This window comes from Littorina saxatilis, linkage group LG2, assembly GCF_037325665.1.
Source record: "Littorina saxatilis isolate snail1 linkage group LG2, US_GU_Lsax_2.0, whole genome shotgun sequence".
Taxonomy (NCBI): Eukaryota; Metazoa; Mollusca; class Gastropoda; order Littorinimorpha; family Littorinidae; genus Littorina; species Littorina saxatilis.
The window spans coordinates 46998388-47129539 of record NC_090246.1 but is presented as its reverse complement, the minus strand read 5'-3'; the positions used below and the strand labels follow the sequence as shown (position 1 = coordinate 47129539).

Below are 131152 nucleotides of genomic sequence, written 5' to 3'. Positions count from 1 at the left end.
TGTCTTTATAGACACTTATGTCAATCTTCTAAATTCAATTCTGCAAAACACACACACACACATACACACACACACACACACAATCACGCACGCACGTACGCAACACACACACACAATCACGCACACACGCTATCACACACACACACACTCACACACACACTTAACCGCAAACACACACACAAACACACACAACCATAGTCACACATACACATATCAAAGCCTGAAGATCAGCGAATAGCAGGCAATTTGAGTCTAATTTTTCTTCCATTTTATTCCAAAGACCGAATGGATGCCCGTTATCACAATTTATTCTTTGCTTTCTTCTCATTGAAAAAATGACGTTTGGGTTAGGAAATCTTTGGACACAATAGATAAAAGGGTATGCTCACACCCGACTTACCTTGAATTTTTAATTGAGATTGCACTGATGTACATTTTTGAAACGGCGGGTAAAAAGTATAATATTTTCAATTAGAAGCTAGTGTTTTTCCTATCTCAAACTGTGACAAAATGTACAATTCTTAGAAACAAAGAAGACCTTCTGCTTGTCGGTCGTTACTTTCACAGCATCAAATCAGTTTGTTGTTGGAAAACATGCTGGCTTGTGAGCCTCAAGTACTAGTTCTGATAAAATATATTATTCATTTTCATTAAAGGCAATAAGGCAAAGAGTCTGACTCGCTTTCACCAAACCAATACCAACAGCAAGCTGTTGAGGTAAACGACTTGAGAGCAAATCGATCTCTCAGAGGAATTATTACCTACATGAAAGGGTCGATGATTAACACCTCCTATTCACCTCAGTATACAGGTCGATTGCGACGGGATTTGTGTGTCAGTTGAGGCGGAAGGTTTATCTGGGACAGACGGTTGTTGTTTTGGCCTAGTATTGGTGCGTGGAAGCGCGTGGGACCAAGCTACTATACTTTAGCGTAGAAACTGTGACACTGTCCTGTGTCGCCCACACTGTGAGATCAGTTTGACAGTGCACCTGGGGCAACAACCACAATTGCTTGACTTAAATAGACATATACGGGAGTCGTAGACCTACTAACGTGTCGGTAGAAATAGTATAGGATTCTTTTCCCTTGTCTTCTCTTGCAAATGAGATGTGCCAAACTCAGCTTCCCGCTTCGTGGACTTGAAGTGTCAGAAGGCTAGACAGACGGAGAGGACATTGGCTTTTTACCCACCTCGATGACTTTCGAGCTGTCGAAACTTTCGTTCTTTGTTCGATTCAGTGGAACCCCCCTTTTCAGACTCACCAATTTCAGACACCCTCCTTTTTAAGACCTTGTTTTTTTCACACTTTCTGTTCATAACCTCTTTAAAATTCCCCCCATTTTAAGACTCCCTCCTTTTTAAGACCCGATTTTCTCAGATTTTTTTAGGTCGTGAAAGGGGGGGTGGTTCCACTTTACTGAATACGCAGGCCTGTGTTCTTTACTGAAGTGGGGTGTTTTGATGATTATCATGGATCTATTTTTTCATTTTACACGAGTATTTTATCAGTTAAACACAAGTTTCAATACTTTATTATTTAAACAAAAGTATTTTATCTCCAGGAGTTGGTTTCAACACTGGTTAAACTTATAACGGTGCTCTTAAAACAATATTATGAAGTGGCGGACAATATTCTTCAATCATAATATTTAAACAACAAAACACGACAAACAACTTGATTCGACGTATTACATATCGGGGAAAATAGAGAGAGGGAGAGAGAGAGAGAGAGAGAGAGAGAGAGAGAGAGAGAGAGAGAGAGAGAGAGAGAGAGAGAGAGAGAGAGAGAGAGAGAGGCAGACATACATATATACATACATACAGACAGACAGGCAGGCAGGCAGGCAGGCAGACAGACAGACAGATAGATAGATAGATAGATAGATAGATAGATAGATAGATAGATAGATAGATAGAAGACAGATAGATAGATAGATAGACCAACAGACAAAGACATAATTATAGACAGAGACAGAACATGAAATAAAGGCCAGTAAACTGTTCAATGGTACAGGAGAATTAAAATGTGCTTTGTCAAATCGTGGTACCTAAGTAGAAGAACGAAGTTTTAATCCACCGATCCTTAAAGATGTCTTGCTTTTCATCAATGAGCCAACTCCAATAAATAAATTAAGTTACCACTGATTCGCATAGACTTTCACATGGGATATGAATAACCATTGTTTCACTTGAACGTATACCTGGACGCATAGTAGACTTTTTTGGTTGATTTTTTTTTAAGGGACACTGATGTCATTCTGCAAAAATAATTTTAGCAAACATTTTACAAAATATTCAGTAAAAATACTCAGTAGCAGAGAAAGCAGACGAATCATTTTTAGAATATTTTCAAATGAAACGATGCTTATATTCCACGTAAAATATAAGCATCACGACCGCTTTAATTGGACACATTCTAAAATGCCTGGGCACATCCTAATCGGCAGGGATGGGACTCGACATGAAATGTTCAGGCCACTGAATCATTTTCGTGCTGTTCGGGGCCATTCCACCAACCTGGGAGGAACCTAAGCTTGGCGGGTCCATGGTTCGGAACTTCGGGGACAAAGTTCATTCAAAGGGGGTCGAGTGTGACAGGGAGACTACCGTCGCCCTTCACAGCAGACTCTGCAGAAGTTGTTCGCCTTAGAAGTTGTGAGCTATTTATAGCTAGCTCGCCAGGCAACACCTGTGGATTGTAGAGATCTGTTTGTGATGGGGTCTGGCGGCTTTTGTCTCTCTGTATGCTAATGGCCGAAACCCCCTGTGGGATGCCAACTTCCCCGATCAGACATGTGCCGTGGGAAAGAGCCTTGCCACCTATATAACGCAATCAAATGTGTACTTACTAAATGACGGATCAGCAACCAGAATACCCGATATCTCAAACCAACACCCCTCCGCCATTGACATAACCTTGGTTAGTCCCACTCTCGGATTAACAACGGACTGGTGCGTTGTGTCAGATAAATTAAAAAGCGACCACTTACCAATCATGATATCCATTATTGGGAAATCACCACACACAGAGCCAGGTCCAAAAGCCTTAAAATACAATTATAAAAAGGCAGACTGGGCAGTTTTCAAGGACGCTGTCACTAAGTCTGCAGATGCACATACCCTCTTGGATGGCAATCCAGAGTCCCAAGAAAGTATCGACAACAAATATAAACAGCTAAGATCAAACCTGCTGAATGCAATGGAATTGTCAATCCCCAAAACAAAACCTTTTATCGGACCCAGCAGAACTGATCAGAGCCCATGGTGGACAGAAGAATGCAGAACAGCCATCAGGTTAAAGAGAACTGCAAAAGAGAAGTATGATCGCTTCAGGTCTGCACAAAACCACAACAATATGAAATCAACTGAAGAACAATGTGACAAAACTATAGACAAAGCAAAAAAGGAATATTTTGAAAACATGTCCAGCAAAGTGAGCGATTACAGAGATGCTGGAAAAATTTGGACCAAAATAAGGAAATTCAAATGCAGACACAAGCAGGCTGAACGTCCTCTTATGCACGAAGGAAAAAAATATGAAAGCCTTCCTGAAAAAGCAGAACTGTTTGCAGATATTTTTGCAGCAGCAAGCCAAACAGATAAACTGTTATGTGAGCAGGAACTCTTCCGTAAGAAGTGGGAGGATAAACATGACTTAAACGACCCAGAACTCAACCCTTCCTTAAAAATAAATGCTCCCTTATCCATTCAAGAACTGAAAACGGCTATAGCATCGGTGACAAAAGTCCGATCCGCCTGTGGTTCTGATCCAATAAACTATCAGGTCATACAACATTTACCAAACCAAGGATTAAATCTTTTACTGGATTTTTATTCAACATGCTGGAAGTCTGGCCTGATTCCCACAGCTTGGAAAGAGGCTGTTGTGATCCCCATTTTAAAGCCTGGAAAACCAAGAGCTGACCCTTCCAACTGGCGCCCTATATCTCTGACCTCCCATCTGAGTAAAATCTATGAAAGAATACTAAAATCCAGACTAGAAGATGAAATGGAAAGAAAAAAGGTAATACCCCTGTGTCAAGCCGGTTTCCGTCGAGGCAGGGGTGTCTCGGATCACATTGTAAAACTGTCCTCCAAAATTAAGAAAGCTCTCTCACGCAAGAAGTCTCTCTTTGCTGTCTTTTTTGACATCAAAAAAGCCTACGATACAGTATGGCACCAACGATTGTTGATCAAATTGAAGCAATTAGGCATCAGTGGTAATATGTTTCAATACATAAAAAGCTTTCTACTGAACAGATCCTTTCAAACTGATTATAAAGGTGCCAAATCATCCACTCGCAAAGTTGACATGGGAGTGCCACAGGGCTCAGTAATAGCACCACTGCTTTTTAGCATTATGCTGCATGACATATCGACAATTAAAACACATGGAGCCGAACTGACGCTTTATGCGGATGATATTGCTCTTTGCAAAGAGTATCAAAACAAAACCTATAAAACAGAACACAAAATCTCTAAAGAGTGGCAAACAGCTATAGATAACATTGCGAACTATATGCGGGAGAATGGCTTCACTCTCTCTGCCGAGAAAACTGTATTCGTTGTCTTTACAAACCGAAAACTGGAAGATCGAGAAAAGATACAGTTCTCACTAGATAAATCTGTTGTCTCACCCAGTCAGCAGGTGAAATATCTGGGCGTACTTTTCACCTCAAATGGACTATGGACTGCTCACTTAAAGTATCTTTTAAGCAAAGCAAATAAGATCATCAACCTTCTTAAAATACTGGCTGCCCAACCATGGGCAAAGTGCCCAGTTATTCTAACAAACATCACCAGAGCTCTTATAAGATCAAGACTATCATATGGACAGGAGGTCTACTTCTCGTCGGCTCGAAAATGGCTTGATAAGCTACAGTCAGCGGAATGTCGTGCCCTTCGGCTTGCCCTTGGACACCCAAGGCATTCAAAGCAGGCCATTGTATACCACCAAGCAGGATTCCTCCCTCTTGACATGTGGCGACGTAAGTGCTGCGCAGACTACAATGTTCGAGCCAACACAGTGCAAAACTCAACAAAAGAGGAGCTACAACCGCATTACAACCATGTCCAAAACAAAAAGGCCCACTTTAGCACTACTTTCACCTCACTGGCTCAATTCAATGCTTCACTCTTTAGTGAAATCAGTGTCGACCCAAATGATGTGGCCCAAAACCCCATATCTCGTGATCCCTCATGGACAATGAAAGAAATGAATTTTGACACAGAATATTGCACAGCTACAAAGGATGATCAGTTATTACTCAGGATACAAGCCCTTGAGCACATTGATATTGTATACAAAGGCCATGTTCATGTTTACACAGACGGGTCAGTGTTGGATGACAAGAAGGCTGGCGCAGCTTTTGTAATCCCCAGCGATGACATGACTGGGAAATTTAAACTGTGCAACAGAAACTCGATCTTCTCAGCTGAGCTCCTTGCCATCTGCATGTCGCTTGTTCATCTCAATCTCAAGAACACTCCTCCTCAAAAGATAGCTATATTCTCTGACTCCAAAGCAACCATTGAAGCATTAAGATCTAACAAAAGATCAAAAAGACATGATCTTGTCATTGCCATAAAGGAGCTGGCAAATAAAATTATAAAAAAAGGAAGCGAGATTAACCTGGTCTGGTGTCCAGCACACGTGAACGTGCCTGGCAACGAGAAAGCGGACAAAGCCGCTAAAGAAGCTGCCCAAGGCATAGGCGCCTCCGAGGTAGACCTGCCATTGTCTGCTTCTGAGATCAGTAGCCTTACAGACTCTCTTCTCTGGAGAGAATGGAGGAACAAATATATGCACACGGCTATAAGCTCTGGCTGGCTCATTCGGGAAGCCCCATCAAAACAGATGAACACCTATAATGCATGCCCACGTGTAATAAAAAGGATTAACCGCCTAAGGGCAGAAGCTGGGAACTACCAATTTCTAGAGCTTAAATGCACCTGTCAATCCGACCTCACCATTGCTCATTTGACTTTGGAGTGTGATTTGAACTCATGCCACTTTCAACCCCTGACTCAGTTTATAAACTCAAATAGAAATATCCTGCCAAATACCTCAAAGGAAAAATTAAGCTATCTCTTAAGTTTTAATAAAGACCTTGGGTGGCAAGGTCCCAAACTTATCGCTGGACTTATGCACACGCACCCACTTGGTCCCTGGATATGAAGAGACATTGCTGCGGCTGACGCCATTGCTTCTCATACAGCTACTATATATTTTTATCAGAACTTTTAAAAATACCATTTTATATCCAAGTATTTCTTAACACACTTTTTAATTAGATGAGCGAGAGTGTGCGGGGGGCGGGAGGGTGGTGAACCACTGTACATAAAGGGAAAGTTTGTGTGCGTGCCTGTGTGTGTTCTTAATCTAAGACAAATGTCGCCAATGTTTTTACAGAGTGACGTTAAATAAACGATTTTATCATCATCTCTCTGTATGTTCTTGCCTTCCTTTGAGTGGGCACAAACTGGTGGATGAAAATGTTCAACACGTGCTCTAAGCCGGACGGCGAACCGCCACGCTGTCTGTCTCTGTCTCGCGATTCACCCGGCGAAGCCGGGTATTCCTCTAGTTCAATAATATGTGTTTCCTTGCGTTCTTTCTTTCTTTATTTGGTGTTTAACGTCGTTTTCAGTTTCCTTGCGTGCTTTGATACTTTGGAGTTGCCACCCCCCGGACTTGCATATATAAAAAACAATAAAACATAATTTTATGGTCTAAAACATATATGTAAATATTGTGCAGCAAAGGGAAGCTACCCACGGGAAAATAATCATCGAATATCCTGTTATTAACCAATGAGTGCTGGTATGCAAATTCGGTGCAGATGCATGAGTTTGACGCCAAGTGGAAGTTAGCGGCTCGCAAACGAAGATTCGTCCAAATGATGGTTAAAACCAACCTGCAACGGACGGAAGCTGAAAATTAAAGGTACATACAGTTCAAACAATCATTCAACTGTATTTATTTGACCTTACACAGACTGTAGGAAGAGGCAAACCGTCTTGAACAATATTTTTCCCCAGGAAGCGACTCCAAGCACACAGAAGACTCGAAGGTGAGTGACGTACCTTGTAGTCTTTCTGTGATAGTAGTAGTCCAGTGGACGATACCTTCCGCCTGTGCACTGGCTTGCTTTGCACTGAATTTGAGTCAGTTTCTACGCAGTGTCTCTTCGACAAGCAAGTCAAGCATTTGCTACGCAGTCAGATTATCGGTAATGTTTGCTGGTCCTGTCATTTCACTAAACTGGACCAGCCACTGTTTGTATCCATCTGCACTTTCGTAAATTCCGTTTCGTAACCGTCACTGTGACCACCGCCTGTGCTGTGACTTGACGAACTGTCATTTTTTTCACCGCGATACACAGTTCATTGCGAAGATCTTCCTCGGTAATTCGTTCCCATTCCGCATACTTTTTGTTGTCAAGAAACAACTCGAAAGAAAGTTTCAAACTCATCATCCTCCATTTTGCTTGTCGAAGCGCTAAAGTACTTTATCGATGCAAAAACAAAAGCAGAAAACTTCGACGAAACCGACTCAAATGCAGCGACACGACGAGATAACGGAAGGAAGTGAGCCTCGCTTTGGCTCAAGTGCCGTTAAAAATACCGTTATTCTCGTATGCAAATACGAACGAGAAGTTGGTCATACGAACAAGCCTTGTGCTGGCGACGCAAATCGCCGCTGGCTGGCCAAGGGGGGGGGGGGGGGGGGGGGGGGGGGGGGGGAGGGGAATGGCTGGGCGACGAAAATCGCCGCTGGCGTGCTAAAGGTTAATTTTTTTTCTTTCTTATTTTTGTTAAATTCCATGACTTTCCATGGCTTGAATTGAAATTCCATGACTTTCCAGGCCTGGAAAATTAAAAATCAAATTCCATGACTTTCCAGGTTTTCCATGACCTGTACGAACACTGCACACACACACACATACACATACACCACGACCCTCGTCTCGATTCCCCCTCTACTGTTAAAACATTTAGTCAAAACTTGACTAAATGTAAAAAGGAAGAGTTGTCACCCTAAACCAATTAAATAAATAGATAGATAGATAATATTTAGTTCAATGAAATCCAGAAACAAATATATTATAAATATCGTAAACTGGCATGGAGCGAAAGGGCGGAAGCGGGCCCCATCAATTAACTCTAACAAAAAAAAAAAAAAAAAAAACGCAACAACAACAACAACAACAGCAACAACAACAACAGGGAAAAGTTTGGCCGTGACTCTCTCATTCCCAGTCAACAACCCCATGCCAATCGTCCTACATCAGCACTGAGTCAGATCGAATGTCATCAGCAATACGTAAGTATACCTATGACAATTACATTTTCGTCAGTCGACTGCCGCGGAAGAGGCCGACGTCACGCCGAAGCACGTGCAACACACAGAATCACAGTCAAGTTATAAAGCATATCATTATAGTAGTACCGAGACACCTGATCAATCATACAGATTTCACCACGCTTGTCATTTCGCGCTTCACTCTTGTTTTCCATCATTACCCCATCTCTCTTACTATCCCCCCCCCCCCCCCCCCCCCCCCCCCCCCCCACCACTGTGACGTCACTACTAACTGTGACCTACTTTGAAGTCGGCAACCCAGAGGAACGTGGGGAAACGACGGAATGACTCGAGAGAGAGAGAGAGCGCATGGGATCGAGAGAGACTGAGAAAGAGATTGAGAGAGAGACATATATATATATACACACAGACACTAAAGGCAGAGAGAGGGAGAGATTTGCATGTGGAGTGTACGTGACAGACAGTGTGTGTTGCTATAAACAGACAGACGAGGTGCAGCTCATTTCCGAAACAGCGCAAACGGGACAACAGTGACATGATACTGTTTGAATTCCAAAAAAGCGCAGCTCATTTCGGGAACAGCACAGATGACAAAGTTGGTTTCAACAAAAAGTAACTGATCTCGTGAGAACGGTAACAAACGAGTCATGTCACCTCTCCCAACACAGTAGAGTAGATAGCCGCTCCTGCGGCCATCAACAAAATCTGACGCGCAAGACTATGGATTAATATTTAGTTCTTAGATGCGCGCGTTCCGAGAAATTATGTGAAATTATCTTTCAAGCGGCATGTATACATGTACAAATTTAGCTTCCAAGTTTGTTTTTCAAATGTTCTTTGTTTTTGCCTCTCTCAGTGTGTCCGTCTGTCTGTCCGAGTCTTGCTCTTCCTGTTTCTCTCTCTGTCATTTCCTGTCTCTGTAGGCCTATGTCTGTCGTTCTCGGCCGTCCGCGGTACGTGTGTCTGTCTGTCTCTCTTGTGTCTGTCTGTCGGTCAGTCTGTCTGTCTCTCTCCCTCTGTCTCTGTATGTATCTGTCTGTCTCTCTCAGAGCAGCCCGAATGTAGTTTGCAGCTGTAATAAATAATAGTTGACGGCGGTGCATCGTTTTCAGTGATGATTTGTCCACTATCCTTTTTTTCTGTGAGCGTGTATCATAATCGCGCGCGCACACACACACACACACATCTGAAACGCTGCCTCATCCCCCCACCTCACCCTCTCCCCAATTTGGAAAAAGAAAGAAATATAATTTGTAACAGTATTTTCTAACGCCGGCCCCAGCAGATATTCTCGGAACAGTGTTGTTCTTTGTGACCTTGGTCGTAACGGAAAAATATAGCAGTCTGCTGAGTAACGGATCTTTTCAGTTCTACTTGGAAAGGATGCCGCACACACATAACAACTGTCCTTTCTTTACGCTCTTTTAAGTCAAAAGTGGTCTGACAAGGCGCGTACGTCGAATGACAAATATCATACATACCCTTACTTGAATAAAATGCTATACCAGCCAAAAATAAACCAGAAAATATATCTCTGACAACAACAACAACAACAAGTCGCGTAAGGCGAAATTACAACATTTAGTCAAGCTGTCGAATTAACAGAATGAAACTGAACTCACTGCATTTGTACAGCAAGAGCGTATACTCGTAGCATCGTCAGTCCACCGCTCGATGCACAGGCAGTGAAATTGACAAGAAGAGCGGGGTAGTAGTTGCGCTGAGAAGGATAGCACGCTTTTCTTTATCTCTATTCTTTTTAACTTTCTGAGCGTGTTTTTAATCCAAACATATCACATCTATATGTTTTTGGAATCAGGAACCCACAAGGAATAAGATGAAATTGTTTTTAAATCGATTTCGGAAATTTTATTTTAATAATAATGTTTATATTTTTTAATTTTCAGAGCTTGTTTTTAATCCGAATATAACATATTTATATGTTTTTGGAATCAGAAAATGATGAAGAATAAGATAAACGTAAATTTGGATCGTTTTGAAAACAATTTTTCTTTTACAATTTTCAGATTTTTAATGACCAAAGTCATTAATTAATTTTTAAGCCACCAAGCTGAAATGCAATACCGAAGTCCGGCCTTCGTCGAAGATTGCTGGGCCAAAATTTCAATCAATTTGATTGAAAAATGAGGGTGTGACAGTGCCGCCTCAACTTTTACAAAAAGCCGGATATGACGTCATCAAAGGTATTTATCGAAAAAAAGAAAAAAAGGTCCGGGGATATCATTCCCAGGAACTCTCATGTCAAATTTCATAAAGATCGGTCCAGTAGTTTGGTCTGAATCGCTCTACACACACACAGACACACACACACACATACACCACAACCCTCGTCTCGATTCCCCCCTCTACGTTAAAACATTCAGTCAAAACTTGACTAAATGTAAAAACAACAAAAACCCAATTCATGTCTGCAAAGGAAGCAGGACAGTTGCTGATTTCAGTACGTATCTAAAGAAGTAGATGACCATATAGCGAGCAAAATTGCGTACAGATCTGTCTAAAATCTGTATCATTCTGTTTAATTAACATTCTGCCGGTAAGAAAATGTCTTCTTCAAGCACCTATGATACATGGGTCTTGGCAATGATCGCATTCAGTCTTGCACCATTAACAGCGCAACATCCGTCTGGTACTAACGGTTCCCCTGGTTGAAGGTTCTTTGACTTCAAAATAAGTTTGGGCCATCGATCTGAAAAGTTCAATTCCTTTAATTTGGCATTTGTCATAAAACAAGAAAGGTTAAAATGAATTATTGGAACGTTTCAAGGACATATCGAAACATATATATATATATATGTTGTGTTTTTTTTTGTTTTTTTTAAAAATATATATGTTGTGTTGATTGTTGTGTTGTGTCTGTGCACCTTGAAGAAGGCCTGCAGGCCGAAAATTTGGATTTAAAAAGATGCGACATTCTGGCTTGGTTTTGGACTTTTTATTGTGTTGTTTAAATAAGCTTTTTTAAGTTTTAAAAGGTTTCCATCCTTTATTGTGTGGAGTGGTGCAGAGGAAAAAGGGTTTCTTGAATTCTGTATATATATGTCGTATGTGCGTCATTTTTGTTCTATACTTGTTTTCCTTTGGGTTTTTTTCTTCTGAAATAAACGTTTTAATAATTTAAACTTTCTTGTTTGTTTGTTTGTTTTAATTCTTGATTTGGGAACATTCGCAGTCTATCTGTTTCGGACTAAGAGCATCCGTCGTTTTGTTTGTTTCTCCTCTCGGTCCATATTACTTGTGTCAAATAAAACTTGATAACATTATACAGCAGATAATCGTTTCCGTCTCAACTTGAGTAACATAATTTTTCAAGCCAACATGTTCGTTTTTACATTTAGTCAAGTTTGTGTGTGTGTATGTATGTATGTATGTATGTATGTATGTATGTGTGTGTGTGTGTGTGTGTGTGTGTGTGTGTGTGTGTGTGCGTGTGCGTGTGTGTCTGTATGTATGTATGTATGTATGTGTGTGTGTGTGTGTGTGTGTGTGTATGTGTGTGTGTGTAGAGCGATTCAGAAAAAAGTACCGGATCAATATTCATGAAATTTCACAGTAGAGTACCTGACTATGATATCCCCACATGCTTTTTTTCATTTTTTCGATAAATGACTTTGATGACGTCATATCCAGCTTTTTGTGAAAGTTGAGGCGGCCCTGTCACACCCTCATTTTTCAATCAAATTGATTGAAATTTTGGCCCAGCAATCTTCGACGAAGGCCGGACTTCGGTATTGCATTTCAGCTTGGTGGCTTAAAAATTAATTAATGACTTTGGTCATTAAACATCTGAAAATTGTAATAATTTTTTTTATATAAAACGATCCAAAGTTTACGTTCATCTTATTCTACATCATTTCCTGATTCCAAAAACATATAAATCTGTTATATTTGGATTACAAACAAGCTCTGAAAATTAAAAATATGAAAATTATGATTAAAATTAATTTTCCGAAATCGATTTAAAAACAATTTCATCTTATTCCTTGTTGGTCCCTGATTCCAAAAACATATACGTAGATATATGTTTGGATTAAAAACAAACTCGGTAAGCTAAAAAGAATAGACATACAGAAAAGCGTGTTATCCTGCTCAGCGCGAGAGTCAGACATATAGTCTGAGAGGTCAATCAATCAATCAATATGAGGCTTATATCGCGCGTATTCCGTGGGTACAGTTCTAAGCGCAGGGATTTTTTTATTTTTTTGGGGGGTCGGCTTGTTATATATATATATATACATTTTGTTTGTTTGTCTCTCTTTTCAAAATTACACAATGACTTATATTCTATTTCATTGTTCATCGGGGGATCACTACCGTTGATAGTTGAAATGTGCGAGGAGCTGACTCAAGGGAAACGACTCTGTAACATCAGTGCACATCATGAAACCGAACTTGATACTTCCCCTTCTCTGTCTCTCCCTCATGCTTCTCTTTTTTGTTCATGGGCTAACACTCCCACGTTCACTCATGTTTTTGCACGAGTGAACTTGTACGTGTATGGCCGTTTTTACCTTGCCATTCAGGCAGCCATACACCGATTTCGGGGGAAGCATGCTGGTTATTGTCGTGTTTCTATAACCCGCCGAACTCGGACATGGATCATGCGCACTTGGTCTTGTGCTTGGGAGAAGGCACTAGCAGGTCTGCACATAAGTGACATTTTTAATGCATACCCTCAGGTTTACATTTGAGAGGAGCGATTCGTGAGCATGCAATCAGAGTTTGTTCTGCTGACGCTAGTGACAACTTTGCGTTACTATGTTAGGTGATAAACGAGATTATTTTACACACACACACACACACACACACACACACTAACAACAAGAGCTCAAACAGATTCAAAATATTGTGAAGTGGTGTAGGTTTACTGTATGATCATGACGTGTCCTTCTTCCTAACCAGTTAATCATTACCTCACTAATACATTGTATTAGAAATTGTCAACACGATTTGGGAAACTATTCTTACGGTGTGTGCACAACACTACAATCTTTTCATAAATCTAAACCTGCATTGCTGTGAATCAATCCCACTTTACAGATGGTGGGAAAAAAAACCTTGACACCTGCTTTTTTTTTTCTCCAATCAATTTAGTTTTAAATTTAGTACTGTCAAATGCACCAAAAACATACCCACAGGAGCACCTTTTCGACCACAGATCTTTGCTTGTACAAGTTCTTTTCTGCCATTGATTGATTTTTGAAAGATTATTAATACATGTAGCAGTGTAATTTTTTGCAGACATTATTTTTTAAACAAAATGTGCACATGGAGTTTTATTTCAAAATTGTTTTTGCAAAAAGTGCATTATCCATTGGTGGCATTTTCTCCCACAAAGACTACAAGTCTCATGATACACACACTGAATTGTCCCACTAAAGAACAAGCACAATAATTCAGTTCTGCAGCTGCTTCATGATTCCATTTGTGTTGTCAACGTTCTGTAAAGTTCTTATCCAAGGCTGCTCGGGTACGCTGTATGTGATGCTTGTTCCTTTTCAGTCTGTCTTCAACACTGCTGGCTGATGCATGGTTTGACATCATGGAGCTGAGACATAAAAAAAAACAAGTCATGTAAAGCGAAATTAATACATTTAGTCAATCTGTCAAACTCACAGAATGAAACTAAACGCACTTCCTTTTTTCAATCAGACAAGATCTTTGCTGATGCCCACGGCCGAGAAAGCTTCGCATTCACGTAAAAAGCGTACAGTACTGTCCTGCTAATCGTTTGAAGTGACAAGCAAGTGTAGCGCAGTAGACGTGACTCAATGTAAAAAGAGAGTAAAATAAAATAAAAATGAAACAAAATCAAATTGAAATTTTCAAACATAATAAGGGATTCAGTAGTGATAACAAAACAAAGAATGAAAATAAAACATCAAAACATTTTTTTAAAATGCAGATAGAAGAGTAAAGGATTAATTTCAGCATAATCTCAAAGTACATCATTCTGAACAACAGGTTTATTGTTAGGATTTTCTGTGCCTTAGCACACTGAACATGCATGCATGCTACATGTATCTGTATCTGGATCCTACTCACTGATACAGGCACAAACACACAAAGAGATATTATGGAACATACCTTTACCATTCTTACAAAATATTTGTAAACATACAATAAAGTTATTGTTGTTGTTGTTACCTAATGAAGTCGGCATCTCCCTGGTAGCTGCTTAGTTTGCTGCTCTCCTTCTTCTCCTCCTCTCTGTAACGATGCACGTTCTCTCGCCTTTGGTCATCACGCCACTTAGCATTATCCATCATCTCTTGCACTCTCCTCTGCTTTTCCTCTGCTGTCAGCTTCCTGCACACAAACACACATTTTGTTCTATATTTTCTCATGTTTTCTGTGCAATGTTTGTATGTTTTTCTGTAAATTGCTGACCAGGAGGTATTTGAAAACTAAGATGAGTTCAAATCCTATTCTTAATCAATACTTTGCGCCAAAAGGGTTAAAGAGTACTAAAGTGCAAAAATGTGACCCCAGGCTTAAAAATAAGCCCATGTTATTTTTGGTTCACTTCTTGCTTTAGTTTAAATCGGCGATCATTTCAGTTTTGATATTCTCTTCTAACAAGAAACAGATTCAAGATAAAAAAAAACAACTTTGTGTAAAGTCTCAGTTTACAAATAAATAGACACAAAACATAGACACCACCTTGCAGTTGCAAAACAAACAAGTCGCGTAAGGCGAAATTACAACATTTAGTCAATCTGTCGAACTCACAGAATGAAACTGAATGCACTGCATTATTTCACCAAGACATAACACTAACAGCTTCGTCAATCTTACTTTTCCAGTGAAACACGAAGTTAACAAGCACGTATAGCGCAATAGTGTATTGCGATAAGCAGGAAAGCCCGCTTTTTAGAATTCTTTTTAACTTTCTGAGCTTGTTTTGAATACAACATATTATGTCTATATGTTTTGGGAATCAGGAAATGATAAAGAATAAGATGATATCATTTTTGGATCGATTTCTTATATTTTAATTGTAGCACTAATTCACCTATTTTTGTTAATTGTGATCACATTTTAAGAGTGAACATGACATATGTATACATTTCTAGATTTATAATTTTATGAAGAGTATGATGCAATCAATTTTAAATCTGTTTGAGAAAACTCGATTTTAATGACAACTTTAATGAGCAAACTTATTAACTAATTTTTAAGCTTCCGTGCTGCAATGCAATCTGAACTTCGTCAGAGATTGCTTGACCAAAATTTCAACCAATTTGGTTGAAAAATGAGAGCGTGACAGTGCCACCTCAACTTTCACAAAAAGCCGGATATGAAGTCATCAAAGATATTTATCCCCCCCAACATTTTTTTTGTCTGGTTCATGGAGATCGGTCCAGTAGTTTTCTCTGAATCGCTCTACACATACACACAGACAGACAGACATACATATGTGACAGGGAGACTACTGCCGCCCTTCACAGCAGACTCTGCAGAGTTGTTCGCCTTAGAAGTTGTGAGCTATTTATAGCTCGCAAGGCAACACCTGTGGATTGTAGAGTTCTGTTTGTGATGGGGTCTGGCGGCTTTTGTCATGTTCATGGATTCCTTTGCGAATGCATAACAGTTTTTATAGGGCTTAGAAATAAGTTCTAAAATTCTCAATCCTGTTTGATTGGACTTCGCTTCCAAAGGTGATTGTGGTGTTTCGGCACTCGGTTACACATACACCACACCCTCGTTTCGATTCCCTGTTAACGTTAAAACATTTAGTCAAAACTTGACTAAATGTAAAAATGTACTGAAGAGACTATATGTGACAGTCCATCACAAAATCAGTCTTAAGTCGAAATTTGGATGATTTGAGTTAGTTATTATTTTGAAATTGTTAGTCTTTCCTGGATGTTTAGAAAAAAAAATTAAAGCTCTAGGTCAATAAATAACGATATTACGGCCATTTTTATGAAAGAAGTTGACCGGCGGCCATTTTGAGAAATCGGGCTTGAAAGTTTTGGAAGGCACCAGCTTCACATTTTCCTTAGCAACGGGGGTTGAAAATTAACCTCACCCTTCCAAATGTTGCACAAGTGTACTTTGATCTTTCATGCATCATTTAAATGCAAAACGAAGGGTTAAAAGAACAATTATCACCATTTTTGAAGGCTTTGTTTACATCATACATGTGGAGGAAAACGGTCAAATACAGGTCATACACATCAGCAAACATTTTCACTGTCATTATCAGGAATAAAGAGGTTACATGCATCTCACCTACGTTTTTGTCCATTAGTTTGACAAACACTTGAGCAAAATCAACTTACTTGTATCAATCACTTTGTTGGCATCGAATAGGAATACGTACAGATCAGAATGTAGATCCCAAACACAGGAACTCCTCCACTGTGACAGTCTGTTCACCACAAAAGCTCTTGCACATCAATGTTGACACCACCTCCAACCTCACCTTTATACATGTCACATGTCTTGCACTGAGAGCTGTAGAGCTACAATCTCCTCCGGATCAAACTGGGTGATACATCCACGACGAGTGTCACCGGGTGCAGCGTCGGGAACTTTAATCTGTTTGCAGCCAGTTCCATTGGCTTTGCAGCAACGAAGGCGAGTTCTCTCGAGCACATCACAGCCCTGTTGCAATTAACGAACTGCAGCATGCACCTCCATCACATCTCCTCTACAACTCGCCTCAACTACGTGTGTTCTTGCAGTTGATGCAGTGCCATTAGAAACGCCAACGGTGTTTTTGACACTGAAAAGCGGACGGTCTGTCTCCTCTTCGTCCGCATATTCAGCAAGCGTCACATATTTCGGCATGAGAATCGGAGTCACTGAATCCAGCAACGTCTTCGGCAAAGAAATCCAACAACAAATCTTGGAGTTCGTGGTTATTTTCAAGCGAATCGCAGTTGAGAAGCGCTGTCAATCGGCGTACGTCAGTCATTGTTTTGGTTTCGTTCAGCGAACGGAAATCATACTGTGTTACTTCCCCCTGGACTGATTTGACCAATGAGGAGGCCGTTGCTAGTCCTTTTTGGAAGGCAGACAAAGCTGATTGGTTCAATCTTAAAATTTGTTTACGTGCCGGTTTCCTTATTTGGAGGAAGTGGACGGGTATTTTGAACCACTGCGCAGCAGGGCGCGAAAGCTGATGCAATAAGCTTTCCGACGGTACCAAACTTGTTGGGGCCCTGTCAGGGATACACTAAGCAAATTATCGGTCAAAGTGAGGCATTTTGATGTCATGCTGGACTTTTTTGATGAATGTATTGCATTTAAATCCAATAATTTAACTATTTAGCGATTGATTTTGGCATATTTTTTTGGTTGTCATGTAATTTGGGGTCTACAGAACACGTTTCTGCAAAAAAGTGAATTTCACCCAGATAGACCCTCAGTGCCTTTTCCTCGAACTAGCTCGCTTTCGTCTGCTGCGACTTAAGACTGGTTTCGTGGTGGACCGTCACATATGTACCATATCATGTTCCACTAAGATTTCCAAATCAAAGCACTTACTTTTTTGGAGGAGATCTTGACTTTTGTTTCCTTGCTGGTGACTTTGATCTCGATTTGCGCCTCCTAGGTGAGGTGACAGCCCTTTTCCGGACTGGAGAACGAGATCTGCTGCGGCTTGGTGATTTTCTTCTGTGCTGCTTGGGTGAAGAGTGATGCCTCCTGGGCTCTTTTCTGTGTGATGACCTCTTGGGTGACCTTGAGCATGACCTTGATGAAGAAGATGACCTTGATCGTCTTGGATTTTCAGACTTGACTTTGACTTCCGATGACTTATGTTCTGCTGTGCCCATGCCATGTCTCACACTTTTCTGAAAAAAAAGAAACAAGTCGCATGAAACAATATCAAAACATTATTACTAAAAAATAAACACTGAAAACCTAAGAGCAGTCATCAACAACACTAAGGAAGCTGGGCTACAGCATTGTCTCAAAATGAAAGTGATATGAGTTGTCCGTCCCTGACATAGCCCGCGGCGCTGTCGGCAGGTAGTTCCAGTTGTTTTGTTTACGTCCAAATTGGCTGAACAAGAGAAGAAGATTAGTGGTGGAGGGTAACATTACTGTGTCTGCTGTTAAAACTACGCGGTTAAAGCAGTTGAAGGGCGGATTGTCATGTGGTTCAATTTTTATTTTGTTTTAAATACAGAGATACTGGGACACCTTTGTTAAAAAAAACTAACAATTCAGTGTATTACCACAGAACAGCCCTGTTGTGACACTTCCATGATGGTACTTTGTAGCAGTAAATGAGCAACTTTTTGCACAATCCAAGTCATTATCCATCACACATTCATTCCATTCATACCGACTTGTGCAATTTATTTCATGCTTTCAGAATCATTGTGAAGAAGCAAATTCTTGTCACTGAGAATCCCGAACTAATCAAAACTCTCTGCAATGCTTCAATGTTGAATGCAAACAACTATAGTTATACACTGAGACCGAGAAATGCACCAACTGAACAGAACAGAATAAGCAGTACTCACTATCAAACCATAAACCTTCTTTTGCACTTCTCCGTCACTGCTGTCCTGTCGCTGCAGCCTCTGCTGAGGCTCTGGTTCCGATTCATCAGAGCTGCTGCTTTTTTTTCTCCTCTGCTGTGCTGGACTGTCGGGCCTCTGTCTACCTGCCCTTTCATTTGCTTTCCTTTTGTCAAGGTATTCCTCATTCCTGTCAGGCCTTTGCCCCCTGTCGCGCCCCTGGTTCCTGTCTCCGGGATGTCGATCATTCTTGTCATGCCTTGGCCCCCAGCTGTTACCCTGGTTACCGTCTTCTCTGTGTCTGCCGTGTGCTTGGTTTCTGTTTCTGTCAATGAATTTGTGGGAGTGGTGGTCTCCCCTGTCATCTCTGGCGCCGTCTCCCTTATCATTTCTGGCTCTGTTGCTCTGCTTGTGTTCATTTTGGTGTTTGCCTTCATCTGCATCCCCTCCTGGTTTCTTTTTCTGGGTGAGGATGGTGAGGTACTTGTTCACCAAGTCGTCTTCACTGTCTGAGGAGTCACTGTCCGAGTCGCTATCCTTGCCTTTCTTTTTCTTCCTTTTCTTCTTGTTCTTCTTCTCTTTTTTTGCCTTCTTCGCCGTTTTTATTTTCTGCTGCCGCTGCTGTTCAACCTAATAACCAAGAAAAAAATTGTGATTTGATTCTCTTTAGGTAGATAAAAAACCAACATATTGCAGAGACAATGTAGGGACAATGAAGGAACAAATGACTGGCAAGTGTGAATATATGTGTGCCTGTGTGTGCGTGTGATGCACGTGTGGGGGTCTGTGCCTGTGCGTATGTGTGTACATGTGTGTATTACAACTTAATACAAACCAGTAAAAAACATATCAGTATGTTTGCAGCATGTGATCAAAACTTACTAATTTTTCAAGCTGCTTCATTTTTACTGGATTCTTCAGCAAGCGTTTCCTCGCATCCTCCTCTTTCTTTCTGCGAAAAAAAAAGTTGTTTTTTTAAAAGATAAAAACAGTGGTAAATTGAAACCCTTTACAGCTTTTCTTACTTAAATTCCAGGTAAATCAGTTTTGAGGAATATTTTTGAAATCTGCAGAGATGGCTCGATGACATCTAGAAAAGTGCTAATTGTTAACCTTTGGCTGGTTGAAAATGGAAAAAATAATGAATCTACAGCAGTGAAATGAAGCCTGGCTTCCAAAAGCTTGATGGCATGTTTTTGTTTTCATGTCAATAGCATGTATTCGAAAATTTTAATAATAAATTTTCATTTGATTAATATACTTACCCGAATCACATATAGCATTGACGCAGTCAGAGATTGCTAAGGTCTGAAAATCGCTACCCGTCTAAAAAGTTAAAGGGAAGCAACCCCACCACAAAAAAAGTGTTAACGGATGCGTTGGTAAGGACGCCAGCCCATGGGGTTAACTCCCATTGGTATGAGTGACGTCACTACCGCTCCCGAACACGTCGTCCAAGTCATACGACTTTTATAGAATACCTAGAAACTATAATGCGGGGTTGGAGGGAGGGAATACACTATGTGATTCGGGTAAGTATATTAATCAAATGAAAATTTATTAATAAAATTTTCGATTAAATTACATATTCTTACTCCGAATCACATATAGCAGATAGTTTCAACAAGGCGGTGGGAACCTATAATATACTCTGAAGAGGACTTGACCCGCTTCTGCTTGCCGCAAACCGGGCGTAGGAAGGGGAATGTCCTGTCTAGTCCCGACGACGTTTTTCAAAATTGATGAAACATCATCAGCCTTCAAAAAAGCTGTTCGTAGAACATCATAGCATCCTCCTGAACTGAGGACTGCTAAAGTCGATGCCCGAGTTCTAGAATAGAGCACTCTAGCAGGTGCTGGAGGAAGGGCTGACTGCCCCCCCCCCCCTCCCCCTGTGTTTGTAACCACTCATGGATTTGCTTAATGATGGTAAAAAAAAAACCCAGATAAGGTCAGCTTAGATAAAATCCTTATCACCTCAAGTCTGGTTGAGACCTGAGTGAAACTGACCTTAAACTTCGTGAGTTACGTCTTCCGGACAACCGGAAAGAGCGTCAACTTGAACTTGAACTTGAAGTTTACTATGAGGTAGGCTGTGTAGCCTTTACATAGGTCCTATTACTAGACTGTAGAATGCGTGGCGGGCTGTTCTACAATCTAAACGAGGCAGGTAGGGTTGTACATAGAAGTACTGTGGCGCCAGAAATTGTCTATCCTGGTCTTAAAGCTGTTGACTGATGGCGCTGTTACTGCCTCTTCAGGCAAACTGTTCCAGGTGTTCACTACTCGCTGGGAGAAGTAATTGCTTCGTACGTTCAGTCTACAGTGGTCTTTGCCGAGTTTCAGAGAGTGGCCTCTAGTGTCTCTACTGCTGATGGGCTCAAAGTGGGGTCTGTCCGCTTCGTACATGCCGTGCACATACTTGAAGGCATCTATCATGTCGCCCCGCAGGCGACGGTGTTCCAGGCTTGGAAGTTTCAGAGCTTTCAGCCTCTCACAGTAGGGCTCGTCTTTCAGACCTGGAATTAGTTTGGTCGCTCTGCGTTGCACGTTCTCCACTTCAGCACATAGCGTCTTGTGGTGTGGCTGCCACACTGAGTGCCCGTATTCCAGCTTGGGTCGGACCAGACTCTTGTATAGTTGGATGAACATTTCCTCCGTCAGGTAGTCAAAAGTTCTCCTGATGACGCCCACGATCTGGTTGGCCTTTCCAGAGACTATGCTGACGTGTTCTTTGAAGCTCAGTCTGTTGTCGACGTGCACACCCAAGTCTTTCTCCACCTCACTCTCCTGTAGCTCAATGTTGACATCCACCCCTCCCCTCTTCCCCTTCATAAAGTACTTTGCCTCGGACTTCTTGTTGCCGAGCTTCAAGGCGTGGCACTTATCTGGGTGGAAGCGGAGCAGCCAGTTGTCCGACCACTGTTGTAGACTGTCCAGGTCATGCTGTAGTGCCTCTGGCCCCCCCTCTGTGTCGCTGCGAGTGTAGACCTTCGTATCGTCGGCGAATAGGCGGACAGGACAGGAACACACCTCCGGCAGGTCGTTGATGTAGATGACGAAGAGTAGAGGCCCGCAAACGCTGCCTTGCGGCACGCTGCTAGTGACTTTAGCTTGCTGTGAGGATGCTCCATTGACCACTACGCACTGGGTTCTGTCCGTGAGGAATGACTCCACCCATCTTAGGACCCATCAACCTCACTGACTCTGTCTTGCTCCTGACTGACAGAAAGAGTGAAAACCTCTTGCAATCAGCTAAACCAGGAAGACAGTCCTAACTCTAAAAAGAGAGCTGAGAAAGATCAGAAGACAACGAAACTGTCTTCAAGGCAAACAAGTAGTGAAAAACGAACAAAAACCTGTGCGTCTCACTTTTGGATCGAACAAGAGAGTTCCAACTGACCAAGAGTGTAACACCCTCCGAGGAGTGAAGCGCTGGAAGGTTAGAGCTTGAGTAAGCCACAGCACCATAGTCTCCAAGAGGTAGATGCTAATTGTTCGTAATGAACCAGGGGCAAGAAGCCTTATACCTTGTTCACTGACAAGAGGCATGACAAAATGTCGAAACTAATTCTGGCATTTTCCAGACTCCTCACATAGAAGAGTCAAAGGAAATGTCCTAAAACCGAAAACAAAGGAAATAACTTCCAGTTTCGGCGAATATGCGACCTCTCATCAAAGATGAACCGAGATTCGCTAATCAGCAAATCCCCGCGCCCAAAATTGATGCCAAGCGTGGTGACCGCGCTAAAAGGAGCAAAACTTAGAACCGCAGCTCTAGTAAGGGCGCCACGAAAGAGGGCACCCTGAAAGCATTGTACGCAGTACATAACCGGCTGGTTAAAGCTGTGGTCTATTTGTGACTTTCCGGGGCTACGAGGTTGAAAAATAGGGATACAATCATGTACAGAATTCTGTACAGCAAACGCTACCCGAAACCCTACCTATACGGCGTGTATGACCTTGAGAGCTTCAGTCAACGCTTGAATTTTGCAGGGATAACATCCGGTTTGCTCTCTCAAAACTGATCATATTTTATCTTCAAGAGAGATCAAGGGGAAAAAATAAACGCCCCGACGAAGATTCAAACTCTCGACCTCGAGACTTCGTGTCTCATGTCCGAACCACTAGGCTACCGCGCCAATTGAGAAAAAGAAGGAAAAACATTGATGTGAATTCATGTTATGTTATTCTTGAAGCAGCATGATTTATACCTCTATCCGCCCATTGTTCAGAAGTGAATACATGTATAACTATTTCTTAGATGTCTGTTTTCAACTGCACAGAGCTTTGGAGATTACTGTTTGCAATTACTGTTTTTGTCATTTTTCTTGCATGTTGTAAATAGAGATATCGCAGCTATTTGCATGGCGCGAATGTCGTGTAGCATGACGGTGTAAACAAGTACTGCAATTCCGTGAAACATGTTTGCAAATAAAGGCAAATTTTAATGGCAATTTTTACGTTTTTGCAACACATAAATGGTAATTCAAGCGTAGAATGATATAAAATTATCAATTTTTTATCTTTGACAACACTGGTGAAGTGGCCTAGCGGTTAAGACATCGGCCCCGACATTTCGAGGCCCCGAGGCCTTGAGTTTGAATCCCTGCCAAGTCGTTTATTTTTTCTGCTTGATCCTTCTTGACAAATATGCTCAGCTCTGAGAGAGCAAACCGGATGTTACCACTGCAAAATCCAAGCGTTGACTGAAGCTCTCAAGGTCATACACGCCGTATAGGTGGGGTTTGGGGTAGTGTTTGCTGTACAGAATTCTGTACATGATTTTATCCCTATTTTTCAACCTCGTAGCCCTGGAAAGTCATAAATAGACCACAGCTTTAAGTGCGTATCGGAAAACGCTGCACTAGGTGTTCCCAGCGGTCACCCATCCTAGTACTAACCGAGCTCGAAGTTGCTTAACTTCCGTGATCAGCCAAGACCAATGCCCTGAGTAATCCAGTTAGGGTCCAACCACTGACTTGTCATGTGTTGAAACCAGCTCTGAATCGGAATAGACTTGAATCAGTCTTGAGAGGGTGAATCCCAAAGCGGCTTAAGCGCTAGCGGGAAAGGTCTTGACGTAATTTCACAAGCAAGAAGCTATGAATTCCAATCGACCTAAAATGGAAGCAAGCGTCCTAGTGGGCGCTTGCTGTAGTGCCGAACATGGAACGATCAGTGCCTAAGGTTGTCCGCTCAGAACTGAGTAGGACGAACTCTCCAGGTGACCGTAAGAACATCATGCCAAAGTATGTGAAACCTTGGGATGGTGTGAGGCCCGAAGGGCCTAGGAGATAGACGTCAGCTCTAGAGAGGAGTGACCAATCTCCTCACGATAAACGAGAGTGACTCCTGAGTACATGATACCAGAGTCCTTCTCGGTGAGGAAAAGCTCATGAAAGAGCACAAGCGTTCCTGAAGTTCCTAAACTTTAAGAAACGCTCACCTCCCTATGAACCGAGGCTGTGAAACACAGCCTGTTCCAATTCGGTTAGCCAAAAGTAGGCTACTGCTGGTGCATGACCTGCTTCGAGTGCCTACCCAAGCATGACCGAGAGTGTGACGCAGTACTGCTTTCCTGCGTTAGAGTCCGAGTCTAACAAAGACAAGGACTCATGGGTTGTGACAGAAAAACGCCTATGAATGAACATGGCTGTGATCTTGAACGTCATTACCCGTCGAGTATGTTTGACAAGGGTGCCGTAACCGGCAGTCCTGTTGCCCTCAGACTGACTTTAACGACTTCTTGTCAAGACGGAAGAAGTTAAAGGAAAGTCCGAACAAATTCCTTGTGAGGACATAAAGAAGGTGTGCACCCAGTGGCCGACAGCTGTCGTGAATGACCTTCTTGCTACTTGGATTTGGGAGTCTGTTTATCTGCGTTCTAACCGAAGTAGAATGCTGATCAGATTCATAGCAATCCTGTGTAGCGGCAGGAAACGACAAATAATGGGACGAAAAATTGTCCAAAAACGTTGTTTCTTGATAAAGAGAGACGGTCGGAGGAACTGGAAACCAGAACCACCCGACGGAATAATCCTCTACCACTTCCTGCCTCAGTTGGCGAAGATGGTTTGAGGTAGCTGCTTGCCACAACGGTGTGGTCGGCGTAACCGGAAATCGGAAACCCAACTGGCTGCACATCATCCTCTACCAGTCCATGCGTAAGCAGAGGGAGCTAGTACAAGGAAGCAGCGACTTCCGGTTGTGTGTCCCCAGCAACCGAAAGTGCAGAAATCACGGTGGCCGAAGCCTTGTGTGACTGGTGACGCATGAACAAAATGGCTGAAAGCCGTAGTGCCCTAAGTCAGTCTGCTTGTAGGCAATTGACTGCGTATCAAAAGCCAAAACAGAAAGCAAAGAAAGGCTGGTCGGCATAACCGGAAACCAGGAAGCCAACCTGCCAGAAGCCTCCAAAGACGAAGTGTCCTCAGGAAATATCTGGAAGTTACTTTCGTCGCCAAATCAAGCGCCTCCCTGAGTTTGGCCGAAAAACCAAAATGCGTCTGTTCATCGCTGAAAGGCTGAGAGGCAGACACGGAGACCGACGGGCAAAGCCGTAGTCATAGTTGCCTGTGGCAGAAGGGTGATCAGGATAACCGGAAGACGGAAACCCGACCGAACGGAAGTCGTCCTGTCTCACCTCATGCCCAGGCTGAGGGTGAAGAGAGGAAGAGTCGAAATCCGAAGCCACAGGAACCAAAAGTGCATTAGTCGACACGGGGGACAGGCAGGACGACCAATGCCCAGGCCGAGGCTGAAAGCCGTGATGCCCGCGGTGAAAGAGAATATGAAAGTACGCGTCTGTTAAGTCTATAGACGTGACCCAATCGCCTGGGCGAAGGGCGTCCCTGAGCGTCGCTGGTGTTTCCATTATAAATCTGATCTCTCTCAGAAAAGCATTCAGGGGGGATAGGTCCAGCACAGGACGCCGCCCCCCTGATGCCTCGGGGACCACGAAGATCCGATCATAAAAGCCCGGGGAGGAATGACTGATCACTTCTTCCACGGCTTGTTTCTGCAATAATGCAAGAATCTCGGTGTTGATAACCGTGACCGGAAATGGCAGGAAATGAAAACTGGGGTAGATCTCTGGTAAGAGTCGCTTTGCCCTCTCGCCAGAGCAGCCGGAACCCCGATCTGATTATCCCTACGATCCATTGACTGGGTACATCCTGTATCCAGCAACAGAGAACCCGAGACGGGTAGCCCGCCACCACAGGGATGGAGGCTGTAGGGATAAACTGATCGGAGATGCATTATTGTGGGTTGGGCTTGCGCCCAGACCCCCGAGACTTGCAGAAGGAGGGTTTCTTATTTGGATAAGGAGCAATCCTTCCGCGGCCTCTAGCAGAACCAGAATATAGTTGTTTAGAGCCGCCCGCAGCCAAAAAGGCCATGGGGGCAGACGAACCAGATTGTTTGGTAATAGGTTGACCAGCAGAGCGTTGCGTAAACTTTGCAAACTCCAAGTCTTTCGCTTCTTGTGTGTCTTTGTGCGGTGCATCAAGGCACAAAAGACCCAGTAGAGCGTCCCCTGTAAACGGAGAGGTGTGCAGAGAGTCGATCGTTCTATGATCGTGCAGTCTAGACTCAGAGAGGAAATTATCTCTCCGGGTAAAGACTGCGTGAGCGTAGAGCTTGGCCAAGGAAGACATTTGTTGGGCTGACATTTTCGCCAGCGCAGACAAAAGAGAGAGAGGCCACATCCTGCTCGCTTGCGTCATTTCTGAACTCAAAAGGTTCAAGAGAAGAGGTAAGCGAACGAAACAGAGATCGCAACAAAGTCTCAGACAGAGACGCAAGTTCCAGCGATGACCTTCCTGCTTCCTCCAATCCAAGCAGAGCGGATTCGGAGTAAGCAAAGATCTTATCCTTTTTAAAAGGATCAAACCAAAGACCCAATCGCCGGAGTCACCGGAAGTGGTGCTCTTGGCAATGCGAAAGTCTGAATCAACCTCAAGAGTTGTGTCTTAAAACCAATTTCTTGTGAGAAGAGTGGCGAAACACAGAGGCCTGATGTTCCGTGGCAAGCCATGGCTCCACTGAAGAAGGAGCTGGACCATGCGCCACAAGCAAAGGAACTGGCCGGAGAGGCATGCTACTACCCTGAGGTGAGTTAGCAGCTAACACCTACGCCATCTCGTAGGCTACCGACGGGAATTCGCAAAATTGAAAACCCGGGGAAGCAGGCTGCGATGGCATGAAATCATTGATCGCTGTATTCGGTGGAGAGGTAGCATCAACTGGTGCAACCATTCCTTCCGGAAAAAATCTCGAAGTCACCGCCGCTGCAAAAGCAAAGGAAAGGTGAAACTTCGCTGGTAACCGGAAACTTTACTCTTCGTCCGGAACGGAAGTAGCACTTGCTTAAACCGAAGAAGCAGTGTTCCGGTAGGAAACAGTGTCCAGTACGGCAAGCGTCACTGTCAACAGTAACCGGAAAAGAGTGAGGGCGTCCACCGGAAGTGTAAGCCTCACAGACATCTGGTCAATGCCGTCTTCATGTTCCGCGAGCGGAAGTGAAGATGCCTGTGCAATCGAAGAAACATGATACAGTTCACGATCTCGACGCACGCCGGAAACCGGAAAGTTTTCTCTTTGTCCGGAACGGAAATAGCACTTCCGTAAACCGAAGAAGCATCCTGCGCGGCAGCGCAGTCTTTCGGTAGGAAACCGTGTCCAGTACGGCAAGTGTCACTGTCAACGGTAACCGGAAAAGAGTGAGGGCGTCCACAGGAAGTGTAAGCCTCTCCTGACATCTGGTCAATGCCCTCTTCATGTTCCGCAAGCGGAAGAGAAGATGCCTGTGCAGCCGTGAAACGTGAGGAATTTCACGATCACGACGCGCTCCCTGTGGGATGGCACAAGTAACGACCTCGAGACGGAAGGAAGTTCCCGCTGTTGGATGCACTTGAGTCATGTTCACCACCCACTGCCGCGGAACGGCAGCTGGCTACTTGTCGACCAGTCACACCTTGTCAGTTAGGGAAACCGGAAGACAGGTCTATACACGGAAACAGCAACTCGTCAAGACCGTAAGTCGAAGCACCATCTAGAACGTCGGCCGACGTAACAGTGGCAGAAGGAAGTCGCATACATGACAACGACTCAACACCGACAACCCTAGAGGGAAGTTTGGAAGAAAGGAGACTGGCAGCTCGCCGTTCCTTCACAAAAATGTCCTTAAAGTTAAACTGACATGCAAAAGTCTGAGAAATTTCTAACACCTGCTCTTTGTCTAAAGGAGCGTTGCTAGCAGAAATTCTGTTAAGTTCAGGAGATGGAGAAACCACCGGTAAAACAGTAGCGAATCCATGACTACGTTAAATGTAGCCGAAGTGGCTGGGTCAACAACCTGCACAGAAGGCTAGGTAAAGGTTTCTTCGCCGACCGCTTAGAAGGTGAAACAAGCTCCACGTGCGTAGAGCTGTGCTTCTTTGCGTCTTAACAGACATGTTGACCACTGGAAAAGTTCTAGAAATACAACTTCTAAAACCGAAATTTCCCTAGCCTAGAAACGAAAGCAGGAAAGATCTCACCCGTGATTAAGGACGAAGAGAAACCAGGGAAAATTCAACCAACCAAGGTTGAAAAGGGCAACAAAAACCCGGAGCGTGAGTCCAAGTACGTCTGAGTCAGCTCAGCGTTGGAAGAAAAGTGTGAAGCAATATGGCGGCCGTGTGTCACGTGGCTTCAAGGGGAGCTTACCCTCATAGATCACGTGGTCGGGTGACCATGGTTACGTGATTTTTTTTGGGGGAGTGGCTTCCCTTAGTGTTACCAGGGAAGCGTGTCCAACGTTTTAGCACTCAACTGAAGTAAAATGCTATTTGGGCCAAAGTCAAAAGGTGCCTCTTGTCATGTGACATTTTTAAAAGGCTAATAAATTAAAGATTTTTTTAATATTTTAACTAAAGCTCTCAATAACATTGTACTAAAGTGTTTGCAGATGATATTGCCAAAGTTTCAGAACACAAAGTTGATAGTAAGTATTTTTTTATGAATTTCTTATCCTAATTTCCCCCTATTTTTTGCCGTTTCTAAAGCCTCGTTTTTGGGTGTCATTAGAAATGCAAAATTAAACAGTGTGACCTTGTTTTTTCTTAAACAAAGAAAAGATGGGCCGGTTCAGTAAAGTTCATTCTTTTATTTGAATTGGTCTTCAATATGAAAAAAACAATCAACATTGAGAATTTGAAGGTTAAAAAACTACAGTCTCCTGTGACATGTTCTGTCACACTAAATTCCTCTTTCTTTGCTTTTTTGCATAAAGAAAATGAAAACAAAGAGCCATCATTTTGGGGTCAACAAAACGTTATCAATGTAGGCTACATATTAAAAGTTCAAAAAATAGCATGGTACCAAAATTAAAACGAGTTTTGACACGTTGCAAAAAATCTGTCACAAACGTCACGAGAGACAGCACGCGATTTTCGGCACCTTACTTTCGATCTCGATTAACGGCAGCTGCTTTTACGACATCCGCAAAGTGGTCTGAGCGACATACGAGTTTCTGGCACATTCGAACGCATGGCGTCCTTGCGACCGGGTACGTTTTCTGAATCCGTCACACGCTTTTTTACACGTCACAGGGAACAACGCGGGGTCCAAAAATAACGAGAGACATGAAAGAACATCCTTCTAAGAAAAACTGAGTGCTTATTCTTCTTTGTAATGTTATGTTAACGAAGTTTTACAGAACAGAAGCACACAACTAACTTTCGATTTTACAGGATTAATGTTAATAAAAATGTTTCTCGTAACATGTGACGGAAAACTAATCTCTTCCGTCACACTGACTTGTCACAAGAAACTGGAAAAGTGTTGTTTTTCATGCAAAAATTTACTTCAGGATTTTCTTGTGTCTTTACACAAGTTAAATAAATGTTAGAAAACAAATGCTACATGGTTTGTCTGAAAAGTCTTTGTTGTTTTTTCTAGGAAGATTTGCAGAAAATCCAAAAATATGTTTCTAGTGACGTGACATTTTCATGATGGCCATGCTTAAAAGATATTATATTTGAACATTTCTTTTGACCATAATTCAGAAGAGTGTGTTGGATTTTGTACAAAACGATATATTTCCATCTTGAAATTGGCATTTAAGGTAACAAAAAACAGCACTGAAGATGTTGTATGTCACGAGAAACAGATTTCAGAGCAGGACACAAAACACAAATTTATTCAGTTGGTTGAAAAACTGCAGGGTTAGTTTTAAAAAACATTAAAAGTACATTAATTAATAGTGTCAAAAATGCAAAAAAGAAAGTATAAAGCATAAAATGAAAATATAGTGTTCCATTTGGCACCTTTTGACTTTGGCCCATTTATGAGATTTGGAGTAAGTAATATGTAATTTAATGGGGCTTTAAGTTTAATTGATACTATACAGCATGTCTATTTTTTGGTCATGTACTTTAGCATTATGAATGAGTTTGAGAATACTTAGATTTCAGTAGTATTCTGCGCATGTGTGTATGCATGTCCTGCTGAGGTAACATTTTGTTTCCAGTGGTTAAAATTCTGACTCGGATTTCATGCCCCTCCCCCTTCAACCCTGCTGTATACTAAGTCATGGTTCAGCTTTAGAAAACAACAATCAAAGAACACACAATACCTGATGGCAAACAGAGGGTCCTCTCTCATCTTTGCCTGCATATCAAGTGCCACATTGGCTTTGATTCTTTCGCTGATTATGGATCCACTCCCTGAAAGTAATCAAAACGATTAGCAGTTGAAGTGGACATAGTCTTCTAAATGTTTCTTATACTCTCTTCTTGCACTGTCTAGCAGACCTCTTTACCCCCCAGAATGGCTCTCAGGAATGCAGGCAGTTGCTTCTCCGTAATTTCAGGCATGTACCAGTAATCAAACATATCCGACTAGAAACTAAGTGTTTGAAAAGCTCTCATACACAACCAGACCAAAGCTGATGGATGTACATTGTACCATACACACAACTTTACATAAAAAACAACATGCAATCAATCCAGGTTGACATTCAACAAAACAGAGTCACACCACACCTCATGGATAGCCGGTCTCCTTCAGAAAGTGTACATCTTTCTTTATAAGTTAGTTTGTTTGATTGTTCTCTATATATATTGTTTTCTTTCAAAAAAGGTCATCCTTTTATTCCATTTTTATACTTGATGACATTTGCTAAAGAAATGTTGTACTTGATTTTTAGCAGTTTTCATCAACAGAACAAAAAATCACCATGCTTGAAAAAAGTTCTGACAAATAACACTAAAAATAACACAGTTACCTCCCTTGTCCTGAGATACATTCTCAAATAATCATTGATTCATAACTTGAATTTAAATGAGAAAAAAGTTTCTAGTAAGTTTGTTACAATTGCTAACTTTCAAAACTCACTCAGGTTAAAAGAAATAAGTTTTGGAAAATGGCACAGGAACTGTGTCACACACAGGTCTATTCTTAGTCATTATTTGCATAGAAATCTCTCATGCTGCTTTTCAATTCCTCATTTCAGGGGTTAAGTTCTCAAATAATTGTTGAATCATAGAGAAACAAATTACAAGACAGTAAGTTTGTTCCACTTGCTAATTTTCAAAAGGACTCATGTATCTAAAGCAAAACAGGACTGGTCATAGATTACACTGTACTTGTACCTGTACTTGAGAAGGTCACTGTGGGCTATTATAACAGAGAAACTGACCTTCATTGCCAAGCAGTCACTACAATGTGAATTTCCATGTTGATGACATCACACAGTCACAGGACTATATAAAATATTATCCTTTCTAAGATTTAATTGCTGTTCACAGAGTTTGTAACATTACCTCCCTTTAGAACTCGATCTCCATAGATCTTTATTAAATTTAAAACCCTGATTTTCTTTGATTTATTCATTTAAGTTTTTTGTTTCTTTGGGGGAAGGGTGCCAGTGTTCTACTAGTACTACTTGGATTTACCTTCTTCTGCTGTAGTTGCTTCAGCTACCATTTTGTCCACACTCTTGCCAAGGAGAAACTCCTCTGTGTCAGGTTTCTCTCCCCTGTACATCCAGTCCATGTTCCCACCAAGCCTGCATAAAAAGAAAGCTCAATCATAGACTCAAAGTAATACAGATTGTGTTGTTATACAAATACATGTACCTGTGCATGTGCTAACAGTAACACTAGAAACCGGAGACTGTTCATTTAAACTTTACAGGAACTGTCCAGGAATGGAATAATATTCTTCGCTTTCATTTTTGTGCACAGTCATGTGTGTGTGTGTATCTGTGTATGGTATGTATACAACTACACGTATGTGTGTGTGTGTGTGTGTGTGTGTGTGTGTGTGTGTGTGTGTGTGTGTGTGTGTGTGTGTGTGTGTGTGTGTGTGTGTGTGTGTGACCGAGAGACAAGACAAGACAAATTCTTTATTAACGAGGGTAATGGCATAAGCAAACAGGTGCTTTTTGACATCCAGCCCTCGCCCATGGGAGGGACTTATCTAGTGATAATACGTTTTATAAATGTTAAACACAAAACAAAAAAACAAAAAATGTTACAAAAAACATGAGTGTGTGTGTGTGTGTGTGTGTGTGTGTGTGTGTGTGTGTGTGTGTGCTCGCGAGAGAGAGAGAGAGAGAGAGAGAGAGAGAGAGAGAGAGAGAGAGAGAGAGAGAGAGAGAGAGAGAGAGAGAGAGAGAGAGAGAGAGAGAGAGAGAGATTCATTATGTCCTTACTCTCTGTCCTTCATCAACTCGAACATCTTTTTCTTTTCATCCACGTCTACCTTCTCCATGATGAAGTTACGGTATCTGATCACCACAGCAACAAATCTGAAACGAAAAAAATAGAATCAGTCACATTATAATGTTCAATGGTAGCCTATCTTCAGAGTACAATGGTAAAACAAGGAAAAATAACTTAAAACGGCGCTTGTACCTTGCATTCGCATTTACGGCGTCTGTGGAGTGGTGCGTAATACGTAAGTTCCGGCTTTAGACTATTTCCGGTTCTTTTTCTTTACAAAAGCTAGTGACGTTCTACACAGTTGAGTTGGCAGCTGTTTACAATCCCAAGAAGTGAAGGCGTGTGACACAGATTGTTCGCAAAAACAACTCGAAAGCCAAAATGTCAGCTAACGAAGAAGCAGGAGCAGCGGGAGCAGAGGGAGATCTAAAAGCTGGGCACGCTCCTGCAGGTTGGATATTGAATAGTACATCTTTCGACAAAATATGCGAATTTTTCCACTTCGTCAATTTGGGGCACTCGTTGGGTGTTGCAATATGAATATTCGCAGACTCGTGAGGAGCGATGTCAAAACAAATCACAATGCACTCCATCGCACCTGCCAACTGGCTAGTTGGTGTATGATGCAAAGTACTGATGGACGACTTTGAAATATATGTCGGGATCATTATTAAATGTGAAATTTTCAAATGAGACCGAGTGTCGCCCACGTGGAAGTCTGCACACTGGACAAAGCACAATGGACGTTCGCATGCTAGCTATTGCGTGTTACTTTTATTTGATTGTATGCTTCTCAAAAGTATGTTGAGAGCTATTGTGTGTTACTTTTATTTGATTGTATGCTTCTCAAAAGTATGTTGAGCTTCATGTATTTATGCTGGAAGACATTCACACGGCTGTCCAGATCGCCAGATTTCGGACATTTAGCTGCACAATGGAAGCTCCTCCCCCTGCCTAAGGGCACGCGAACACCCTGACTCAAGTGGTTTTCACTAATCCGGTTCAGGCACAGGACCGTTTGGTCATAATTATGAAGGACTTTAGATATATCCGTATGTACATGTCTTTGACATAACCACATCTTCTTTATGAAGAAGAATTTAGAAAGGAAATGTTCTAAGCTTTCTAACGATACCAAACGGGATAAGGTGTCGTAAGATAAACGTAAAACGAGGCTGCAAATGCAGTCAAAGTTCGGGCTTCCTCGGTTATTTCAACGGTTACGTCAATTTTGATTGCGTTTTGACCAAATCTCCGTCAACTTCGAACAAAACTAAACACATTGTTCCGCATTGTTCAAAAGAACAAAGTGTCAGGTTTCCAGTGCATTTTTCCGTAAGCCCGTATAGTTGTTCTCCGCAGAGTTATTTATTTATTTATTTATTTATTAAGGAGATTTCTATAGCGCATAACTAAAAGCACTTGTAAGCGAGGGTCACTGTAAGGGAAAACTCGGTTATAAGGTCATTTGTGGAAGTGTGTGTTCTTATAACCGAGGAAAAGGTGTCTCAGCTCAATACATTTGTATTCTACAGTATAATTTTAGAGGCTGTATATCGGCATCTGATGGTGTCAGAGTGTGTGTGTGTGTGTTTGTGTGTGTGTGTTTGTGTCACGTGTGTGTGTGTGTGTGTGTGTCTTTCTGCAGCGATTTCTTGCTTGTTTTTGTAGAGCTGTTGGATGCATTCAGAGATATTTGGTTTTCAGAAAACTCTCTTGTCTGTCAGGATATCTCATGCCGAATTGCGGCCCCATCCCGCACCAGGGTCGAGAAAAAAATCACGGCAGATTGACTGCTTACGACCTGACCCCGTCTTTTGTCTGTACATGTACATGTACATGTATGTATCACTGCTCAAAATGCATAGAAAATCTAGACTTTTTCTTGAAGAAAAAGGCCTATGATTTCGTCTTTCTTTATGTATGAATATGGTTTCCCAGGGAGGTAGCATGGGCAAGAATGGAAAAATGGCAGCTTGCCTTAATCCTTCGACCTGGGTCTGTGTTTTGCGTGAACGTTGGCTCGTTGAATGACACACACACATACACACACACACACACACACACACAAAAGTGGGGGAGATAACATTGAGACACAACAAGATTGACCCAAGTTCCGTGCTGTGCGACAAAACGTGAGTACACAACTCCAAAACATTCATTTCCAATGCACAAAAATGACATCAAAATTAAAAACCCAAACGGAAACGAAAAAGCCCACTTCCTGGAAATCATAACTTCTACTTTCGGTTCTTATATCAGAGGGAAGGTCGTGTGGGAGCAGCAAGTGGTGTTCCTATAAGCGAAGGTTCTTACAACACCCTTCCTGGAAATGATGATTTCTACTTTCGGTTCTTATATCCGAGGGAAAGACGTGTGGGGAGCAAACAAATGTTGTTCCTAAAAGGTAGGTTTCTTATAAAAGAGGTTCTTATATGAGAGGTTTTCTAAGTAATCACAAAGAACAACTTTGGCAGGGACAAGCATTATGGTGTCCTTATAGGAGAATTTCTACTAAGCGAGGTCCTTATAAACGGGTTCGACTGTACTCTGATTAAATAGAACTTAGCCTAGCAAGACATACTAAGAACACTAAACATTTGAGTTCATACAAAAATAGAGAATTAAATTAAATACTGGACAAACGATTAAAATAAGGCCTACACCAACTGCAATGGGCTATTTCAAATACAAAAGTTTAGTTAACTATAAAAGGCAGTGCATAAAACTCCATAATCCTAAAAGGGTCGAACAAATAAACAGACTATTTTACTATAATTACTACACACACACACACACAGAGTAAATTCTACAAATATTTAAATACATAAAAAGAATTAAGTAAGCATTTAAAACATATTTTACAAACAACAGTAGTACCGTATATATATATATATATAGGGTGTTAAATATGTGAGACTACCCAATAAAAATATTTAACTAATGAGTTTATTTAAAAATGCTGGCAGATAAAATCATATCATGAGGCAGGCGTGTGCTTTAAGTATTGTAAGCAGACTTGAAAAGGTGGGTTTTAAGGGTCTTTTTGAAAGTAGAAGAGGTTTCACAGTGACGGATGGGGTGGGGAAGTTGATTCCAGAGAGTGGGAGCGGAAAAGGAGAAAGAACGGTCGCCAGTGGTTTTGGTGCGTGGGATGGAAAGTATTCTGCTGTTAGTGGATGAGCGAAGCTGTCTGAATGGAGTGTAAGGATGCAAGAGTTCAGAAAGATAGACAGGAAAGTGAGGATCAGTGAAAGAGTTGAAGCAGATGTTGGCGGTCTTGTGTATGATGCGGGAAGATATATAGAAAGCCAGTGGAGTTGTTGCATGAGTGGTTGTATGTGGTCGTGTTTCTTTGCCCTGAAGATGAGTCCCCAAGCTGCTGTGTTTTGCACTTTCTGAAGTTTGTCTGTGAGGTGCTGGGGAATGCCTGTGAGTAGAGCGTTGCAGTAGTCAAATTTGGAGAGAATGAGAGAGCAGACAAGAGTTTTGGTGGCGTCAAAGGAAAGATGATATCTAATGCTGCTAATTTTTCTGATCTCAGTGTATGCGGATCTGCACATGTTCGTGATGTGCTTGTCCATGGAGAGGGTGTCTGTGAAGGTCACTCCAAGGTTTCTAGCAGAGGATGAGAGTTTGATGTCAGAGTTGCCTACAGGACTTAAAGAAACATACCCCAGTGCAGAAAAAGGATAAGTGAAAAAAGTAATACACGGGCCGCATAGCCGATATAGACTTGCCACTTGGCCATTGACTACAAATATTTTAATTCATACTTCTCCACCTTATTTTTAAACAAATTATAGGTACAAAAACGTGTTCTGAGCTTTTTAACAAACTCCTGCGTGACAATGCTGCGTCATGATCCCAAAATGTGCATCACGAGGTTTCTGTCACTTTTACACAGAGTAAACTTGTCACGAGAGCCTTTTGACCAAATCTCTGTCAACTTCGAACAAAACAAAAAACATCGAGAGAAAGAACAAGGTTTTAGGTTTTCAGTGCATTTTTCCGTGGACCCCTATCGTCGTTCTCCGCCAAGTTATCAGGACTTTAAGAAACAAACACTTGTGCAGAAAAAGGAAAACAGAAAATGCCGTGCGGGCGATACATAGCAGATACACACTTTAACACTGCTTATTCTTTAATTGTGTGTGTGTGTGTGTGTGTGTCTGACGCTTGATGCAATATAGGGATTATGGTGTTAATTTTAGTGTTTGGTTTTAATTGATGTAGTTGAATTTATTTATTTTCATAGCTGCGTATGTTGTGTTTGCTTGACTAGAGTGAATGGAAACAAAAACAACTGCACATATATGCTATAGAACAGGTGCGTAAGTCACCGCAGGCTGCGGCGGAGAAGAAAATTGTTTGAAATGAGGTCTTTGCCATGAAAAAAAGTTTGACAGCTACTTTAAGTGAACGAAAAAGGAATGATTGTCTACTTTAACCTCAGGATGTGTCATTCACTTTTTTTGGAAACGTACCCGAACAGTACTGAAGAACACAAGATCAAATACAGCCTGTGCCTCTATCTAACGATGCGACAGATTTATCAGTCCTCGTGCAAACTTTGCATTGTAGGGGAAGCATCCGAGTTGTTTTGATAGTAATTAGCTTCAGCGGTGACGCGTGACCTCAACACGTTTAATCGGTGTAGAAAAAGGATGCAACTTTGCGGATAGTTGCAAAGTTATCAGGAAGGGTTGCAGTTTTACCCAGTTATCTTTTCTTATATCAAGACATTCCGGAAACGCACAGAAACGTAGTCCAAAAATTAAATCTGATAACATTTGAAGAATTCCCATTACGTTTTGCACGATGACAGTTTTTGTGATTGGATTGGATAAGATTTATAGTCCAGTGAGGTTACCCTCATGGAAATTCGGGCTGCTTTCTCCCTGGGGAAAGCGAGCTGCCATATATACGGCGCTACCCATATTTTTTTTTATTTTTTTTTCCTGCATGCGTGTATTCATGTTTCCTGAGACTTAATGCCGTGTGAGATGGAATTTTTTTACTTAATTCCAAGTCCCACGGGTATTTGATGGACATTTTTATCTATGCCTATACAATTTTGCCAGGAAAGACCCTTTTGTCAATCGTGGGATCTTTAACGTGCACACCCCAATGTAGTGTACACCGATCAAATAGTATTTGGTATTATTTTAAAGCTCTTAAAAAGAAATGTATGAATATGCAAGTACTAACTTCCTCTGTTTAATTTTGAAAAGCATATTTGGAGAAAAACAAAATTCAATGTTGTTACTGAACTGTGCTTTGACTGACTGGGGGCACTCAGGACGGATTAAAACGGATTAAGTCACCCTCGCTGTGTCAACAAAGAGAGCCTGTTGGCCCCGCCCCCTTTCACTGACTAAATGTCACAATATGGACAGCGGTGTTCAGTATACATGTATAGTTTTGAGAGGAGCATTTGGCTTTGCCTCAGCCACTAGGGTCACTTATAAGTTATACCTCTTCGTATCAGTCTGCCCAGAACAGCGCGGTGCAGTTGCCTTGAATGAGGGTGCAGTGTTCGGTATAGAACTGAGGCGCGTCAGCCGCGACAGTGCCGGAGCTGTACAAGGGCAGGTATACTGCCCACATAGCCCCGCACGCGGCACTGTAAACATTCCCCTCCCTTCACCTCTGTAGTCACCATCCGCCCTACCCTTGGTCTCATAACTTTATGAGTTAAAAATGAAATGTGTCTTGCAGTTGAGACTGTGCCAAAAGGTCAGGTGTCATGTCTACTGTCCCGAATGACACACGATTGCTGACATTTCACCATTGCCAACAGAATAAACAAATAAGAAATAGGTAGAAAATGAATGTGAAAACTGACTTTAATTGTTGATCAGTATTTTCTATACCACTAACAAATAATCTACTTGCACATAGCTGTTTGGCAAATGTATGTTGCATGGGACACACTGACATGAAAGTGGAAGATGTTTTTCCCTCTAGAGAAACTACATATCAAGTTACACTTTTTGTGCTCTTCCATTCCAGTTGGCAATCAATTGTTAACGCATGTTATTAGAAAAAATAGAACGAAAACAGATTAGATAGAATGAAAAATGTACTGGTGATGTCATTTGGGACATACTGACATGAAAACGTCACCTTTTGGCACAGTCTCAGTTGCAAGTTGCAAAACATTTCCTGTGAGTGTGACGGGTCCATACACTCTAGCTATAGCCTATCGATCTCTGCATATATGCTCAGTGGTATATATATATGGCCGTTATTAAGTTGCTGATTCTGTGGAAGTGGAATTATCTGTTTATATATATATATATCTATATACTAGAGGAATACCCGGCTTCGCCGGGGTGAATCGCGAGACAGAGACAGACAGCGTGGCGGTTCATCACAATCACCTCTGCAAGCGAAGTCCTGTCACACGGGATTGAGAATTTTAGAGCTTATTTCTTAGCCCTATATTTTCTGTTGTGGCTTCTCAAATGCCAGAACATACAGACAGACAAAAGCCGCTAGACCCCATCACAAACAGAACTCTACAATCAACAGGTTTTTTTCCCACACACACACACAAACACACACACAGAGAAGCCGTATATATATAATATGTATATCTATATCTATAAATATATAGAGATAGGTGAGTGTATTTTTTGCGTGGCTATAAATTGATTCGACCTTTTCACTTTGACAGTACGAACAACTTACGGGTGCAAGGGAAGCGTTCTGGACAGCGCAGTGACATTCTAAAAATAGTACCTCAGAAACGGGAATTTGGGGTGAACGGTGCGACAGAGACAGACAGCGTGGCGGTTCACCACAATCACCTTTGAAAGGCGAAGTCCTGTCAAACGGGATTGAGAATTTTAGAGCTTATTTCTTAGCCCTATATTATCTGCTGTGGCTTCTCACATGCCAGAACATACAGACAGACAAAAGCCGCTAGACCCCATCACAAACAGAACTCTATAATACATAGGTTTTTGCCTACACACACACACAAACACACACACACACAGAGAAGCCGTATATATATATGCATATCTGTATCTATAAATATATAGAGATAGGTGAGAGTGTATTTTTCGCGTGGCTATAAATTGATTCGACCTTTTCACTTTGACAGTAAGAACAACTTACGGGTGCAAGGGAAGCGTTGTGGACAGCGCAGTGGACAGCGCAGTGACATTCTAAAAATAGTAATAGTAACTTAGAACTGAACGGGAAAGCCACACGAAGGAAGGGAGATAAACGCCAAACACTGGAGAAGATAAGGAAGAGTTACTTATAATGGTGAAATGAACGCAAAAACGAAAATGAGTTCAGCGCTGCGCGCTGAGAGCCCGTGTTGAAATATCTCATCGATGATATTGTGTCCGGGGTGTAGCTGAATACGGTGTCCAAATTTGAAAAAGATCCACCGAGAACTTTGGCGTTGTGATGTGGTGTAGCGGCTATGGTGTGTCGGTATGGGGGCCCGGGTAAGCTGAGGTGGAACCAAAATAGCTGAGGTGGAACCAAAATCGGTTCCGCGCTGCGCGCTGAGAGCACTTGTTGAAATATCTCATCGATGAGGTTGTGTCCGGGGTCTCTCTGAATAAGCCCACCAAATTTGAAGCAGATCCATCGAGAACCTTGGCCGCGCATCGCGCACAGACACACAGACAGACAGACAGACAGACACTAGTCGTATATATATATAGATATATATATGTGTGTTTGCTTGTCTAGCTTTTATCCCCTCTCTGGTCACGTTAGCATGCCTTTGGTACCAACTTAATGTAATTTGTAGAGATAAAATTTAGATTAAAAAAGAAAAAGAACCAAAGAAAAAACAAACAATAAAAACCAAACAACAGTGAAAACAGGTAATTAGTTTCTCATCACCTAGCTGACATTGACAGACTGTATGTTTGAAAGTTTTTCTGGCAGGTGCATGCATGGCTGCTATCAGGGTTCGTACAGGTGCTTGAAATCCTCGGAACGGGAAGTGCTCGGATTTGGAGGAGTCGATGAAAGTCCTTGAGAAATTGCCATAGTCCTTGAAAGTTGTTCAGAACTCTTTAACATTGCTGAACGATGCTGACTGCTGAAGGAAATTTAATGGTAAAACAAAGTGAGACATCAGCATAATTAATTACTCTTGTCTTGCTTTGTTTCACTGTTGTAAGTAATTCGATCAGTTTTCAGTTTAATACATTTTTGGACATTCAATTATTAACATCTGCGTACGGGGAGAAGAATGTGAGTCTCCTTTTGATGTCCCTCCCAGTTAATCGTGATTTGAAAATGATAACCAGTGAATGTTACATTGCCAGCTTTAAAGGTAGCTGGATTTTCTTTTGATACTGATTGGGTCTTGAGAGTCCTTTTTTTGTTTGTAGCACAAATCCGAATGACAGCTCCAAGTGTTTTACAGTTCAAATATTAGGAAAACAGGTAAAAATATCCCCCCCCCCCCCCCAATAAAAATACAACACAACCACGCACATAAAAATCTAACCAAAACACGAACAAATCACACAGGTACCCAGTGTACAGTAGAACTCTGACGTTTTAAAAACAAGATTGATTGAGAGTCGAACCACCGTACCCCAGCGTGAAAAGCAAGGACTCTTACCACTATGCCACTCTGGACCATAGAACGGTGACCATTTGACTTGAAAGCGGTTGCTCCGCTCAGCAATAAAATGGTGGCACACACTTTCTTTCGATTAACCCCGAAGAATATCAAGCAATCCATCTCGAATTGGGCATCAGGATTATGCAATTTAGATCCACAAATTTCAGGCGAATCGGTCAAGAATGTCTGAGCTATAAGCAAAGGCTTCGTGCATGAGCGCTTAATGACATTTAACTCCGGTGTTGATGTAGCGATTGGCTAGAAATTGATTTCAAATATTTTAGTCATAAGAATGGTAAGTGTCACACAAAATGTCGGGTAAATCAGCCCATAAACAACAGTTGTGTGTGATCAAAAGTGTGATTGAGTAATATAGATTCTCAATGCATGCATTTTCAGTTTACAATCACATGACTGCTGGATTGCACAATTCAAATTTAAATTACATTGCCACCTGATCAGAGGGGTAGGGAGAGGTGTCGCTGTCAGCGGCCTCACGTGACAATCAAGCACACACACATGCAGGTTTTAATTACACACATGATTGAACAGCAGCTGAGTCATTTTCAGTTATGCTTACACTACCAGATGTGCATTGGCCTGCAAGTAGTTATAGCGAAGATAAGACTTTCACTAATTTCTGCAATATTTGTGGTGATCGTTCAAGACATAGATTTGGTACAGAAGATTGATGTACAAGAATGGCAGGAAGCTAGAGTATTGATGAAGTTGACCAACTGAAAGACTTTAAAGGCATATGTACTCGATGACTATACACGCTAATTGCTTTACCAACAGCTGGAGACATGCTAAATTAAGTTCCCTGCAAAATATTGTGGTCTAGGACCCCTTCAATGTTGAGATATGTTAATTTTCATTTTGATCTGGATCGTCCTATTTATAGATTTGGCAACACATGTAACGTTGATGCAAGGGAGCTAACACCGCGGCTTTGTTGACATCCTCACTTTTTCAGAGGCTAGAACAAGCTGTAATGCATGTATTATGGTCCGCGCATGGTGACATATCGTCATTATATGGTCTTATGGTGCGTTTGACATCGATTATGGGCAAACTACACTTTGTAAACACGGGAGCGCGTACATATGCCTTTAAGTTTAATAATATATGTAAACAGCTTTATTGATATGTCTTTATTATTTTTTTCAGTAAAGGTTGGTGGGATGCGCGTTGTTCAACACAAAAAGGAAGCAGAGAAGCCTGATCAACCTCAGATGACTGCAGAGGACGAGGAGGAGTTTGGAACTAGGTAGTAAATACGAATGTTGCTCCTCTCCCTGCCTGTTTGTCTATGTGTGTGTGTGACTGCGTGAGTACAGTGGAACTATTAAGACCTAAACAAATTGAGAAAATCGAGTCTTAAAAAGGAGGGAGTCTTGAAATGGATGTAAATTTGCAGATGTTGTGAACAAAACATGTGAAAAGGTAAGGTCTTAAAAAAAGGAAGTCTTGAATTGGGGGGTCTTAATAGGTGAGTGCCACTGTATTTTTACACCGTGTTAATTCTCCATGCCAGCGACAAAAGCCTTAGGTTTTGTGTTGTCAGGTTATTTGTTGTAGAAAAGTTACTGAACCTTTGGTGCTTTTGTGATCAAATGTGGTACACTGATACACCGGTATGACACACTGCGTACTGGGGCTGGATTATGTATCGCAAGGACACCAAGAAAAGACGATTTTCTGAAATAACTTTGAGTTTGTATGGGTTGTGAAAGAGTGAGTACCCTTGCTGTTGCTCGGACAAATATTTACATACATGTGCTTCCTGTACACGTGTATGAGCATAGACCAAATAACCTGGACCGCCAACTCGTCACGTGACCCTTCAAGGTTACGACGCTCGACTTTCAGGGGCGCTTAGCGTCCGGTTTGAAAGGCAAGCGATTCGAAGACAGTGAAAAGAAAGCACGCTGGGAGGGATTTTGTACACGAATTGCAATACTTAGATGTACTACCTGTGCAGAAAAGCGCTGCTTAGATTAGTGGCAATATTTTGAAGATGGGAGGGATTTTGTGCACGAATTGCAATAGAATCTACGTTAGCATACACTGGTCGATGAAAATTTTCAACACGTGCTCTAAGCGTGGCGCGGTGAATACTCTGTTTCGCGATACGAATTACGAAACTAAACACCTTTTTTTTTTCGGCTCTACTTCGAAAACGAATCTAACCAGCGCTTTTCTGCACAGGTACATCTAAAATATTGCCACTAATCTAAGCAGCGCTTTTCTGCACAGGTAGTACATCTAAGTATTGCAATTCGTGTACAAAATCCCTCCCATCTTCAAAATATTGCCACTAATACTACCCCTCCCATAGTAAATATTCATTGCAACATTAATAGTCAGGAGCTTTGCCTGTGTTTCTGTGTCTGTCTTAAAAAAGATCAAATCACTTTCAACACTGTGCTCTTTTCTCTTTCAGCAACAACATGGCTGACCAACCACCATCGTATTGTACTCTCTTGCTAGTCATTCAAACTGGTCTATGAACATTTTCAACACGTGCTCTAAGCCGGCGAACCGCCACGCTGCATACTCTGTCTTGCGATATACGGCTTCTCTGTGTGTGTGTGTGTGTGTGTGTGTGTCTCGCGATCCACCCGGCTTCGCCGGGTATTCATCTAGTCCATAATACATGTATGTACCTACTCAACTGAAATTATATTGCATAATTATGTATCTTTTGTTTGTTTTATTTAAGCTGAAACTATTAACCACTTTTGACAATTCATCAAAATGTCTCACTTGTCTTTGTTTTCGTGCAATCTGTTTCTTATTTAGGAATTACATGTATAACTTCCTGTTGATCAGTCACTGCATGTTTTCATTTTCATGCAATCTGTTTCTTATTTAGGAATGACATGTATAACTTCCTGTTGATCGGTCACTGCATGTTTTCATGTTCATCTTTTTCTTTTTTTCAGTCCACCCAAAGCAGACAAGCATCACACAACTCAAGTTGTTTCTGGTGCCACCACGAAGGTAAATCATCTGCAATTGTCTCGTTCAGTGTGTCAAAAGACCATGTTCAGAAATAACTGTGTCAGGTCATTTTCAAGCATTGTGGAAGAGTTGCACCCCTCTTTAGTGAGTCAAACAACAACACATGGTCGATAAGTTGAAACCAGCAATCGCAGCGAATAACTGACTATGATGTTTAGGTAATGCATTGTCTACTGGATATAATGCCTTTTTTTTTCCGAAAGTCTGCACATCCGAGCCAAGATTCACTGGCATTGGCCTGCAATGATCGCTGAGCATATGTGTTTCCCAAACTGAAGTGACCTTAAGCAAAACTCGTGTGACCTCAGGCAGAACACGTCGGCGATCACCCGGGGCAAGCGGTTATTGCCGCTACACATTTTAAACTCCGATGTGTATATTTTCAAAAGAAATGAGGTCATATCGTGCAGGCAGTCAGTTGTTTGCTGAGATTGCTGGATTTAACTGGTCGACCACGTGTTATTGTTTGAGTTTGACTCACAAAAGTGGGGCACGATTCTTCCACAAGGCTTTAAAATCCTGACTGAGTCATTTCCTGATTGCATTCCCTTAAAATTACACGTATCTGATTTCAAGTTATACCTTGTGTGTGTGTCTGTTTGAACATTTAGACATCTAACTGCTCATTGGTCATATCCCATACTTATTTCAGTGAATGGAATTCTTTTGTTGTCCGCAATTGGCAAAACACGAAAACTTTTTTCAAATCGCTAAATACTTCGCTGCCATTTTGCAGATCTGCCAAACTCATTTTTACAGCAGGAAAAAGCTGAAGCCAGGGACTGCCTCAAACCTAAACTTAAAATATTTCTTGAATAACATTTTTATTTTTGTTCTGTCCAGGGAGACAAGGACTTTCCAGTACAAGCAGTGAAGTCTTTCCATGAAAAGCCACTGCCTTCTTATGAAAAGCCCAGGCCTGCTCAAGCAACAATGAATATTAACCAGCCCAGATAGACATCTTGTCTCTGTGCCTCCAAGTCTGAGAATAATGGTTGCAATGCACTTGTCCTCTGACTGAGCCAATAATGGTGGTTTTTGTCGTGCATTAGACAAACTGAGAATCATTGTTTCTTTCTTTTGCGTAATTTTATGTTGTTTTTATTGGCAGGATTTTGATAGCAGTTTTGACTGTTTGCTTGTTAAGATATTTTTTTTTCCTCAGAAAGTTGCACAGTTGTTACATTTTAAGGTTTGAGGTTACCTGATTTTTGTACCAGTGATGGTGGTTTTGTTTTGTTCTTCTTTTTTTTAAGTTAAATACAAATCAGAAAACAAATTATTTTTGAAAGTATTCGGAGCAGTATTACAAAAATGTTAACCCGTTATTTACAGAGGAATCTGAACTAAAGATAATGAAGTTGCTGGTATTTTGTACAAGGCCACATCTTACAGACATTACACCTACCAACTGTTGACATGGATATCAGAGTCGCAAGCAGTCAATATCTTAATTGTATTTTGTAATAAGTTTGCTCTGGAAGCTGAGGCCGTGATCAGGATAACATTATTATTTTAAGTGCTGTTTTTTTTCAGTTAGAGGCAGGTCTGTGAATTCTGTAGCTGATCCTGTTTTAAACAAGTGAATGCTGAATATGTGTATACATCTACTGTGGGAGTGGGTAGCACATGGCACATACATTTTTCTCCATTTTCATCTGAGTTTGGATGACGTATTTGGATATGTGGAATTTGTTTCGTCCATTTTCATCTAAAGTTGGATGACGTATCTGGATATATGTGGAGCTTTTTGAACATTTCAATGCTTCAAACGTAGATTAGGAGTTAACTCAGCCTCCACTGGAGGCTCTGATTATGCAAGGGAGGATGTAACGTATGTTGGTGTTTAGCGTAATTTTAATGTTCATATCATTCATAATGTTTACTCTGTATGCTCAATTACATCTTATGTATACATTTTGCTGATGAGTTGACCCTTTTTTTCTTTAAATGTTCCGTAGTCATGTTACTTAAACTGCTTGCTGGCTTCTTGGTCTATAATTTGTTAGCAGTAAGCTTACTTTAAAGATTTATATTTTGTTCTCTTAGCTTCTGTTATACTACAGCTGTATGTACACAGATGAAGAAAGAATGTTAAAATATCTTACAATGAAGCAAGCATTAAAATTACTCTTGTTGCAATTGCTATTCTTTTCTGATGAACATAAAGTCCATCATTGCATTTACTTCCAAAACATCAGCAAAGATTTAATAAAACACATCATTCCTGTTAAAAAGTCAAGCAGAATCTGTCGGTTGAAGGTGTCCAGTGTGTAGAAATCTGGCATGAATGCTTCCAGCTACGCAAAATAGAATTGTCAGCAAGTTTTTTTCCATTGTGGTTGAGGAATCATCCCTTCTTTGTAATTTCTCTGGGGTGTGGTATGTAAAAAAAACAACATTGCATAATTAGATGCTTGTCATTGTGATATTTCAGCCTTTGTTTTCATTTATGGTTGCAAATATGTCCTTTAAGATGGTCATTGAGGAAGGAAGCAAGACCCCCCGCGGGTTTGGGGGAAGAATTTACCCGATGCTCCCCAGCATGTCGTAAGAGGCGACTAACGGATTCTGTTTCTCCTTTTACCCTTAAGTGTTTCTTGTATAGAATATAGTCAATGTTTGTAAAGATTTTAGTCAAGCAGTATGTAAGAAATGTTAAGTCCTTTGTACTGGAAACTTGCATTTTCCCAGTAAGGTCATATATTGTACTACGTTGCAAGCCCCTGGAGCAATTTTTTGATTAGTGCTTTTGTGAACAAGAAACAATTAACAAGTGGCTCTATCCCATCTCCCCCCTTTCCCCGTCGCGATATAACCTTGAATGGTTGAAAACAACGTTAAACACCAAATAAAGAAAGAAAGAAAGGAAAAATCAGACAATGTTTTTAAGTTCATGTAAGTTGTTGCTGACAAGTCTGCCAAAGGTGAAACATGAATATTACTATATCATTATCAAATATAATATGTCTGAATGAAAAGTTGTTCATTTTTGCTTAATTTAGTGAAAATGTGTATTGACATACATTTTTTTGTTTCTCGTCTTGACCAGTTGTAAGTTTAGAGGAAGCAGATTTACAATATTGTGTTTTTGATTACTTTTGTGTTTGTCACTTTGTGCAAAATAAATATTGGAGCCTTGACATTTGTCATAAGATGGTTATAAATGTGATGATACAGTGAAACCTGATTGTGCCAATTAATTTTTGTTGAAGGCGTTTTGACTAAATGAAGGCAATGAGGTTATTGTAATTATTGGTTATATTTCAATTCCACTGTACGACCTTTTTTTAAGTGTTTCAAAAATATAACATAACCAGATTTCACTGTATCGTCTATTGTTGGGCGTATTTATGCACTTAAATATGTGTGCCCTGAAACTAAAACATGATCAAACGAATCGAGGTACGTTAATTCGCTGCTTGAGCAAATTAAGTACATTGATTCGTTTGCTTCTTAAAACGCTCACGGCCTCCCTTCTGGTTCATAAAAGAATCAATAACTCATAAGTTGTTTTAATTTTGAAGCTGCGGCACTTTCCACAGTCTCACCGAGTCGAGATCCATGAAACATGGGACAAAAACCACAGAAATATCAAAGAGATAAGAGCTTACGAGGGAAAACTTGAACGCAATCGGCAATGTACCTCTTCTGAAGACCTCGTGTTTGGTACAATTTGCAATCCCAGCATGCAATGCGCGGATTTTCTCGCGACGCGAGATTTGCTCTCGCCTGAGACTCCGAAAGGGTGTATTAAACCTCCAACTGAGCTGTTAACCCGTGATTTGTAAAAATGTAAAAAAAAATTACAAATTACGTCGAACCTAAAACCGCAATTTGTAAAAATGTAAAAAAAAATATAAAAATCATTTCTCTATTCAGCCTATTGTCCCATCCTGGGAAATTCGGATCACTAACTCCCAGTGGAAAGCTAGCAGCAACAGAGTCGCGCTACCCCTAAGTCAAGGGATCCATTAGATTTGTTTTTCTTTCTTTTTTCATTTCTTTATTGTCCTATATCGCTGGCGAATTCGGATCGCTTCCTCCCAGTGAAAAGCTAGTAGCAACAAGAGTCGCGCTTGTGGTCAAGTTGTGGAATGTATCCAAGTTGTGGAATGTATCCAAGTTGTGGAATGTGTCCAAGTTGTGGTATGATTGTGTCCAAGATGTGGTTATGTGTCCAAGATGTGGTATGTGTCCAAGTTGTGGTATGTGTCCAAGTTGTGGTATGTGTCCAAGTTGTGGTATGTATCCAAGTTGTGGTATGTGTCCAAGATGTGGTAATGTGTCCAAGTTGTGGTATGCGTCTAAGATGTGGTCTGTGTCCAAGTTGTGGTATGTGTCCAAGATGTGGTATGTGTCCAAGTTGTGGTATGTGTTTAAGATGTGGTATGTGTCCAAGTTGTGGTTTGTGTCCAAGATGTATGTGTCCAAGACGTGGTAATGTGTTGAAGTTGTGAAGTTGTGGAATGTGATGGGACAATAAAGAAATGAAAAAAAAATCTAATAGATTCATTGACTTTGGGGTAGCGCGACTCTGTTGTTGCTAGCTTTCCACTGGGAGGAAGCGACCCGAATTTCCGAGCGATGGGACAATAAAGAAAAGAAAAAACAAATCCCATAGATCCCTTGACTTTGGGGTAGCGCGACTTTGTTGCTGCTTGCTTTCCACTGGGAGGAAGTGACCCGAATTTCCCAGCGACGGGACAATCTAGTAATGAAAAAAAAAAAATCTAAACATAAACAGTCGCGCTACCCCAAAAGTCAAGGGATTTTGTTTTTGTGCCTTGCCTTTGGAGATGACAAGAAAATATCGGGAGCATTAACGTGATTTGTAAAAAAAATTACTAATCACGGGGCGCGCAGACCCTTGATTTTAACCCCCAGGCTCAAAACTGTAAGGTTCAGCAGCTAAAGTTGCTCCACTGTTTGTGACATCAGAATTTTACCCAGAATTCAACACTTCCGTACTCTCGCGGACGTTCGCGATACAATGGCCGCCAGATCGGAACGCGAAAACGCCTCGCTTCAGCCACGAAATTCGTCAGATTATGGCCCAAAACGATTCCGAAATAAACTAAACCCTGTGAGGGAAGGTGAGAAAACAAATTCCTGCGGCATGCATATGCCTGGTTAGCCTTAGTCACGCCAAAACGCAAATGAACGCGTTTTTGACACCAAAAAAAGCCTGTTATGGTCCTTTAAGCAAGGTATGGGGAAATGCATCTTTTACACTAAATACAACATTGTTAGTTTTTGTCAGTCATATATTATACGCATGAGCATTGTGTCATTGTAACACTTGTAATTTCCAAAAGAGCAATTACTGATTGATTAAAGGAATAGAAATCATCATGAATGCTATTCTGTTGTTTGTTTTGCTTCAAGCCGTTAGCTTTCAAAAATGTCATTCACATCCTGAGAATCATTCTGATTCACACAACCATTTCTTTTCTTTTGCTAGTGTGCAATTATTAAACAAGTTGGGTAATGCGAAATTATACATTTAGTCAATCTGTAGAAATCACAGAATTAAACTAAATGTACCGCATGTTTATTTCACCAAGACTAGTAAAACCATAGGTTGACTGAAAACCCTGTAGGCCGAGAAAGCACTGTCAAGACCAAGACGGGTTTCGCTCGTCTCAACGAAGCATGCAAACGCTGTGCCTAATTAACCTATTTTATTCAATGGTGAGCACATTTTTAGAGTAAACATGACATCTCTATATATTTTTGGGTTCAGAATTTATTTTTAAATCAGTTTGTGAAAATTTGATTTTAGTGACAACTTTTATGAGCAAACCAATTATCTAATTTGTAAGCTTCATGATTGCTTGACCAAAATGTTAATCAATTTGGTTGAAAAATTAGGTCGTGACAGTGCGCGCCGCCTCCACTTAAAGCCGGATATGGTGTCATCAAAGACATTTATCGAAAATATTAAAGAAAAGAATGTCTGGGGGTATCAATTGGGAGAATTATAGTATGCAGTTTCATGGAGATGGGTCCAGTAGTTTCCTCTGAATCGCTCTACACAAATACACACAGACACATACACCACCACCCTCGTCTTGGTCCCTGGTCTATATCAAAACATTTAGTTAAAACTTGACTAAATGCAAAAACACAGGATGATAACATGAATTTAATGGGGTCCTGATTTGGCCTAAATGGTCCGTTGGACCCGAAAAGCAACAGCTAACTAACATGAATTTAATGCACATTCATTGAAGTTCACATGGGCGCACATGCACATTTTCAACACAAACACACACACACTAATTTATGTACAAAATGTATACTCATCATGCTACCAGGAAAAGCTCCTGGCAGAATGTGTTTTAATTCTGACATACTGTACCTTTTCTGGCTTGTATTTTACAACTGTTTGAAGGCAACAAGCAGCTTGCCTTGCAGCTGTGTCTTTTCACAGACAATACAACATAAACAATTGTAATTACAGACAAGAAAACAAATCAAAACCACAAAAAGGCAAAGAAAAAGAAGAAAAATTAATCTGGGACACATACACTCTTCAAAAAAAGTTAAGGATCACTTTTTTTACAAGCACGCCACACTAAACAGACAAGACCGAATTCTTTCATTTCTTTAAAATTATATAATTGAACAACCAAGGAGTAATGACAAACAAAGCAAAGATCGAACGCGGCAGCGACAATTTAGCTAGAGTGTGTCAAACGTGACAACCCTCGAAAATGAAATTCACAACAATGTGAATCAGTGTCAATAACGCGTGTGCCCTCCGTTGTGTGCCAGGCATTCAACACATCGTTGGCGCATGGAGTGGATCAGGTTATATTCTTATATCGCGCGCGTATCTCCAGACTCGGACTCAAGGCGCAGGGATCTATTTTGAATGCATATGAATGCTCTGGGAACTCCATTCCACTCCTGCTGGAGCCATTACAGCAGTTGACCCAGATTGGCAGTAGGAGGGTGATGTTGCTGTACCCGACGAAAAAGCTCGTCCCACATGTGCTCTATGGGGTTCAGGTCCGGGCTGTTGGCTGGCCACAGCATCCTGTTGACCCTGGCCTGCTGGATGAAGGTGTTTACAGCTGCAGAGCAATGGGGAGGTGCGTTGTCATCCTGAAGAATAGCACGAGGGCCGATCGCTTGGAGGGCTGGAACGACCAGGGGTTGCAGGATCTCATTCTGGTAGCGGACACCGGTCAAGTTGCCCACTACATGGTACAGAGGTGTCCTTAGACATGTGCTGATCCCTCCCCAGACCATCACAGAGCCTCCACCAAAACGCTGTTGTTCCAGAACAGCGCCTTCTGCGAAGCGCTCTCCGCGACGCCTCCACACTCGGATGCGACCACCAGCAGGTTCCAAGCAAAAGCGGGACTCATCTGTAAACAACACCTGAGCCCACTGCTGACGTTGCCACCTCACATGTTGAGTGCACCAGGCTTGGCGAGCTGCTCGGTGATTAGCAGTCGGGGTTGTTCCTCGGACTGAACGCCTTGCACGCAAGCCAAAGTTGTGTAAGCGGTTTCGGATCGTCTGACCACCAACAACAGTGTTGGTGGTAGCTTGTAGGCGTTGCCTAATGTTGTTTGCCGTAGCCATTCTTTGTTGCATGGCCTGCCTCTGAATGAAGCGATCCTCTCTTTGTGTGGTGACTCTGGGCCGACCAGAACGTTGTCGCTCGATCCTGCACTCTTCCAGTTGCGTGGAATCTCTGTTTTAGTCTGATGATGACAGCTAGAGAGAGCCACTGCAAGCCTCTGGGCCACTTGCCTGGCAGCAACACCGTCTTGTAGCCATCCTGTTGCCCTTCCTCTATCCAAATCGCTCAGTTTTCTTCGTGGGGGCATGTTGCTACTGTGCATAATTGTGTCAGCGTGTCAACCTTTAAACACAAGCTGGTGAGCGATGTTCATAGCCAGGACCCTGTTGTAGCACGTGCATCACAACCTTTTCCCCTGGCATGCGTTCCGCAAATTTCATGGGGCTATAAAAAACATTTTTCTTCCAAAATGCAGAAGCTTTTGAGAAGTCCCACAAAGGGAAATAACTCTGCCCGCCAAACAAAATTCTAGGTCAAGACTCATTGTTTATTTGTTAATTCAAACACATTAATCTTTTAATTATTATGTCGATGTTTAATTTTTTGGCAATTTTTTATAATTAGATCCGTTTTTTCAACCGATCCTTAACTTTTTTTGAAGAGTGTATATTCAACTAATTTTGAAAGTGGATAACCTGGGCTGAGGTGCACGAAGATCGAAGCGGGTGACAACCATTGGGTGGTAACTTGGTGAGAGTTGTCACCTTCTTGGGGGCTAACCGACTTGGGTCTCTCCCTCCCACTTTGTCGCGGTGCACGAAGCCGTCTCGGTCATTTACCCTACCGTGTCGGAGGTTATAAATAGATTCGGGAAAGTGACTTCAGTGGCCTTAGTGCGCATGCGCTGATCATGGTTTTTACCGTGGAGCCATCGGGAATCCAAGGGAAATAAAAGAAAACTTGACTATAATTATCAGAAAAGGGACGGGCAGTGACCAAACATAAATGATACAATATTTGTAAATGTGGATAAGCACTGAGGCGAAAAACTAACGTGTGTCTGTTTTTGAGCGCTTTTAGGGCACATCAATTAGGGTTGGGGTTGGGTGAAGAGGGAGATGAAAAACAAAAAAAAACTACTGTGAATTTTGGTTATTTTTATCAAAATTCTGTTTGTTTTATAAAGTTATATCTGAGGTTTCACAGATTTTCAATGTGCACTGATACACTGGCCTCGAATGAATCCCTAGGTAATGCTTTTAGGTCTACGACCGAACCAAAATCATCCTGTTTCTTAATGTTTTGAGCAATGGGTTTTTTTTTTCTTTACATTTTAATTCAGCTTCATTCTACTCAGAAGAAATTCTTTCAATGTGATGACAAAAACATTAGATAGACGTTTGCTCGGAGAACGTTTGTCAACACAGCAACATTAAAAAAAAAAAAGGAGGACAATATAGATTCTTAAACAAGAAGAGCAAACGCTCGATCGAGTCACTTTCGCAGTTCTGAATATTATATGAGGCATCAGATGGACAGGAAGAAATTGCTATTCACAACACAATGAGTCACGTTCACATAAAATTTGAGCCCGGTCACTTTTATAGTTTCCGAGAAAAGCCCAACGTTAAGTTGTGTGTTGCCGAACAGAAAAGGCTAGTTATCTCCCTTGTTTTTCTGATAACGTTCGTAAAAGGCTACAGATGTAAATACTTTGATGTAAAGAATAATCCTACAAAGTTTCAATCACATCCGATGAACTTTGTCAAAGATATAAAATGTCTAATTTTTGACTCACATGCGAAGCAAAAGTGAGTCTATGTACTCACCCGAGTCGTCCGTCCGTCCGTCCGTCCGGACGTCCGTCCGTCCGGCCGTCCGGAAAACTTTAACGTTGGATATTTCTTGGACACTATTCAGTCTATCAGTACCAAATTTGGCAAGATGGTGTATGATGACAAGGCCCCAAAAAACATACATAGCATCTTGACCTTGCTTCAAGGTCAAGGTCGCAGGGGCCATAAATGTTGTCTAAAAAACAGCTATTTTTCACATTTTTCCCATTTTCTCTGAAGTTTTTGAGATTGAATACCTCACCTATATATGATATATAGGGCAAAGTAAGCCCCATCTTTTGATACCAGTTTGGTTTACCTTGCTTCAAGGTCAAGGTCACAGGAGCTCTTCAAAGTTGGATTGTATACATATTTTGAAGTGACCTTGACCCTGAACTATGGAAGATAACTGTTTCAAACTTAAAAATTATGTGGGGCACATGTTATGCTTTCATCATGAGACACATTTGGTCACATATGATCAAGGTCAAGGTCACTTTGACCCTTATGAAATGTGACCAAAATAAGGTAGTGAACCACTAAAAGTGACCATATCTCATGGTAGAAAGAGCCAATAAGCACCATTGTACTTCCTATGTCTTGAATTAACAGCTTTGTGTTGCATGACCTTGGATGACCTTGACCTTGGGTCAAGGTCACATGTATTTTGGTAGGAAAAATGTGTAAAGCAGTTCTTAGTGTATGATGTCATTGCTAGCCTTTTTGTTAAGATGTCAGCTGTCCGTGTTGAAGGTTTAGGTTCAAATTCCGGCCATGTCTCCATCTGAGAAAATCAGGTCTTAAAATAGAGGTAAATTTACAGAGATTATGAACAGAACATCTGAGAAAGGAGGGTCTTAAAGGAGGGTCTTAAGAAGGAGGAAGTTTGCATTCGGGGGGGGGGGGGGGGGGGGGGGGGTGTCCACTGTAATATATTACAATGGTAAGTTGTATCAGCATTTGGTTCCTTTGTAATACATTACAATGGTGAGTCCTATAAGCATACGCTTTTCTTGTTCCTTTGACGCTGACCTGTGACCTTGAAAAAGGTCAAAGGTCAACGAAACCATCGTTAAAGTGTAGAGGTCATTGGAGGTCACGACTAAACAAAATATGAGCCCGATCGCTTTGATAGTTTCCGAGAAAAGTCCAACGTTAAGGTGGTGTCTACGGACGGCCGGCCGGACAGACTAACACTGACCGATTACATAGAGTCACTTTTTCTCAAGTGACTCAATAAAAGGATCTGTGCTTTAGCATTCTGTCTCATCGTCATTGTTAACTGTTGCACTTCACACACACACACACACACACACACACACACACTTTTGCTCCAGTTGCAATCATGTACTTCGTAAGGCTTTATTCAAGTTTGTCTCTTGTTTTTAAACATCCGAATTCAAAGCACACGTCTGATCTGAGAATATATACATGAATGTCTGCCGCCATTCAATGTGAAATAATGTTGATTTGTGATCCAAACACTTCCGAAAAATGCTGGTTCGTGTGTCTTCAGTCAACCGGCACCGCATCATCACAACTCCACCCCTGCCTGCCTGCAAAAATACAAACATAGATGGTGACACACACAAAATTCAACCCAATTTTTGTTTTTATAATTTCTACATCCGTTGACCGAATTAGTTATCATTTGGTGTTTATTAACTACAGCTTATGCATGACGAAGGTCAACAAAGTTGTGAGTTTACATGTTAAATGGAGGGGTACTTTGGAACACTTTTGAAAGAAGCTAAAAAATCGGACCATGAAACCTACAAACAGGAAACTTCGTGGAATGGTGATGAACAAAGTGAAATTCATGCACAACAACCATGAAGATATTCGCCGAACACGATTGACTGGAAAAATGACCCCTTCATGGTAGAGTCACACTTGCGCAAAATTAACCGATGACAGGAACGCAATCCTCTATGGGGATGCCCTCCTCCTGCCTGTAATGGCCCTGCATGCGTGTATTCATGTTTCCTGAGACTTAATGCCGTGTGAGATGGAATTTTTTAAACTTTATTCCAAGTCCCACGGGTATTTGATGGACATTTTTATCTATGCCTATACAATTTTGCCAGGAAAGACCCTTTTGTCAATCGTGGGATCTTTAACGTGCACACCCCAATGTAGTGTACACGAAGGGACCTCGGTTTTTCGTCTCATCCGAAAGACTAGCACTTGAACCCACCACCTAGGTTAGGAAAGGGGGGAGAAAATTGCGGCCTGACCCAAGCCTGAACACGCAACCTCTCGCTTCCGAGCGCAAGTGCGTTAAATCGGGTTCGTTAGTCTACCGCTCCATTTTAAACCTCGAACTGTTGAGTCCATCTCCGAATTTGGATTCTTTTTCGAAAGACAACCAAAGTCAGACCATTTCACCTACAAAATAGCATCTTTCGGGACTAGTCATGCCGAAGCTGAAATTAATGTACACCAAGTATGAAGTATACGAAATACCCTTACTTTCTTGCAGACACCTCAGTTAGCTACATGTATCATGCATGCAACTGACTCAAGAAGTCTCACTGGGGAGTTGGAAACTGTGTCGTCTTCAGCCGATTAATAAATTACAATATATCAGTAAACACACACACACACACACACACACACACACACACACACACACACAGAATTACAGTCAGCATTGCAAAAAATAAAGATGAATTTTCTTATGCATAATGCCAAAGAAGGCAAAGTAGTCTGATTTTTGAATTTAAACGAATGATGCAAACAGCGCTACATACCTTGTTCATATCCTGTTCTGCAATGTGGGCTGGTGTATATGTTTAATTAGCCCATTGTACATATCCTAGCGGTAAAAACTGTAAAAGATCAAAATCAGATAACATTAGGAAAATGATACCGCTTGCAGAAACAAAACACAAGAATGCATACTTTTTTCATTTTAGCCAGTCTGAAAAATTCATGTTCGCCAGTGTAAAAACTTACATGACATTTCCACGAACAGCTTCTATACAAAAGTATGCCCTAGCATTGGGAACTTCGTGGGACTCGAGAAAGGAAAAGAAATAATAGCTTAGAAACTATTCGGTGTTGTGTTTTTATCCTGCAATTGAATAGATGAAAAATCCATGCGTCCTTAAAAGGCACAGTCCTTTCCATGCAAACGATTTGGCTCAACCCAAACCTGGCGATGCTTTTACGTAGAATAAGACTTCCCCTTTCCCAAGACACATGACAAAATTCAACAGCCTGAATCAGTGAATGCTCAGCTTTGTGTGCACAACAAATTGTTATCCTTTATTTCTTTTGCGAATTCACTTCATTAACAAAAAACTTGTAAAAAAAAAAAAAATTCACCAAATTCCAGCTGAGCAGAACTGCTTTCACAATAAGGACTGGGCCTTTAAAGGTACGTTCCTCATCATATTACCCAGTATCACCACATTGTCATGTTTGTCCAGGTTTTTACATGGAAAAAATAAAACTTTATTTTAACATGGGCACATATACGTCTGACTTCTTTTGGTGGAGATTGGAGGATGTGCGATTCATTTCCTACTAGGCACTGGTGTCAACATGTGAAATTCACTATACACAGAACATAACCAGGCTATCAAAAGGTCTATGTTCAAGTCAGAATGATGCCCTCATTTTTTTTTTAATTTGAGAGATCTGTGATGTCTGACATTTTGGTTCAAAATGTAAGGAATTTATACTTAAGCTCTAATGAGTAAAATTTGTCTTGTCAAAAACCAAAAGCATATTCCTTCCTCTACATGCAAGACTTTCTTTTATCTGTGCATCTTCATTTAGTACAGCAAACAAACAAAAACATCACACTCTGCATAGCGAAAAAACTTGCAAAGAATACCTCACAATCTTTATTGGGAGAAAGCCCCTGACTGTTGCAATGTTTTATGCATTAAAAAACCCACTGAAACTGTGTGTTTGAATTCTTCAGTTTGATCAGCTATATGTGTTTAAAAAGTTACCTTGATCATTCTGACATGCTGTGGCTCAAATCATATCTCAGACAATGTTGTAGACTCCATAGATCTATAGACGTTGAGGCGCACGGAAGAACTGCATTCTGTGGAAACACAAAACATATGAACAAGTCACAACAACTTTTAGCAGCAGCAACAGTATATATGATTTTATTAGTGTGGTGTTCGTGATCTAATGAGTTGGGGGGGGGGGGGGTGGGGGGGGGGGGGGGGGGGGTTGGATGTGAGAAGGCTAGTTGGGGAACCGGGGGAGGTTTGATATTAGTCAGCATTGTGATTTAAATGTAATGACTGGTACAATGTTTAATGTATTTGGAAGACAACAACACTGCAATGTATAATGTGAACCACCTTCTACATGACAAAGATCAGGTAAACAAAAAAAAGTTACCTGTTTCATTCTGGAAACCTTTTGGTCCCATCACATCTCAGGCGTAAACTATATGGACACATACTGTAGTGATTAAAACAAAAACAGGCATTTTAATGGACAAAACGAATTATGTGGATAGGAAAAACAGTAAGAAGAACAGGCGCAGCAAAAAAGTCAATAATCTTACTCCAAATAACACTATCACAGATTCAGTAACTGAACCCCAGTTAAGTGTTAGTGATTCAAATGACTGAATTTAAGACAGGGAGAGAGAGATTGTGAATATTTGTGTGTGTGTGTGTGTGTGTGTGTGTGTGTGTGTGTGTGTGTGTGTGTACAGGGTAAATGCAGAGCCATTGATTGGAAACAAAACCTTGTTACTGTTAAATATCAACAGTTATACAACATAAGAGGCAATGGAAAAGTTGGATATGGATATGAAAATATATGTTGCAGGTGGAAGAGGGGAGGGGGAGAGGGTCTTTGTTGCTTGCAGTTCATAAGCAGCTGTTGTTCTGGGTGTAACCTTGTAATGTTTAAGCAAACATGTTTGTGGATCACCTTCTGCATTTAGATCTGTTTGAGTATTTGCAAAGTTACCTTGATCATTTTGGCATCCTCTTGATCCCATCACATCTGAGACTATGGCCTGTAGACTCCATGGTCAGACGCTGGAGTGATAACAAGGTCATTCTGCAAAATTGAACATAATTATGCAGAGAGGGGGCAAGGATAGGGGGGTGGGGGCAGGGTTGAAGGTTGGTTACAGTGCTAGTTGGACATGAGAGTGTTATGGGGTGAGGATGGTGCTGATATTAATAAGCATAATCAGTTAAAGCTCACAACTATCGTGATCTTCACAGACATGAATTGCATAATGAATCCACAAGCATGTACCTTTATTTTTGCCCTTGAGTTATAGGTGGAAGGAAATGTTGAGTGGTAAACACAAGTTGTATTGATCACTGGGTCAGCCTGTGGTCAGTCCCCTTTGATCTGCAGATTGCATCAGCATAAACAAACACAACGTCATCATCGTAAACAGCCTGAATGGTCAATCATGAATCTAAGAATACATACACTGGATCTAATTTGAGAGTCTGCAAACGAGTCAGTTTGAAGATTCAATGAAAATCTGGCAGTCAATGAAGCAGAGTCTGGCCTTGCGCTTGTGTTTGCAAGCAGATTTACATGTTTGAACATCCCTTATCTTAACGTTATCATTCAACAGATTGATATTTTGCCTGACGATTTTCCTGCCGATGAGCTAAACAAACAATGAAAATCACAGAAGTGGTAAGATTTTGAAGACGAAATTCAGTCATACAAACAAACTCAAGAGAAAGAATCTAGCTAACTACTGTATGACAGCTTTCGACAAAATCAACGCATTTGCATGCCTTAGTCATTCCTGCTTTGATTCCAATAATTCTACATGATCGTACTGCACAAAAAATACGAAAACGAGCTGATCGAAATGAGTAACACTGCCTCACCTGCTATGATTGTACTGTGAAAGCGAAGGTCGTCTGCGATTCGAGATTTCAAAGTCGAACAGCGGCGTTTCTGCACTCTCAGCGGTTATCTTGCTTGGAAATGTGAAAAGCATGACTTGAAATCGAACGGAAGGCACCATTCTACCTTTTCGTTTGGGCGTTGTTTTTGTAAAATCTCCGAAAATGTCATTTCGAAAAAGGCGGTCGCCATTTTTTTGGGTGCCAACTTCAGAAAAGTTGATAATTTAGCAAAATATTGCAAAAAATAAACTGGTAATACTGAACTTTAGCGTTGTAAATTCATAGCTCAGAATTCACTGCAATTTAAGCCTCCAATTTTGCAGTGCAGAACCTAGTAAACATGCATAACATAACATAATATATATACGCGGCCTGTTGGGCTTTTCAGCCTTTTGCCTGCTATGTTTTCAAAGTGATGATTTGAAATATCATTGTTCCTAATTTGTGCGCTGTGTACGTCTGATAGGACGATCTTAGTTGAGTTTCTTGATCTTGATCTTGATCTTGATATGTTACGCCAACAGTACCCAAGCTTGGGAATATACGTTTCAAATTTGTTTGTCAAGTAGATTTTAGTTCATCATAAAGTTTGTGTAATATTTGCTCTTGTTGCTCTTGTAAGCATAACAAGTCATTTCAGAAACCTTTGAAGTTACGGAATGAACTGTACAGATGCCTTTCATATACATGGCTTTTAGAAAGAAAACATCTGCACAGCCATGTTTTCGAAGGAAGGGAGACAAAAATCACATTCTGATTGGCTACTTGTATAAATATCCTCGCCTTGGGTTTCAAGGCTATCTGAACCGGTGCTGTGTAAATAGCCAGTGCCAAAATGAAAACATCCGGGATTCCGTCACTTCCGGGGGGATGCACATTACGAACTAAACGGAGTCTCTCCGTGCATAAGAGATCAATTCATTTGCATCAAGTTGTTAGTGCTTGTGTCAGCGCAGGCTGTGAGTGAAAAGCTTCGTTATGTTTGCGGCTACTACCCACCAAGTCGTCAAAAGTTTAGGCAAAGACACGCTGACGCCTGTGCGAAGCTTGGATCGAGCAGATAACATAGCCCCGTTTTCACTTGTTCTGAAAGAACGTCGCAGACGTCTGATATTCTGGAAACGAACACAGTGCTTGACAACAGAGTTCAGCCTTGACAACATCTTAGCCACACCATGGACTGATGACGAAAAGGCACAGCTAATAAAGACACACAAGCTTGCAACGTTTGATTATGAGACAGATTTTTCTCTGAACGGTAAATTAGGAATTGACTTGCACAAAGAGTTGTTGGATGTGGAACTTAACGCCTCTGATTCAGTGAATGTGAAGAGTAGTCTTGGGGAGCTTTCCAAAGAGGAAGTTGGCCTGCAGGGTTTTATTGATGTAACAAAGAACAGGTGACTATTAGAACTCGCCTGCTAATTGTTCAATTCTTTCCACTCTCACCCTCCCCCCCCCCCCCCCCCCCCCCCCTCAGTCTCACACTCAGTCTCAGATCTATGACTTGGTGACATAAGGTGTGCATGATTTGAGGACACTGAGCTGTGAAAGTAAAGTTACAGCTGTGGACTATCTGAATGTGTTTTTTAAACCTTTGTCCTCATACCCATCCTTATGTAAAAGCAAAAGATAATGGTTCTTTTGGTTTTGGTGCTATTAGCATTTGAAGTTGAGAAATTGCAACATGTCGGATGTTAGACCTTTCAAAAACCAAACACCAGAAAGGGCTGTTAGCATGAAAGCAATTGCTTGATTTTTGGTGTACTGCATGAGATAGTGATGAACAACATGCCAAACAAGAGCAGTAACTGAATAGATGATATTTTAGGTGTTTTACACGGGTACATTTTTGAAAGGTCTAACATCCGACACAGATCAGTTTTTAAAGTTTGCACCAAGTGTGTTGCAGTTAGGGAAATAAAAGCATCATGGCCCAGTATCACATACAACCACATTATGTATCCATTGTAATTGTCATTTTCATAAAGATTTCTATTTTGTAGGCCACAGTGTCGGATGTTAGGATTTCAAAATGGAAAATGTGGAATTGCAGTGTCTGCGTGTATGGTAGTTTTTCATGCCAAATTCACTAAACAAACCTAAACAGACAAACAAGAAATGTTTATAAGCAATATGTACTCCAAATATACCTAGCAAGCAAGTTATGCCTGTAAATGTTGAACGTGAAGATTTCAAAATGCTCATTATGAAAGGCTAACGTTCAACTTCACGAAACTGAGAAAGTTACCATCAGACAAAAAAATACATTTCAGGTAAGAAATGTTCAAATAAAAACGCCAGAATAATTAATTTCCAAATCATACGATCATGATGAATCAGTCAAGAACGCCACAAATGGACCAACTCAAATAGAAAAGACTCTGTGACCGGTTGAACGTGAGACTTACCTGAACTTTTATGTTGAAAGAAAATGTCTGGTCTTATATCCCATGTAAAACCTGACCAGATCTGAGATGGTGAACCGAACTTTTTTCACATTGCGGGAGTGTGCCTTTAATTTTTAATCCAATGATGGCCCGTTTGCTTGGATCATTCTTAGTTTTAAAAACGTGCGATACATGTGATTGTTTATTCTAATGCTATTTTTTTTAACTTTTTTTTTCCACCTGTCAAGATGTATCAACTTGAAACATCCTTTGGTGGCCCCTCTCTTGAATGACAGCTCAAAGACCTTGTGTCTCGTGACTGGAGTTGTGAGACTTGTGAAGGATGCAACAATAACAGGGAAATCCAATGAAAAAGGATCAGAAGAAGTGAAAGCTGTTGTAAGTGCTTTCAGGATGACTTATTTTGCTTGACAAGTGAATTAAATGCAATAAACCATTTGACTGAACTTTGGACGTTGTTTTGAAATGGGTGGGTTTTTTTCACTCTCTGTGTCCGTTTTCAAGATATTGAGTAGAAAAGGGAAGTTACAAGAAATCTTGTAAGTCAAATGTAGAATCCATTTATTGTACCAATTAAGTATTGTGCATTTCCGCCTTCACAGGCATACATTGCCTTCACTGTAACTGTAAGTCATAACTGTAAAGTTTACAAGAAGGAACTGGGTTGATGCTGGGTGTTGAGTAGGCTAATAAAGGCGCTTAATTTGTTATGTTATATTTTGAGAATTTTCTCAGGTGGGTGTTATGTTCCACCTTGACTAGTTTGTGTTTGAACATGATTATTTACACAGTGTAGGTTATAAGTATGACTGATCATTAACACAGAATGAGTATACCCTTGCATGTACATTCTTAATCTTACGATGCATGACTTTTTGCAAATTTGCACACTTGTGTGGATTGAATGAGGGAGTTGAATCACACTATTACCAAAAGAATTAGCAATGTGTTAATTGATATTGTTATCCTTCATTTAACTTATAGTTATAACTTTATTTGTGTATGCAGGTTAAAGTGGATGAAGATGGAGAGATCGCAGAGACAAAAAGTAAAAGTCTCCAGGTACCGGCCAACACAGCCCTGGCTTACACAGAGTATGAACTGCAGATCGGCAAGCAGAACGGACGCTTCTCACTTGTTCTTGACCGCAGCAGACGAGGAGGCTTTGTTACGAGCCTCAGCATTGATCTGGACGATGTTGATGGTCCATCTGGTAAGAGTCAAAAAGTCAGAAACTGTGTATGCACTGACCTAGCTTTAAAACGCAGTTTCAGTGGTGATAACAATACTTAAAATAATAAACATTTGATAACTCAGAGACGAATTAAGTTTGTTAATGTTAATCAACTTAATGTGCCTACCTGTAACTTATACAATCTGTGTATCATGTATGTGTGTGTTTTGGGGGAAGACATTTTTTTGACCTGAGCAGATCAGATGTTGAGAATTTGAAAGATCTCACTAGAAATTGTTGCTGTGATCAAAAAGGCGGCATGTATGAAAAAAAACCACCTTGACTGTAAGGGAATTTACCTGTCCAGGAAAAAAACATTAATTCAATAACATTAGCAGAGCTGAGCAAAGAATGCCTGTTTAAGGAAGACTTTTACACTATGTAACACACCTTAACCATAGAATCCAGTTTTCTTTTACCAGTATTAAATTCACACCGGAGCAGTAAGATTTATGTTGACATTTTAAGCGTATATTCCTCTCGAACGCTTGTAATTTAAAGCTGTTCAGTTGTATTATTAAAACGACGTTAAACACCAAATAAAGAAAGAAAGAAAGTTGTATTATTGACGTAGTATGTTTGCTGATCTGACGGAGAATTTTTTTTTTTCAAATCTATGGTGATGCACTTTTTTTTTTAAAGTTGTTTACATTTACCAGGAGTCAAAGCACTACTTTGGTTTAAGTTCTAAGATAGAAAAAGAAAAATCAAAGAAAAGAAAAGTTGGGATGAGGCTCTGCGGCAGGAAACTAAGAATGAACACTTAAATTAATTCTTTAGTAACCAACAAGGAATTTTGAAAACATTATCTGTGTTCCAATTGCACGCAGTTCTGTCTTTAACAAAAAATGTTATTCACTGAGATTTAGAGCATCAATGGATTTATTGCTCTGCAATGTATACCCACATTTTTGCCTGTGGAAGTGTTAGTGATGATGTTTGATCTATGTCTATAACAGATGCTATGGGAGCCACTGCCCTTTTCCAAGGCATACAGAATCTGTCAGAAGAAGACAGAGAAATTCTACGCTTGTGTACACTGAGAATAGTTCAAGTGCCAAAATGCCTAGATCCTCTTAACGACCTGGTATTTTTTCCTTTATGAATTTGATGTTGTTCTTGTAGCAATGAATGCAAGATAATGCCTCCTATACCTGTGTCAGTTTAATGGTTGTTCCCTTTTTACATTTAGTCAAGTTTTGACTAAATGTTTTAACGTAGAGGGGGGAATCGAGACGAGGGTCGTGGTGTATGTATGTCTGTGTGTCTGTGTGTGTGTGTAGAGCGATTCAGACTAAACTACTGGACCGATCTTTATGAAATTTGACATGAGAGTTCCTGGGTATGATATCCTCAGACGTTTTTTTCATTTTTTTGATAAATGTCTGATGACGTCATATCCGGCTTTTCGTGAAAGTTGAGGCGGCACTGTCACGCCCTCATTTTTCAACCAAATTGGTTGAAATTTTGGTCAAGTAATCTTCGACGAAGCCCGGACTTCGGTATTGCATTTCAGCTTGGTGGCTTAAAAATTAATTAATGACTTTGGTCATTAAAAATCTGAAAATTGTAAAAAAAATTTTTTTTTATAAAACGATCCAAATTTACGTTCATCTTATTCTCCATCATTTGCTGATTCCAAAAACATATAAATATGTTATATTTGGATTAACAACAAGCTCTGAAAATTAAATATATAAAAATTATTATCAACATTTTTTTTTCGAAATCAATTTAAAAACACTTTCATCTTATTCCTTGTCGGTTCCTGATTCCAAAAACATATAGATATGATATGTTTGGATTAAAAACACGCTCAGAAAGTTAAAACGAAGAGAGGTACAGAAAAGCGTGCTATCCTTCTCAGCGCAACGAATACCCCGCTCTTCTTGTCAATTCCACTGGCACTGCCTTTGCCACGGGCGGTGGAGTGATGATGCTACGAGTATACGGTCTTGCTGCATTGCGTTGCGTTCAGTTTCATTCTGTGAGTTCGACAGCTACTTGACTAAATGTTGTATTTTCGCCTTACGCGACTTGTTCTTTCTTTCAAGAACAGAGCATGCATATGTTCTGGTGTCAGAGGTTGTTATTTATCCAAGGAAGGCGTGTTTTTTGCATGCTGATTGATGTTTTTCATTTTGGTTAAACATAAAATGTTACAAATATTGTCAGTAACATTTAAACATTGGTTTGTTATTGTTCTGTAATTTTCTTCTTCTTGTCATTCCATAGTTGCACCGTCAGTCCAGACTCAGATAAAGGATGCCTTCTTCTCCTTGTCTTGTGTTCTGTGTTTATAACAAGAGATACAGGGGAATTCCACTATATCGCGCGCGGTCCACTATATCGTGAATTCGGCTAATGCGAAGACATCTTGGACCAATAAAAACCCAGGAACTACCTTTTTGGGGGGGTCTGCAGTCCCGGTTTTGCTTTTTTGAAGAAGCACTTTTTCTCTCATGGACTTGTACAGCACTCCTCACACCAATTTTCCAGTTTTATCTCCACTGCCCACTCAACCCCTCCTCTTCCTCCCTCCCTTTTCTGGTGCTTAGTGCTCTAAGCAGTGGTGGAAGAGACTGCAGAGAAAAGTTCTCCAGTCTCTATTACTAGCTTCTTCTTCTTCAGCGTTCGACGATGGCTGTGTCTAGATTCTTTGGCCCGTGATGTTGACGAAGTGGGCTGTCATTTCCAGGTCCTGAGTGCTGCCCCCTAGCTTGGTGTGCAGCGATGTCCCTGTGGGCCAGACGCGTTTCCTCTCACTGCAGTGGAGTTGGCAGGTCTGCAGGAAGTGGTCCGGTGTCTGGTCCGCCTCTCCACAGTTGCACAGGGCCGACTGTCTGATGCCGATCCTTTTTAGGTGGCTGTTCAGTCCGCAGTGGCCTGTCTCGTGACGAGTGAGCTGATGTAGGACATCTTTGTGTGGATTGTATCCAATGTTTTTCTTTTTGAAGGTGGATTTTTGCCTGTTTCGGATTAGGGTCATGGCTTCACTGTAAGTGAGGTTAGAGGCTGCTCAGTTTTGCTGCCCTCCTTTGCATGCCGATCCGCCACTTCGTTGCCCACAATCTCCGTGTGTGCAGGGATCCACTGCAGGACAACCGCTGTGGTTTGGGCCAGTGTGTTGATGTTCTGCATCAGGTGTTCCATGGTCGGGTCTGGATTGCCCGAACACAAGGCCTGGAGTGCTGAAGAGAAGAAGACAGCTTTCTTGGGACGGCTTTCCCATTGCAGGACTGTCTCTGTGGCTTTACCGACACGGTTGGCCTAGTGGTAAGGCGTCCGCCCCGTGATCGGGAGGTCGTGGGTTCGAACCCCGGCCGGGTCATACCCAAGACTTTAAAATTGGCAATCTAGTGGCTGCTCCGCCTGGCGTCTGGCATTATGGGGTTAGTGCTAGGACTGGTTGGTCCAGTGTCAGAATAATGTTACTGGGTGAGACACGAGGCCTGTGCTGCGACTTCTGTCTTGTGTGTGGCGCACGTTATATGTCAAAGCAGCACCGCCCTGATATGGCCCTTCGTGGTCGGCTGGGCGTTAAGCAAACAAACAAACAAACTCTGTGGCTTTGTGGAGTGCCAGAACTTCAGCCTTGTAGTTGGAGCACAATCTCCCTCCGGATGCTGACACAGAGACTGGAGGCAGGCCTGGTTTCTTGATGAATACGCCACATCCTCCATTTCTTGTGGCGTCTTCAGCTGATCCGTCGGTAAAGATGTGTGTCCATCTAGGTGCAGGGTAGCGGTTGTCGATCTCCTCCATTGTCAGAGCTTTCAGCACAGCGCCTCTCTGGTCTTTCTTCACTTAATGCCAGGGATGGTGGTTCTGACTTCAGCTTTAAGGGTTTTTGGGGGCCAGTTGGTTGGATCAAGTCTCCCGCACAGTTCGATGTTTGCCGTCAAGATGTCAGCCTGCATGCGTTGCTCTTCCTTGACAAGATGGTTCAAGCTTTTCCGTTTTAGCCTGTTCTTTGTCAGGCTTTTTAAGTTTGTCATGCAGGGGTTGGTCTGGTAGCCTCTTCATCTTTTCGGCATGTGCAAGAAGCTTGCTTCGCTGTCGGCTCTCAAGGGGTTCAACTCCAACTGTCTATTACTAGCAATCCCCCCTCTTTCACATGAAACTGGCAAATATGCTGAACAATATTTTACCCTTGTTTCTGGACTGGGGTTCAATTGCAGAGTACAGAGCGGAAGAGTGAGTTTGTTTGCATCAGCAGAGATGAGAATAGAGAGGTTTGAATAGTTTTTATTTTCTTTCTCATACAACACCCGCATGAACTCAGACAGTATTCATCCAAATCAAATTCTTGTTCACAGGTAAAAACCAAAACAGTAGACTAACTAAAAAAATAAAAATTGTTTTTGTTTTTTTGTCGCGGGTCCCCCTCCCACGCCTATATCGCTTGTATATATCACGATCTGATTCTGAGGACCGCGATATAGTGGAAGTCTACTGTAACTCTAAACTGTTATCCCAATGTCTTAACGTTTTTTGTTTTTTTCTGGTGCAGAGCTTGTGCAGCTTGATTTGCTTCAGTCAGCTTTGCAATTTTTGTTAATTAAGGCAAAGGTAGTACATTTAAGATGTGATGACTAACATTCTAACTTGCCTAGTTTGTTTGCTCGGACATCCCCTTGCAATGCAACTATCCAAAACCTAAGATGGAATAAGAGTAATAAAATGGGAGAAAAAAACAAACATCCTTTGCAACTTTTTAAAAACACTTGGCAGACACAACAACCTAGTGAGGATAGTCGCCTTGTGTAGGGATTACCTCAGTAATCTGAGAAGAAGAAGAGTTTGCTTTGAGACATCAGTCCCAACATTCTGCTTAAGCCGGAACAAACCAGAGTCAAATAAGCAAAGTAAGCTTTTTATGAAAAAAGATCCAGTTACAAACACAATTACTAGAGTTGCAGTTCCTAGCAGAGTTAGAATTTCAGTTCTTTTGCATATATTTTTGCATGCAGTGGTGACTTTCCCGTTTTTGCATGTGTGTATTGTTCACAATTTACAGTGTTTATTCTGTGTGAGTGGTATTACTGGGGTAACTTTTTCTCAGAGAAAAACTTGAGCATGAAGCATGAAAGTAGTTTTTTTTTGTGCAGTCTTGTGCTTTGCTGTACACAAACACAAGATAAATTTATGAGAGTTGGCCATTATATGAGGAAAAGATCAAATTCATTTTCTCCAGTCTGTTGAAGTAACTTTAGCAAATCGTCATATTGTAATGAATCCAGCACATCAATTAAAGACCAAATTACAGATAGAGCTCAGCTTTTTTTCCCTAGCGCACTTACCTCCCTTTGGTATTTTAGCTTGATGCACACATGCAGTTGAATTCACTTTTGAGAAAGTCGGGGTAGAAAACTTGGTGGTGTTTTTCTCTTTTTCTTTTTAATCTACCTTCTCTTCTCTTGTTGTTAGTAAAGGAATGAAAGATTAGATTTTTTTTCATCAGTTCATGGACTGATCTTGTGGCTGAGAATTTGATTGTTTGACTTCCTGAGGTTTGGATGGTTATTTTTCTGAACATGATTAAAAGAAGCAACTTTTTGCTGTTGTATGTTAATTGTTATTGTGCTTGCGTAATTGACATTATTTTTCACTCTCACTCTCAGGCTGTTTGATGTCTAGGAAATTAACTGTATAACTGAAGCGATAGTCGTGGTTTAGGTTCAGCAGACTAGTGCGTGCATATTTGATTTTGAGGTTCAAGTTGTTGTCAGTACTTGCTGTGAAAAGGAAAGCCTAACCGTCTGACTGCAACAATGAAACAAAGTATTTTGAAGTACTTATCCTGTAAAATATATGAGACTCGCTGAAATAGACAGCCTATTTGTTATTGATTTGCCATGCTTTCTTTTTGACAAAACGTACATAAATATTTTTTACATCTATTTGGAGGAAATGTGAGCAGAATAATGCTTTTCTTTGGAAAGAAATCATTATGTCATTTATAGATCTATGTGTAATCTTTTGAATGTAGGGTCCTCAAGACCCCCCGCGGGTTAGGGGGAAGAATTTACCCGATGCTCCCCAGCATGTCGTAAGAGGCGACTAACGCTTACCCTTGTTAAGTGTTTCTTGTATAGAATATAGTCAATTTTTGTAAAGATTTTAGTCAAGCAGTATGTAAGAAATGTTAAGTCCTTTGTAGTGGAAACTTGCATTCTCCCAGTAAGGTAATACATTGTACTACGTTGCAAGCCCCTGGAGCAAATTTTTGATTAGTGCTTTTGTGAACAAGAAACAATTGACAAGTGGCTCTATCCCATCTGCCCCCTTTCCCCGTCGTGATATAACCTTCGTGGTTGAAAACGACGTTAAACACCAAATAAAGAAAAGGGTCCTCAAGGTTTCTAATGTCAGATGTTTTATGTTTGGTGTTTGCAGCTTCACAAAGCAGCAGACTTGTTAGAAATGAACATTGAGAAGACCACTACCCTGCAGAGCCTGCGCAACAAGGTTCCTTCCCTTGATGACACACTCCTTCGGTTTTTGTTTCTGGCGGGCTTTCAACAACAGGTAAAAAGTTGTACATTGTAATTTGTACACATGAACAAACTATGCATAGGTCTTTTCTGGCTCTAACACTGTACTTGTGAATGTATGTAACAACAAATATTCATTCTTTTGTGTTTGTCTTGTTGCTGTCTTTCTGTATTGTCCTTACCTCACCATTGGCAAAGTTTTTATTACAGCTTGAAATTGTCCATATATTTTGTCAGAACGTTTCAAGCATGTTGTTGGTTTGTATTACCAGAAGAGTAGTGCAATTTTAAGTTTTTGTTGTGTATTTCTTAAACCTACAACATTAAAACGGAAAAAAGGAATCGAAATTGTGAACTGTTTAATTTTCACTTTATAAGAAAGTTCCATTTGTTAGCGTTGAATTCTGAAGAAAAAGAGTATGAGATTTTTCCTTCAAGCTGTAGCGATGAGTGGGAAAAATATCATGAGAGGTAATGCTTTTTCTTCTTTTTCTTCATCTGATAATTCTGCTTTTTGTTCTTGTTCTTTCAAACTTATCTTTTGTTGTTGTTGCAGGAAGACGAGACAATATCTTACCCACTTTGCTCTACAGAAGTGTTTGAAGCGTGTGAACTATTAGTCAGTCTGCTGAACGAGTTGGACGATGATGAACTAGAAGTAACAGCCTTTTGCTTACTGGATACCATCACATCACAGGCCATCATTACCGCTGTAAGTCTGCCAGACATCTTGCGGACTGGGCAAAAGTTGCTTTTGATTGCTGTTGTAATTGGTTGAAAGTGATGCAGAAACAGATTCTGATGCTGCATTAGCCATGCATTAAAGGCACAGTAAGCCTCCCGTAAACCATCACAGAGCTCCCCGAGCGTCTACATATATAGTACAAGCATACTTCCATTTGAACGCTCACCGAACGGGAACATCCTGGCTGCTTTCTGTCGAGCGTGAGAAATTTTCAAAGAATTTATTTTCATGGACTTGGTCCTCAACAACAATGGCGCCTTGTTTTGGTGCTGGACGGCTGTTATGAATACCGGAATTCACGCCAGGACAGTAAGCCTCCCGTAAACCATCACAGATACTGTCAGGCTTTTACACACAGTACAAACACCCTTCCATTTGAACGCTCACGAAACGGGAACATCCTAGGTGCCCTACGTAAAGAGCGAGCAATTTTTAAAGAATTAATTTTGCAGATTGTCTCGAACACTTTTTGGACCCATCCTGAACTCAGGTCAAACATGAGTTACTTCCCTTCGGGTCTCATTCTATCAATGTAAACTGGCGATAGCCGTGAATCGATGATTATCAAAATGTTTTTGGACCGTGGTGCGTTTTTGCGCTTGACCTAACTTTTAAAATCTAAATAATAAATTGACAGCTTGTTACACAAACATTCTTTAATCTTAAAAGAATTCTTTTTTCATCAAGACAATTCGAAGTTGTGAAAGTTTGAAAAAAGAAAAGCCCGGAAGCAGGGTCACGCAAGGGTCGTAGCAGACGACGGTTTATCAGTGCATATCGCCGTTCCTCTCAACAGTCAAAAGCCATCGCTAGAGTTCTTGTGAACCACAGCCGTTTGTTTCGTGCATAAAAACGTGCTATTGTAAATAAGCTCACATCGAGTAACTGACGACTACATTGTGAAAAAGGGAAACAGGATCACACGGGTTCACGATGGCTCAGGGGTAAGATAAACCACGCAAACAAAACTTCTTTGAAAATTGTTCGCTCTTTACGGAGGCCACCTAGGATGTTCTCAATCGGTGAGTGTTTAAATGAAAGGGTGTTTGTACTGTGTGTAAAAGCCTGACCGTATCTGTGAGGGTTTACGGGAGGCTGACTGTGCCTTTAAGTGAGCAGCTGAGAGTTGAATGAAATTGTTGACCAGTAAAAACTTACTGGAGTTTGATGGTTTGAATGACAGATCCAACGATTGACTGGGAACTTACTGAGCTGTACCAGTTTGACTGGCTGCCCAAAAGATTGACTAAACGATGAAGGAACTGATCCATTTGTTGTTACCGTCATTTGCTGTCCTGGCAGTGTCTTCTTTTTTCCTCTGTGTGTGTGTGCGTGGATGCGTGCATGTGCCATGGTGTATCTGTGTGCGCATTTGAATTTGTGCCTGTCTTTGAAAATAGATTTCTCAACCAGACCATGGACTACAATGGACCCCCCTTTCAAGACCCCCCATTTTAAGACTTCCTCCCTTTTAAGATCCTGTTTTCTCAATCGTTTTGTTCATAACCTCTGTAAAATGTACCCCCATTTTAAGACTCCCTCCTTTTTAAGACCTGATTTTCTCAGATTTTGTTAGGTCTTAAAAGGGGGGCTCTACTGTACTTGTACACACACCACAACGTTTGTCCAAAAGTTATTGCCCTGCATATTCCTGGAAACAAGATAGCTTAGCAGTCATCCTCACTTTTTTTCTTTTTTTCTTTTAGCTTCACCCAGTATGGGAGCGTGACCAGTGTGAAGTTCCAGTGGAAGGTGACCAGTCTTGGCTGACCACCGACACAGGGAAGAAACTGATATCTGTTTTTGGCATTGAAGCTGATGAGCACAATTTACACGTGCCTGCAGCCAATCTTCTGGACATTCAGGCGCTCTACCTTGTTGTTGATGCCTTCATGACTAGCTTGTAAAATTGCATTTTTCAAGTTGAACTGCTTTCGCTGATTACCCATTTTTTCGTATGATGCACTATTCTTGCTGCCATCTGTTGGCTAATCTTGGGAGTCTGTTTGTAGTAGATATCTGCATCAGAATAATTTTCCTTTGTGGCATGGATTTTGTTTTCCCATGTCTTGACCAGAAAGAGAAGTTGAGGTTAACCTTCTGTTGAACTCATATATATGTCAGGTATGTGACGTATGTGGTCAAATAATGTGTTGTTAATTTTACTTTTTTAATGACATTGACTTTATGCCTTTCAAATTGTGTTGTATTTGTTTGGATTCTTACCTTTATCAGTTCGCCTGTCTATTCAGGTGAGATTGTGTTGTGTTGAAGGTCTCTTTTGATCAGAACCTGTCTGAATCTTCAACATTTTGCTAAGGTAGTCATGGGTAATGATGAAACTGAAAGTAAAGCATGTTTTACTCAATGTTTTTGCTGATATATTCTTTGATTCTGGATGAGACTTCAACATGAGCAAGGTAAACGATTTCCAATTGGAATATCAGACAAATCCATGTCATCAAAATTGCTTAATCTTTGAGTCTATCAGTTTGAGCAGCTTCTTACAAAGCGTGGAAATAGTTAAAGGTCATTTTGATGGCACCGGTCTTTTTCAAGTAGCCTGTTTGTGTCTTAATTATCTGTTGATGATCTTAAGGTTACAAATGCATACACTTGAGCAACTCATGACCATGATCTTGATGCTTCAATAACAACTCAAAAGTGTTTGTTTTTGATGTGCTTATACTGACCATATTTTGTGTGGGTGTCACAAGATTAGGTTTTGTGAGACCTATTTGTAAACCTCTGAGTGTCCTGGTATGGTCACATTTTTTTATTTTATAGTGTGTTTAGCAAGCAGCGGACAATGAAATTCTGGATTTGCATTCAAACCACTGTTATGGCTGTGGGAGGGAAAGTTAATCACTTAATGAGAAAGCGGAGTACTTGTACTTACTTTCTCCTTCAGTTCGTGTGTGAGTTGTAAGTTTGACATTTACAGTCAGTAATGTGCACTTTAAAAGTCTTTTGGCACAAACATGCATTTTTCATTACTTTACAGAGGTTCAAAGATGTCAATTGTCATCCATATGGCAACCTCACTAAAGATTACATATTACACCATGAAATGAGTCAGTATAAAAAAAAAAGTGGTAAAAGAGTTGAAAAATGGAAATTTGTGTTCAGTGTGTGTAGAACAAAACCCAAAAGCTCAGAAAATATTTCGGGTAAGTATCAAGATTTCTAGCGTTTTTAGTAGTATGGAAGTATCTACGGTTTCTTGTTAATCCCAAAAAAATCACTATATAATGAGACTAATTTTCTGATCTTTATTTCTAAGACTAAGGATACATATGTAACGGCCTTTTTCTAAACAGTTCTCTATTTGATGTTTGTATTCTTGATTTTGTTGTTGTATAAAGTGAGTACTTGTGAATAATTTCATTCTGGTCACAATTTTTATGTGTCCCTTTTGTTGATTGTTATTCTGTAACATGCATAATGTAAATGAGCTCAGGCCTTTTTTTTGTGGCAATTTTATAGATTCAATATTTTTAAACTTTTTTTTTCTCCATACTTTGGGTAGATCATGTGTGTAACTTTGTTGTAGACTGATAAGGTCAAGAATTTATGTTATAAAATGATGCTACGTGGAAACGTGTCTGAGTAGAGAATATTTATACACACTCGAAAAGCAACAACAAAAGGATTATTAAATGTAAAAATGGTGATGCTCTGACGAAGTTATTCATGGGCTCTGAGACAGGGACAATTCCTCTGCCCTTTTAAAGATCAGATTGACTGGGTTGTACAGTGGTGACTATACGTGGATTATGCAGCTCTCTTCAGCTTAGTGTTCATACCTTATAAATAAAACCCTCTTCAAAAACGTTTTGGGATTTGTTTCTGTATGCATAGTCATTTGTTTGTGAAGTACTTGCCCTACTGTTTGTTCGAATTTAACTGATCTGTTTATTACACATTTTTTAAGTCAACATGCCTTTTGATGTTTAGTGACTGTCAACAATCTTGGATGGCATGTTTTGTGCCATTGTCACACCCCTTTGGACTTTTGTTGTCGTTGTTACTTTCTCCTTCTTATTGTTCACACTATGTTCAGCTCCCACTTTCATGTACACCCATATATATATATATGAGGTTTGATGGCTGTTTTTCAGTTGTACACATACCTGCAAAGAAATAAAAATCAGTATGAACTTTCTCTTTCTTTATGTAAATCTTAATCTTGTTTATTTGTTATGGTCGTAATGGAAGTAAAGTGACTACATATTAAGACATAATTTGAGGATAAGAACTGTGTGTTGATAGACATGTAGTTAGATAAATGCCGTGTGTTACTGTTTAGCGGAAAATATATCACACATAAGTACTTTTTCAGGATGGGCTTAAAAGCAAATCATGGCTCATTGCTTCTATTTCTCCAAGTGTTTTATTGTGAGAAAAGCAGATGTTATACTGGGGTGCTGCAATTACAAGGAAAACATTGAAAGATTTTTTTGATAACATGTACTTTTGTATTATCTATTTTCTCACCAATTTACGCTATCTATGACCGGCACGGTTGGCCTAGTGGTAAGGCGTCCGCCCCGTGATCGGGAGGTCGTGGGTTCGAACCCCGGCCGGGTCATACCTAAGACTTTAAAATTGGCAATCTAGTGGCTGCTCCGCCTGGCGTCAGGCATTATGGGGTTAGTGCTAGGACTGGTTGGTCCGGTGTCAGAATAATGTGACTGGGTAAGACGTGAAGCCTGTGCTGCGACTTCTGTCTTGTGTGTGGCGCACGTTATATGTCAAAGCAGCACCGCCCTGATATGGCCCTTCGTGGTTGGCTGGGCGTTAAGCAAACAAACAAACGCTATCTATGTGAGATGTTAACTTCAGGTTCCTTGGTTTCAGGCCAAACCTGTTTAGTGAGTTGATGCGGAAAAGTGCACACGAACGTTCACAAGCTTTAAGGGACAACATTATTTCATGAGAGTTAATCAGAACTTATAAAGCATATTCAGGTTGGCATGATACTACTTCTTCCACTATAACAAATATATTACTACCCGAAGATTTTGTGAAGTGTTTGAACTGGAAATGGAAGGTCCCTTCTTATATGTCATTTTTGAGCTGCGACTTTTTGGTGAAGCTTGCAGCAACTTGATTTTTCTTTGTATTTGCATGTAGCTATGCATAGTTTTTGAATGCATATTATTTGCATTTTATTGGCAATAACTTTGTAAAACAGTATTAAACACCTTTTACTGTTTTGAATTTATGAATATTTACACTTGCTTGCTTAGTGTTATATTTTCAGTGTTTTATCGGTGAATGGATTTTTAAAGACCTCAGTATTCTATTCTGTAGGAGAAAAGAAAAGTTCAGAGGGAAGAAGGCTACTCAATGGGTTATTTATATGATTTGATGTAATAATAAAACCTTCTACCCATATTGTTTTCATTCCGAGAATGCCATTCCATGTCAGTATGCCAATACTTTGCCCTGAGCATCTTCTGCAGTTGTGCTCCAGATTATTTTTTTGGTATACCTTTACTTGCCACATACCACAGCTGAATGGTGTTTGTGTGTGTGTGTGTGTGTGTGTGTGTGTGTGTTGGTGCTTTTGTTTAATTTTAAAAAAATTCTCTGCTTGCCAAACACACTCTGCTCACATAGTCAAAAGTAGTATGGATTACCAATACTTATTTAGAGGGCTTACCTTTCAGATGGTCTTCAGGATTTGGATTATGTGTCCTAGGGAGGATGGGTGGCTCAGGCAGGAGAAGATGATTTTGTTTCAGCATTTTTGTATACTCTTTATTTGATCTTTTACACAGCTTTAACAAAGTAATCCTAGTGTTTTACACATGCAGTTCAGGGTCATCTTTTTATCAAGTCAGGAGCATGAATTTTGTAGTCTTTAAACTGTTGCCGAAAGAAGTCACTTGTATCATGGTTTTGATAGTCATATAGTCTTTAAATGCTTTCAAGTCTGTGTACATGAGTTCGTGTGTGGTAGAAAATGTTTTCTGGGATTTGTTGCATTGTGTTTTTATTTCTGTGACTTTAATTATTGATATTTAGAACAACATCTGTACCAAAGTCAGAAACATTGTAAACATTAAATATGGACAGATTTTGTATGGTTAATTTTTCAACTATTTTTTCTATTCCCTGAAGCATTTTTTTCTCATCATTCCCCGCTACACACTTGAACATATACAAACAGAAATTACCTTCAACCTCCCTTCACCCCTCTCTTCAAATGTACACACTTTTATTTTAAATACACTGCCTGAACAACACACACAAGACATGCATGTAAAGACACATACATGCACACACACAATGCACAGACACACACAACCACACATGCAAATGTATGGATGCACACATTCACAAGGGCTGATCAAGAAAGTTCACAAATTGTACAGGGTCAAACAAGGTGCACAACTTTAACTTCACTACGCTCTAAATAGTACTTGCTTTACCAAAGTGGGGTTTATTTCTTTTATGACATACGTTTGTACTATTGTTTATACATGTATGAGCTTTTTGGAAGTCTTGTCAGTACTTTTCCTTTTAAGTTTTTATATGTGTTGAATTTTTACGCATGTTTAATTGGCTTTTATCCGAATAAAAAAAATATGCTGACACGAAACTTCAGTATAGTATTCTGTATGTCTTTTTCATTTGAAGAATGTGAGGTGTGATTGTTTTTATTGTTTTTGTTGCTGATCGATGGATCTTTCATGTTTCAGGCACTTGAAGAGGTTAAAGCGATACTGTGAATTGAAGACCGACAACAATCTGATACATTTCTTCTGTTATGTAACTCATATACAGTCGAGATCGCTTTACACGAAATGAAAGGGACCAATATTTTTTTTCGAGTGAATGTTTTTTTGCGATAACGAAAATGATCAAACTATTTTGAAATCGGTTTACTTGCAGCGATGTTCACGAAACTCGTTTGAACTGCTGACGCGATTCGGTTTCAGCTTTCGCTTTGAACGGAAGTACTCTTTTGTGTAAGAATACAGCCCGTGTCTTGTTGTTAACTTCGCAGGAGTCTGAATTTCGGGTCGCTTCATTTCTCTGACAGCGAATAAAAGGCTCTATTTCCAAAGGAAGCCGCTTTTTTCCGTGTTTTGACGGGCCAATGAAGTGATGAAATGATTAAAGCATAGAAGATACCTGTTTTAAGTATAAACGCTTCAACAGAGTTGATCGGTGCTGACCAACCGAACAAACGCGCGTAAGCCGTAGAGTGTTTTCGGAAGTGACTTCAGAATCTTGATACACCGTGACATAAAGTGAGAGATTATGGAATTATCAGGAAGAATATGCATGCGCAAGAAGCAAACACCACAAGAGAGCTGTACCAACTTCGTGATAAAGTCTAAGTTTAACTTTACGTCGACCATTTCATTCTTTCTTTCAATGGGCCGTGCAAACACGTGAACACTTCTCGCTTTGGAAGCTACAAGTTGAAAGAAACAGTTGTTTGGTGGTGCAAGAGACCGAGAATCGGCTTCGTGTAAACGTTTTTTGCGTGAGTCTCAGATCGTTTTATTTCGCGTTATGATGTTTTTCTTAAGTAGGGTTTATGAAGGGAATGATTGGGACTGACAACACGTTTCGCGTAATGGGTTTTTTCGGCTTATCGTTTTTCGTGTTAAATGATCTCGACTGTAGACACATTTTGTTGCAACTTTTTTGTGTAAAAACTGTAACAGCAGAAGTTCATCTCAATAGTTTTTAAAGAACAATGTACAAGAAATGACAGTTCAAAGTTGAAACTTGTCCCAAACTGTACTCTCTAGTAGCAGAGTTCCTTAGTTGAATGTAGCATTAACCCAAAAAAAGATTGTATTCAAACACACCAAATAACAAGTCGCGTAAGGCGAAATTGCTACATTTAGTCAAGCTGTGGAACGCACTGCAGTTTTTCACAATGACCGTAGTCCGCCGCTTGTGCATAACGGAGTGAAACTGACGAGCCTGTTCAGTGCGAGAGTGGTTTCGCTGTGCTGCATAGCACGCTTTTCTGTACCTCTCTTCGTTTTAACTTTCTGAGCGTGTTTTTAATCCAAACATATCATATCTATATGTTTTTGAAATCAGGAACCGACAAGGAATAAGATGAAATTGTTTTTAAATCGATTTCGGAAATTTAATTTTGATAATAATTTTTATATTTTTAATTTTCAGAGCTTGTTTTTAATCCAAATATAACATTTTTTTTTTTGAATCAGGAAATGATGTAGAATAAGATGAACGTACGTTTGGATCGGTTTTTGTTTTTTTTTCCTTTTTTTTTTTCTTTAATATTTTTTTTTACAACACATTATACATTACATCACAATTCACATCGCCACATTCATACCTACAACATGCATAGAAAGAATGATCTAGAACAGAGAGAGAAGTAGAGAGAGAGAGGGAGAAAGTTAAAGAGGCACTGTATTGGACCGTTTGACTACAACAACTACTAGACCTTTAAACAATATTGATTGCTACAAGATTCAAGTTTACAACAGAATATATATCAAGATACTGTTAACGAATTAGGGAGGAGGAGTAGAGCCTAGTACTGGACAATTTTCATGAAACCAGGTTAGAATATGGTTGCCAGAGGCGGTCAAACTTATCTTCTGCTAATCCCCCCTTGTACTTGTCCAATGAATATCTACTTTTCAAAAATTTCAAGAATATCGGAAGCATCGGTCTTTCAGAGTTCCATTTACATTTGTAAATATAAAATTTGGCCAATAAAATAATGAAATCTAAGGCTTTATCAGTGAACATATTTTCCTGAACTCCAAACAATACCAACGCTTCCGAAACTGACTGGAAATTAGTAACATGATAACAACTATTATTTAACAGTTCCTGTAGTTCCTGCCAAAACCTGTTAATATGCTGGCAATGCCACATCAAATGATTAATTGTTTCTTCCTCATTGTTACAAAACGAACAATTAGAAGATTCAACAATTTTTCTCAGAAATAAGTAGCGGTTTGTGGGCAAAGCCCTATAAATTAACCTCAGCTGGAACCATTTTAGCTGACAATCAACTGTTGTCTTATGACATAAGTAAAAGATCTTGTTCCAGCTGAGGTTATCAAAAATACCATTCCATTTTACCACACCAGCTGGGGCTGAGTCTGCCGAGGCCAAACACGATTGGGCACTATGGTTTCCTTCAAATATTATTTTCCATGGTTTTTGCTTTAACAATTCATAGTTTGCCTCCTGTATTACATTTATCTTTTTCTGATATGCCTTAATAGATTTGATCAGTCCTGCAAATTTCAAAAAGTTAACCTTCAATGTAGGAAATTTTATCTGAAAATCTACAAAATTCAATAGACTGCCATTTTCATTCAGTAAATGACAGACTTGGAAAATACCCCTTTCTGTCCAATCTTTAAAGTATACAGTGTGTTTTCCAATTACAATATTTCTATTATAAAAGATACATTCTGCATTAAACTCACTTACATCAGTTGGTATACATTTTATGCTTAATTTCTTGAAGTGTTTCAATACATCATGCCAAAAAGGATTGTGGATTGATTGCATTAAAGTGTTGGCAAACTCACCCCCTAGCTGCTGTTGTTTATCCAGCTCAGGATAAAGACAGAGCGTAAACCTGGTTAAAGGAGATTCGGCATAGAAAACTCTCCTAAGCCAGCTAATTTTCATAGCTGACAAGAAAGTACAAACATTTAACATTTTTAACCCTCCCTTTTGGTAAGACTGACAAGCACATTTCTTGTTAACTTTACCTTGTTTACCATTCCATAAAAACTGAAAAAACATACCATCAAGTTCTTTCAAAAATATATCGCATGGATCTGGGATATTCATAAATAAGTACGTTAACTTAGACATTGCTAGTGTTTTCAAAACAGTAATTTTACCAAAAGGGGTAAGCTGTCGCTTACTCCACATGTTCAATACTTTTCTTATCTCTGCAATCTTTCCTGTATAATTTAGATGGACAATATTTCCTGTATCCACAGAGAAAACTACCCCCAAATATCTAAATGTCCCTGGGTCCCAGCAAAAATTCATGTCACGCAAGTACCGTATCTGGCTGTTCCTCCTACTCCCAATCCATATGACCTGTATTTTTTCTAAGTTTATTTTTAATCCGGACATACTAGCAAAAACATTCAAAATTCTCACAGCTTCTGTAAATGATTCTTCGCTTCCATCCAAACACAAAGCTGTGTCGTCCGCAAACCGGCTGAGACATTAACATTTCGCTATCACGCACATGTATACCTTTTACTTTCTCATTTTCACGCAACATGTTTGATAAAACCTCAGCGCACAGTAAATATAAATAAGGTGACAAAGGATCACCCTGTCTTACTCCTCTGCAAATACTGAACCAGGCTGAATAAGAGCCATTTACCGAGACGCATGCCACAATATCAGAGTTTGGATCGTTTTATACAAAAAAATTCATTACAATTTCAGATTTTTAATGACCAAAGTCATCAATTAATTTTTAAGCCACCAAGCTGACATGCAATACCGAAGTCTGGCCTTCGTCGAAGATTGCTTTACAAAAATTTCAATCAATTTGATTGAAAAATGAGGGTGTGACAGTGCCGCCTCAACTTTTACAAAAAGGCGGATATGACGTCATCAAAAGTATTTATCGAAAATAAGAAAACAACGTCCGTGAATATCATTCCCAGGAACTCTCATGTCAAATTTCATAAAGATCGGTCCAGTAGTTTGGTCTGAATCGCTCTACACACACACACACACACGCACAGACACACACACACACACACACACACACACACACACACACACACACACACACACACACACACACACATACACCACGACCCTCGTCTCGATTCCCCCTCTATGTTAAAACATTTAGTCAAAACTTGACTAAATGTAAAAACGAAGCGTTGTCTTACAGAATAATGGAATCATTTAATAGCTACTCTGGTTTTGACGAATGGAGATGCTTCTGTTTGCAGACAGGGGTGTCACTTTAAGTCCTTCCAGTGTTTATCGAGGGGCTGGTTAAACATATAGTAATAATACTGGTTTTTAATCGTCTTTTAGAGAACTGTTTAATTTATGCCTTTGGAAAGTCTATAGCAACAAAGATTAAATATTCCAAAAGAAAACAAAAATTCTTAATTGTCTCGAAAACCAACACTAAAAATCGATTGAATGATCTGATGCTTGTGAACACAACATGATCAATGAAAGTCATTTTCCCGCAGTCCAGGGTTTACCAACGTGGGGAAGAACCTATTTCACACACACACACACACACACCCGCCCTTTTCTCTCTTTCTCTCGACATCTGCGTTTGTTTGTCCAGCAATACCATAATTACCCTGATCCAGAAACATGCTAACAAAACAAATCCGGCCCTCAGCTGCGCTGAAAAATCCGGCCCTCAGCTGCGCTGAAAAATGCCAGTAATCATCTCATGCATTACATGAATAATTGAGACTGCGTCCGGGTTTTAGCGAGGAGGAGAAAAACCAATCCCCTTCTCCCTGAACCTTGCTGCTACAGTCTGTGGTGTTATTATTTTCTGTTTTCTTCTCTTTTCTGTTTCCCCACCACCTTTTCTCCCCTCCTAGACTCAGCCCATGGTTCATAATATCCGGTTTGTGATAAGTACATCACCTAGACCGCTGAGCAGGTAATTTCTGGTCAGTATTTCAGTCTCGGTCGTGGTGGCGCCTGCCTTTCTTTTTACATTTAGTCAAATGTTTTAATATAGACGGGGAATCGAGACGAGGGTCATGGTGTGTGTGTGTGTGTGTGTGTGTGTGTGTGTGTGTGTATGTGTAAAGTGATTCCGAGGAAACTACTGGACCAATCTTCATAAAACTTCACACGAGAGTTCCTGGGTATAATATCCTCAGAAATCTTTTTCATTTTTTGGATAGATGTCTTTGATGACGTCATATCAGGGTTTTTGTGAAAGTTGAGGCAGCACTGTCCCCGATCCCTCATTTTTCAACCAAATTGATTGAAATTTTGGTAAAAGAATCTTCGACGAAGTCCGGACTATGGTATTGCATTTCAGCACGAAAGCTTAACAAATAATTAATTAGTTTGCTCATTTAATTTGTCATTAAATTCGAATTTTTAGTAACAGATTAAAAAATGACTGCATTATATTCCGCATCTTCTCCTGAATTCAAAAATATATACATATGTCATGTTCACTCTAACAGTGTGCTCAGAGTTACAGAAAATAGGTTCAGTAAGTAGGGGAAAGGCTCCTAATATGGACCGGCTCCTAATATGGACCACTCTGTTCTGACAAACTAACGGCGCTAGAGCGCTCAAAACAATTTCATTCGCTTTATTCACCCTCTCTGGATAAGTTGCACATGTCAAAACAGTTGCAGAAACACAAACATGAAAACCGTTAGGCTTTTTCGCTTTTTTTCACTTTTGGCAGCGTTCACTCTAAATTTGCCGCCTAAAACGGACTCGTTTCTGTCCACAGCCAAAGCTTTCATAACACAAAAATGGCTATATATGACAGCTAAGACAGTATTTGTTACATTTTAACAGTGTGTACCCCGAGTTTCTACTGCAAACAAAAAATAATAGCAAAACCTCAAAGTATGTGTGAGTCCCCTAATATGGACCACCTTCAACAAATCGAAGAAAATAAAAACTAAAGGCAATTTTAATTAATTCATTAAGAAGCTTGCTGAAAATAACCTGTAACTAGCCCTCGAGATTTCCAAAAAAAAATAACAAATGGTCTTTTTTTTTTGGAAGTTGATAATTTCACTTATTTTCACTCTGTTTTTGATAAGCTTCTTCAGTTTCCTGGTGTGCTTCAAATAATGCTCTCATCAACCCGAAACAGCTAAATCTAAAGCATATTTGAATTAGTCTGACTTGCACACAAAGTTGTATCATGTTATTTTGAAGTATAGGGGACTTTTTACAGTGATTCGTGAAGGCCGCTTCACTGGTCCATATTGGGCGCCCAGGCTCCTAATATGGACCATTTGTGATTTTTTCTGTATTTAATTTTTGCTGAAGGTCTATCAAAGCTATGTCATTCTAATTAGGCCTAACGGTTAAACTAAGAGAGAAGGACTACCAACTAAAAAATGAAACTTCTTCGCAAGAAAACAAGCTAGTTATCAGCAATAAACAAAAAGTGGTCCATATTAGGGGCCCTTCCCCTACTTCGCGGAGACGGGCGTGATCCGTCTCGGTATTGTTCGCCGAGACTATCTAAATGTATCTCGTAGTCTTGGCGATGACTGGTTTGTGGTGTTGATCTTTTGGTTTGATACCGATTGACTAAATGTTTTTATATCGCTTCACGCGACTTGTTTGGTTCTCTCGGAGAAAAAAACCTGAAGAATAGGAGTCTGGTGACGGATTCTGTTTTTCGTTTTTTTTGTGTTTTTTTTTTTTAAATATTAGAAATGTGCTTCGGGCAGAACACGCTTCTGCGTCAGATTCGTGATTTAGTACATAGCTATATTTTATTCAGTGCTGGTACTTAAAGGCACAATCCTTCTCGTGGAAACGGTTACCCTCACCATCTCAGATATGGCCAGACTTTTACTGGGTGAGAGACCATCCCTCCACTTGGTCACATACCACAAATCAACATCTTGACTGCCGGCAGTGGTGAGTTGGCATTTTTTGTTGTTGATGAATTACTCTCTTACGAAATTAATTCATCAAAAAATTCCGTCAGTCACCACATTTTTCACGAGAAGGAGTTGTGTGCCTTTAAGTGTACTGTCTAGCAGACGAAACCCCGGGGTTGTACTCAGGAATCTGCCTGTAATCTAGCAAGTTTGAGCACGTTCACTGCTGTTATGGGCTAACAGTAAAATGAAGTGTACACAAAGAAATACTGAGTACATAGATAATGTACTGTTTCCAAAGACTAAACCTAACACAGCTGGAGACCATCGCTTGTGGAGGTCAAACCCCTTCGGCATGCAGCGTGAGAGGTACTGACACACTCTAAACACTATGCCACTCAGTGCGGCAAACTGCATTAATTTTGTTGATCAAAATTTAAAAAAATGTAAATTAACGGGATTTTCCCCCTCTTTCTCTCAGACAATCACAGAAACAAACAAACACACAATTTAAAAAAGAAAACAAAAATACTGCCAATGTTATTTTCTTTGATTGTTCAATTATTTTGTTTTACTCTGTACAGCAAATCCATCAAAGAGAGCGTCAATTGCGATCTGTAAAGAACGAGACAAGCCAAGGGCGATAGAAGATTCCAGTACAAAGGGTAAGAAGACACAAAGAAGCGAGCGTGTTTAATCAGCTGTCTTTTATATTTGCAAGGACAGATCGATTCTGGTGCAAGGAAATGAAAAATGATAGAGCCATTAATAATAAATCAGTCGTAGAAAGAGACGCTTTGTGGCCGATGGAATATCAGTTGTTTCGAAGGTAGGTAATTAGCAAGCGGAGTTATCTGTCTTAGAAAGACAGCAGCGCTTTGAGCACATGACCGTGGTGTGGGCACGCGAATGCACACACACACACACATAACATTCACTCTTACACACACACACGCGCGCATGCACCAGAGGCACTCACGCATGAAGGCTACATACTTTAAAAAATTACAGAATGACATTACACACAAAAAATGTGTGGGTGTGTGTTTGCGCGCGCGCGTGCGGCGTATGTACGTGCGAAAGCGCGTGCGAACCAACGCGGTGCGTGCCTGTGTGGGTATCTGCGTGCGTGTGTGTGTGCATGCCATGGCCAGCGTACGTACGTGTGTGTGTGCGTGTGGATACAAGTCAAAATGTCAACTCTTATCCTTGTGATCACGGAAAAATCGCCAAAGCTTTTAGTTTCCCAGTTCCTCGCACTTCTCCCCCGCAGAGCTAAACTCTCTGAGACAACAGAAAGCCTCTTGGATTGCAAAATGTCCCTCTAGTCTGGTGGCATTTTCAGGCACGGGTGTCTTAAGTGAAAACAAGTCGCGTAAGGCGAAAATACAACATTTAGTCAAGTAGCTGTCGAACTCACAGAATGAAACTGAACGCAATGCCATTTTTCAGCAAGACCGTATACTCGTAGCATCGTCAGTCCACCGCTCATGGCAAAGGCAGTGAAATTGACAAGAAGAGCGGGGTAGTAGTTGCGCTAAGAAGGATAGCACGCTTTTCTGTACCTCTCTTTGTTTTAACTTTCTGAGCGTGTTTTTAATCCAAACATATCATATCAATATGTTTTTGGAATCAGGAACCGACAAGAAATAAGATGAAAGTGTTTTTACATTGATTTCGACAATTTAATTTTGATAATAATTTTTATATATCTAATTTTCAGAGCTTGGTTTTAATCCAAATATAACATATTTATATGTTTTTGGAATCAGAAAATGATGGAGAATAAGATGAACGTAAATTTGGATCGTTGTATAAATTTTTATTTTTTTTTACCATTTTCAGATTTTTAATGACCAAAGTCATTAATTAATTTTTAAGCCACCAAGATGAAATGCAATACCAAAGTCCGGGCTTCGTCGAAGATTACTTGACCAAAATGTCAACCAATTTGGTTGAAAAATGAGAGCGTGACAGTGCCGCCTCAACTTTCACGAAAAGCCGGATATGACGTCATAAAAGACATTTATCAAAAAAATGAACAAAACATCTGAGGATTTCATACCCAGGAACTCTCATGTCAAATTTCATAAAGATCGGTCCAGTAGTTTAGTCTGAATCGCTCTACACACACACACAGACACACACACACACACACACGCACGCACGCACATGCACCACGACCCTCGTCTCGATTCCCCCTCTACGTTAAAACATTTAGTCAAAACTTGACTAAATGTAAACAAGTCGCGAAAGGCGAAAATACAACATTTAGTCAAGTAGCTGTCGAACTCACAGAATGAAACTGAACGCAATGCAACGCAGCAAGACCGTATACTCGTAGCATCGTCAGTCCACCGCTCATGGCAAAGGCAGTGAAATTGACAAGAAGAGCGGGGTAGTAGTTGCGCTGAGAAGGATAGCACGCTTTTCTGTACATCTCTTCGTTTTAACTTTCTGAGCGTGTTTTCAATCCAAACATATCATATCTATATGTTTTTGGAATCAGGAACCGACAAGGAATAAGATGAAAGTGTTTTTAAATTGATTTGGACAATTTAATTTTGATAATAATTTTTATATATTTAATTTTCAGAGCTTGGTTTTAATCCGAATATAACATATTTATATGTTTTTGGAATCAGAAAATGATGGAGAATAAGATAAACGTAAATTTGGATCGTTTTATAAATTTTTATTTTTTTTTACAATTTTCCGATTTTTAATGACCAAAGTCATTAATTAATTTTTAAGCCACCACGCTGAAATGCAATACCGAAGTCCGGGCTTCGTCGAAGATTACTTGACCAAAATTTGAACCAATTTGGTTGAAAAATGAGGGCGTGACAGTGCCGCCTCAACTTTCACGAAAAGCCGGATATGACGCCATCAAAGACATTTATCAAACAAGTCGCGTAAGGCGAAAATATAATATTTAGTCAAGTAGCTGTCGAACTCACAGAATGAAACGCAATGCCATTTTACTCGTAGCATCGTCAGGCCACCGCTCATGGCAAAGGCAGTGAAATTGACAAGAAGAGCGGGGTAGTAGTTGCGCTAAGAAGGATAGCACGCTTTTCTGTACCTCTCTTTGTTTTAACTTTCTGAGCGTGTTTTTAATCCAAACATATCATATCTATACGTTTTTTGAATCAGGAACCGACAAGGAATAAGATGAAAGTGTTTTTAAATTGATTTGGACAATTTAATTTTGATAATAATTTTTATATATTTAATTTTCAGAGCTTGTTTTTAATCCGAATATAACATATTTATATGTTTTTGGAATCAGCAAATAATGGAGAATAAGATAAACGTAAATTTGGATCGTTTTATAAATTTTTATTTTTTTTTTACAATTTTCAGATTTTTAATGACCAAAGTCATTAATTAATTTTTAAGGCACCAAGCTGAAATGCAATACCGAACCCCGGGCTTCGTCGAAGATTACTTGACCAAAATTTCAACCAATTTGGTTGAAAAATGAGGGCGTGACAGTGCCGCCTCAACTTTCACGAAAAGCCGGATATGACGTCATCAAAGACATTTATCAAAAAAATGAAAAAAACGTTCGGGGATTTCATACCCAGGAACTCTCATGTCAAATTTCATAAAGATCGGTCCAGTAGTTTAGTCTGAATCGCTCTACACACACACACACACACACACACACACACACACACACACACACACACAGACACACACACAGACACACGCACATACACCACGACCCTCGTTTCGATTCCCCCTCGATGTTAAAATATTTTCAAAACTTGACTAAATATAAAAAATGAAAAAAACGTTCGGGGATTTCATACCCAGGAACTCTCATGTCAAATTTCATAAAGATCGGTCCAGTAGTTTAGTCTGAATCGCTCTACACACACACACACACGCACGCACACACGCACATACACCACGACCCTCGTTTCGATTCCCCCTCGATGTTAAAATATTTAGTCAAAACTTGACTAAATATAAAAAGAAGAAACAAGTCGCGTAAGGCGAAAATACAATATTTAGTCAAGTAGCTGTCGAACTCACAGAATGAAACGGAACGCAATGCCATTTTTCAGCAAGACCGTATACTCGTAGCATCGTCAGTCCACCGCTCATGGCAAAGGCAGTGAAATTGACAAGAAGAGCGGTTTAGTAGTTGCGCTGAGAAGGATAGCACGCTTTTCTGTACCTCTCTTCGTTTTAACTTTCTGAGCGTGTTTTTAATCCAAACATATCATATCTATATGTTTTTGGAATCAGGAACCGACAAGGAATAAGATGGAAGTGTTTTTAAATTGATTTCGACAATTTAATTTTGATAATAAATTTTATATATTTAATTTTCAGAGCTTGTTTTTAATCTAAATATAACATATTTATATGTTTTTGGAATCAGAAAATGATGGAGAATAAGATGATCGTAAATTTGAATCGTTTTATAAATTTTTTTTTTTTTTTTTTACAATTTTCCGATTTTTAATTACCAAAGTCATTAATTAATCTTTAAGCCACCAAGCTGAAATGCAATACCGAAGTCCGGACTTCGTCGAAGATTACCTGACCAAAATTTCAACCAATTTGGTTGAAAAATGAGAGCGTGACAGTGCCGCCTCAACTTTCACGAAAAGCCGGATATGACGTCATAAAAGACATTTATCAAAAAAATGAAAAAAACGTCTGGGGATTTCATACCCAGGAACTCTCATGTCAAATTTCATAAAGATCGGTCCAGTAGTTTAGTCTGAATCGCTCTACACACACACACAGACACACACACACACACACACACACACACACACGCACGCACGCACATACACCACGACCCTCGTCTCGATTCCCCCTCTACGTTAAAACATTTAGTCAAAACTTGACTAAATGTAAAAAGAAGAAACAAGTCGCGTAAGGCGAAAATACAACATTTAGTCAAGTAGCTGTCGAACTCACAGAATGAAACGGAACGCAATGCAATTTTTCAGCAAGACCGTATACTCGTAGCATCGTCAGTCCACCGCTCATGGCAAAGGCAGTGAAATTGACAAGAAGAGCGGTTTAGTAGTTGCGCTGAGAAGGATAGCACGCTTTTCTGTACCTCTCTTCGTTTTAACTTCCTGAGCGTGTTTTTAATCCAAACATATCATATCTATATGTTTTTGGAATCAGGGACCGACAAGGAATAAGATGAAAGTGTTTTTAAATTGATTTCGACAATTTAATTTTGATAATAATTTTTATATTTTTAATTTTCAGAGCTTGTTTTTAATCTAAATATAACATATTTATATGTTTTTGGAATCAGAAAATGATGGAGAATAAGATGATCGTACATTTGAATCGTTTTATAAAATTTTTTTTTTTTTTTACAATTTTCCGATTTTTAATGACCAAAGTCATTAATTAATTTTTAAGCCACCAAGCTGAAATGCAATACCGAAGTCCGGGCTTCGTCGAAGACTACTTGACGAAAATTTCAACCAATTTGGTTGGAAAATGAGAGCGTGACAGTGCCGCCTCAACTTTCACGAAAAGCCGGATATGACGTCATCAAAGACATTTATCAAAAAAACGAAAAATACGTATGGGGATATCAATCCCAGGAACTCTCATGGAAAATTTCATAAAGATCGGTCCAGTAGTTTGGTCTGAATCGCTCTACACACACACACGCACGCACACACACACATACACCACGACCCTCGTTTCGATTCCCCCTCTATGTTAAAACATTTAGTCAAAACTTGACTAAATGTAAAAAGATAGATAAAATGAATGAATAAATAAATAAAAAGTTTATCATACTCTTGGGGCGTAGCATCCTTTTGGTCAGACGGGAGCTTTAGGGGGCTAATAGTTTGTAAAAAAAAACTGCGAGGAAAGAAAAATTGAATTACAACGAAAGAACGAAAGAGAGGAAGGAAGAAAGACAAGTCGCGTAAGGCGAAAATACAATATTTAGTCAAGTAGCTGTCGAACTCACAGAATGAAACTGAACGCAATGCCATTTTTCAGCAAGACCGTATACTCGTAGCATCGTCAGTCCACCGCTCATGGCAAAGGCAGTGAAATTGACAAGAAGAGCGGGGTAGTAGTTGCGCTAAGAAGGATAGCACGCGTTTCTGTACCTCTCTTTGTTTTAACTTTCTGAGCGTGTTTTTAATCCAAACATATATCTATATGTTTTTGGAATCAGGAACCGACAAGGAATAAGATGAAAGTGTTTTTAAATTGATTTGGACAATTTAATTTTGATAATAATTTTTATATATTTAATTTTCAGAGCTTGTTTTTAATCGGAATATAACATATTTATATGTTTTTGGAATCAGCAAATGATGGAGAATAAGATAAACGTAAATTTGGATCGTGTTATAAATTTTTATTTTTTTTTACAATTTTCAGATTTTTAATGACCAAAGTCATTAATTAATTTTTAAGCCACCAAGCTGAAATGCAATACCGAAGTCCGGGCTTCGTCGAAGATTACTTGACCAAAATGTCAACCAATTTGGTTGAAAAATGAGGGCGTGACAGTGCCGCCTCAACTTTCACGAAAAGCCGGATATGACGTCATCAAAGACATTTATCCAAAAAATGAAAAAAACGTTCGGGGATTTCATACCCAGGAACTCTCATGTCAAATTTCATAAAGATCGGTCCAGTAGTTTAGTCTGAATCGCTCTACACACACACACAGACACACACACACAGACACACGCACACACACGCACATACACCACGACCCTCGTTTCGATTCCCCCTCGATGTTAAAATATTTAGTCAAAACTTGACTAAATATAAAAATTGAAATAAAGAACTGAAGAACGGTAGTCAAACAGAAGGTAAGAAATAATGAAGGAAAAATGACAGAAAAGGAGAACGGACGGGAAACGGACATAAATAAAGACGGAAGTCAAACAGAAAGAAAGGTCAAAGGAAAGAAAGAGCTGTGTATATCATACAACATAAATTGAGCGTTAAATATCAGTCTCTGCAAACGCCCTTGCTTTGTTAACACAGACCGCTGGAAAGCCTACTATATATTGTGTGTCATCATAGTCATTACGTGTGTGTGTATGTGTCAACGTTAAAGTTTAAAGGGATCAATTTAACGTTTTCGATTTCAGTCTTTTGACCTTTCTTCTCTACTTTTTTATGTTACTACTTTTTACATTTAGTCAAGTTATGACTAAATGTTTTAACATAGAGGGGGGAATCGAGACGAGGGTCGTGGTGTATGTGTGTGTGTGTGTATGTGTGTGTGTGTGTGTGTGTGTGTGTGCGTGCGTGTAGAGCGATTCAGACCAAACTACTGGACCGATCTTTATGAAATTTGACATGAGAGTTCCTGGGTATGATATCCCCATACGTTTTTTTCGTTTTTTTGATAAATGTCTTTGATGACGTCATATCCGGCTTTTCGTGAAAGTTGAGGCGGCACTGTCACGCCCTCATTTTTAAACCAAATTGGTTGAAATTGTGGTCAAGTAATGTTCGACGAAGCCCGGACTTCGGTATTGCATTTCAGCTTGGTGGCTTAAAATTTAATTAATGACTTTGGTCATTAAAAATCTGAAAATTGTAAAAAAAAATTTTTTTTATAAAACTATCCAAATTTACGTTCATCTTATTCTCCATCATTTGCTGATTCCAAAAACATATAAATATGTTATATTCCGATTAAAAACAAGCTCTGAAAATTAAATATATAAAAATTATTATCAAAATTAAATTTTCCAAATCAATTTAAAAACACTTTCATCTTATTCCTTGTCGGTTCCTTATTCCAAAAACATATAGATATGATATGTTTGGATTGAAAACACGCTCAGAAAGTTAAAACGAAGAGAGGTACAGAAAAGCGTGCTATCCTTCTTAGCGCAACTACTACCCCGCTCTTCTTGTCAATTTCACTGCCTTTGCCATGAGCGGTGGACTGACGATGCTACGAGTATACGGTCTTGCTGCGTTGCATTGCGTTCAGTTTCATTCTGTGAGTTCGACAGCTACTTGACTAAATGTTGTATTTTCGCCTTACGCGACTTGTTTTTACATTTAGTCAAGTTTTGACTAAATGTTTTAACGTAGAGGGGGGAATCGAGACGAGGGTCGTGGTGTATGTGCGTGTGTGTGTGTGTGTGTGTCTGTGTGTGTGTGTGTGTGTGTAGAGCGATTCAGACTAAACTACTGGACCGATCTTTATGAAATTTGACATGAGAGTTTCTGGGTATGAAATCCCCGAACGTTTTTTTCATTTTTTGGATAAATGTCTTTGATGACGTCATATCCGGCTTTTCGTGAAAGTTGAGGCGGCACTGTCACGCTCTCATTTTTCAACCAAATTGGTTGAAATTTTGGTCGGGTAATGTTCGACGAAGCCCGGACTTCGGTATTGCATTTCAGCGTGGTGGCTTAAAAATTAATTAATGACTTTGGTCATTAAAAATCGGAAAATTGTAAAAAAAATATGTTTTTTTTATAAAACGATCCAAATTTACGTTTATCTTATTCTCCATCATTTTCTGATTCCAAAAACATATAAATATGTTATATTCGGATTAAAAACAAGCTCTGAAAATTAAATATATAAAAATTATTATCAAAATTAAATTGTCGAAATCAATTTAAAAACACTTTCATCTTATTCCTTGTCGGTTCCTGATTCCAAAAACATATTGATATGATATGTTTGGATTAAAAACACGCTCAGAAAGTTAAAACGAAGAGAGGTACAGAAAAGCGTGCTATCCTTCCCAGCGCAACTACTACCCCGCTCTTCTTGTCAATTTCACTGCCTATGCCGTGAGCGGTGGACTGACGATGCTACGAGTATACGGTCTTGCTGCGTTGCATTGCGTTCAGTTTCATTCTGTGAGTTCGACAGCTACTTGACTAAATGTTGTATTTTCGCCTTACGCGACTTGTTCTTTCTTCCTTCCGGCCTTCATTTTCCCTTTTCTTTCTTTCTTTCTTTCTTTCTAACCCGAATAACTCTAGCGTTTCAAGGACCTGTGCTGTGAGCTAGCTGCCATATTCACGGACACGCCGCGACTGATTGAAAGCGCCTCAACTGACAGCGCCTGGTCACGCCAAAACCTCTCCATTTGTCCACTTAACGGCGGGAGGAAAATCAAAACGTCTGCGACCGTCTTGGACAAAGTATTGAAACAGCGTCTGAAAACTGTCCATACACAGAGGCAGGGAAACAGGGATGCCAAAACTGTTAAGGGCAGATGATACCTGCGCAGAGTCAGCGGGACAGACGGCGACGCACTGCATATTATTGATGCTGCAATAGGGATTATGACGAGTACTTGGCCTGTTTTCTTTTCACACAACGTATAGCGGGCTGGGATAATCTGCAGTGCGTCGTCTGTGCCGCTGAAATTACATAGGTGAGCGCCGGGCCTTACCAGTACAAGCTTCATTCAAAGTATAGAGATGCACAGCACGCTGTCCTAGCTTCCGCACGCCGAAAGGAAAACTGGGAACATCTTTGTTCAAACTAATTAAAAGCAATAGAGACGTCTGAAGACCTCCGTCCACCTGGGACAGGAATACACCGGATACCAGCGCCCAAAGACATACAGGAAAACTTCCTTCAGCTCTTAGTGCGGCGAAGGAAACATGGGGACATCTGTGTTCATACTAATTAATTAACAAGTCGCGTAAGGCGAAATAACAACATTTAGTCAAGCTGTCGAACTCACAGAAAGAAACTGAACGCACTGCTTTTTTCACCAAGACCGCATACTCGTAGTTTCGTCAGTCCACCGCTCGTGGCTAAGGCAGTGAAATCGACAAGCCAGAATAGTGCGGTAGTGGTCGCGCTGAGCAGGATAACACGCTTTTCTGTATCTCTATTCTTTTTAGCTTACTGAGTTTGTTTTTAATCCAAACATATCATATGTTTTTGGAATCAGGGACCGACAAGGAATGAGATAAAATTGTTTTTAAATCGATTTCTTTAAAATTAATTTTAGTCATAATTTTCATATTTATAATTTTCAGAGCTTGTTTGTAATCCAAATATAACATATGTATATGTTTTTGGAATCAGAAAATGACGAAGAATAAGATGAAATTGTTTTTGGATCGTTTAATAATTTTTTTTATTTTAATTACAAGTTTCCGATTTTTAATGACCAAACTCATTCATTAGTTTTTAATCCATCAAGCTGAAATGCAATACCAAAGTCCGGCCTTCGTCGAACATTGCTTTGCCAAAATGTCAATCAATTTGATTGAAAAATGAGGGTGTGACAGTGCCGCCTCAACTTTTACAAAAAGCCGGATATGACGTCATCAAAGGTAATTATCGAAAAATTTTTAAAAAAAAACGTCCGGGGATATCATTCCCAGGAACTTTCATGTCAAATTTCATAAAGATCGGTCCAGTAGTTTAGTCTGAATCGCTCTATACACACACACACACACACACACACACACACACACACACACACACACACACACATACACACACACACGCACACACACACACCACGACCCTCGTCTCGATTCCCCCTCTATGTTAAAACATTTAGTAAAAACTTGACTAAATGTAAAAACCATAAAGGCGACTGAACATCTCTGTCAACTGAAAAAGAAACACAGCGACGCCAGTCAAGGCATGGGGATGTCTGGAAAAATGCCTAGTTTGTCCAAAGCTAAGAAGAAAGAGGTGACACGTGCTAAAAGTTTCAGTCAGAGTATGGACAAGTCTGTAACATTTTTGCAATACACTCAGTGAGCCCGTTTAAATCTACATTTTGCAATACACTGAGCCCGTTTAAATCTACATTTTGCAATACACTGAGCCCGTTTAAATCTACATTTTGCAATACACTGAGCCCGTTTAAATCTACATTTTGCAATACACTGAGCCCGTTTAAATCTACATTTTGCAATACACTGAGCCCAATTAAATCTACATGTTGCAATACACTTAGCCCAATTAAATCTAGATTTTGCAAAACATTGAGCCCGATTATATCTTCATTTTGCAATACACTTAGCCCATTGAAAACTACATTTTGCAAAACATTGAGCCCAATTAAATCTACATTTTGCAATGCACTTAGCCCATCTAAATCTACATTTTGCAACACACTCAGCCCATTTAAATCTACATTTTGCAATACACTGAGCCCGTTTAAATCTACATTTTGCAATACACTGAGCCCAATTAAATCTACATGTTGCAATACACTTAGCCCAATTAAATCTACATTTTGCAAAACATTGAGCCCGATTATATCTTCATTTTGCAATACACTTAGCCCATTGAAAACTACATTTTGCAAAACACTGAGCCCAATTAAATCTACATTTTGCAATGCACTTAGCCCATCTAAATCTACATTTTGCAACACACTCAGCCCATTTAAATCTACATTTTGCAATACATTATAAGCTCATTTAAATCTACATTTTGCAATACATTAAGCCCATTTAAATATACATTTTGCAAAACACTGAGCCCAATTAAATGTACAATTTGCAATACGCACAGCCCATTTAAATCTACATTTTGCAATACACTCAGCCATCATCATCATCATCATCATCATCATCATCATCATCATCATCATCATCATCATCATCATCATCATCATCATCATCGTCATCATCATTATCGTCATCATTATCATCATCCTTATCATCATCGTAAAACCCTCGCTAGTGCACAGTGAAACAACAAACACCACAAGAAACAACAAGAAACGAATTAGATATAAATGACATTTCAAAAGTGGAAAGGTAGAGAAAAACAAGTCGCGTAAGGCGAAATTACTACATTTAGTCAAGCTGTGGAACTCACAGAATGAAACTGAACGCACTGCATTTTTTCACAATGACCGTAGTCCGCCGCTTGTGCATAACGGAGTGAAACTGACGAGCCTGTTCAGCGCGGTAGTGGTTTCGCTGTGCTGCATAGCACGCTTTTCTGTACCTCTCTTCGTTTTAACTTTCTGAGCGTGTTTTTAATCCAAACATATCATATCTATATGGTTTTGGAATCAGGAACCGACAAGGAATAAGATGAAATTGTTTTTAAATCGATTTCGGAAATTTAATTTTGATCATAATTTTTATATTTTTAATTTTCAGAGCTTGTTTTTAATCCAAATATAACATATAAATGTTTTTGGAATCAGGAAATGATGTAGAATAAGATGAATGTAAATCTGGATCGTTTTATGTAAAAGAAAATGTATTACAATTTTCAGATTTTTAATGACCAAACTCATTCATAGTTTTTAATCCATCAAGCTGAAATGCAATACCAAAGTCCGGCCTTCGTCGAACATTGCTTTACTAAAATTTCAATCCATTTGATTAAAAAATGAGGGTGTGACAGTGCCGCTTCAACTTTTACAAAAAGCCGGATATGACGTCATCCAAAGTATTTATCGAAAAAAAGAAAAAACGTCCGGGGATATCATTCCCAGGAACTCTCATGTAAAATTTCATAAAGATCGGTTCAGTAGTTTGGTCTGAATCGCTCTACAAACACACACGCACAGACAGACAGACAGACAGACACACACACACACACACACACACACACACACACACACACACACACACACACACACACACACACACACACACACACACATACACCACGACCCTCGTCTCGATTCCCCCTCTATGTTAAAACATTTAGTCAAAACTTGACTAAATGTAAAAAGGGAAAGTTGAATATATAAAATATACAGAAAAAGAAGCAAGAATATGTGGGAAAAGGGAATCAAACTTGGAGAAAAAAAAAGACGCATGCTGAAGCTGAACTAGTTACGGAAGAAGCAGAAGAAAACGACTCGCATCCCATGGAATAGATAGGTGCCTCGAGCAATTTTCCAGCCTGTCTTTTAGAAGTAGAAACAAGTCGCGTAAGGCGAAAATACAATATTTAGTCAAGTAGCTGTCGAACTCACAGAATGAAACTGAACGCAACGCAACGCAGCAAGACCGTATACTCGTAGCATCGTCACTCCACCGCCCGTGGCAAAGGCAGTGCCCGTGGAATTGACAAGAAGAGCGGGGTATTCGTTGCGCTAAGAAGGATAGCACGCTTTTCTGTACCTCTCTTCGTTTTAACTTTCTGAGCGTGTTTTTAATCCAAACATATCATATCTATATATTTTTGGAATCAGGAACCGACAAGGAATAAGATGAAAGTGTTTTTGAATTGATTTCGAAAAAAAAAATTTTGATAATAATTTTTATATATTTAATTTTCAGAGCTTGTTTTTAATCCGAATATAACATATTTATATGTTTTTGGAATCAGCAAATGATGGAGAATAAGATAAACGTAAATTTGGATCGTTTTATAAATTTTTATTTTTTTTTACAATTTTCAGATTTTTAATGACCAAAGTCATTAATTAATTTTTAAGCCAGCAAGCTGAAATGCAATACCGAACCCCGGGCTTCGTCGAAGATTACTTGACCAAAATTTCAACCAATTTGGTTGAAAAATGAGGGCGTGACAGTGCCGCCTCAACTTTCACGAAAAGCCGGATATGACGTCATCAAAGACATTTATCAAAAAAATGAAAAAAACGTTCGGGGATTTCATACCCAGGAACTCTCATGTCAAATTTCATAAAGATCGGTCCAGTAGTTTAGTCTGAATCGCTCTACACACACACACAGACACACAGACACACACACAGACACACGCACATACACCATACCCTCGTTTCGATTCCCCCTCGATGTTAAAATATTTAGTCAAAACTTGACTAAATATAAAAAAGCAAAATAGCAATACATGTATGTCCATGTTGTGTGCTACCGTTTTTTTTCTCTCTCACTTAGGTATACTCCTTCTCATGTGAACAATAGTGTACACCACCACAGATTCCTTTTTACATGGAATACGAGCACTTAGAAACTTGCCGAAAGTCAACAACTTTGCTGCGTCCTGTAAAAATTGTAGATTTGTGTTGTTAAATTACTTTCGCAAGTGATACTAAATACAGTCGGCAAAAAGAATTGAGTAAGAAATTCCCATTCTGCTCAATTGTTATGTGCCCCAGTGAAAGGATGCTCACGTGAAGCAGTCTAGTGAACATGGAAGGAAACAATGTTCAAAGAAGAATTGTGCACACTCCAGTTTGATTGAATAAAAAGAGCCGAATACCGATTTACACAAAACTCCATTGGTAGTGTGACTCCTAACTCAAGGAAAACGAAGAGAAAATCGTGAATGTTATTATGCAAGGTGACTCCCCCCAAAAAATGAAACCCACAAAAATGCTAATAACTTTTACATCTGTTGACCGAACTACCTCATATTTGGTGTACATTAACTTCAGCGAATGCACGACCCGTCCATCTACGAAGTTAATGCCTCTTTGTGGACTAGTCATGTATTAGCTGAAGTTAATGTACACCAAATATGAAGTAATTCCGCCAACAGATGTAGAAGTTAAAACAAGTTTTTTTGGGGTTGCATTTTTGGGGGGTCACCCTGTAGGATGTCAAAGCGGACTGCTGCAGATTGTTATGTCATCGTCACCTTATTCCTTCGCTCAAGACAAGTTAAAAATTCTCCGTGACATCACAAGTTTCAACAAAAATGTGAATACTTTCTGAGAAAACACAAACAAAATCGAACATCTTGACATTAACAACTAGAACGAAAAAAAAAGTTGGGCTACGTTAGATCATTGGCCACATATAAATTTCCTTTTAGAATAGCTGCCGTTGCCTTTTTAAAATTAGTTTTTATCCCCAGCCCACCTTTTGCTGAAGAAAAAAAAAGCTGGCAGCATGTCGGCTTAAGTGCACTTTTAACATGGGTGCTGTTGCCTCTTTTTTGTTTGTTTTCTGTTTTAAAACCCTAGCTGAACTTGTTATCGAATGAGAGCTTGTAAGAACTTGTTCTGATTCGTTATGTATAAACAATTCGGTTCACCGTCTCAGATCCGGCCAAGCTTTTACATGGCAGAAGACAATCCCCCCACTTGGACACATACCTTCTTCTTCTTCTCCTTCTTCTTTGTTCATGGGCTTAGACTCCCACGTTCACTCAAGTTTTTTGCACGAGTGGAGTTTTACGTGTATCACCGTTTTTACCCCGCCATTCAGGCAGCATACGCCGATTTCGGGGGAGGCATGCTGGGTATTTTCGTGTTTCTATAACCCACCGAACTCTGACATGGATTACAGGATCTTTTCCGTGCGCACTTGGTCTTGTGCTTGCGTGTACACACGAAGGGGGTTGAGTCACTAGCAGGTCTGCACATAAGTTGACCTGGGAGATCGGAAAAATCTCCACTCTAAACCCACCAGGCGGCAGCGACCGGGATTCGAACTCACGACCTCCCGATTAGGAGGCCGACGTCTTACCACCACGCCACTGCGCCCGTCAAGACACTGCATACCAAACGTCAGCAGCCTGGATGCTCTCTGTGCAGAGTGACACGTTTTGGATGAATACTTTTCTGAACAAACACTGGTGACAATCTGTGAAATTAATTTATTCAAAATAACACCCCCCCCCCCCCCAAAAAAAAAAAAAACCAAAAAAAACAAGTCGCGTAAGGCGAAAATACAACATTTAGTCAAGTAGCTGTCGAACTCACAGAATGAAACTGAACGCAATGCAACGCAGCAAGACCGTATACTCGTAGCATCGTCAGTCCACCGCTCATGGCAAAGGCAGTGAAATTGACAAGAAGAGCGGGGTAGTAGTTGCGCTGAGAAGGATAGCACGCTTTTCTGTACCTCTCTTCGTTTTAACTTTCTGAGCGTGTTTTCAATCCAAACATATCATATCTATATGTTTTTGGAATCAGGAACCGACACGGAATAAGATGAAAGTGTTTTTAGATTGATTTCGAAAATTTAATTTTGATAATAATTTTTATATATTTAATTTTCAGAGCTTGCTTTTAATCCAAATATAACATATTTATATGTTTTTAGAATCAGCAAATGATGGAGAATAAGATGAACGTAAATTTGGATAGTTTTATAAAAATATATTTTTTTTTACAATTTTCAGATTTTTAATGACCAAAGTCATTAATTAAATTTTAAGCCACCAAGCTGAAATGCAATACCGAAGTCCGGGCTTCGTCGAACATTACTTGACCAAAATTTCAACCAATTTGGTTAAAAAATGAGGGCGTGACAGTGCCGCCTCAATTTTCACGAAAAACCGGATATGACGTCATCAAAGACATTTATCAAAAAAATGAAAAAAAATGTATGGGGATATCATACCCAGGAACTCTCATGTCAAATTTCATAAAGATCGGTCCAGTAGTTTGGTCTGAATCGCTCTACACGCACGCACGCACACACACACACATACACCACGACCCTCGTCTCGATTCCCCCCTCTATGTTAAAACATTTAGTCATAACTTGACTTGACTAAATGTAAAAAAACAAACCCTTGCTCGTGTTCGACTAGGCGTATATTATACTAGTTCTTGTCAAAATATCGGGCCCCCTACCCTACTGTAAACACAACAGCTGTTATTAGTCATATGACTGAGGAATACTTCACTTTCCGAAACACTTATCTCAGGCTATCGCCAGGTTGGGAATATTCAATTGATTATTTGTTTACGTCGTCTTGGGTTATTAAAAACAAATAGAAAATGAAGGCACATCAACTGCGAAAAAGCTGTTAAATATTACGTTGTGTTTTCAATGCAGCCAAACTGCCGGCCGCTTTATGCATCATATAGGCAAAACCACGCTAGTTGGTTCCCGTCAATGACTTTTGGCCGTACCGCCAAAGGCCAGAATCTTTGCGCAATTTTCTAGCTGGCATCGTCGAGGACTATCGAATTTTGCCTAATTAGATAAGTAAGGGGGAAATTTAACGCTAGGAGCAGAACCCGTTAAGAAACCATACGAACATAACTACACGAAATAACTCGAACAGCACTGAGAAGCCACAGAAATTGAACAGGGTTGAAAAAGAATGTAGGCCTAATTGTGTGTGTGTGTGTGTGTGTGTGTGTGTGTGTATGTGTGTGTGTGTGTGTGTGTGTGTGTGTGCGTGCGTGCGCGTGTGCGTGTGTGGTTCTGTGTTCCTGTGTGCCTGTGTGTGTGTGTGTGTGTGCGTGCGTGTGCGTGCGTGCGTGCGTGCGTGCGTGCGCGCGAGTGAGTGAGTGCGTGTGCGTGTGAGTGTTTGTGTGATGCAAATATCAAAGGAGAAAAAAAAAGTGCTGTCAATATAGACAACAGTAAGTGAGATCTATTCGGAGCCAGTGTCCTATTGTATCGGAATCCTCTCTTATATGTACTTTCTGTCATTCTGTTTTTTGAGCGCTTTCTTTCCTTTCGTTTTGATCTTCGAATACACAAACTTTCAAAGTGTGCCATTCATAATGATGCACAACCCATATTTTTACCTCACAAACCTTTTTCTGTTAAATCGTTTCGCAAAAAGAGCACATCATAGAAAAGACAGACAGATTATGCCGACCCTCCAAAAACAGTAACACCCAGCATTTGGCCGAGAAAGTAGGAGACAAAAAATCACACATAGTTTTCAGTTGTGTGCTTCGGAGAGTGACACAGATTTAGCAAGATTTTATTTTCAGGATTTGGTCCCGGGGGCCAGAAACGGCGCCTGGGATTTCCGGGAATGAGAGAAAAAGGAGAAGGTAGGGAGAGTATGTATCTGAGTGGTTCTGATTGAAAACACGGCGGAGACTGACTAGACGAGGAACCAAATCGGAAAAAGGCGCTTAGTTAAGGAGTTTAATGCACATGAGGTACTCCCGGGCAAATTTGGTTTCATTTGACAGACAAATGCATATATAGTCTCTGAAACAGCTTTTCTTGGTACCCAAAAGTGGCAGGAGCTATACGCAGTTTTCAGGCAAAGTAGCCCAGTTTTTTTAAATGCACTTCAGAAAAAAACACTTTGTTGCAAAAAACGGCAATATCAGCTTAACCGCAGGCAGCAGAGTAAATATTTCTGAGTGAACTATCAAGTAATTGGAAGGTGTTAAACAGCAAGTGAAAAGATTGTTTGCGTGCAACACATAGGAGCACCAGGAGGCCTTGCATTTCAGAAATTGTGTTACGTCACGTCATTTTCACATTTCTGAATAATGTCAAATCTCATCAAAGACGTTTTGTAAGCCACAATCTAATCACATACATATCACAGGGAAGTGCATTCATTGGGCTTTTAGTTGTAAGTACCTCTGATGAGATAGCTCATAAACACTAAGTGTGAGAGTTCAGTTCCGAAGTACATCCCCTAATTTTGTAAGTCAAAGTTATGTCATGAAAGCCTTTTGAGAGGCACTATTACAGGTAAGCTTGGAGGGTTATGGACTTAACATGTACGGTAATACATAGAAAAATACCTGCTCTAAGCGTAGGTGCAAAATATATAAAGATACCTGTGAAGAAATGTATGCGCAACTGTGTGATGAGTCTCATTCAGTGAAATAAGGCCTTTAATTGCTTTTCCTTACATTTTCAGGAGAGCAAGTATCTGTTTATGAGTTCATGGTGTCATTAAATTCTGCAATGGACAGCATTTTGAATGTCCAGACTTTTCTTACTTTAATGCTTTGAAACACAAAGGTCGGAAACAAGGGCAGATGGGTGTACCCAAACGGCTCCTACCGCAAATGGTTCGGAATTTCTGAAAACGCAAGATCCGCACTGCACAACTTCAGAGCACATGTACGTCGCTTTTTAGAGATTTTTTTTTTAATCTTGGGTATCTTTTAATCGGTATATCGTCCGATCCGACGCCCAATGACATCCCTGGGTTAGAGTTTGGGTTATCAATCAATCAATCAATATGAAGCTTATATATAGGGCGTATTCCGTGGGTACAGTTCTAAGCGCTTGTCGAAGAGCTGTCAACACAGGACTAACAAAGAAACTAACATCTACAGACGGACACGAACCCCATCACACACTAGCAAACCCTGATAAACATACAACAAACAACTGTTTAACAACAATGTACACATCAATAGCTAGGTCCAAACACAATAATATTAAACACAAAGAAAACACCTCTCACAGAGCACAGCACAAGAATGTCTTTTGGGGCACAACACATCACGTCGAACATGAAAGTCGCAGCCAGCTACGGGAAAAACTGAGTCTTCAACCTACTCTTGAACGCGTCAAGAGAGGGGCTCTGGCGAAGCTCAAGCGGCAGGGTTAGTATTAGAGTAAGGGTAAACAACAACATGACAAGAATGACATTTTTTTTAAATACACACAAACAAACACGTTAATTACTTGGCAAAAGCAGGGATGTCGTTTGGCGTCGGATATAGGACATAAACCGATTAAAAGGCTGCAAAAATTCACATGATCGAATGCCGGTCAAATGATAAATGTAAAAAGCTTCTTTTTTTTACAACCTTATTTACCCTCAGGGTAGTCGCCTAATAGGATTCAACATAATAATTGTAATATCAAAATCCTGATTCCATTGAATAGCCTGTACCAATAAGCTTGGTACACGAAACAATAAAACAAAGAAGAACGATGTTGGTATGCTAGACACGTGATAATACTATTTCAGGCCAAATGCTAGCTAGCAAGAGAAGAGCTAGCGGTTGTTGAAGCAGGTTCAGTCTGTGCAGGAAACGTTGTGATTTGATGCAGTATCACAAGGACACTCATGTCCACAACAGTTCTGATGGTTGTGTTCGTGGCAGAAAACGAGACTGCCGTTGAAAGGCGTTACACACAAACTGGCACATGTACACTTACCATGCCTGCTGTGTTGAAAGCAGCTAACAATCTGGTGTGCCGCACATTTAAGTCACGATTCTGGTGTGCAAAGTAGCTGTGCTGATGTTTCCAATTGTAGTTTTCGTTCTGTTGTGCTGGCTGAAGTCACGAGTATTGCGTACGGGGTAGCTGGGATGTTGCTGTCAGTTGTACTTGTATCTTTTGTTCTGCTGTTCTCGGTAAAGTCACGATTCTTGGGTGAAAGATAGATGTGGTGCTTTTGTTCTGGGTTGCAGCTGCAGCCATGGAGCTTGAGCGAGAATTGTCAAATCTCAAGTGTCTCAGCGATGTCCTCCTGTCGGCACCACCAGGTGATCCAGTTCATCCAAGGCTAGAATCATGTGTCTGGTGAAGAAGACCTGAAATATGACACAAAACGAATTATTCTGACACCGGACCAACCAGTCCTAGCACTAACCCCATAATGCCAGACGCCAGGCGGAGCAGCCACTAGATTGCCAATTTTAAAGTCTCAGGTATGACCCGGCCGGGGTTCGAACCCACGACCTCCCGATCACGGGGCGGACGCCTTACCACTAGGCCAACCGTGCCGGTCCCACTCCACTTCATCTCCAAGCTTAAGATTATAACTCAATGGTTAAAGGCATACAGATATGAACCTGAAACATTTTCCTCACTTTGGCTAACTAGCCAGAAGCCGGCATAATCAATTTCCCATGACATACTGGCCTAAAACATGGAGGACTGGGTGGCCGAGTGGTAACGCACTTGCGCTCGGAAGCGAGAGGTTGCGAGTTTGACCCTGGGTCAGGGCGTTAGCAATTTTCTCCCCCCTTTCCTAACCTAGGTGGTGGGTTCAAGTGCTAGTCTTTCGGATGAGACGAAAAACCGAGGTCCCTTCGTGTACACTACATTGGGGTGTGCACGTTAAAGATCCCACGATTGACAAAAGGGTCTTTCCTTGCAAAATTGTATAGGCATAGATAAAAAAAATGTCCACCAAAATACCCGTGTGACTTGGAATAATAGGCCGTGAAAAGTAGGATATGAGCCGAAATGGCTGCGATCTGCTGGTCGATGTGAATGCGTGATGTATTGTGTAAAAAATTCCATCTCACACGGCATAAATAGATCCCTGCGCCTTGAGTCCGAGTCTGGAGATACGCGCGCGATATAAGACTTCATATAACATAAAACAATTAAGGATATTCTTATAATAATTGAACATGACGTCAGAGGTCCAGGGGGGGGGGGGGGGGGCACAGTTTACTGTATCAAAGTAGGATTGCACTAAGCTCCAAAGATTGTTAAAGTGGAGAAATATGTGGTGCAGCAAAACACCCGTTTGACAGAGTAGTGTACGTTCACAAGCAGACTCAGTGTCACAATCATCGTGCATAAAACAGCAATGGCGTGCAGGACCCAGATAGTGGCGGTGACTTCTTCACAAGCAGACTCAGTGTCACAGTCATCGTGCAGGAACCAGCAATGGTGTGCAGGACCCAGATAATGGCGGTGACTTCTTCACAAGCAGACTCAGTGTCAGTCATCGTGCAGGAAACAGCAATGGCGAGCAGGACCCAAACAGTGGCGGTGACTTCTTCACAAGTAGACATAATGTCGGAGCAGCAATGGTGAGCGTGGCTGAAACGGAAATGAGGAGTTTAGTATTTCACTTGAATAATAGTGTAGTTATTAATAAAATAAACTGCACGTTTAGGCTATTTTGCAGGAAACAGCAATGGTGTGCAGGACCCAGATAGTGGCGGTGACTTCTTCACAAGCAGACTCAGTGTCACAGTCATCGTGCAGGAAACAGCAATGGTGTGGAGGACCCAGATAGTGGCGGTGACTCCTTCACAAGCAGACTCAGTGTCAGTCATCGTGCAGGAACCAGCAATGGTGTGCAGGACCCAGATAGTGGCGGTGACTTCTTCACAAGCAGACTCAGTGTCACAGTCATCGTGCTGGAAACAGCAATGGCGAGCAGGACCCAAACAGTGGCGGTGACTTCTTCACAAGCAGACATAATGTCGGAGCAGCAATGGTGAGCGTGGCTGAAACGGAAATGAGAAGGAGTTTAGTATTTCATTTGAATAATAGTGTAGTTATTAATAAAATAAACTGCACGTTTAGGCTATTTTGCAGGAAACAGCAATGGTGTGCAGGACCCAGATAGTGGCGGTGACTTCTTCACAAGCAGACTCAGTGTCACAGTCATCGTGCAGGAAACAGCAATGGTGTGGAGGACCCAGATAGTGGCGGTGACTCCTTCACAAGCAGACTCAGTGTCAGTCATCGTGCAGGAAACAGCAATGGCGTGCAGGACCCAGATAGTGGCGGTGACTTCTTCACAAGCAGACTCAGTGTCACAGTCATCGTGCTGGAAACAGCAATGGCGAGCAGGACCCAAACAGTGGCGGTGACTTCTTCACAAGCAGACATAATGTCGGAGCAGCAATGGTGAGCGTGGCTGAAACGGAAATGAGAAGGAGTTTAGTATTTCATTTGAATAATAGTGTAGTTATTAATAAAATAAACTGCACGTTTAGGCTATTTTGCAGATGTTAGCCCAAAAGGCACGAAGTCACTCGATTTGTATAGTGCACTGACCACAGGGGGAAACATTGTTAACATTTAATTTCGCGTATAAATAAATGTGCAGATATTCCTAGAATTAAACACATTCTTGGTATTGTTGTGCCGGTGATCATTTGATTGAGCTATTGTAATACTCCTTTAAGATCACCAAATGAACGACTTTGGCACAAAAGCGACCACAACCAAAATTTATACTGACTTTTTTTCCTTTTTGTTTAAATAGTGTTGCTGTCCAAAATTAGCACGAGAAACAATAGATAAGGAAAGGATTAATACTAGAATAATACTTCAGTTACAACTCACCTTGGAAGCATACACCGGAGGTGTAGGGTTTCACAGAAAATGGCGTGGTGCTGTGGACGTTTCAAAGCTTGTCCGTGCAGTCTCAGTCCAGCGTTGTGCCTCAGTTCCTGGCTTATCCGTCCAGTCTCAGTCCAGCGTTGTGCCTCAGTTCCTGGCTTATCCGTGCAGTCTCAGTCCAGCGTTGTGCCTCAGTTCCTGGCTTATCCGTGCAGTCTCAGTCCACTGTTGTGCCTCAGTTCCTGGCTTATCCGTGCAGTCTCAGTCCAGCGTTGTGCCTCAGTTCCCTGGCTTATCCGTGCAGTCTCAGTCCACTGTTGTGCCTCAGTTCCCTGGCTGCTTTCTTGTGCGACATCAACACTGCTCAGCGTCTGTTGAAAAGGAAGGTTTTATTAGTGACAAGCTCAAACGACTTAAATTTAAAATGTAAGTGTGTTGTGTACCGAAATCCAAATCTTGCTATTTCTGCATGAAGGGTTAAGTTACCATCTCTGTGGGACTTTCAATAGCCACGCTATATCGTTCGTACACCGGATGTTTCCGTTCGTACAGCGTAATGTTTGACACTTGGTCGAGGGAAAAAATTGCGGTTATGTGTGTTCCAATGGTCGTCATATAGCACAGAGTACACCTACGAGTGATATTGGACCCGTTGTGAACCATACGATGCATTGAATTTGCACCAACTAAAATCACGAACGTCATAACGCGTACGAAAGGAAACAATTTGATATAAGTGGTACGAACGGCCACCTGTTTTCGTCAAAACTTAGGGTTAGGTTTGATGTTATTATATCGCTTCACGCGACTTGTTTGTTGTTGTGTTGTTGTTGTTGTTGTTTGTTTGTTTTTGCATGGGGGGGGGCATATTTCAGAAGGAAAACATCAAAGCGGCTATTTTGTGAACGAATATCACAGTTAAAGGGAGACAAAATGGCGGCCAAAAGCACGCCTTTTCTTCGACTAAAGACACAAATGACCTAATTATCCTCAATGTTTGAGTTCATTCTGTCAAGTAATATTACTAGTCAATCTTAGCATTGATAGAAGAAACTTCTAGAAGATATAGCGCAATAATGGTAGCCCCTACTGGATTTTGAACTCTAATTTAAACGCTGAAGTTCAAGACTGATTACCTCCGAGGTATTGAACAAATGTGTGTTTTAAAAAGATTGCTAAGTCACCTCTTTCCGACATTCAGATAATGTTATGTACGTGCTGTCAATGAACGAGGCAGACCGAGATATCGAGATTTCAACAATTCAACAATTCAAAGGTAAATGAAAACGCTACTAAGTGACGAGTAAATTGTGAAACAAATATTGTTTGAACTTGTTTCCTTACCTGTCGTGACACGGGTGCTGGATGTGAAGAGAAGACGGGCAATGGTGACATGGCGTATGTGGTACTTTGAAGCACTGCATGGCCCAGAAGTGGCCCAAAAAGCGCGGTAAATCACGGTCAGGAAAAGAAGTACTGTGGACAAACTAGCCGTGAACGCTATGGCTTCCAACTTCCGAATAAAGCTTCTGACATAAGCTCACACGCCCGTTTGCTTCAAGTGTAAAGTGTCATGTGACTAAAGAGTGAAATACAGCGTGTGTCACAAAGCTCACTCAAGGCAAGTGCCTCCTGAGTTCAGGTTATTGACGCTTTTGTCAATGAAGCCAAGAAGTTATGTATGCATCAACAAGAAAGAAAGAAACAAGGCAGGGAGGAGGAGGGGGAGGGGGTGGGGGTGAGGCAGAGGGAAGAGGAGAGAATCTATTCAGAATTCACGGCTCGCTGGGTTATCACAGTCAGTCTGCATGCCCAGGTTGCTTTTTTTTATTCATTGAAGTGTGTGTGTGTGTGTGCGAGTGTGTTTCTCTGCTTGTTTGTGTCTCTGGTGTTATGGTTAAGTTAGTCTGCACAAATACTGGCAGAATTAGAAGGGTTTTTTTTTTTTTTTTTTTCTTTTTTTTCCTTACACCTGTTCCTTGTTCCGGTGTTCTCTCACGCCGCCCCGTCCCTGCATTCGCTGCTCCATCCACATCTGAATTTCGTTCCGCTGCCAGACCTGTCAATTTTACAGCCGCTCCAGGGAGGGATGCCGTTGCGGTAGGCTACCTCGGAAGTTGACACTGCACTTCTGCTGAGTCACTTCGACGGTGTTCAGTAGTGGGTCTGTCCCGAGCTAACGGACTCAGCCCACTACCTACTATGCCCCCTACTAACGACATTGACTGCTAAGTCGCGGAGCCAGACTAAGTGAGCGTCCCCTCCAGAGAGCAGACCGCTACCACGTCCCTCCGTCGTCCCCCCAGAACGTCACACGTTGAAGACTGACAGCAGAAGTACTATTCAGGGAAGGATGGAACAGGAACAATGAGACCAAGGTCACCATGAGAGCTCCGGGCATGAAGGGCCACAAGAGCAAGGACATTTTTATAATTTTGGATGATTAATGAGATGAGGATGATTATAATGATGATGCTATGGATTTCCAATTTGGTTTGAGACTACGTGACAGGGCAGCACTCTACGCTTACTGTCATAATATATCCTGGTGTCAACCAGGCCCGAGAACTGCCGCACCTGCGGTGTTGGTCAGGTAAACAGAACCTGAGCACCCTCAAAGTCGCATTCGTTAAGTGAATGACACTCGGCTGTGTGATTCCAGCCTTCCCATAGGAACCATAGCACTTCCACTCTGGGTAGAAGCCGACCGTAGCCCGAAAAACCCACATGACCCTGATGGGATTCGAACCCACGACCTCCCGGCCCGCAGCCCGATGCGCTAACCACTGCGCCACGGGGGCCGGTTCAGAATTAGAAGTTAAAGCTTGCACTTAAAGGCACAGTCTTTCCTGTGTAAACTGGCTAAGATTTATCTTGGTATAAGACCATCTCTCCACGTGGACAGTTCCCAAACATCCACGGCTTTTCTATTGTCTGCGCAGAGTGGGAATGTTTTGTCCAATACGTTTACCAAAAGCCACTGATGTCGATATTCGAAATTCATTCATCCAAACAAAGAAAAACTCGAAAGCAGTCATAATGTTGACTTTTGATATCTGCCAAAGTCCAGAGATGGTGTTAACACACGCAAAACCTTAGGTAGTTCTCAGAAAGTGATCAGAACTTTTTTCAAGAGAAGGACTATACTGTGCCTTTAATTGTTTTCCAGCTGTCATGGGTTCGGAGTTGTTATTTTCAGCAGAGGAATGGAGATCTCAAGTTACCGCTTTGATCAATTTGTGTGGAAGAAGTTTCAATGTCTGTAACTCATTTCAGGTGTCTGCTTCTTTGCTTGAAATTGTTGGAGATTTTGTTTTGCTGGCATCAAACACAATTTAATTTTTTCTGTCTCTAAATAATGAGTTTACTTTGCTAATGAAGAAACGATGGCAAAGTAAACCTATTATTGGGAAAGAACCCTATCGATATTGTAAGTTTGTTGTCATCATGGGCATTAGCAGCGTGGTTTATGCTATGTCTTTAAAGAGTTCATACTTAGAGTCACAGAGTTGCATCTGAAATTGATATGTTTAACTGCAACAAAGAAAGAGTTACTTGATTAAAATCCAAACCTTCTGAACAGCATCATGTAAAACAAGCACATTTGGTTTCAGATAACCTTTTTTGCAAGAAAATAGAGGTTGGAGACACTTTTCAATGACTGGGGCGAGTAACAGCGAGACGACTATGGCGCTTAAAAGTTAAAAAAAATAAAGTTGTCTGGGACGCGTTACGCTGAGCACGTGGGTACCCTTTTATTTTGTTCTCCTACTTCTTCGTGATACATTCATTTATTATGCCCCTAAAGTAAAACATAGCTTAAAAAATCATTTGTTTTTGTTTTTACCCTTTTTCCTCCTAACGTAGTCACATTTTCGCTAAAATCTATTTTCGTTTGCGTGATTGCACTTAAACAACAGACACTTTCAGGTCAAATGAAATTAAAGACAAAAATGTTTCTTATAAGATTTGTAGAGTGACGCGTACTGCGCCGGTGGTTTTAAGGGGCAGGTGAGGCAGAGATAGTGCAGGCTATTTGGCTGGCAGTGATAGAAAATCACCTTTAATTCACTTTACGGGCTGTTACTTTTGCCTCTGGCGTGGTGACACACTCTATCATTATCATGGCGCTGTCCATGGTCCTCTGGCCTTTCACTTCAAAGAGCGTAACTATAGACACGGCGCGGGAGCACTTAGCTCTTTTGCCAGTCTGCCATAAACATTAGTTCCCTAATTTGCTTTTCTTGCAGCTAGGGTTCACGCAGAAAACAGCATACAAACCCACCAGGTGGGTTTTTAAGACGTTTTTGTTGTTGTTGAAATTACAATGCATTTTTTCTTCATTTAGATAAAGGTTGAAAAATGAGCACTGACGGTAATTATATCTGTACATCATCCTGCCCGTATATTTTGCTCCTGATTCAATAGACGTTCCATATTCACCTTTGTGACAGACAGAGTAGGTTAGTATATAGGACACAAATCGTGGCATGTGGCATGTATACAATATTTTGGGTAATAAAACAAAACAGTTTTGTCTGGTACAAATGTGCTGGTGTCTCAAGATAACTACATACGTGGCATGTAATTTAATTGTTACATTGATTGCTGTTTTGGGGATACATATGCCTTACTTTTCTTTCTAATCATCGCTGATTCATTATCAGGACTGAAAGCTATTGAAGATGGTGGAATCCACAGTGCACCGACTGAAACAAGATCAGAAATTATATTTACGCAGGGCCCTCAATAGACAATTCACCTAGAGGGTCCCGGAACCCCCAACTGTAATGTAAAGGGAGTCCTTTGACCCCCCCACCCCCCTCTCGCCCCTCGTGGATCTTTAAGAGGGTCCGAATACCAGGGGGCTCATATTCTTCCTTTCCGAAGGTCCGTTCCTCGCCGACACATATCTTTGGAGCGTTCATTATAATGTACTGCCGACTGTTGGAAGTTCTCTGAGGCCTTCGCAAAACCATTAAGGTCAAATCGGTTAAGTTAACCATGTACATTTGCATCGGTACACATCTGGCAGAACACTGTCTGAAAACGGTACAGACTGAACGCATGATAATTTAAGTTATTGAGACATCCAAGTGCACTAAGGGATTTATAGAGCAAATCGAGAAAATGCATTATTGAACGAAGCGCATAGCGCTGAGTTCAATAATTATTTTCGAGATTTGCTCTATAAATCCCTTAGTGCACTGGGATTGTTTCAATAACGATATTGTCAGTACCGCCAGATAAAAAAGAAGACTCAAAACGCACATTTTGCCACGCGCATTTGGATAAGCGTAACTGTGTGGTCAGGTTTGTGTCAGATCTACTTTTGTGTGGGCTGTCTCATTTGTGTCGTGCTTTCCTCACACGCAAACTCTTGTTTTAATTTCTGTTGGTAAATTCCAGTGTAGCGTAAAGCTAAAAAGTGTTGATCTTTCATATAGACCTCATTTAAACTCGGAGAAAGGACTGTGCTCTTAGTTATTTGCGATTAGAAACCTTCATCGAGCTTCGACAGATTGACTCTGCAGAGTTTTGCCCCTTGCCAAGGTCGACGGAAAGCACATTTTCAAAATAAATGTGGCATGTTTCTCGTGTGGTATCTTCACTCATCGGGGAGTCTGGTACTAAATATGAACGGTAAGAATGCTCTGAACCCTACACGTATTATATCCCCATCGTTTTATCGTTCACATTTGCCCAACATGTTAATTTGCTGAGCGGGATTTATGTCGTCTGCTAGGCTATGGCAATCGAACCACTGCACTGAGTCTCATTTCAAAAACAAAAATTGCTCGTCACGTTGCACTGAGTCTGCACGCATGAGGCAGGCTGGTAATAAGTCGTATATATGGTAAGAACGTTCTAAACCCTACACGTTTTCGATTCCAATTGTTCTTCAATGCCTTGAAATAATAATTCGGAAAACATTCATTTACTGAACAGATGCAGTCGTATTTCAGTGTAGTCTGCTACGTGCTGATCTAGCTGCTACGTTATCGGAATAACACTTGTGTTTTCTGTTAGCTGCTGGGAATTGTATACTAACTCCTCATTTGGTAATGTGGATAATAAGCTACATGCCACTAACATGGCATAATTATGAGAGGAATCTTCGCAAGTCGAAACTGAAAAATTAGACACAGCGGGTTCTATTTTTAGATCAGTGGCAACTGTGGCACAGGCACATGCAATCTGTCAGAAAAAAAACCCACTTCTGCTTTAATTGAGAAGCAGGAAATTTATGGTCATAATCATTGGTATTGTGGAGAATATAAGCTACATGTCATTAATTAATTCTGAGGAAGAGAGTACACTCTCGCTTAGGCAAAGGGCGGAAGAATACGCTCTGTGGAAAAGTTAGCGCACTCCAAGAGTGCGCTAACAGTTTTAGCGCATCGCCATTAGCCAATCAACTGGTTCACATCAGTCATGTGACACCAGTACTTACTGACAATGGATATTATAGTGTGCCCCGCTCTTTTCAGGTTTAGTGGATCACGAGACCCCCTCCATGAATTTCCAAAACGGGGGGGTATTTTTGCGTCTTGTGCGTACAGGACGCAGAGACGCACAGTTCGGGGAGCCCTGTGATCATGTGACCGAAAGAAATCTCAAATCTAAGTAATGATTAGCTAGCATTCAACATTGAAAGCAAATGTGGACGTCTACTGTAATGGTTACTGGTTTCAGCGTAACCCGCGTTATTTTGAAGCGAGAAAGGTTTTGATATTGTAATGTTGAATTCAGGACACAACGAAACATTCACAAGAACCTCGACATATCGGCTTTGTGAACACACACAAATTACACAGCAGAAAAAATCGATGATAACAGATGCAAAATGAAGAAGATGGCGAATAAAAAACAACAACAACAACAAAACACAACTACAAAAGGGTTCATTCTAAGCTAGAAGGGGTTCAACATGAACAGGCTTTTTGTAGACATAACCAAGCTAAGAGAAGGTAACTCTCGCGGAAAATCGGAAGTCCCCCAAACAGGGAGACAAAATAACACGCTTTCACATCATTGTGCAGTTAGGCAGTTCGAACGTGTCTTTTGCGTTGTTTTTGGTGTTAAAAACTGACCTACGATTAAAGAGCAGACATCGGCCTCGAACTGCACCGCAATTTTGAAGAATTCGTAGCCTTTTCTTATTGAGTATTTTTTCTGCAAAATATATTCAGGATCATCAAGACTTGAAAAATAGAGTGCACCCTGCTGAAAATACGATTTAGTGGTGGTTCGTTCGTAACTCTTACTGTCCTGATCACCTACATTAGCACCAGAGTGTGTGAAAGACTCAAAAATGCAGATGAAACACAGCATCCTCGCTACTTCGGAGCTATTTCTAGCGTTCTCAGTCACTAACTATTTTTCAATCAAATGCTTACGTAAAACCATAACGTCAAAAGATGTTCGAATTTGTGTTTACAACAATGTTTATCATATGATTTTACAAACAACGAAACCATTGTAATTGGGAAAATGTCTTAATTCGTTGAATAACAATGGGTTCTTTCATATGTTAGATCGGGAAAGCTATATCTAGCATTATACAGAATTGTTCATAAACCTAAAAATACACCTAATTTGTATTTTAAAAACTATAGACTGTTTCAATGACTTTCAGCAATTTTCAACATTATAAATCGAAATATCAAGACACTTTGAAAGAAATTTGGTGCACTAAACAGTTTTCCTGATCACGAATCATTGTGTGAAACTTTCTTTACAACTTTCTTTCACGAAGTGTACGTATTATTCTAGAAAAAGGCGTGTCCCCTATTTTGAGCGAACAGTTTTTGTGGTGCACTACCTCTGGGTTTTTTTTTAAATAGAAAAAAAATACACAGCGGCCATAATTCCTCTGTATTTAAATGAATGTCAACTTCAAAAAGATTGTTTTAGAGTGCAGATTTAAAAAAAAATCAATGCATGAAGAATTTGAAAAAACTGATTGTTATACCAGTTGTTAACACTGTGTGGGATACTATATAATTCTACAGACAAAAGTAGCACATATGGTAAACACTAATAACCGTTTAGAGTTTTAGTTTATAGAGTGTTATAGTCAAGCAAGTTAGGTACAAATTCCAAACAGATAAACTGCTAACGCTGCAAAATCAAGAATAGATAAACAAGATAGGTTCCGCTAGATTAATATCGTTTAATTTAGGGAATAAAAACACGAAACTTTCGAATTTCACAAGAACTTCGACTTATAGGCCTTGAAAGGGGACACACATGTTAAACAAGTAAAAAGGTCAAATTGTGAACGTTTTGTTTCGCTCTGAATTAAACGTTCAACGTTATTTTGGTTATTCATTAACACACCAAGCACACACTTTGACGTTCTCCTGTTTCTGTACAGGGAATACAATCAACACCTACAACCATCACATTAATTTTCTGTCAGCGTTTTCTACACTGGTGCAAAACAGGTGGTATTAAATAGCGCGGTACGGTGTCCATGACACACTGTATGGTTGCAGTTTTGTATGTTTTCACAATAAACACATAGGGCAGATTCTATTTGCAAGCAATCGTTGTATAGAACGTGGCAATCGTTGAGCATAGGTAAGGTACGATAAGGCAAGATATCTTGTATCCCTGTGATGTTATCATCTTGGAAATTCGGGTTGCTTACTGGCTGGGTAAAGCCAACTGCCAATACAGTACGGCGCTACCAATTTTTACATTTAGTCAAGTTTTGACTAAATGTTTTAACATAGAGGGGGAATCGAGACGAGGGTCGTGGTGTATGTGTGTGCGTGTGTGCGTGCGTGTGTGCGTGCGTGTAGAGCGATTCAGACCAAACTACTGGACCGATCTTTATGAAATTTGACATGAGAGTTCCTGGGTATGATATCCCCGAACGTTTTTTTCCTTTTTTTGGATAAATGTCTTTGATGACGTCATATCCGGCTTTTCGTGAAAGTTGAGGCGGCACTGTCACGCTCTCATTTTTCAACCAAATTGGTTGAAATTTTGGTCAAGTAGTCTTCGACAAAGCCCGGACTTCGGTATTGCATTTCAGCTTGGTGGCTTAAAAATTAATTAATGACTTTGGTCATTAAAAATCTGAAAATTGTAAAAAAAATTATATTTTTCTAAAACGATCCAAATTTACGTTAATCTTATTCTCCATCATTTGCTGATTCCAAAAACATATAAATATGTTATATTCGGATTAAAAACAAGCTCTAAAAATTAAATATATAAAAATTATTATCAAAATTAATTTTTTCAAATCAATTTAAAAACACTTTCATCTTATTCCTTGTCGGTTCCTGATTCCAAAAACATATAGATATGATATGTTTGGATTAAAAACACGCTCAGAAAGTTAAAACAAAGAGAGGTACAGAAAAGCGTGCTATCCTTCTCAGCGCAAGTACTACCCCGCTCTTCCTGTCAATTTCACTGCCTTTGCCGTGCGCGGTGGACTGACGATGATACGAGTATACGGTCTTGCTGCGTTGCATTGCGTTCAGTTTCATTCTGTGAGTTCGACAGCTACTTGACTAAATGTTGTATTTTCGCCTTACGCGACTTGTTTTCTCTATTTTCCGCAAGCGAGTGTTCGTGATTTTTAGCCCTGTAAACTTGGGATCTTTATCGTGCGCATGCGTGAACGCAGGAGTGCTCGGACACCCAGTCTGCACAAAGTTGACACTGGAAAATAAATCCCTTCCCGAACCCGGGATTCGAACCCACGAACCGATAGCGACAAAATGGTTTCAAAGCCAGCGTCGCTACCGACTGAGCTATCTTCCTTGTGTTTCCAACTGACCCATATTTCCCCATCGACCGAATAAATTAACGTTATCTAGCTGGCTGCTACTGTTCGCTTGACATTTGCAATATTGATGCAGATGTTTCTATGGCTTTTCTGAAACCGATATTTATAATATCTTTCTGAGCTAACATGTGCGACCCTGATACAGATGTTTCTTGGAATTTTCTTCAAACAATATTTATTACATCTCTCTAATTTTATGCATACAGACCTGAAAAGACGTCAGCATGAAGGTATCCAATTCCCATGCAATGTCCATGTCTGTGTCGCTTCTTCGATCTCAGGAGAGAGTTTTCGATTTAAAAAGAAAAAGCACTGTGGGTGGGTTTGAGAAGAATAATCACCGCCTAGCTTAGTGTATTTCAGGCGGCTATATTTTATGATGTCCTTGAGTGCAGTAAACATCAGGGAATCAAAATCGATGGCATCTAGAGCAGTATCTCGGAAGAAAAATAACGAGAAAACAATGTTGCATGAGCAAGCGTCTGCACGCTAGTCCGTCCTGCCGTGCTACCGACAGTTTTCCTCGGCAGAAGATTGGAAGTTCGGAGGAAAAACAAGCTCTTGTTTACAGTCAAGTGATAGTCTTGACGCAAAGGAGATTGCAGCTTCGATTTCAAACTCATTCCACTCCAACCGTTCCTTTAATCAACTGCTTTGAAAAGCTGGCAATCCCTACTCTTCAAAGCTCCCTCCCACTTCCCACTCGTTTTGATCACTTCCTGGAACCGAATTTCAAAACACCACTGCAGGCACGCAGGGGCACACGAGATTCTTTTCTTTGTTTCAAGCGTGTTTTATTCATTTTCTTTGATACAACAACAAACAATAACAACATTAAGAACGTTAACAAGCAGACTGCTTTCTTTTCTTTAATTATGTCTCCTTCATTCCAGAGTCAATCTGTCTCCTTCGCATACATAACGTTGAGCGCCCATAAAATCTGTCTCCTTCGCATCATAAATAACGTTGAGCGCCCATAAAATCCCCATGCCAATTCTGTCGGTCGTACGAGTAAATCATTTTCTGTTGGTATGTCTTATGAAGACCCGCTGAACGCAAGGCTCGTGATTTGATCCGTTAATCATTCACAAGCATTTCCCGGGGACCATGTTATCGCTTCCTATTAGCCTGGGCATTTGAAGTATGGTCTGAAATCTGTGACACACATTTCAGACCTTGCAAGGCTCCACATCGGCAGATTTTCAGTTCTGCACACACCTTGCAGATGGACAGACAAGATCTGCAACGAAGAGGTGTGGCAAAGGGCGGGTCAAGAGCCTGTTGACAGCCAGATTCTGAAGGGGGGCTCACACACAGGCGGAGCAAGCGGAGCAAGGGTGGAGTATGCTGCACCAGGCGGAGAGATGACGCTACTTCCGTTGCAGGAGTGGAGAAAGTGGTGTGTGCGGTGCGGAGCAAGGAATAGGACACGTTTCTATTTTTTGGCTCCGGTGCAGCGGTGTAGCCAATCAGCGCACTCATCACTTTCTCCGGAAATAATATGTGAGTTGCTTCCCTTGTTCCCCCAAGGTAACTGATCGAAAACATGGCGCCTCCGATGACCGATGAAGAGACGTTCGATTTCATCGAGCAACTGGAGTACCATGAATGTCTGTGGAATCAGGCTGTACAATTTTTTTTACAATCGTTCGGCATCGAAAGAAGCCTATCTAGATCTTGCGCGGCGATTCAACTAGACTGTGTTTTAAAACCGTGCTCTTTTGCGCGCAAGTTTGCCGAATAACCACAAAATGGGTCACCACTTGCCAACACATTGGAGTCACTACAGTTTGCACGTGAATTTAGTGCAGCGATCACCGTGTTGATGTCTGTGTCAAATAACGGGCAGCGCGAGTAGAGAAACTATGTCATATCATAGGGGAATCCCCTACCGGAGCAGGATCGGAGCGTGTGTGTGAGAGGGCAGGTGGAGAGCGGAGACAATTTCCTTGCTCCGCTCCGCTCTTGCTCCGCTTGCTCCGCCCGTGTGTGAGCCCCGCTTGAGGAGAAAGTGAGGCTGGATTGGACACACCCTCAGGAAGCCAACATCCACCATCACCCGCCAGGCTCTCACTTGGAAGCCGCAGGGGAAAAGAAAGAGAGGGAGGCCGAGAAACAGCTGGAGGCGTGACACAGATAATGAAGAGGCAAAGCAACAGCTGGACAGAAGCGGAAAGAACAGCCCAGAGCAGAGTGCGATGGACAAACGTCGATGGCCTATGCTCCTATGGGGGCAAAGGGCCTAAGGAAGTAAGTAGGTACACACCGTGCAACACTAATTAATTGATTAATTAATTCAGTGGAACGTTCCCAAGAATCCTGAAAGAATCTATCATGAACGGCCATAAGGGTTCTGATATGGATTAATTTTAGATCTATCTCAAACTAGCGGTTATTCTGCAAAATGGCCAATTGACGCACGACCTTTGTGATTTTACATCAATCTGTTCATGTATTGGTTAAAAACGGTTTCCCAAACTACATAATAAATTCATGCGGAATGTCTTGGCACTTGGCCTGAGGGCTCTCATAGTAAGGGATTATGGTGTTTTTTGTGCTCCCAAATAATCACCTGAAACAAAGCCTTCGTTAATCCAAAAACAAAGAGACTGCCAACGTTCCAAAATTCAGAATCAAAAAACAAGAAAGGTAAGTTGTTGGAACGTCGTTATTGACAAAATTACGTTACAATCACAAATATATCGACCCAATGGTCTTTTAAGTGAACAGACAAACAAATATTCACAAAAAAACTTATCTTGATGGAATCAGTTTTTGCCCACTCGCCAGGAAGCCGAGCGAATTTAAGCAAGACTTCTTAATTAAGAATTCTTAAATCTTCGTTAGGCAAGACTGCGCATGGCTGTCAGCACACTCCTGTCTTTGTGTGCAACTTATCAAGCTCAAATAAAGGATTAACGTTAGGTGGTCAGAATCGGACAATATGACACACCATTTTCGAAGCCAAAAGCCGTGGACCTCTTGCTGCGGATCTTTCTTTGATGTCGACCTGCTGACTGGCACTGGTTCTGCTCGCAGTCATTGATTTGTCTCTGGCTTTAAATCCCATTGACACACGTAACAGCTTATCTCACGCACGCATGACTTGCATGTTGCGGACTTTTTGATTTGGGTTTTATGTTTCCTGGAATACGGCCTTTAAAGTTTCCTTTCTTTTTTTATTCATTACGTACAGAAGTTGGTAATTGTTAGTAATTGTTACTGACACTAAAAGTGATTGAATAATGTTTGAATGTTATTGGGAAAAAAATGGAAAAAAAAAGAAACCTGTAAATCACAAGGGAATACGTAAATCCAAAAACAAAGAGACTGCCAACGTTCCGAAATTCAGAATAAAAAAACCAAGAAAGGTAGGTTGTTGGAACGTTTGTTATTGTTATTTGTTATTGTTTGTTATTGTCATTCGCTCGGCTTCCTGACGAGTGGGCGTAAACTAATTCTATCAAGATAAGTTTTGTGTGAATATGTGTTTGTCTGTTCACTTAAAAGACCGTTGGGTCGAAATATTTGTGAATGTATTGTTTTGTCAATAACAAACGTTCCAACAACCTACCTGTCTTATTTCAAGGGAATACGGTTGCCATTTCGCGTAATGAAGTCTATATATACGACCGTGTTTTGTGTGTGAACAGAACTGTTTTCAATCAACTCTGCACAGAATGAATAGAAAATCCTTTCTTCCGTGTTGACGATCTTGTACACCACCACGTTTGTTTGTTTGTTTGCTTAACGCCCAGCCGACCACGAAGGGCCATATCAGGGCGGTGCTGCTTTGACATATAACGTGCGCCACACACAAGACAGAAGTCGCAGCACAGGCTTCAGTACACCACCACGTATTTGTCAAGGTTTTTACATGGGACAAGAACAGTTCTACTTGGACACATTCAAAAAGTTAACTGCTGACTGGAAAATGTTTCCTGATGTTTTTGTGTGGCAGATAGACACTGCTGTTCATGAAGAAATTAATTCAGCAAAAAAATCCAAAAAACACACACACTCAAAACAACACACACACAAACTCAAAGTGTGTAGCCAGATCCTTGATTGTACATGTTGGCATGCGTTTATGTGGATTGATACTCGAATCCCATATAAAAGCTTGAACAGATATATAATGGTTTACAAGAAGGTTTACACGCGAAGTAAGTTATCTTTATGTAACAAGCTTAAAGGCAAAGTAAGCCTCCCGTAAACCATCACAGATACTGTCAGGCTTATACACACAGTACAAACACCCTTTCGTTGAAACACTCACCGCTTGAGAACATCCTAGGTGCCCTACGTAAAGAGCGAGCAATGTTCAAAGAATTTATTTTTGTGGACCGTCTGATCAGCAAATCAGGCGCCTCGTTTTGGCGCTAGAACTAACTTTTAAAATCTAGATAAAAAATTGACAGTTTGTTACACAAACATTCTTAAATCATTAAAGAATTCTTTTTTCATCAGACAAGATCAGTACAATTCGAAGTTTTGAAAGTTTGAAAAAAGAAAAGCCCGGAAACGTGTCACGCAAACCGTCTTTCTCGTAGCAGACGACGGTTGTGTAAGATAAACTACGCAAAAATAAATTCTGTGAAAATTGCTCGCTCTTTACGGAGGGCACCTAGGATATTTAAAAGCGGTAAGTGTGTAAACGAAAGGGTGTATGTACTGTGTATAAAAGCCTGACAGTATCTGTGATGGTTTACGGGAGGCTTACTGTGCCTTTAAGTGAAATGTTGGGGTTTCCTCCACGTTTAGGTGGTTCACTTGCAGCCTGGCATCTTCACTACGGTATTGATTACAACGACGAACAGGGCTAAAAATCGTTGAACTCGTTCCGCAAGATATAGATTACTGGAATTGATTTATTTAGTTTTATTTCAGGCTGATCTCTTTAAAATATTTATCTTGATACATTTTACAAAAACGAAATTCTGGCATTTGTTCTTGGGATCACATTGACCAAGTTTAAAACAAAAATATTTTGTCAGTAAATTGCTACTGTACCTACTGAATTTCTATTTATCCAAGTTTGAATATCATTTGCAAAACTTACTCTTAATTTAAGTGTCAGGAGTAACCTGTCGTTTTTTTGTTGTTGATGTCAAAAACGTCATTTCTGTTACGGTGCATAAAAACGTCTAGAATAAACTTGTCATTTATTTTTGCTCAAATCATCGTTTTCAGTCACTGCTGACTTTTCCTGGACTGTATCACTTTAACGACAATTAGTCTAGCGCGTGGTTCTTCTTGCCCTCTAATCGGCCCCATAATGCCAATTTTACGGGCTGCCCGAGCGTTAGAACAAGAATTAATTGCGCGGTTTTTCATCGATCCAGACTGACTTGACCAAGCGTGGCCCGTACTGCCGCACAATAGGCTGCAGTCCACATTTGCCGCCTCCTTCTTTGCCGCTTTCCCAATCGCCGCTTTGCTCACAGATTTTGTACGTCTGATCATGAGTAGCATTTCGCCCCTTGTGGGTCAGACAGAGCCTTTGCATGGCAAGGTTTAGTAGAAGACTCCGCATACGCACGCACAGAAGCACACAATCATGTGTAAACGCACGCACAGAAGCACACACGCATCGTAGTGTACGCACGCACAGATGCACACTAAACGCACAAACATAATCTGTAAACACACACACACACACACACCAAAGCAGAAACACAATGAATACAATAACAAGCATAATACACCTTTGAAATATTGAAATCAGTACCTATAAGGCACCCAGATAGCCGAAAAGCTGAAATGGGATATATGACACTGCTGACTTGTTGTCACGCATCAGGGCTTGCAACTGGCCACATCCAAGGGGCGAAATGGGAAACAGCGAGTTGGAACCTCATCTAGGCTACACTCTCTGCAGCCATAGCTTCAGAAGCGCTAAGTGCTTTGTCAATCTTTTCGTCCGTGAGACTCCATTCGATTTGCACTACCGTGTTGGCAGCATGGCGAAGAGTACAGTACTGAGAGATTAATCACGTCGGGAAATGAGGTGAATAATAAAGGGAGCTTGGAGGAGAGCGCGAGATATTGCCTTCCATGTAAAATACGCGCCGGAACTTTCTTGTGACAGGCAAGTCCCAAGTGACTGGTACCCTAGCGGCTTGCTTTTCTTCTGCATAACGGCACGGATGTCACTGCAGCCATGGAACTGACAGTCAGAAAATCGAAATGACACGGAGCAGTTTTAAGTGGATATATTGTGCAAAACGGATGAAGAATATTTCATGCCAAGGCTAGAGCCTGTCAAGCGAGCACGGCAACACTGCAGCACGAAGTCTGACTCCTACCGCCGTTCCTCAGCAGTCTGGTGACTGCCGCGCGTCGAATTAGCGACTGTACGGAGACAAATTGCCTTCAGTCTTCGATGTAATATACTGAAGCCACAGAACGATCATCTATGAGCTGACTCGCTGCTGCCAGTTGGGGTCGATTTGAGGCGATCTGGCGTGCTCATATGAAGTGTGTTTTTATGGTAGCAATAGCCCCATGATGAGATGCGTCAACATCGGGCCAAAAGCCAACGGCGGTAGCTTCAAGTGGCATTAAAAGGAAAGAAGCAGAGAGGACTCGGTCGCATCCCCCCCTCCCTCTTCTTCCGAACTCAGATGGATCTGCTCTCGCGCGCCTGGCAACACTTTGAAAGGGAGGCAAGATAGGTGAGGTTTGACGGATTCGTGGTGCGAGCGGGCCCCCTCGCTGTCACAAAGATTAGAGCCATCAGGACATTGTGCACATTGTTTCAGCGCGCTGTGCGTGCACATCAGTCTGAACTCTGTCTCACCCGCAGCGCCAGACGACAACAACAAACTACCTCCCCTAAGGTAAGGACTTCTGAAAACGAATGTGACTCAGACTCTCGTCACAAACTTGCTGGCTGAGTTGACCGAAATTGTCCTTTTCTGTTGCTCAGTTGGAAGAAGAAAAAAAAAGTAGCCTCCGTGTGACTCTGTTCACAAACTTCCTGCTGTGTGCGTGGTGCTGAGGTGATTGGAACTTCATTTTTCTTGCTCAGCTGGAGAAAAGTGGGGCTTCTGCTACTGGCCAGTCTTGCAAGTATACAGCGTGGAACTTGTGTTTCTGAGACTGGATGAATGTTTTCCAACTGAAAAGGAAACGCAGAACGTAGAGCCTTGACAACCGTTGCTTCTGCTGCTTGGTCTACCGGTCAGATCTTTGGGTGAGTTGCTTGTAGTAATGCATCTAGACAGTGGTGTTTGGTCTCAAGACGTACACACGATACTCATTGGCCAAAGAGTTGCTAGGATCAAATACATTTACCATGAAAAAAAAGAGTTGCATGGTGCTGTTCATGGTTATATGTATTATATACCAGTATTCTGCGTAACAATTACCAACGCTGGAGACATTTGAGGTGCCGAGAATTACAAAATTCATAGTGTGATTGGGTAACTTCTAATACACCGTTAGACAGATCATTTTAATCAGCCACGAATCGTCTTTTAATCCGTCTAATCTGACGGACTCCTGACGGACTCCTGCTAGGCAAATCGCCAGTGATATATTTTTTTCTGTTTAATCTATGATCTTTTCCTTTTTGGTCTTTGAACGTTCGCTTCAAAACCCATGACATTTTCAGTTTTATCGGTGCGATTTATCGGTACCCGCTGTTGGCAATAGGTTAGGCCCCCCCAAAAAATAGTCTGTTTACGGTAACCCGACCGACCCTATTTTTTTCGCGCGACCCTAGACTTTTTTGGGCATTTGGGGAAAAAAAAAAAAAGCAAAATAACGTAAAAATGTGTTTTTTTGGAAAAAAAAAAAATCCCGACCTACCGACCCTATTTTTTTGGCCTATGTTACCGTAAACAGACCTATTTTTTTTTGGCCTTATGACTTTTCTGCTGCACACTCACGTGGACGCTCTAGATATCAGCCCTTAGTTGGTAATAGCTGCAAAGATGTTACGAATAGGGTTGAGCGCTAAGTGTTGGCTTATTACAGCAGGTCTTGAGACAAAGATGACCGTTTATATGTAACCATTTCAGGAAAGTGCTCAGGCTTACATACATTCGTTCATACTCAATACGATAAGTTACATGAAGCAGATGCAATTCGAGACTTGTATTTTCATTAAGTCTGTATGTGTAATCAGTCGTACTTTAATCGGTTTATCGGTTTAATCAGCGAAATCGATCCTTTCTTTTGCACTTGACTGTGGCTTGTTTATATTGTCATATCTCTTGCTGTTTTGTTTTCGGTCGTCCATTATTTAGTCCGTGACGTTTCTCGCCTTTGTCAGTGAAATTGCTGGGTCGTCCACGGTAGGCAACGGTACCGCATAACCATATTTGTTGAAGGGACGTTACAAAACGGTAAGCAACCAACCATCGCAGGCAAACAGTACCGCATAGCCATATTTGTTGAAGGGACGTTAAAAACCGGTAAGCAACCAACCATCGTAGGCAAACAGTACCGCATAGCCATATTTGTTGAAGGGACGTTACAAAACGGTAAGCAACCAACCATCGTAGGCAAACAGCACCGCATAGCCATATTTGTTGAAAGGACGTTACAAAACGGTAAGCAACCAACCATCGTAGGCAAACAGCAATCGCATGTGTGCTGCACAGTGCCCTAAGCGTTCTCGATAAATAACCGCTTAGACAGAAATAGCTGCTAAGAGCTGTATATGTGCTTGACAATTCGTATTGGCTTTATTTCAGCACTTAATTCCCCAGACAATTACAGACGAAACTATGCGTAACCTTAACACGAAACTATAGGTAGACATATATTTGGACTTTAATTAAATAGGTCTATGACCATGATTCTTCTTGTTACAATGTACTTACGTAATGCAGCTGTAATTTCAGACTAGTATTTATAGCTGATAATTGTGTCTAGGTATTTATACTGATTAATCTGGGTTCGTATTTGTAGCTGATTTGTCTAGGTTCGTATTAATTGCTGATATGACCAGGTTCGTTTTTGTTGCAAAAACTTCTCTATTCATCATGATGTTTAGATGATATTTCTGGATCTGAAATTTTAGCTGGTAAACGTGTAAACGATCGAGATCAGTCTATTTACGGCTCTTGCTTTTGTGCGGTGTTGTTTTTCATCAACCAGCCGACAATTTACTAGAACTGTCGAGCGAAGATCAACGTGATTTGGCCAAATTAATCCCTTACGTGATGTACTGCGTTCGATTTGCCGCAATACAAGAATCTCTCACTGCAGTTTTTCACTTTGCCCTAACCCCGATAGAAAAGGAAACACAAGTTAAAATGCATAGCCCTTCCCGTGTAAACGGTCATCAGCACTAATACAAATCCGAAACAGGCTGCTAACGTTCCAAAATCATGAGAGAAAAAAGACAAAAAACTAAACAAACAAGATTGGATAGTTTATGGAATGTATAGTTTGAGACAAAACGAAACACTCGCATTTTTCTAAAATTAAATGTTCCATAAATTATTGTGTTTTGTTTTGCGTGCATGTGCACGATTACAGACCTATCCAGGCTTAAATGGCACGCGAAAAGAGCATCCTTCCAGTTGAACATGCACACATACAAAAATCAACCGCCTGGCAGAGTGGGAAGTTTTCATGAATTAATTTCACTAATTGACATAGATGTCACTTGCGAAATTAATTAACTAAAGAAGCGTTTATTGCCTACCTTATGATACGATTTTAAAGAAGACTTTTTTTTATATATCTATATCCTAGTTTGAGTTTTAATTAAGTTGACTAACAATGATATTAACCAAAATGTATTTATGATAATAAAGGATAAACGAGAGTATGTACGAGGATGTATGCGAGAGTGCGGGTTAGGATATGTGTGGTTTGGGTTATGTGTGTATTGATGTGTACTTTTACGTGTCTATATATGTTTAGAGAGTGCGTTTTTATGTGATGTTATTTCGTACACGAGCCAAAAGAAAAAAATTCTGTTTGTTGCATTCAGATAATAAAGTTTTATTTCATTGAATTGAATTGAAAAATCCCACTCTGCAAGAAACAGAGTGTAGGTATTTAGCACGTTGCGTGTTGATGTTACTCCATTTAAAAGGCTGTAACAGGCTTATGTTGGTTTACATGGTTGCTTACACGAGGAGTATGTCTAACTCTCTGGACAACAGGCAGTATTGACTATAAGGCCAAAAACAAACCACAATGTTTCCGATTCCCAGACCGACCCTAATTTTCCTCCCGACCCTAGAACTTCTTTTGATCCTTAATAAAAGAATAAATAAACTGAAAATGAGGAAATTCGATTTTGCAGACTTTACAAGGAATGTTACTCCTTTTCGATACATCCAGGGAACGAAGCTCGCACGATTTCCGGCCAATAAAAAAGCTGCATGCGCCTACCGACCCTAATTTTGTTGGCCTTTCCATCGTAAACAAACATTTTATTTCTTGGGTCTAATGATGAAGACATGGCACACATCTTCGCCCCGACAGTAAAGGAAACAAAATTTAACTATCTGTACAGATTTTTGTGGAATCCTCAGCCTGAAAACTCAACAGGTCCGATTTGAGTGACAATGGCTGTCAGTTCGTATTGAAGGTATTTGGCTGACGTACAACTGTCTTTAGCTGGCTGTTTCGAATTCTCTGAGACTTCGCAACTTCCGCCTGGGTTTTTGTGTGCCTTCATTCGCTTCGTGAGTGGAGTTTTCTTTTTCGTCTACTTGCGTTAGACAGAAATAAGGCTTTCTTTACAGAAAACTGTTGTTGTTGGTGGTGGTGTGTGTGTGTGTGTGTGTGTGTGTGTGTGTGTGTGTGTGTATGTGTGTGTGTGTGTGTGTGTGTATGTGTGTGTGTGTGTGTGTATGTGTGTGTGTATGTGTGTGTGTGTGTGTGTATGTCACGGTGTGTGTTTGTGCGCATGTGCATGTGTGTGTGCGTGTGTGTGTGCGTGTGTGTGTGTTTTTCTGACTCTCTTTGTGTCTCTTACTCATCTTGTCTTTGTCTTTGTCTCCGTTTTTCTATACCCGTCCCAAAACAATTACTCCACAATTTTTCGGATTTGGGAAAAACTGGAGAACTAGGTGCAACAAGCTAACTAACAAGCAAACAACCATGCACAAACAAGCAAGCAACCATGCAAACAAACAAACAAACAAACTCACACCACACACACATACACACACGCACACGCACACACACACACACGCACACGCACACACACACACACACACACACACACACACACACACACACACACACACACACACACACAGGGAGTAAGAAAGACACAGAGAGAGTTCGGTTTACAGCGATGTGTGCCCTGTGTTCATCATTATAATCAATACTGCCAGTCGTGAGCTCCTTATCAGAAAATCGTTCGTTGACATACAATTCGATTTCCCCTGTTGCGCAAAGGTCGATGTTTTCAGTCTGGTTTTACTTCTGTCTTGCTGTTTCTTCCTGTGTGGTTGTTTCTTTATATTTTGGTTTTGTAGTTTGTGTTGTTTGAGCCGTTGTATACTGCGTCTGCTTGTTCGCTGTTATCATGCGGTGAATTTCACAACTTTAGTCACATAACATAAAATATAACACACCAAGACCTGAGGGCACAGCTAGTTTGACTTGTTTTGTTTTTACAAGCTACAGGAGAGAAAGCAGAACAGAGACACCAGTTCACAGAGAGAATTTATCGTTGCCGCATGCAAACGCTCTCAGCTGAACACCCCAGTGTAACTTTAGTTTGAACCTCACGCTAATTTCTTACTTCAGGGGGGAAAGAAGAACCGAGACGACAGTTTTAGGGGGGAAATAATAGTTGCCGCCAGCAAACGCGTTCAGGAAAGTCGACATGGCATAACTACGTCTGCTGCCTTTAGCGGTGACGTGCGGGGCATTCCACAATCAACTCAACTCAACTCAACTCAAATTTTATTGGCTTCAATTTTCATAGAAGAATTTGTCTTGCGCTTGGGAGAAAGTAAGAGTATAACATATAAAAACAGCATTCATATCACATTTCATGTATCACACACAGTAATCACTAGTATAAGCCTACAATTATCACATTTGTACCTGTATCATACATGCAAATAAATAGTATCACATTTCCACGTATCACACACAATATATACATTACATAACATACAGCAAGCTTCCATCTCCCGCCCCCCCCCCTCCCACACATACATATCCTCGCACGTGCGTCGACTCCATACAATATCAAATAAACAAACAAATAACACGAAAGACCAGCCAGAGTAACTTCATTTTCAACATCATAAAATGTTCGACTTTAGTAGAGAAACCAGGAAAGAGACGTCCGTTTAATTAAAGGTACCGTCGATCCTTCCCGTGTGTTGACAACTAAATCATCATCTCAGCTGTGGCCGGGCCATGGAATCAGGTCATCCCTCCACTTGGACACATACCTTCTTCTTCTTCTTCGTTCATGGGCCTAGACTCCCACGTTCACTCATGTTTTTAGCACGAGTGGATTTGTACGTGTATGACCGTTTTTACCCCGCCATTCAGGCAGCATACGGGGGAGGCATGCTGGGTATTTTCGTGTTTCTATAACCCACCGAACTCTGACATGGATTACAGGATCTTTTCCGTGCGCACTTGCTCTTGTGCTTGCGTGTGCACACGAAGGGGGTTAAGTCACTAAGCAGGTCTGCACATAAGTTGACCTGGGAGATCGGAAAAATCTCCACTCTTAACCCACCAGGCGGCAGCGACCGGGATTCGAACTCACGACCTCCCGATTAGGAGGCCGATGTCTTACCACCACGCCACTGCGCCCGTCGGACACATATCAAAAATGCACATCTTGGCTGACTCATATCGAGACCTGGATTCTGTGTGTGTGGCTTAAACAAATTCATTAAAAACATCCAGCCAGAACAGAAGCTTTTGGTATGTGTCCAAAAGCCTTGCCAGTTCTGAGATGAGCTGCCGACTCGTTTACCCGAGAATGACTGAGGGAAATAATCGTTGCCGCCAGCAAACGCTTTCAGCAAAATCACACTAGATCGAGTCGTGGCATACTATGTCTGTTTGATGCCTGTTATCGAATTCACTTTTTTTTCGATCTCTGCCAATGGAGGATTATCCCCGCGATTCTGCTTGTTATCTTGCGGTGTCGGTAATGACTTCAGAAATGAGTGGCTTCGTCTTGTTAGGCGCTTCTGTGGCTTGCGTCGAGCAGTTATCGTTTGTTTTGGAGATTTTGTCTAACGGCCATCTTGTTTTTGTGTGATATTTTTGCTTTTGTTGAACCGCTGTCTTTTGTGCGTATGTTTCTAGCAGGAGGAGAACTATTGTTGAACAATTGTTTTCACCTTGCTTTGGAGTCAAAAAGTAAAATGAATGACGGTTAAGATTTACCGCGTCTTTGGTTTTTAAACACACACACACACACACACACACACACACACACACACACACACACACACAACGCACGCACGCACACACACACACACAACGCACGCACGCACACACACACACACACATACACGCACGCGCACACACACGCACGCACGCACGTACGCACTCACGCATACACGCACGCACGTACGCACACACACACACACACTCCCACACACACACACACACATAGACACACACACACACACATACACACACAAACACACTATAACACCCCTCCACGCCCATCACAACCACTTCTTCCCACCATGTGCAACGGTAAAAAACAAATCTAGTTCATTGTGAAGAGGGGAAATGTGCTCCGACATTGGAAAGAATTACCAACTTTTTTCTGTCGTTCTCCTGTCTTCTTTTATGTCTGTTTTCTCGTTTGTTTTCCTTTCTTACTATCTTTTCATTTCTCTCGGATCGGAGAGTAGAGCCAACGTATCACGCATCTAAGGGCTTTACATATGGACCTCTACACGCAAAGTCAATTAGGAATTGTCGGTTAAACTCCATCAATGCACAGCGAATCCCGACCACACTTTTGGTTTTTGTTCCTGTGTGCACGATCAGTTCGTATATATGCACTAGAATTGGAGAAAACAAACATTGGGCGATGTCAGCCTATTTTCGTTTTTTCCTGTCTGCATACACATTTGTAGGGTTGATACGTCACACACACACACACACACACACACACACACACACACACACACACACACACACACACACACACACACACACGCACACACACACACACACACACACACACGCACGCACACACACACACACACACACACACACACAGAGAAAACGGAGTATGACTTGGTGTGGGAAAACACGGTCAGACACGTAAAAACACGTGCAAGAAAGAAATAAACACCAAACAGGTGTCTGTGGGAGAAGAAGACGAAGACGAAGAAGAAGACGAAGAAGTAGATGAAGACGAAGAAGAAGACGAAGACGAAGAAGAAGACGAAGAAGAATTCATTAAAATAAAATCCCAAACACATGGGATGAAACGTTCAATTATCAATACTTATAAAACACACACACACACACACACACACACACACACACACACACACACACACACACACACACACACACACACAAACACCCAATACAACATGACAGGGTAAATGAGGTAATGTTAATCAACACAACACAGTCACAATCAACAGATTATATGGATGTTTGCATTATGTTTTGAAGAAAGCGTTCCATGAACTACCCTGTTCTTTTTGAGTGTTATTGTGGTTCAACTAGAAATAATACACATTTTGACAAATAAATCCAACAGAAAACACAGCTAGCGATGGTAAAAAAAACACAAGTCGCGTAAGGCGAAAATACAACATTTAGTCAAGCTCAGTCGAACTCACAGAATGAAACTGAACGCAATGCATTTTTTCCGCAAGAACGTACACTCG

The 131152-nt window shown here is 40.7% G+C and overlaps 3 protein-coding genes, 1 long non-coding RNA gene and 1 other non-coding gene across 6 annotated transcripts; 2 read left to right on the top strand and 3 right to left on the bottom strand.

The window, feature by feature from the left end:
- Positions 1 to 13194: 13194 nt before the first annotated feature.
- Positions 13195 to 32786, bottom strand: LOC138959082 (pre-mRNA-splicing factor CWC25 homolog). Its single transcript, XM_070330430.1, has 9 exons — positions 32739 to 32786; positions 32537 to 32632; positions 31776 to 31888; positions 30455 to 30545; positions 19714 to 19783; positions 18835 to 19461; positions 17849 to 18156; positions 14498 to 14659; positions 13195 to 13898 (listed from the first exon to the last, which is right to left on the bottom strand). Exons 2-9 carry the CDS (start codon positions 32593 to 32595, stop codon positions 13784 to 13786), a joined length of 1545 nt encoding a protein of 514 aa, XP_070186531.1. The 5' UTR covers positions 32596 to 32632; positions 32739 to 32786; the 3' UTR covers positions 13195 to 13783.
- A 49-nt stretch (positions 32787 to 32835) lies between these two features.
- LOC138959083 (death-associated protein 1 homolog) lies at positions 32836 to 49539 on the top strand. The gene is made up of 4 exons (XM_070330431.1): positions 32836 to 32997; positions 42328 to 42427; positions 44106 to 44163; positions 45028 to 49539. The coding sequence occupies exons 1-4, from the start codon at positions 32928 to 32930 to the stop codon at positions 45139 to 45141; spliced, it is 342 nt and encodes a 113-aa protein (XP_070186532.1). The 5' UTR covers positions 32836 to 32927; the 3' UTR covers positions 45142 to 49539.
- Positions 49540 to 54905: 5366 nt separating this feature from the next.
- On the bottom strand, positions 54906 to 59667 carry LOC138959081 (uncharacterized). Of its 2 annotated transcripts, none has more exons than XR_011453613.1 (7): positions 59409 to 59667; positions 58810 to 58908; positions 58513 to 58605; positions 57931 to 57993; positions 57525 to 57622; positions 56313 to 56390; positions 54906 to 55115 (listed from the first exon to the last, which is right to left on the bottom strand). It is a non-coding gene; the product is annotated as an uncharacterized lncRNA (long non-coding RNA). The 2 variants fall into 2 exon arrangements; XR_011453614.1 differs by having other exon boundaries at positions 57931 to 57978.
- Positions 59668 to 60288: 621 nt separating this feature from the next.
- Positions 60289 to 76931, top strand: LOC138959080 (pejvakin-like). The gene is made up of 7 exons (XM_070330429.1): positions 60289 to 60829; positions 62068 to 62218; positions 62849 to 63053; positions 64034 to 64161; positions 69474 to 69605; positions 70128 to 70283; positions 72023 to 76931. Exons 1-7 carry the CDS (start codon positions 60408 to 60410, stop codon positions 72221 to 72223), a joined length of 1395 nt encoding a protein of 464 aa, XP_070186530.1. The 5' UTR covers positions 60289 to 60407; the 3' UTR covers positions 72224 to 76931.
- Positions 76932 to 109241: 32310 nt separating this feature from the next.
- Trnar-gcg (transfer RNA arginine (anticodon GCG)) lies at positions 109242 to 109315 on the bottom strand. The gene has a single exon. It is a non-coding gene; the product is annotated as a tRNA-Arg (tRNA).
- Between the last annotated feature and the right edge of the window lie 21837 nt (positions 109316 to 131152).

Excerpts from the sequence above, each read along its gene's own strand:
- LOC138959083 (XM_070330431.1), top strand. The coding sequence starts at position 32,928 with ATGTCAGCTAACGAAGAAGCAGGAGCAGCGGGAGCAGAGGGAGATCTA. Across the intron at positions 32,998-42,327 it reads AGCTGGGCACGCTCCTGCAG|TAAAGGTTGGTGGGATGCGC; the intron begins GTTGGATATTGA and ends TATTTTTTTCAG. Across the intron at positions 42,428-44,105 it reads GAGGAGGAGTTTGGAACTAG|TCCACCCAAAGCAGACAAGC; the intron begins GTAGTAAATACG and ends TCTTTTTTTCAG.
- LOC138959080 (XM_070330429.1), top strand. The coding sequence starts at position 60,408 with ATGTTTGCGGCTACTACCCACCAAGTCGTCAAAAGTTTAGGCAAAGAC. Across the intron at positions 63,054-64,033 it reads CGATGTTGATGGTCCATCTG|ATGCTATGGGAGCCACTGCC; the intron begins GTAAGAGTCAAA and ends TGTCTATAACAG. Across the intron at positions 64,162-69,473 it reads TAGATCCTCTTAACGACCTG|CTTCACAAAGCAGCAGACTT; the intron begins GTATTTTTTCCT and ends TGGTGTTTGCAG.
- LOC138959082 (XM_070330430.1), bottom strand. The coding sequence starts at position 32,595 with ATGGAGAAGGTAGACGTGGATGAAAAGAAAAAGATGTTCGAGTTGATG. Across the intron at positions 19,462-19,713 it reads TGAAGCAGCTTGAAAAATTA|GTTGAACAGCAGCGGCAGCA; the intron begins GTAAGTTTTGAT and ends CTTGGTTATTAG. Across the intron at positions 14,660-17,848 it reads TCAAGATCTCCTCCAAAAAA|GAAGCTGACAGCAGAGGAAA; the intron begins GTAAGTGCTTTG and ends GTTTGTGTGCAG.